This window comes from Oryzias latipes, chromosome 9 (assembly GCF_053564925.1).
Source record: "Oryzias latipes strain Hd-rR chromosome 9, Olatipes_Hd-rR_3.1".
In the NCBI taxonomy this organism is placed as follows: Eukaryota; Metazoa; Chordata; class Actinopteri; order Beloniformes; family Adrianichthyidae; genus Oryzias; species Oryzias latipes.
In genome coordinates this window covers 34570222-34714400 of record NC_136245.1, presented here as the reverse complement: position 1 = coordinate 34714400, position 144179 = coordinate 34570222, and the positions used below count along the sequence as shown (strand labels likewise).

Genomic DNA, 144179 nt, shown 5'->3' with positions numbered 1-144179 from the left:
TTGTTGTGTTACTGGATTTGTTGTTGTCTTTCTGGATTTGTTGTTGTCTTTCTGGATTTGTTGTTGTCTTTCTGGATTTGTTGTTGTCTTTCTGGATTTGTTGTTGTGTTTCTGGATTTGTTGTTGTCTTTCTGGATTTGTTGTTGTCTTTCTGGATTTGTTGTCTTTCTGGATTTGTTGTTGTGTTTCTAAATTTGTTGTTGTCTTTCTGGATTTTTTGTTGTGTTTCTGGATTTGTTGTTGTTTTTCTGGATTTGTTGTTGTGTTTCTGGATTTGTTGTTGTCTTTCTGGATTTGTTGTTGTCTTTCTGGATATGTTGTTGTGTTTCTGGATTTGTTGTTGTCTTTCTGGATTTGTTGTTGTCTTTCTGGATTTGTTGTCTTTCTGGATTTGTTGTTGTGTTTCTGGATTTGTTGTTGTCTTTCTGGATTTGTTGTTGTGTTACTGGATTTGTTGTTGTCTTTCTGGATTTGTTGCTGTCTTTCTGGATTTGTTGTTGTATTTCTGGATTTGTTGCTGTCTTTCTGGATTTGTTGTTGTCTTTCTGGATTTGTTGTTGTCTTTCTGGATTTGTTGTCTTTCTGGATTTGTTGTTGTCTTTCTGGATTTGTTGCTGTCTTTCTGGATTTGTTGTCTTTCTGGATTTGTTGTTGTCTTTCTGGATTTGTTGTTGTCTTTCTGGATTTGTTGTTGTGTTTCTAGATTTGTTGTTGTGTTTCTGGATTTGTTGTTGTATTACTGGATTTGTTGTTGTGTTTCTGGATTTGTTGTTGTGTTTCTGGATTTGTTGTTGTGTTTCTGGATTTGTTGTTGTGTTACTGGATTTGTTGTTGTCTTTCTGGATTTGTTGTTGTCTTTCTGGATTTGTTGTTGTCTTTCTGGATTTGTTGTTGTGTTTCTGGATTTGTTGTTGTCTTTGTGGATTTGTTGTCTTTCTGGATTTGTTGTTGTGTTTCTGGATTTGTTGTTGTGTTTCTGGATTTGTTGTTGTCTTTCTGTATTTGTTGTTGTCTTTCTGGATTTGTTGTTGTGTTTCTGGATTTGTTGTTGTGTTTCTGGATTTGTTGTTGTCTTTCTGGATTTGTTGTTGTCTTTCTGGATTTGTTGTTGTGTTTCTGGATTTGTTGTTGTCTTTCTGGATTTGTTGTTGTCTTTCTGGATTTGTTGTCTTTCTGGATTTGTTGTTGTGTTTCTGGATTTGTTGTTGTGTTTCTGGATTTGTTGTTGTGTTACTGGATTTGTTGTTGTATTTCTGGATTTGTTGTTGTGTTTCTGGATTTGTTGTTGTGTTTCTGGATTTGTTGTTGTGTTTCTGGATTTGTTGTTGTCTTTCTGGATTTGTTGCTGTCTTTCTGGATTTGTTGTTGTATTTCTGGATTTGTTGCTGTCTTTCTGGATTTGTTGTTGTCTTTCTGGATTTGTTGTCTTTCTGGATTTGTTGTTGTCTTTCTGGATTTGTTGTATTTCTGGATTTGTTGTTGTCTTTCTGGATTTGTTGTTGTCTTTCTGGATTTGTTGTTGTGTTACTGGATTTGTTGTTGTGTTTCTGGATTTGTTGTTGTGTTTCTAGATTTGTTGTTGTGTTTCTGGATTTGTTGTTGTGTTACTGGATTTGTTGTTGTCTTTCTGGATTTGTTGTTGTGTTTCTGGATTTGTTGTTGTGTTTCTGGATTTGTTGTTGTGTTACTGGATTTGTTGTTGTCTTTCTGGATTTGTTGTTGTCTTTCTGGATTTGTTGTTGTGTTTCTGGATTTGTTGTTGTGTTTCTGGATTTGTTGTTGTCTTTCTGGATTTGTTGTCTTTCTGGATTTGTTGTTGTGTTTCTGGATTTGTTGTTGTGTTTCTGGATTTGTTGTTGTCTTTCTGGATTTGTTGTTGTGTTTCTGGATTTGTTGTTGTGTTTCTGGATTTGTTGTTGTTTTTCTGGATTTGTTGTTGTGTTTCTGGATTTGTTGTTGTGTTTCTGGATTTGTTGTTGTCTTTCTGGATTTGTTGTTGTCTTTTTGGATTTGTTGTTGTGTTTCTGGATTTGTTGTTGTCTTTCTGGATTTGTTGTTGTCTTTCTGGATTTGTTGTCTTTCTGGATTTGTTGTTGTGTTTCTGGATTTGTTGTTGTGTTTCTGGATTTGTTGTTGTGTTACTGGATTTGTTGTTGTATTTCTGGATTTGTTGTTGTGTTTCTGGATTTGTTGTTGTGTTTCTGGATTTGTTGTTGTGTTTCTGGATTTGTTGTTGTCTTTCTGGATTTGTTGCTGTCTTTCTGGATTTGTTGTTGTATTTCTGGATTTGTTGCTGTCTTTCTGGATTTGTTGTTGTCTTTCTGGATTTGTTGTCTTTCTGGATTTGTTGTTGTCTTTCTGGATTTGTTGTATTTCTGGATTTGTTGTTGTCTTTCTGGATTTGTTGTTGTCTTTCTGGATTTGTTGTTGTGTTACTGGATTTGTTGTTGTATTTCTGGATTTGTTGTTGTCTTTCTGGATTTGTTGTCTTTCTGGATTTGTTGTTGTCTTTCTGGATTTGTTGCTGTCTTTCTGGATTTGTTGTTGTATTTCTGGATTTGTTGCTGTCTTTCTGGATTTGTTGTTGTCTTTCTGGATTTGTTGTTGTCTTTCTGGATTTGTTGTCTTTCTGGATTTGTTGTTGTCTTTCTGGATTTGTTGCTGTCTTTCTGGATTTGTTGTCTTTCTGGATTTGTTGTTGTCTTTCTGGATTTGTTGTTGTCTTTCTGGATTTGTTGTTGTGTTTCTAGATTTGTTGTTGTGTTTCTGGATTTGTTGTTGTATTACTGGATTTGTTGTTGTGTTTCTGGATTTGTTGTTGTGTTTCTGGATTTGTTGTTGTGTTTCTGGATTTGTTGTTGTGTTACTGGATTTGTTGTTGTCTTTCTGGATTTGTTGTTGTCTTTCTGGATTTGTTGTTGTCTTTCTGGATTTGTTGTTGTGTTTCTGGATTTGTTGTTGTCTTTGTGGATTTGTTGTCTTTCTGGATTTGTTGTTGTGTTTCTGGATTTGTTGTTGTGTTTCTGGATTTGTTGTTGTCTTTCTGGATTTGTTGTTGTCTTTCTGGATTTGTTGTTGTGTTTCTGGATTTGTTGTTGTTTTTCTGGATTTGTTGTTGTGTTTCTGGATTTGTTGTTGTGTTTCTGGATTTGTTGTTGTCTTTCTGGATTTGTTGTTGTCTTTCTGGATTTGTTGTTGTCTTTCTGGATTTGTTGTTGTCTTTCTGGATTTGTTGTCTTTCTGGATTTGTTGTTGTGTTTCTGGATTTGTTGTTGTGTTTCTGGATTTGTTGTTGTGTTACTGGATTTGTTGTTGTATTTCTGGATTTGTTGTTGTGTTTCTGGATTTGTTGTTGTGTTTCTGGATTTGTTGTTGTGTTTCTGGATTTGTTGTTGTCTTTCTGGATTTGTTGCTGTCTTTCTGGATTTGTTGTTGTATTTCTGGATTTGTTGCTGTCTTTCTGGATTTGTTGTTGTCTTTCTGGATTTGTTGTCTTTCTGGATTTGTTGTTGTCTTTCTGGATTTGTTGTATTTCTGGATTTGTTGTTGTCTTTCTGGATTTGTTGTTGTCTTTCTGGATTTGTTGTTGTGTTACTGGATTTGTTGTTGTGTTTCTGGATTTGTTGTTGTGTTTCTAGATTTGTTGTTGTGTTTCTGGATTTGTTGTTGTGTTTCTGGATTTGTTGTTGTGTTTCTGGAATTGTTGTTGTGTTTCTGGATTTGTTGTCTTTCTGGATTTGTTGTTGTCTTTCTGGATTTGTTGTTGTGTTTCTGGATTTGTTGTTGTCTTTCTGGATTTGTTGTTGTGTTTCTGGATTTGTTGTTGTGTTTCTGGATTTGTTGTTGTGTTACTGGATTTGTTGTTGTCTTTCTGGATTTGTTGTTGTCTTTCTGGATTTGTTGTTGTGTTTCTGGATTTGTTGTTGTGTTTCTGGATTTGTTGTTGTCTTTCTGGATTTGTTGTCTTTCTGGATTTGTTGTTGTGTTTCTGGATTTGTTGTTGTGTTTCTGGATTTGTTTTTGTGTTTCTGGATTTGTTGTTGTGTTTCTGGATTTGTTGTTGTGTTTCTGGATTTGTTGTTGTTTTTCTGGATTTGTTGTTGTGTTTCTGGATTTGTTGTTGTGTTTCTGGATTTGTTGTTGTCTTTCTGGATTTGTTGTTGTCTTTTTGGATTTGTTGTTGTGTTTCTGGATTTGTTGTTGTCTTTCTGGATTTGTTGTTGTCTTTCTGGATTTGTTGTCTTTCTGGATTTGTTGTTGTGTTTCTGGATTTGTTGTTGTGTTTCTGGATTTGTTGTTGTGTTACTGGATTTGTTGTTGTATTTCTGGATTTGTTGTTGTGTTTCTGGATTTGTTGTTGTGTTTCTGGATTTGTTGTTGTGTTTCTGGATTTGTTGTTGTCTTTCTGGATTTGTTGCTGTCTTTCTGGATTTGTTGTTGTATTTCTGGATTTGTTGCTGTCTTTCTGGATTTGTTGTTGTCTTTCTGGATTTGTTGTCTTTCTGGATTTGTTGTTGTCTTTCTGGATTTGTTGTATTTCTGGATTTGTTGTTGTCTTTCTGGATTTGTTGTTGTCTTTCTGGATTTGTTGTTGTGTTACTGGATTTGTTGTTGTATTTCTGGATTTGTTGTTGTGTTTCTGGATTTGTTGCTGTCTTTCTGGATTTGTTGTTGTCTTTCTGGATTTGTTGTCAACAATTTGGGGTCAACACCCCCGCCAATCCCGTCAGCTCTAGAGTGGCGATTAGTTTCATTTCCACGTGTTGTTTCTCCTGCTGCAGAGCCACTTTCACCCCCCTCATTGGCTCCTGCTGATGGGGGGGCGGTGGCAGCTTTCTCATCCTGCTGAAGGTTTGTCGGGGAGGGGGCCCCCCAGCTCCTGCTAAACATAGGAGTGGAGACACAAAGGTCTTCTCCATCGGTGGTTTCTGACGTCCTCTCTGCGTCTCGGGCTCACAGGAGACTCATGAACCTGAACTCCAGCAGCTGTAGCTTCTGCTTTCAGCAGATTTGATCTCAAACTGTTTTATTTTTTGGAATTCTTCAACCAAATGAAGACAAAATTATTTAATTAATAAGAATAAAACTGAAAGTCCATGAAGAGAGTGGTAGAAGGTGGAATCATCCGGGACGGTAGCAGAGTCCCGTTTGCCGGTGAGTGAAATCTGTTCTCTGAATTTGACTCCCCTGGGGGAGGGGGGGGGGGGTGTCAGAGAGTGGTTGGGTGGCTGTGGCACAGAGGTAGAGCGGTTGACCTCTCAGGTTCGGTGTCCGCCCCGTCTGCCACAGAGACAGTCCCACTCAGGAATTTGGTGTTTTAAACCCCCCAATCCAAATCTGTAATGCTGGCAGTGCTTCAGTTTGACTCAAGGCAGACACTCCACCACTGGGCCACGGACTTGGTGACACTCAGCTTTTTCAGTCCCGCTGACACCAACCTTAAATTTCAGGAGCAGAAAAACCATGAAAGAGAATCTCTGCATCTTCTGATGCAGGCGGTTTGTTTTTAGAGCTTCCACTTCGATTCGTGCAGAAGAGTTGACAGAAACTCACCTGAATCTGTCCACGTTTCCTCTGGGAAACCCATGAACACATACAGACATGAGCTTCAGCTGAAGGGTCTGTCTGAAGAAGCAGCACCTCTGAGAGCCGCCTGAGGCGCAAAACCCAGCAGCAAAGTGAGCAACGCTCAGCTTCCAAGTTTCTGTCAGTTAAAAGCAGAAGAATTGACTTTATTTATGAAGCAGAGAGGTTGACATTGACTCCTCAGGTCTTAATAATTGAGATAAACTGTCTCTCCAAAGATTGATAGTCCAGCACAAACCCACACTTCCTCCTCTGGAGAGAAGACTCACCTCCGCTCAACTCTGGTAAATAATAACATCAGTTTTACTCCAAATCTCTCACATTTATTATTGAACTAAGAGATGGGACTCACCCCAGATGACTGACGGAGGGGCAAACCCTCCTGATCCAGAGGGAGGGGGCAGTCCCATCCAACTACTGACCAATAACCTGTCTGTCCACAACATGGAACCTCATGTCAGGCATCAAGTAAGTGCATGGATGAGCAACACCCAGCAGGGAATTGGTAGAGACTCCAGAGGAGCCAAACACCAACTCCTGGTCGACAGAACAGTCGCTCAAGACTGTAAGTCACGACACACCAACCTGTGCACAGCCTGGATTGATTACAAGAAGGCCTATGACTCAATGCCACACACGTGGATCACTGAATGCTTGGAGCTGTACAACATAAACAGGACTCTAAGAGCCTTCATAGGAAACTCAATGAAGCAGTGGAAAACCACCCTTGAAGCCAATGGGAAGCCACTTGCACAAGTGTCCATCAAATGTGGGATATACCAAGGTGATGCTCTGTCCCCACTGCTGTTCTGCATAGGTTTGAACCCCCTCAGCCAAATAATCAACAAGACTGGCTATGGATACCGACTCAGAAATGGGGCCAACATCAGTCACCTCCTCTACATGGATGACATCAAGCTATATGCTAAGAGCCAACGTGACATTGACTCCCTGATCCACACCACCAGGATCTACAGTACTGACATTGGGATGACATTCGGGCTCGAGAAATGCAGCCGGATGGTGACAAAGACAGGCAAGGTAGTCCACACAGGAGGGGTATCACTCCCAGAAGGAACAATAGCAGACATCGAGGACAGTTACAAGTACCTTGGAGTTCCACAGGCAAATGGCAACCTGGAGCAGGCAACAAGGAAAGCTGCAACAGCTAAATACCTCCAACGAGTAAGGCAAGTCCTGAGAAGCCAGCTCAATGGCAAAAATAAGACCCGGGCAATAAACAGCTACGCACTGCCAGTTATCAGATACCCTGCAGGAATAATAAGATGGCCAAAGGAAGAGATACAGACCACGGATGTTAAGACACAAAAGCTCCTCACCATGCATGGAGGGTTCCATCCCGAATCCAGCACCTAAATGTCACACGACAGGCAGCATGACCCCAAAAACATTCAATGTTCTGCACGGCGGCCGTGGTGCAGCGGTAGGGCGGTCGTCCCATGATCGTAAGGTTGCAGGTTCGATTCCCGCCTTGCACGCCCATGAGTCGAAGTGTCCTTGGGCAAGACACTGAACCCCACCTTGCCTCTGGTGGTAGGCGGGCGCCTGTGTTTGGCAGCGGAGCGACCACCAGTGTGTGAATGTGTGAGTGAATGTGTGTGTGACTGGGTGAATGGGTCTGTGACTGTAAAGCGCTTTGTCCTTGTAGGAAGAAAGGCGCTATATAAGTATACGCCATTTACCATTTACCATTTTCTGGACATCAGTGGCTGAAACGTCCAAGGTTTGTCAAAGTGTGAAGTTATTAAGACGCAGAGGAACAAACTAAAGACATGAGCAGAAAAACCCTCAGAAAGCTTCCTCAAGGGTTAGGAATTGAACCTTCATCCCCTGTCCTTTTCGGTGTAACACCTTCACTGTCCACAGCAGCTTAGGAGCTGAAGTGAAAAAGCTGTAAGGTCAACAACAAAAAGAAACTCAAAAGGAGGCAATATTTGTCAGATTTTCCTTCACAAACACACGTTCCCTCATGAAGGACCGTCAGACCTGCAGGAATGATTCACAAATACTAGACATTCATTTAAAAATGACCTTCAAACAGCATCATGTGTCTCCGTCCTGCTGCATGAAGAAAAACCTGCAGGAATGTTTTTGTCTTCTGCTCATTTATTTCAAAAACAGGCTTTAGAAATGATATTTCCCATTAAATCCTTTTTCCAATCATATGTGGGAGCGGTACTACCACCCCCCCTGCAGCTCCAAAGGGGTGGGGGTGCAGAGTTTGAACATCTACAACAATTAAAAACATGTTCTGTGAATTCCCGCCTGAGGAGCCCAAACACAATCAGTGGTTCTGCTTTGTTCCTGCAATCAGAACGGCTGCAGACGCCTTCTGCAGATCCTCTGGTCGTCTGACGAAGATCTGGATGTTAGAACATGAAATCATGAGAATAATGATGATAATAATGAGAATTCAAATCACCAGCTGCAGGGAGACGACAGGAGATGTCGCTGCACGTGCGCATGTGTGCGTGCGTGTGTGCGCGCATGTGTGCGTGCATGTGTGCGGTGCATTTTCTGTTTAGTCATTCTCTGGCTGCTCTTTAAAGCCTGGTCTGCGTAACTCGTTTGCTTGATGGAGGGCGCTGCAGAAAGGTCAAGGGTCGTCCTCAAACCTGCACCTCCGTCAGGCTGTTCCTCCTCGGCTCCCCAGAGTCGGAGCATCTTCCAGCAGCTGCTCATCTGCACAAACTGCAGCACATCGAGGGCCTCATCAGGAACACAGCAGCCACGTGGAATCTGATTGGCTGAGGCAGAGAGCCGTGTTTGAAGTGAAGCACAGAGGCGTGTTTCTGCAAAGTTCATGAAGACGTCTCGCCGGCGGCAGAAAGCCAGCAGGTGACGATGATGATGATGCATTCATAACCTGGCTATGAGGAGGTTTTGGGAGTTCTTCCACAAACGCAGCTTTTAATCAGAATAAAACACGGATCAGCCAGCTTGACTGCATACGTGTGCCTGAACCCACGTCCATCGTCTGTTCTGCTGGACAAACGCCGCACAGCACCACTGACGGCAAAAACCCACGGAGTCTGTCCATCCAACCCGCCGCTTCCCTTTCGGGGTCGGGAGAGCCTGGCCCGGTTGGGCGAGGGCGGGGTACACCCTGGATTGTCGCATACAACCACACACTCTCAGTCACCAACTATTCCGTGAAACATGTTTCTGAACGGTTGGAGGATGCCGGAGAAAACCAGAACACGCAAACTCCACACAGCCGGGATTCGAACCAGGACCTTTTCTGTGAGGCGAGAGTGCTAACCACTGCCCCACAGCGCAGCCCAGAGGCAGAGGGATGTGTTTTGTCGGTCCGTTTAGAAAGGTAAACTGGAGGTCATTTAAAGGAGACGTGACGCAGTCCACCTTAAGATGGAACCACGTCAGTTCACCTGCTCACCACTAGGAGTCTTTTTATCCAGTCCAGTCCATAAAAATGTACTTTAATGCAAACAGCCAGACCTCACAGCACAAAGCAACAGTTTTGTGTGGTTACCTTTAAAATCCATAACTACTGAGCCAAGATTTTAAGGCATTTCCAAACTCTACCCGACATTTGACGGCATCAGTCTGACCTTTTGACCTCCAGCTTTTATGTCTTTAATGACAATAAAAACCCCAAATTCAGAGGATCAGAAAACGACGTGTTCACAGATTAAAGAAAACAGTTGTTTCCCTTTCAGCTTTTCCCATCAGGGGTCGCCACAGCGAACGAGTCGCATGGTAAACTTGGCAATGTTTTTACGCCGGATGCCCTTCCTGACGCAACACTCTCAAAGCAACCGGGCTTGGGACCGGCAAGGAGGGGAACAGGGAGCAGCCCGGATTCGAACCCTGGTTTCACGGACGGAAGGCGCTGCAAACCAGCACGAGCTAAACCGGTTCCCCACAGATTAAACCAAACAGAAAAGTTGGATTTCAGCAGAAACGTTTGGTCTTCCTGTTCAGGAGAGGCTTCGGTCTGTGCGGAGACTCTTGGTGCTCCCACTCCAGCCTTGGTCTGCTCCCGGTCCACTTCTCCCAAAGTCCTGATTGGATGTCTTTGAGCGGGATCCCCCGCCTCCTCCTGTGACGGCGTGGGTGACTGACCTCTGGACGTCCGTCAGGTCAGCATTCTTGTCCCTAAGGACCCCCACTGTGGGTTCTTCTGGACTCATTAGCTGGTGGCGGCGCGACATCAGGAGATTCCAACACACAATCCTTCAGGATGTTTACATTCTCAGAGACTGGAACTGTCATTATAAACTCAACAAGGAATAAAACATCTATATGAAATAATTCTATGTAAAATACAAAACTAAACCTCTTTTTTATGTAAATTCTTTAATTATAGGTACAGTTTTCAGTCTGAGGCAGACTAGAATTGTGTGGTTTCTATGGAAACAACACGATTTTTATGAGAACAGGACGTTCTTCACCGCTGAGCTTCAGTTTTCCCAGAGGACTTTAGGACAGTGGAGTTTAGCGTCAACTTGGCTAAAAATGGGCCAAAAGGCTAAACTTCCAAAGTGTACGATTTGATTGACAGTCTGTCAAACAAGGTTCCTGTTTTGATTGGAGTGCAGTTTCATTCTTAAACAGAATGACATGTGCGGCTTTCCCCAAATAAAAAATTCAACCGGTTTTTCATTTCAGATCAGACTCTAATTCTGTTTCTTTCTGCCGTTAAATTGGCTCATAAGTGACTTGAATAACAAATTCCCTGCTGGTTAGTTTGAGAACTGAAATGGCTCCAGTCACCTGGAAGTAATTTCCTTTAATCTGGACAGACAGGCATGATTTCTAAATCCTGTTGGCACCATAAAACGCTGATGAAGATCATAAAGAGCCATCAACAGAAGTCAGGGAGCACAGAAATATACAGACTAGAATGGAGATTATTTTAATGAGCCTCTCTGCGATCGAGTCAGAGACTCTCCTGCTTCTCTCTGGTGGTTAATCAAGAGAAAATGTTCGTTTCTGTGCTGAAGTTGAAACGTTTGGGGCTAAAAGAAGATCAATGTTGGACTTTGGAAGTTCAGCAAAGCCCGGCGTCACACATCAGCGTCACATCGGCAGAAACAAGCCGCCTCTCGCCTCAGATGAAAGCCGCCATCAGACGTGCTGCTGGATGTGCAGCTGTTGCATCAGGTCCCTCACATCCTCCTGGAGTCAGACTCCCATCACAGATAACTCAGTTAGTGGGGAGTCATTACCTCCTTCAAAGGAGCCCCCGCATTACTGGAAGCTGGTTGTGACAAAAGGTCAACCTGAAGGTCATCTTATTTAACCACCACCGAGTCAGAAACGTCTTTGCAGAAGCAGAGATTGTTTTTAGGAGAAACCACAAATCAGACATTAAAATATAATCAAGAAATGTCACCAAAAACAAATATCAAACCTAATTCTGCTATATAGTCATAAACCGATTGGGGAATAAAGAAACATACGTCTACATAAATGAGGTACATAAAGGAAATCAGGGTTCAACTCTCAGGAGACTGAGTGTGGAAAATCCTTCACTACTGTCTGCCTCGTAACCCACGACAGACGACACATCAGACTGAGCGAGGCATCAACCGACCTGAAAGATGAGACCAGGACTAGAAGGAGCACCAGGACACGGCGACACCGACCACAACGGTTGGTAAAGGACCACCAGAAAGTCTGCTGGAGACTGAATGAAGCATTGAGGACGAATCAGAGATCGACAAACTGCTTTAAACTTCAGCAGCAGAGATGCTGGAGATGTTTGGTGACCAGAGCGACCACGACGGAAAACAAGTGTGTGAATGTGTGTGTGACTGTAAAGCGCTTTGTCCTTGTAGGAAGAAAGGCGCTATACAAGTATACGCCATTTACCAATCCCCACCATGGAAGCAACGGTTGGAGGCTAAGATCAAGACGGCTCGGAGAGGTGTGAGGACACTGACCGAGACCCAAAGAGGAGCGCTAAGAGCGAGGAGGACATGGACAACGAGATCCACGCCACCAACAAGATCCACGCCACCAACAAGATCCACGCCACCAACAAGATCCACGCCACCAGGGTGCTCCACGCCACCGGGAAGCTCCACGCCACCAACAAGATCCACGCCACCAACAAGATCCACGCCACCAACAAGATCCACGCCACCAACAATATCTACGCCACCGGGGTGCTCCACGCCACCGGGAAGCTCCACGCCACCAAGACAAACCGGTCAACAGGAAGCAGTGTCAAACTGCAATTCCCAAACAGCAAAGTTGTTACGATTGGCAGAAACTTGGAAAGACGTCCAAAAGTGTCCTTCAGGAAGCATTTTTCTGCTTCAGACGCCTCCACTCCTGTGACGTTTGGTTCCAACCACAACCAGGTGTGACAGCCAGAGTGCCCCCCCCCCCCCCCCCCCCCCCCTCGGTACACGAGACCCCCGCGGCCCTCCACAATAACAGGTCTCGGGTGTGCAGACTTTTCCCCGATCATGCGTTAAACTGAAAGTGAACCCCGGAATCCTGGCGGACACAAAGCCTCCTCCCGCTTCTCCTTTTAAGCTGTGCAAGAGTTAGCATCGATAAGGCCCGTTTCCCGCCTCAAACGCACAGGCGACGCAGCGCCAGATACCCTCCAATAACAGCAGCACCTGGTCCTTTCAGATCTCAATCCTGGAGTCATTAGGAGGGAAAATTCCCCAGAGCGACCTGCATGCGGCGCTGGGAGAATGTGATGATGGCGGCGCCCCGGACAAAAGCTACAGAGGAATAGCAGGAATGGCACCATCACCTGACTTTCTTTTAGGGACATCTCCGCTGCTCAGACGAGGATTACCCTCCAATTTGGCCCTCTATTCCCGAGCTCCATCTATCCCAACAGACCAGCGCTTCAAAGCAGCAGATAAAAAGCGGGCATGAATGGTCATTCTTCAGGGGGAATTGGCTTAGTGAAGCTCTGTTTAGAAAGGCAGGGATACAAAAAGGAGGCTTGTTTTGATGTGCTGTGGAGTGTGATGGGCCAGCCAGCTGTACAGAACCGCCGCCTTCTGCCGCCGCCGCCGCCACCGCACAGAGGCTGACATTCACCAAACACTCAACAGGACGACAGCGGAGGAAAGCTGCGTGGCCGTTATCTGCTCACCGCACACGCCAAACCGGGTCACGGCCTGCGGGACACGAGGTCACACAAGCAGAGGGGGGGTCAGGAAAACGGGAAAAGAAACCGTCTGCTTTCTTCGATTATTACAGAAGAGACGTAAAAAAACGATGGAGGGAATTTGAAAACAGCACAAAAGTATTTACCACCGATCCTAAAGGATTTGCTGAGTCAGCAGGAAAAAAAAGGCCTTCAAGTTCCTAAAGCAAAATGCAAAGATAAATAAAAAATAAAAATATTTTACAGATATTTACAACTACGTGACTACATCAACATCCTCCACACCATGGATACACAGGAACCAGTGCTTGGTGAAAAATCAACAGCATACAAAGGAAAATGTAAAAAAGGTCTAAAAAAAAAAAAGTAAATGAAAGAAAGAAAGAGTCACAACTATGACAGATGAAGAATGGAGAGATTGCTGAATATCAGTGTGGAAATGTACAAATTCACAGCATGGAGAGAATTTAGATGGAAATGTTTGATGAGGTTGTTTATCACAACCAAACAAAAGAAACATGGAGATGTGTAGAAGTAGAAGCCAACCGTTACCACAAACGTTGGGAATGTTCCATTATAAAAAGGAAATACATAAACACATAGAATCTATATGAAATAAAACAATACCCTGTGATTCTCCTAGTCTGATTTTAGGTAAGACACCCTCCTACCAATGAACATTAATCAGAATATTAATAACTGCTGATAAAAAAGCAGTGACAAGTCACTGCCCCCCCCCCGTACCCAGCTTAGACAATTGGACAGACATTGTAAATGAAAGACTAACCTACTCAGATATGGTCACAATGGATGTTCTATGTTAATCATTTACCTCAAATGGAGGTAATTAATATGTCTGGATTATACTGATAACCAAGATTTTTTTTTTACTTCCCTCCCTAATAATGCATCTGCTGTTGGATACGAAGTTATTGAAAAAACAAAAGAATTGTTGAGAAAAGATATATAACTCATTTAAAGATATAAGTGAATTTAAATGTACTGTTTTATAACTTTCTCAATGCGTATGAATCCAATTTTGCAAAAAATAAATGAAAAAAAATAAAAAATGAAAAAATAAATAAATAAATTTAAAAAGCTATCTGTGGAAAGCTAAAATGGTCATTAAGATTTAGCAAAGTTAAAAAACTATTTACGGAGAAAACATTTGAATGAAATGATAAAAACAGGAACAAATGAACAAAAAAAGAAATGAAAGGCTGACTCACCGTCATAAATCTACACAAAATAATATACAATGCAAAAAAAAAAGATGTTAAAGATAAAGCGTCTCCCTTCAGGGTCTCCACAGCCAATCAGCTTCCTCTGTCTGTCTTCATCATCTACCAGCAGCTACCTTCATGTCTTCATCATCATCTACCAGCAGCTACCTTCATGTCTTCCTCTTCATCTACCAGCAGCTACCTTCATGTCTTCCTCTTCATCTACCAGCAGCTACCTTCATGTCTTCATCATCCTCTACCAGCAGCTACCTTCATGTCTTCATCATCCTCTACCAGCAGCTACCTTCATGTCTTCATCATCCTCTACCAGCAGCTACCTTCATGTCTTCATCATCATCTACCATCAGCTACCTTCATGTCTTCATCATCATCTACCATCAGCTACCTTCATGTCTTCATCATCATCTACCATCAGCTACCTTCATGTCTTCATCATCATCTACCAGCAGCTACCTTCATGTCTTCCTCTTCATCTACCAGCAGCTACCTTCATGTCTTCCTCTTCATCTACCAGCAGCTACCTTCATGTCTTCATCATCCTCTACCAGCAGCTACCTTCATGTCTTCATCATCCTCTACCAGCAGCTACCTTCATGTCTTCATCATCCTCTACCAGCAGCTACCTTCATGTCTTCATCATCATCTACCATCAGCTACCTTCATGTCTTCATCATCATCTACCATCAGCTACCTTCATGTCTTCATCATCATCTACCATCAGCTACCTTCATGTCTTCATCATCATCTACCAGCAGCTACCTTCATGTCTTCTTCATCATCTACCAGCAGCTACCTTCATGTCTTCTTCTTCATCTACCAGCAGCTACCTTCATGTCTTCATCATCATCTACCATCAGCTACCTTCATGTCTTCATCATCATCTACCAGCAGCTACCTTCATGTCTTCTTCATCATCTACCAGCAGCTACCTTCATGTCTTCTTCTTCATCTACCAGCAGCTACCTTCATGTCTTCATCATCATCTACCATCAGCTACCTTCATGTCTTCATCATCATCTACCAGCAGCTACCTTCATGTCTTCTTCATCATCTACCAGCAGCTACCTTCATGTCTTCTTCTTCATCTACCATCAGCTACCTTCATGTCTTCATCATCATCTACCATCAGCTACCTTCATGTCTTCTTCATCATCTACCAGCAGCTACCTTCATGTCTTCATCATCATCTACCATCAGCTACCTTCATGTCTTCATCATCATCTACCATCAGCTACCTTCATGTCTTCATCATCATCTACCAGCAGCTACCTTCATGTCTTCATCATCATCTACCAGCAGCTACCTTCATGTCTTCTTCATCATCTACCAGCAGCTACCTTCATGTCTTCTTCTTCATCTACCATCAGCTACCTTCATGTCTTCATCATCATCTACCATCAGCTACCTTCATGTCTTCTTCATCATCTACCAGCAGCTACCTTCATGTCTTCATCATCATCTACCATCAGCTACCTTCATGTCTTCATCATCATCTACCATCAGCTACCTTCATGTCTTCATCATCATCTACCATCAGCTACCTTCATGTCTTCCTCTTCATCTACCAGCAGCTACCTTGATGTCTTCATCATCATCTACCATCAGCTACCTTCATGTCTTCATCATCATCTACCATCAGCTACCTTCATGTCTTCATCATCATCTACCAGCAGCTACCTTCATGTCTTCATCATCCTCTACCAGCAGCTACCTTCATGTCTTCTTCATCATCTACCAGCAGCTACCTTCATGTCTTCTTCTTCATCTACCAGCAGCTACCTTCATGTCTTCATCATCATCTACCATCAGCTACCTTCATGTCTTCATCATCATCTACCATCAGCTACCTTCATGTCTTCATCATCATCTACCAGCAGCTACCTTCATGTCTTCATCATCATCTACCAGCAGCTACCTTCATGTCTTCATCATCATCTACCAGCAGCTACCTTCATGTCTTCATCATCATCTACCATCAGCTACCTTCATGTCTTCATCATCATCTACCATCAGCTACCTTCATGTCTTCATCATCATCTACCATCAGCTACCTTCATGTCTTCATCATCATCTACCATCAGCTACCTTCATGTCTTCTTCATCATCTACCAGCAGCTACCTTCATGTCTTCATCATCATCTACCATCAGCTACCTTCATGTCTTCATCATCATCTACCATCAGCTACCTTCATGTCTTCTTCATCATCTACCAGCAGCTACCTTCATGTCTTCCTCTTCATCTACCAGCAGCTACCTTCATGTCTTCATCATCTACCATCAGCTACCTTCATGTCTTCTTCATCATCTACCAGCAGCTACCTTCATGTCTTCTTCTTCATCTACCAGCAGCTACCTTCATGTCTTCATCATCATCTACCATCAGCTACCTTCATGTCTTCATCATCATCTACCAGCAGCTACCTTCATGTCTTCATCATCATCTACCATCAGCTACCTTCATGTCTTCATCATCATCTACCATCAGCTACCTTCATGTCTTCTTCATCATCTACCAGCAGCTACCTTCATGTCTTCTTCTTCATCTACCAGCAGCTACCTTCATGTCTTCATCATCATCTACCATCAGCTACCTTCATGTCTTCTTCTTCATCTACCAGCAGCTACCTTCATGTCTTCATCATCATCTACCATCAGCTACCTTCATGTCTTCATCATCATCTACCAGCAGCTACCTTCATGTCTTCATCATCATCTACCATCAGCTACCTTCATGTCTTCATCATCATCTACCATCAGCTACCTTCATGTCTTCTTCATCATCTACCAGCAGCTACCTTCATGTCTTCTTCTTCATCTACCAGCAGCTACCTTCATGTCTTCATCATCATCTACCATCAGCTACCTTCATGTCTTCATCATCATCTACCAGCAGCTACCTTCATGTCTTCATCATCATCTACCAGCAGCTACCTTCATGTCTTCTTCATCATCTACCAGCAGCTACCTTCATGTCTTCATCATCATCTACCATCAGCTACCTTCATGTCTTCATCATCATCTACCAGCAGCTACCTTCATGTCTTCATCATCATCTACCAGCAGCTACCTTCATGTCTTCATCATCATCTACCAGCAGCTACCTTCATGTCTTCATCATCATCTACCAGCAGCTACCTTCATGTCTTCATCATCATCTACCATCAGCTACCTTCATGTCTTCCTCTTCATCTACCAGCAGCTGCCTTCATGTCTTCATCATCATCTACCATCAGCTACCTTCATGTCTTCATCATCCTCTACCATCAGCTACCTTCATGTCTTCATCATCATCTACCATCAGCTACCTTCATGTCTTCATCATCATCTACCATCAGCTACCTTCATGTCTTCATCATCATCTACCAGCAGCTACCTTCATGTCTTCATCATCCTCTACCAGCAGCTACCTTCATGTCTTCATCATCCTCTACCAGCAGCTACCTTCATGTCTTCATCATCATCTACCAGCAGCTACCTTCATGTCTTCCTCTTCATCTACCAGCAGCTACCTTCATGTCTTCTTCATCGTCTACCAGCAGCTACCTTCATGTCTTCATCATCCTCTACCAGCAGCTACCTTCATGTCTTCTTCATCATCTACCAGCAGCTACCTTCATGTCTTCATCATCTACCAGCAGCTACCTTCATGTCTTCATCATCCTCTACCAGCAGCTACCTTCATGTCTTCATCATCATCTACCAGCAGCTACCTTCATGTCTTCATCATCATCTACCATCAGCTACCTTCATGTCTTCATCATCATCTACCAGCAGCTACCTTCATGTCTTCCTCTTCATCTACCAGCAGCTACCTTCATGTCTTCATCATCATCTACCATCAGCTACCTTCATGTCTTCATCATCATCTACCAGCAGCTACCTTCATGTCTTCATCATCATCTACCAGCAGCTACCTTCATGTCTTCTTCATCATCTACCAGCAGCTACCTTCATGTCTTCATCATCCTCTACCAGCAGCTACCTTCATGTCTTCTTCATCATCTACCAGCAGCTACCTTCATGTCTTCATCATCATCTACCAGCAGCTACCTTCATGTCTTCATCATCCTCTACCAGCAGCTACCTTCATGTCTTCCTCTTCATCTACCAGCAGCTACCTTAATGTCTTCATCATCATCTACCAGCAGCTACCTTCATGTCTTCATCATCATCTACCAGCAGCTACCTTCATGTCTTCATCATCCTCTACCATCAGCTACCTTCATGTCATCTTCATCGTCTACCATGAGCTACCTTCATGTCTTCATCATCATCTACCATGAGCTACCTTCATGTTTTCTTCATCGTCTACCAGCAGCTACCTTCATGTCTTCATCATCATCTACCAGCAGCTACCTTCATGTCTTCATCATCATCTACCAGCAGCTACCTTCATGTCTTCATCATCATCTACCAGCAGCTACCTTCATGTCTTCATCATCCTCTACCAGCAGCTACCTTCATGTCTTCATCATCATCTACCAGCAGCTACCTTCATGTCTTCATCATCCTCTACCAGCAGCTACCTTCATGTCTTCATCATCATCTACCAGCAGCTACCTTCATGTCTTCATCATCATCTACCAGCAGCTACCTTCATGTCTTCATCATCCTCTACCAGCAGCTACCTTCATGTCTTCATCATCATCTACCAGCAGCTACCTTCATGTCTTCATCATCATCTACCAGCAGCTACCTTCATGTCTTCATCATCATCTACCAGCAGCTACCTTCATGTCTTCATCATCATCTACCAGCAGCTACCTTCATGTCTTCATCATCATCTACCATCAGCTACCTTCATGTCTTCTTCATCGTCTACCATGAGCTACCTTCATGTCTTCATCATCATCTACCATGAGCTACCTTCATGTTTTCTTCATCGTCTACCAGCAGCTACCTTCATGTCTTCATCATCATCTACCAGCAGCTACCTTCATGTCTTCATCATCATCTACCAGCAGCTACCTTCATGTCTTCATCATCATCTACCAGCAGCTACCTTCATGTCTTCATCATCATCTACCAGCAGCTACCTTCATGTCTTCATCATCATCTACCAGCAGCTACCTTCATATCTTCATCATCATCTACCAGCAGCTACCTTCATGTCTTCATCATCATCTACCAGCAGCTACCTTCATGTCTTCATCATCATCTACCAGCAGCTACCTTCATGTCTTCATCATCATCTACCATCAGCTACCTTCATGTCTTCTTCATCGTCTACCATGAGCTACCTTCATGTCTTCATCATCATCTACCATGAGCTACCTTCATGTTTTCTTCATCGTCTACCAGCAGCTACCTTCATGTCTTCATCATCATCTACCAGCAGCTACCTTCATGTCTTCATCATCATCTACCAGCAGCTACCTTCATGTCTTCATCATCATCTACCAGCAGCTACCTTCATGTCTTCATCATCATCTACCAGCAGCTACCTTCATGTCTTAATCATCATCTACCAGCAGCTACCTTCATGTCTTCATCATCATCTACCATCAGCTACCTTCATGTCTTCATCATCATCTACCAGCAGCTACCTTCATGTCTTCATCTTCATCTACCAGCAGCTACCTTCATGTCTTCATCATCCTCTACCAACAGCTACCTTCATGTCTTCATCTACATCTACCAGCAGCTACCTTCATGTCTTCATCTTCATCTACCAGCAGCTACCTTCATGTCTTCATCGTCTACCAGCAGCTACCTTCATGTCTTCATCTTCATCTACCAGCAGCTACCTTCATGTCTTCATCATCCTCTACCAACAGCTACCTTCATGTCTTCATCTACATCTACCAGCAGCTACCTTCATGTCTTCATCTTCATCTACCAGCAGCTACCTTCATGTCTTCATCATCATCTACCAGCAGCTACCTTCATGTCTTCTTCTTCTTCATCTACCAGCAGCTACCTTCATGTCTTCATCATCCTCTACCAGCAGCTACCTTCATGTCTTCATCATCATCTACCAGCAGCTACCTTCATGTCTTCTTCTTCATCTACCATCAGCTACCTTCATGTCTTCATCATCCTCTACCAGCAGCTACCTTCATGTCTTCATCATCATCTACCAGCAGCTACCTGCATGTCTTCATCATCATCTACCAGCAGCTACCTTCATGTCTTCAGCATCCTCTACCAGCAGCTACCTTCATGTCTTCATCTACCAGCAGCTACCTTCATGTCTTCATCATCCTCTACCAGCAGCTACCTTCATGTCTTCATCATCATCTACCAGCAGCTACCTTCATGTCTTCATCATCCTCTACCAGCAGCTACCTTCATGTCTTCTTCATCATCTACCAGCAGCTACCTTCATGTCTTCATCATCCTCTACCAGCAGCTACCTTCATGTCTTCATCATCATCTACCAGCAGCTACCTTCATGTCTTCATCATCCTCTACCAGCAGCTACCTTCATGTCTTCATCATCCTCTACCAGCAGCTACCTTCATGTCTTCATCATCCTCTACCAGCAGCTACCTTCATGTCTTCTTCATCATCTACCAGCAGCTACCTTCATGTCTTCATCATCCTCTATCAGCAGCTACCTTCATGTCTTCATCATCATCTACCAGCAGCTACCTTCATGTCTTCATCATCCTCTACCAGCAGCTACCTTCATGTCTTCATCATCGTCTACCAGCAGCTACCTTCATGTCTTCATCATCATCTACCAGCAGCTACCTTCATGTCTTCATCATCATCTACCAGCAGCTACCTTCATGTCTTCTTCATCGTCTACCAGCAGCTAATTTCATGTCTTCATCATCATCTACCAGCAGCTACCTTCATGTCTTCATCATCATCTACCAGCAGCTACCTTCATGTCTTCATCATCCTCTACCAGCAGCTACCTTCATGTCTTCATCATCCTCTACCAGCAGCTACCTTCATGTCTTCATCATCCTCTACCAGCAGCTACCTTCATGTCTTCATCATCCTCTACCAGCAGCTACCTTCATGTCTTCATCATCCTCTACCAGCAGCTACCTTCATGTCTTCATCATCATCTACCAGCAGCTACCTTCATGTCTTCATCATCATCTACCAGCAGCTACCTTCATGTCTTCATCATCATCTACCAGCAGCTACCTTCATGTCTTCTTCTTCATCTACCATCAGCTACCTTCATGTCTTCATCATCATCTACCAGCAGCTACCTTCATGTCTTCTTCTTCTTCATCTACCAGCAGCTACCTTCATGTCTTCATCATCATCTACCAGCAGCTACCTTCATGTCTTCATCATCATCTACCAGCAGCTACCTTCATGTCTTCTTCTTCTTCATCTACCAGCAGCTACCTTCATGTCTTCATCTTCATCTACCAGCAGCTACCTTCATGTCTTCATCATCCTCTACCAGCAGCTACCTTCATGTCTTCATCATCCTCTACCAGCAGCTACCTTCATGTCTTCATCATCATCTACCAGCAGCTACCTTCATGTCTTCATCATCCTCTACCAGCAGCTACCTTCATGTCTTCTTCTTCATCTACCAGCAGCTACCTTCATGTCTTCATCATCATCTACCAGCAGCTACCTTCATGTCTTCATCATCATCTACCAGCAGCTACCTTCATGTCTTCATCATCCTCTACCAGCAGCTACCTTTATGTCTTCATCATCCTCTACCAGCAGCTACCTTCATGTCTTCATCATCATCTACCAGCAGCTACCTTCATGTCTTCATCATCATCTACCAGCAGCTACCTTCATGTCTTCATCATCCTCTACCAGCAGCTACCTTCATGTCTTCTTCTTCATCTACCAGCAGCTACCTTCATGTCTTCTTCATCATCTACCAGCAGCTACCTTCATGTCTTCATCATCATCTACCAGCAGCTACCTTCATGTCTTCATCATCCTCTACCAGCAGCTACCTTCATGTCTTCTTCTTCATCTACCAGCAGCTACCTTCATGTCTTCATCATCATCTACCAGCAGCTACCTTCATGTCTTCATCATCATCTACCAGCAGCTACCTTCATGTCTTCATCATCATCTACCAGCAGCTACCTTCATGTCTTCATCATCCTCTACCAGCAGCTACCTTCATGTCTTCATCATCATCTACCAGCAGCTACCTTCATGTCTTCATCATCATCTACCAGCAGCTACCTTCATATCTTCATCATCATCTACCAGCAGCTACCTTCATGTCTTCATCATCATCTACCAGCAGCTACCTTCATGTCTTCATCATCGTCTACCAGCAGCTACCTTCATGTCTTCATCATCATCTACCAGCAGCTACCTTCATGTCTTCATCATCATCTACCAGCAGCTACCTTCATGTCTTCATCATCATCTACCAGCAGCTACCTTCATGTCTTCATCATCATCTACCAGCAGCTACCTTCATGTCTTCATCATCATCTACCAGCAGCTACCTTCATGTCTTCATCATCATCTACCAGCAGCTACCTTCATGTCTTCATCATCATCTACCAGCAGCTACCTTCATGTCTTCTTCTTCATCTACCAGCAGCTACCTTCATGTCTTCTTCATCATCTACCAGCAGCTACCTTCATGTCTTCATCATCATCTACCAGCAGCTACCTTCATGTCTTCATCATCCTCTACCAGCAGCTACCTTCATGTCTTCATCATCATCTACCAGCAGCTACCTTCATGTCTTCATCATCATCTACCAGCAGCTACCTTCATGTCTTCATCATCCTCTACCAGCAGCTACCTTCATGTCTTCTTCTTCATCTACCAGCAGCTACCTTCATGTCTTCATCATCATCTACCAGCAGCTACCTTCATGTCTTCATCATCATCTACCAGCAGCTACCTTCATGTCTTCATCATCCTCTACCAGCAGCTACCTTCATGTCTTCATCATCATCTACCAGCAGCTACCTTCATGTCTTCATCATCATCTACCAGCAGCTACCTTCATATCTTCATCATCATCTACCAGCAGCTACCTTCATGTCTTCATCATCATCTACCAGCAGCTACCTTCATGTCTTCATCATCGTCTACCAGCAGCTACCTTCATGTCTTCATCATCATCTACCAGCAGCTACCTTCATGTCTTCATCATCATCTACCAGCAGCTACCTTCATGTCTTCATCATCATCTACCAGCAGCTACCTTCATGTCTTCATCATCATCTACCAGCAGCTACCTTCATGTCTTCATCATCATCTACCAGCAGCTACCTTCATGTCTTCATCATCATCTACCAGCAGCTACCTTCATGTCTTCATCATCATCTACCAGCAGCTACCTTCATGTCTTCTTCTTCATCTACCAGCAGCTACCTTCATGTCTTCTTCATCATCTACCAGCAGCTACCTTCATGTCTTCATCATCATCTACCAGCAGCTACCTTCATGTCTTCATCATCCTCTACCAGCAGCTACCTTCATGTCTTCATCATCATCTACCAGCAGCTACCTTCATGTCTTCATCATCATCTACCAGCAGCTACCTTCATGTCTTCATCATCCTCTACCAGCAGCTACCTTCATGTCTTCTTCTTCATCTACCAGCAGCTACCTTCATGTCTTCATCATCATCTACCAGCAGCTACCTTCATGTCTTCATCATCATCTACCAGCAGCTACCTTCATGTCTTCATCATCCTCTACCAGCAGCTACCTTCATGTCTTCATCATCATCTACCAGCAGCTACCTTCATGTCTTCATCATCATCTACCAGCAGCTACCTTCATATCTTCATCATCATCTACCAGCAGCTACCTTCATGTCTTCATCATCATCTACCAGCAGCTACCTTCATGTCTTCATCATCATCTACCAGCAGCTACCTTCATGTCTTCATCATCCTCTACCAGCAGCTACCTTCATGTCTTCATCATCATCTACCAGCAGCTACCTTCATGTCTTCATCATCATCTACCAGCAGCTACCTTCATATCTTCATCATCATCTACCAGCAGCTACCTTCATGTCTTCATCATCATCTACCAGCAGCTACCTTCATGTCTTCATCATCATCTACCAGCAGCTACCTTCATGTCTTCATCATCGTCTACCAGCAGCTACCTTCATGTCTTCATCATCATCTACCAGCAGCTACCTTCATGTCTTCATCATCATCTACCAGCAGCTACCTTCATGTCTTCATCATCATCTACCAGCAGCTACCTTCATGTCTTCATCATCATCTACCAGCAGCTACCTTCATGTCTTCATCATCATCTACCAGCAGCTACCTTCATGTCTTCATCATCATCTACCAGCAGCTACCTTCATGTCTTCATCATCCTCTACCAGCAGCTACCTTCATGTCTTCTTCATCGTCTACCAGCAGCTACCTTCATGTCTTCATCTTCATCTACCAGCAGCTACCTTCATGTCTTCATCATCCTCTACCAGCAGCTACCTTCATGTCTTCATCATCCTCTACCAGCAGCTACCTTCATGTCTTCATCATCCTCTACCAGCAGCTACCTTCATGTCTTCTTCATCATCTACCAGCAGCTACCTTCATGTCTTCATCATCCTCTATCAGCAGCTACCTTCATGTCTTCATCATCATCTACCAGCAGCTACCTTCATGTCTTCATCATCCTCTACCAGCAGCTACCTTCATGTCTTCATCATCGTCTACCAGCAGCTACCTTCATGTCTTCATCATCATCTACCAGCAGCTACCTTCATGTCTTCATCATCATCTACCAGCAGCTACCTTCATGTCTTCTTCATCGTCTACCAGCAGCTAATTTCATGTCTTCATCATCATCTACCAGCAGCTACCTTCATGTCTTCATCATCATCTACCAGCAGCTACCTTCATGTCTTCATCATCCTCTACCAGCAGCTACCTTCATGTCTTCATCATCCTCTACCAGCAGCTACCTTCATGTCTTCATCATCCTCTACCAGCAGCTACCTTCATGTCTTCATCATCATCTACCAGCAGCTACCTTCATGTCTTCATCATCATCTACCAGCAGCTACCTTCATGTCTTCTTCTTCATCTACCATCAGCTACCTTCATGTCTTCATCATCATCTACCAGCAGCTACCTTCATGTCTTCTTCTTCTTCATCTACCAGCAGCTACCTTCATGTCTTCATCATCCTCTACCAGCAGCTACCTTCATGTCTTCATCATCATCTACCAGCAGCTACCTTCATGTCTTCTTCTTCTTCATCTACCAGCAGCTACCTTCATGTCTTCTTCATCGTCTACCAGCAGCTAATTTCATGTCTTCATCATCATCTACCAGCAGCTACCTTCATGTCTTCATCATCCTCTACCAGCAGCTACCTTCATGTCTTCATCATCCTCTACCAGCAGCTACCTTCATGTCTTCATCATCCTCTACCAGCAGCTACCTTCATGTCTTCATCATCATCTACCAGCAGCTACCTTCATGTCTTCATCATCATCTACCAGCAGCTACCTTCATGTCTTCATCATCATCTACCAGCAGCTACCTTCATGTCTTCTTCTTCATCTACCATCAGCTACCTTCATGTCTTCATCATCATCTACCAGCAGCTACCTTCATGTCTTCATCATCATCTACCAGCAGCTACCTTCATGTCTTCATCATCATCTACCAGCAGCTACCTTCATGTCTTCTTCTTCTTCATCTACCAGCAGCTACCTTCATGTCTTCATCTTCATCTACCAGCAGCTACCTTCATGTCTTCATCATCCTCTACCAGCAGCTACCTTCATGTCTTCATCATCCTCTACCAGCAGCTACCTTCATGTCTTCATCATCATCTACCAGCAGCTACCTTCATGTCTTCATCATCCTCTACCAGCAGCTACCTTCATGTCTTCTTCTTCATCTACCAGCAGCTACCTTCATGTCTTCATCATCATCTACCAGCAGCTACCTTCATGTCTTCATCATCATCTACCAGCAGCTACCTTCATGTCTTCATCATCCTCTACCAGCAGCTACCTTCATGTCTTCATCATCATCTACCAGCAGCTACCTTCATGTCTTCATCATCATCTACCAGCAGCTACCTTCATGTCTTCATCATCCTCTACCAGCAGCTACCTTCATGTCTTCATCATCATCTACCAGCAGCTACCTTCATGTCTTCATCATCATCTACCAGCAGCTACCTTCATATCTTCATCATCATCTACCAGCAGCTACCTTCATGTCTTCATCATCATCTACCAGCAGCTACCTTCATGTCTTCATCATCATCTACCAGCAGCTACCTTCATGTCTTCATCATCGTCTACCAGCAGCTACCTTCATGTCTTCATCATCATCTACCAGCAGCTACCTTCATGTCTTCATCATCATCTACCAGCAGCTACCTTCATGTCTTCATCATCATCTACCAGCAGCTACCTTCATGTCTTCATCATCATCTACCAGCAGCTACCTTCATGTCTTCATCATCATCTACCAGCAGCTACCTTCATGTCTTCATCATCATCTACCAGCAGCTACCTTCATGTCTTCATCATCCTCTACCAGCAGCTACCTTCATGTCTTGATCATCATCTACCAGCAGCTACCTTCATGTCTTCATCATCATCTACCAGCAGCTACCTTCATGTCTTCATCATCATCTACCATCAGCTACCTTCATGTCTTCTTCATCATCTACCAGCAGCTACCTTCATGTCTTCTTCATCATCTACCAGCAGCTACCTTCATGTCTTCATCATCATCTACCAGCAGCTACCTTCATGTCTTCATCATCATCTACCAGCAGCTACCTTCATGTCTTCATCATCCTCTACCAGCAGCTACCTTCATGTCTTCTTCTTCATCTACCAGCAGCTACCTTCATGTCTTCTTCTTCATCTACCAGCAGCTACCTTCATGTCTTCTTCATCATCTACCAGCAGCTACCTTCATGTCTTCTTCATCATCTACCAGCAGCTACCTTCATGTCTTCATCATCCTCTACCAGCAGCTACCTTCATGTCTTCATCATCATCTACCAGCAGCTACCTTCATGTCTTCTTCATCGTCTACCAGCAGCTACCTTCATGTCTTCATCTTCATCTACCAGCAGCTACCTTCATGTCTTCATCATCCTCTACCAGCAGCTACCTTCATGTCTTCATCATCCTCTACCAGCAGCTACCTTCATGTCTTCATCATCCTCTACCAGCAGCTACCTTCATGTCTTCATCATCCTCTACCAGCAGCTACCTTCCTGTCTTCTTTATCATCTACCAGCAGCTACCTTCATGTCTTCATCATCATCTACCAGCAGCTACCTTCATGTCTTCTTCATCATCTACCAGCAGCTACCTTCATGTCTTCTTCATCGTCTACCAGCAGCTACCTTCATGTCTTCATCATCCTCTACCAGCAGCTACCTTCATGTCTTCTTCTTCATCTACCAGCAGCTACCTTCATGTCTTCTTCATCATCTACCAGCAGCTACCTTCATGTCTTCTTCATCATCTACCAGCAGCTACCTTCATGTCTTCATCATCATCTACCAGCAGCTACCTTCATGTCTTCATCATCATCTACCAGCAGCTACCTTCATGTCTTCATCATCCTCTACCAGCAGCTACCTTCATGTCTTCTTCTTCATCTACCAGCAGCTACCTTCATGTCTTCTTCTTCATCTACCAGCAGCTACCTTCATGTCTTCTTCATCATCTACCAGCAGCTACCTTCATGTCTTCTTCATCATCTACCAGCAGCTACCTTCATGTCTTCATCATCCTCTACCAGCAGCTACCTTCATGTCTTCATCATCATCTACCAGCAGCTACCTTCATGTCTTCTTTATCGTCTACCAGCAGCTACCTTCATGTCTTCATCTTCATCTACCAGCAGCTACCTTCATGTCTTCATCATCCTCTACCAGCAGCTACCTTCATGTCTTCTTCATCGTCTACCAGCAGCTACCTTCATGTCTTCATCATCCTCTACCAGCAGCTACCTTCATGTCTTCATCATCATCTACCAGCAGCTACCTTCATGTCTTCATCATCCTCTACCAGCAGCTACCTTCATGTCTTCATCATCATCTACCAGCAGCTACCTTCATGTCTTCATCATCATCTACCAGCAGCTACCTTCATGTTTTCATCATCATCTACCAGCAGCTACCTTCATGTCTTCATCATCATCTACCAGCAGCTACCTTCATGTCTTCATCATCATCTACCAGCAGCTACCTTCATGTCTTCATCATCATCTACCAGCAGCTACCTTCATGTCTTCATCATCCTCTACCAGCAGCTACCTTCATGTCTTCTTCATCGTCTACCAGCAGCTACCTTCATGTCTTCATCATCATCTACCAGCAGCTACCTTCATGTCTTCTTCATCGTCTACCAGCAGCTACCTTCATGTCTTCATCATCCTCTACCAGCAGCTACCTTCATGTCTTCATCTTCATCTACCAGCAGCTACCTTCATGTCTTCATCATCATCTACCAGCAGCTACCTTCATGTCTTCATCATCCTCTACCAGCAGCTACCTTCATGTCTTCATCATCCTCTACCAGCAGCTACCTTCATGTCTTCATCTTCATCTACCAGCAGCTACCTTCATGTCTTCATCATCCTCTACCAGCAGCTACCTTCATGTCTTCTTCATCGTCTACCAGCAGCTACCTTCATGTCTTCATCATCCTCTACCAGCAGCTACCTTCATGTCTTCATCTACCAGCAGCTACCTTCATGTCTTCATCATCCTCTACCAGCAGCTACCTTCATGTCTTCATCATCATCTACCAGCAGCTACCTTCATGTCTTCATCATCATCTACCAGCAGCTACCTTCATGTCTTCATCATCCTCTACCAGCAGCTACCTTCATGTCTTCTTCTTCATCTACCAGCAGCTACCTTCATGTCTTCTTCATCATCTACCAGCAGCTACCTTCATGTCTTCATCATCATCTACCAGCAGCTACCTTCATGTCTTCATCTTCATCTACCAGCAGCTACCTTCATGTCTTCTTCATCATCTACCAGCAGCTACCTTCATGTCTTCATCATCATCTACCAGCAGCTACCTTCATGTCTTCATCATCCTCTACCAGCAGCTACCTTCATGTCTTCTTCTTCATCTACCAGCAGCTACCTTCATGTCTTCATCATCATCTACCAGCAGCTACCTTCATGTCTTCATCATCATCTACCAGCAGCTACCTTCATGTCTTCATCATCCTCTACCAGCAGCTACCTTCATGTCTTCATCATCATCTACCAGCAGCTACCTTCATGTCTTCATCATCCTCTACCAGCAGCTACCTTCATGTCTTCATCATCATCTACCAGCAGCTACCTTCATGTCTTCATCATCATCTACCAGCAGCTACCTTCATGTCTTCATCATCCTCTACCAGCAGCTACCTTCATGTCTTCATCATCCTCTACCAGCAGCTACCTTCATGTCTTCATCATCATCTACCAGCAGCTACCTTCATGTCTTCTTCATCGTCTACCAGCAGCTACCTTCATGTCTTCATCATCCTCTACCAGCAGCTACCTTCATGTCTTCATCATCCTCTACCAGCAGCTACCTTCATGTCTTCTTCATCATCTACCAGCAGTTACCTTCATGTCTTCATCATCATCTACCAGCAGCTACCTTCATGTCTTCATCATCATCTACCAGCAGCTACCTTCATGTCTTCATCATCCTCTACCAGCAGCTACCTTCATGTCTTCATCATCATCTACCAGCAGCTACCTTCATGTCTTCATCATCATCTACCAGCAGCTACCTTCATGTCTTCATCATCCTCTACCAGCAGCTACCTTCATGTCTTCTTCATCATCTACCAGCAGCTACCTTCATGTCTTCATCATCATCTACCAGCAGCTACCTTCATGTCTTCATCATCCTCTACCAGCAGCTACCTTCATGTCTTCCTCTTCATCTACCAGCAGCTACCTTAATGTCTTCATCATCATCTACCAGCAGCTACCTTCATGTCTTCATCATCATCTACCAGCAGCTACCTTCATGTCTTCATCATCATCTACCAGCAGCTACCTTAATGTCTTCATCATCATCTACCAGCAGCTACCTTCATGTCTTCATCATCATCTACCAGCAGCTACCTTCATGTCTTCATCATCCTCTACCATCAGCTACCTTCATGTCATCTTCATCGTCTACCATGAGCTACCTTCATGTCTTCATCATCATCTACCATGAGCTACCTTCATGTTTTCTTCATCGTCTACCAGCAGCTACCTTGATGTCTTCATCATCATCTACCAGCAGCTACCTTCATGTCTTCATCATCATCTACCAGCAGCTACCTTCATGTCTTCATCATCATCTACCAGCAGCTACCTTCATGTCTTCATCATCATCTACCAGCAGCTACCTTCATGTCTTCATCATCATCTACCAGCAGCTACCTTCATGTCTTCATCATCATCTACCAGCAGCTACCTTCATGTCTTCATCATCATCTACCATCAGCTACCTTCATGTCTTCTTCATCGTCTACCATGAGCTACCTTCATGTCTTCATCATCATCTACCATGAGCTACCTTCATGTTTTCTTCATCGTCTACCAGCAGCTACCTTCATGTCTTCATCATCATCTACCAGCAGCTACCTTCATGTCTTCATCATCATCTACCAGCAGCTACCTTCATGTCTTCATCATCATCTACCAGCAGCTACCTTCATGTCTTCATCATCATCTACCAGCAGCTACCTTCATGTCTTCATCATCATCTACCAGCAGCTACCTTAATGTCTTCATCATCATCTACCAGCAGCTACCTTCATGTCTTCATCATCATCTACCAGCAGCTACCTTCATGTCTTCATCATCATCTACCATCAGCTACCTTCATGTCTTCTTCATCGTCTACCAGCAACTACCTTCATGTCTTCATCATCCTCTACCAACAGCTACCTTCATGTCTTCATCATCATCTACCATCAGCTACCTTCATGTCTTCTTCATCGTCTACCAGCAACTACCTTCATGTCTTCATCATCCTCTACCAACAGCTACCTTCATGTCTTCTTCATCATCTACCAGCAGCTACCTTCATGTCTTCATCATCATCTACCAGCAGCTACCTTCATGTCTTCATCATCATCTACCAGCAGCTACCTTCATGTCTTCATCATCATCTACCAGCAGCTACCTTCATGTCTTCATCATCATCTACCATCAGCTACCTTCATGTCTTCTTCATCGTCTACCATGAGCTACCTTCATGTCTTCATCATCATCTACCAGCAGCTACCTTCATGTCTTCATCATCATCTACCAGCAGCTACCTTCATGTCTTCATCATCATCTACCAGCAGCTACCTTAATGTCTTCATCATCATCTACCAGCAGCTACCTTCATGTCTTCATCATCATCTACCAGCAGCTACCTTCATGTCTTCATCATCATCTACCAGCAGCTACCTTAATGTCTTCATCATCATCTACCAGCAGCTACCTTCATGTCTTCATCATCATCTACCAGCAGCTACCTTCATGTCTTCATCATCATCTACCATCAGCTACCTTCATGTCTTCTTCATCGTCTACCAGCAACTACCTTCATGTCTTCATCATCCTCTACCAGCAGCTACCTTCATGTCTTCATCTTCATCTACCAGCAGCTACCTTCATGTCTTCATCATCCTCTACCAACAGCTACCTTCATGTCTTCATCATTATCTACCAGCAGCTACCTTCATGTCTTCATCTACATCTAACAGCAGCTACCTTCATGTCTTCATCATCATCTACCATGAGCTACCTTCATGTCTTCATCATCATCTACCAGCAGCTACCTTCATGTCTTCATCTACATCTACCAGCAGCTACCTTCATGTCTTCATCTTCATCTACCAGCAGCTACCTTCATGTCTTCATCATCATCTACCAGCAGCTACCTTCATGTCTTCTTCTTCTTCATCTACCAGCAGCTACCTTCATGTCTTCATCATCCTCTACCAGCAGCTACCTTCATGTCTTCATCATCATCTACCAGCAGCTACCTTCATGTCTTCTTCTTCATCTACCATCAGCTACCTTCATGTCTTCATCATCCTCTACCAGCAGCTACCTTCATGTCTTCATCATCATCTACCAGCAGCTACCTGCATGTCTTCATCATCATCTACCAGCAGCTACCTTCATGTCTTCAGCATCCTCTACCAGCAGCTACCTTCATGTCTTCATCTACCAGCAGCTACCTTCATGTCTTCATCATCCTCTACCAGCAGCTACCTTCATGTCTTCATCATCATCTACCAGCAGCTACCTTCATGTCTTCATCATCCTCTACCAGCAGCTACCTTCATGTCTTCTTCATCATCTACCAGCAGCTACCTTCATGTCTTCATCATCCTCTACCAGCAGCTACCTTCATGTCTTCATCATCATCTACCAGCAGCTACCTTCATGTCTTCATCATCATCTACCAGCAGCTAATTTCATGTCTTCATCATCATCTACCAGCAGCTACCTTCATGTCTTCATCATCATCTACCAGCAGCTACCTTCATGTCTTCATCATCCTCTACCAGCAGCTACCTTCATGTCTTCATCATCATCTACCAGCAGCTACCTTCATGTCTTCTTCTTCTTCATCTACCAGCAGCTACCTTCATGTCTTCATCATCATCTACCAGCAGCTACCTTCATGTCTTCATCATCATCTACCAGCAGCTACCTTCATGTCTTCTTCTTCTTCATCTACCAGCAGCTACCTTTATGTCTTCATCATCCTCTACCAGCAGCTACCTTCATGTCTTCATCATCATCTACCAGCAGCTACCTTCATGTCTTCATCATCATCTACCAGCAGCTACCTTCATGTCTTCATCATCCTCTACCAGCAGCTACCTTCATGTCTTCTTCTTCATCTACCAGCAGCTACCTTCATGTCTTCTTCATCATCTACCAGCAGCTACCTTCATGTCTTCATCATCATCTACCAGCAGCTACCTTCATGTCTTCATCATCCTCTACCAGCAGCTACCTTCATGTCTTCTTCTTCATCTACCAGCAGCTACCTTCATGTCTTCATCATCATCTACCAGCAGCTACCTTCATGTCTTCATCATCATCTACCAGCAGCTACCTTCATGTCTTCATCATCCTCTACCAGCAGCTACCTTCATGTCTTCATCATCATCTACCAGCAGCTACCTTCATGTCTTCATCATCATCTACCAGCAGCTACCTTCATGTCTTCATCATCCTCTACCAGCAGCTACCTTCATGTCTTCATCATCATCTACCAGCAGCTACCTTCATGTCTTCATCATCATCTACCAGCAGCTACCTTCATATCTTCATCATCATCTACCAGCAGCTACCTTCATGTCTTCATCATCATCTACCAGCAGCTACCTTCATGTCTTCATCATCATCTACCAGCAGCTACCTTCATGTCTTCATCATCGTCTACCAGCAGCTACCTTCATGTCTTCATCATCATCTACCAGCAGCTACCTTCATGTCTTCATCATCATCTACCAGCAGCTACCTTCATGTCTTCATCATCATCTACCAGCAGCTACCTTCATGTCTTCATCATCATCTACCAGCAGCTACCTTCATGTCTTCATCATCATCTACCAGCAGCTACCTTCATGTCTTCATCATCATCTACCAGCAGCTACCTTCATGTCTTCATCATCATCTACCAGCAGCTACCTTCATGTCTTCATCATCCTCTACCAGCAGCTACCTTCATGTCTTCTTCTTCATCTACCAGCAGCTACCTTCATGTCTTCTTCATCATCTACCAGCAGCTACCTTCATGTCTTCATCATCATCTACCAGCAGCTACCTTCATGTCTTCATCATCCTCTACCAGCAGCTACCTTCATGTCTTCATCATCATCTACCAGCAGCTACCTTCATGTCTTCATCATCATCTACCAGCAGCTACCTTCATGTCTTCATCATCCTCTACCAGCAGCTACCTTCATGTCTTCTTCTTCATCTACCAGCAGCTACCTTCATGTCTTCATCATCATCTACCAGCAGCTACCTTCATGTCTTCATCATCATCTACCAGCAGCTACCTTCATGTCTTCATCATCCTCTACCAGCAGCTACCTTCATGTCTTCATCATCATCTACCAGCAGCTACCTTCATGTCTTCATCATCATTTACCAGCAGCTACCTTCATATCTTCATCATCGTCTACCAGCAGCTACCTTCATGTCTTCATCATCATCTACCAGCAGCTACCTTCATGTCTTCATCATCATCTACCAGCAGCTACCTTCATGTCTTCATCATCATCTACCAGCAGCTACCTTCATGTCTTCATCATCATCTACCAGCAGCTACCTTCATGTCTTCATCATCATCTACCAGCAGCTACCTTCATGTCTTCATCATCATCTACCAGCAGCTACCTTCATGTCTTCATCATCCTCTACCAGCAGCTACCTTCATGTCTTCATCATCATCTACCAGCAGCTACCTTCATGTCTTCATCATCCTCTACCAGCAGCTACCTTCATGTCTTCATCATCCTCTACCAGCAGCTACCTTCATGTCTTCTTCATCATCTACCAGCAGCTACCTTCATGTCTTCATCATCCTCTACCAGCAGCTACCTTCATGTCTTCATCATCCTCTACCAGCAGCTACCTTCATGTCTTCATCATCCTCTACCAGCAGCTACCTTCATGTCTTCATCATCCTCTACCAGCAGCTACCTTCATGTCTTCTTCATCATCTACCAGCAGCTACCTTCATGTCTTCATCATCCTCTATCAGCAGCTACCTTCATGTCTTCATCATCATCTACCAGCAGCTACCTTCATGTCTTCATCATCCTCTACCAGCAGCTACCTTCATGTCTTCATCATCGTCTACCAGCAGCTACCTTCATGTCTTCATCATCATCTACCAGCAGCTACCTTCATGTCTTCATCATCATCTACCAGCAGCTACCTTCATGTCTTCTTCATCGTCTACCAGCAGCTAATTTCATGTCTTCATCATCATCTACCAGCAGCTACCTTCATGTCTTCATCATCATCTACCAGCAGCTACCTTCATGTCTTCATCATCCTCTACCAGCAGCTACCTTCATGTCTTCATCATCCTCTACCAGCAGCTACCTTCATGTCTTCATCATCATCTACCAGCAGCTACCTTCATGTCTTCATCATCATCTACCAGCAGCTACCTTCATGTTTTCATCATCATCTACCAGCAGCTACCTTCATGTCTTCATCATCCTCTACCAGCAGCTACCTTCATGTCTTCATCATCATCTACCAGCAGCTACCTTCATGTCTTCATCATCATCTACCAGCAGCTACCTTCATGTTTTCATCATCATCTACCAGCAGCTAATTTCATGTCTTCATCATCATCTACCAGCAGCTACCTTCATGTCTTCTTCTTCATCTACCATCAGCTACCTTCATGTCTTCATCATCATCTACCAGCAGCTACCTTCATGTCTTCTTCTTCTTCATCTACCAGCAGCTACCTTCATGTCTTCATCATCCTCTACCAGCAGCTACCTTCATGTCTTCATCATCATCTACCAGCAGCTACCTTCATGTCTTCTTCTTCTTCATCTACCAGCAGCTACCTTCATGTCTTCTTCATCGTCTACCAGCAGCTAATTTCATGTCTTCATCATCATCTACCAGCAGCTACCTTCATGTCTTCATCATCCTCTACCAGCAGCTACCTTCATGTCTTCATCATCCTCTACCAGCAGCTACCTTCATGTCTTCATCATCCTCTACCAGCAGCTACCTTCATGTCTTCATCATCATCTACCAGCAGCTACCTTCATGTCTTCATCATCATCTACCAGCAGCTACCTTCATGTCTTCATCTTCTTCATCTACCAGCAGCTACCTTCATGTCTTCATCATCATCTACCAGCAGCTACCTTCATGTCTTCATCATCATCTACCAGCAGCTACCTTCATGTCTTCTTCTTCTTCATCTACCAGCAGCTACCTTCATGTCTTCTTCTTCTTCATCTACCAGCAGCTACCTTTATGTCTTCATCATCATCTACCAGCAGCTACCTTCATGTCTTCATCATCATCTACCAGCAGCTACCTTCATGTCTTCATCATCCTCTACCAGCAGCTATCTTCATGTCTTCTTCTTCATCTACCAGCAGCTACCTTCATGTCTTCATCATCATCTACCAGCAGCTACCTTCATGTCTTCATCATCCTCTACCAGCAGCTACCTTCATGTCTTCTTCTTCATCTACCAGCAGCTACCTTCATGTCTTCATCATCATCTACCAGCAGCTACCTTCATGTCTTCATCATCATCTACCAGCAGCTACCTTCATGTCTTCATCATCCTCTACCAGCAGCTACCTTCATGTCTTCATCATCATCTACCAGCAGCTACCTTCATGTCTTCATCATCATCTACCAGCAGCTACCTTCATGTCTTCATCATCCTCTACCAGCAGCTACCTTCATGTCTTCATCATCATCTACCAGCAGCTACCTTCATGTCTTCATCATCATCTACCAGCAGCTACCTTCATATCTTCATCATCATCTACCAGCAGCTACCTTCATGTCTTCATCATCATCTACCAGCAGCTACCTTCATGTCTTCATCATCATCTACCAGCAGCTACCTTCATGTCTTCATCATCGTCTACCAGCAGCTACCTTCATGTCTTCATCATCATCTACCAGCAGCTACCTTCATGTCTTCATCATCATCTACCAGCAGCTACCTTCATGTCTTCATCATCATCTACCAGCAGCTACCTTCATGTCTTCATCATCATCTACCAGCAGCTACCTTCATGTCTTCATCATCATCTACCAGCAGCTACCTTCATGTCTTCATCATCATCTACCAGCAGCTACCTTCATGTCTTCATCATCCTCTACCAGCAGCTACCTTCATGTCTTCATCATCGTCTACCAGCAGCTACCTTCATGTCTTCATCATCATCTACCAGCAGCTACCTTCATGTCTTCATCATCATCTACCAGCAGCTACCTTCATGTCTTCATCATCATCTACCAGCAGCTACCTTCATGTCTTCTTCATCATCTACCAGCAGCTACCTTCATGTCTTCATCATCCTCTACCAGCAGCTACCTTCATGTCTTCATCATCATCTACCAGCAGCTACCTTCATGTCTTCTTCATCGTCTACCAGCAGCTACCTTCATGTCTTCATCTTCATCTACCAGCAGCTACCTTCATGTCTTCATCATCCTCTACCAGCAGCTACCTTCATGTCTTCATCATCCTCTACCAGCAGCTACCTTCATGTCTTCATCATCCTCTACCAGCAGCTACCTTCATGTCTTCATCATCCTCTACCAGCAGCTACCTTCATGTCTTCTTCTTCATCTACCAGCAGCTACCTTCATGTCTTCATCATCCTCTACCAGCAGCTACCTTCATGTCTTCATCATCCTCTACCAGCAGCTACCTTCATGTCTTCATCATCCTCTACCAGCAGCTACCTTCCTGTCTTCTTTATCATCTACCAGCAGCTACCTTCATGTCTTCATCATCATCTACCAGCAGCTACCTTCATGTCTTCTTCATCATCTACCAGCAGCTACCTTCATGTCTTCATCATCCTCTACCAGCAGCTACCTTCATGTCTTCATCATCCTCTACCAGCAGCTACCTTCATGTCTTCATCATCCTCTACCAGCAGCTACCTTCATGTCTTCATCATCATCTACCAGCAGCTACCTTCATGTCTTCATCATCATCTACCAGCAGCTACCTTCATGTCTTCATCATCATCTACCAGCAGCTACCTTCATGTCTTCATCATCCTCTACCAGCAGCTACCTTCATGTCTTCTTCATCATCTACCAGCAGCTACCTTCATGTCTTCATCATCCTCTACCAGCAGCTACCTTCATGTCTTCATCATCATCTACCAGCAGCTACCTTCATGTCTTCATCATCATCTACCAGCAGCTACCTTCATGTCTTCATCATCATCTACCAGCAGCTACCTTCATGTCTTCATCATCATCTACCAGCAGCTACCTTCATGTCTTCATCATCCTCTACCAGCAGCTACCTTCATGTCTTCTTCATCATCTACCAGCAGCTACCTTCATGTCTTCATCATCCTCTACCAGCAGCTACCTTCATGTCTTCATCATCCTCTACCAGCAGCTACCTTCCTGTCTTCTTTATCATCTACCAGCAGCTACCTTCATGTCTTCTTCATCATCTACCAGCAGCTACCTTCATGTCTTCATCATCCTCTACCAGCAGCTACCTTCATGTCTTCATCATCCTCTACCAGCAGCTACCTTCATGTCTTCTTCTTCATCTACCAGCAGCTACCTTCATGTCTTCATCATCATCTACCAGCAGCTACCTTCATGTCTTCATCATCATCTACCAGCAGCTACCTTCATGTCTTCATCATCCTCTACCAGCAGCTACCTTCATGTCTTCATCATCATCTACCAGCAGCTACCTTCATGTCTTCATCATCATCTACCAGCAGCTACCTTCATGTTTTCATCATCATCTACCAGCAGCTACCTTCATGTCTTCATCATCATCTACCAGCAGCTACCTTCATGTCTTCATCATCATCTACCAGCAGCTACCTTCATGTCTTCATCATCATCTACCAGCAGCTACCTTCATGTCTTCATCATCCTCTACCAGCAGCTACCTTCATGTCTTCTTCATCGTCTACCAGCAGCTACCTTCATGTCTTCATCATCATCTACCAGCAGCTACCTTCATGTCTTCTTCATCGTCTACCAGCAGCTACCTTCATGTCTTCATCATCCTCTACCAGCAGCTACCTTCATGTCTTCATCATCATCTACCAGCAGCTACCTTCATGTCTTCATCTTCATCTACCAGCAGCTACCTTCATGTCTTCATCATCATCTACCAGCAGCTACCTTCATGTCTTCTTCATCCTCTACCAGCAGCTACCTTCATGTCTTCATCTTCATCTACCAGCAGCTACCTTCATGTCTTCATCATCATCTACCAGCAGCTACCTTCATGTCTTCATCATCCTCTACCAGCAGCTACCTTCATGTCTTCATCATCCTCTACCAGCAGCTACCTTCATGTCTTCATCTTCATCTACCAGCAGCTACCTTCATGTCTTCATCATCATCTACCAGCAGCTACCTTCATGTCTTCTTCATCCTCTACCAGCAGCTACCTTCATGTCTTCATCATCATCTACCAGCAGCTACCTTCATGTCTTCATCATCATCTACCAGCAGCTACCTTCATGTCTTCATCATCCTCTACCAGCAGCTACCTTCATGTCTTCATCATCCTCTACCAGCAGCTACCTTCATGTCTTCATCTTCATCTACCAGCAGCTACCTTCATGTCTTCATCATCCTCTACCAGCAGCTACCTTCATGTCTTCTTCATCGTCTACCAGCAGCTACCTTCATGTCTTCATCATCCTCTACCAGCAGCTACCTTCATGTCTTCATCTACCAGCAGCTACCTTCATGTCTTCATCATCCTCTACCAGCAGCTACCTTCATGTCTTCATCTTCATCTACCAGCAGCTACCTTCATGTCTTCTTCATCGTCTACCAGCAGCTACCTTCATGTCTTCATCATCCTCTACCAGCAGCTACATTCATGTCTTCTTCATCGTCTACCAGCAGCTACCTTCATGTCTTCATCATCATCTACCAGCAGCTACCTTCATGTCTTCATCATCCTCTACCAGCAGCTACCTTCATGTCTTCTTCATCGTCTACCAGCAGCTACCTTCATGTCTTCATCATCATCTACCAGCAGCTACCTTCATGTCTTCATCTACCAGCAGCTACCTTCATGTCTTCATCTACCAGCAGCTACCTTCATGTCTTCATCATCCTCTACCAGCAGCTACCTTCATGTCTTCATCTTCATCTACCAGCAGCTACCTTCATGTCTTCATCTTCATCTACCAGCAGCTACCTTCATGTCTTCATCATCATCTACCAGCAGCTACCTTCATGTCTTCATCTTCATCTACCAGCAGCTACCTTCATGTCTTCTTCATCATCTACCAGCAGCTACCTTCATGTCTTCATCATCATCTACCAGCAGCTACCTTCATGTCTTCATCATCCTCTACCAGCAGCTACCTTCATGTCTTCTTCTTCATCTACCAGCAGCTACCTTCATGTCTTCATCATCATCTACCAGCAGCTACCTTCATGTCTTCATCATCATCTACCAGCAGCTACCTTCATGTCTTCATCATCCTCTACCAGCAGCTACCTTCATGTCTTCATCATCATCTACCAGCAGCTACCTTCATGTCTTCATCATCCTCTACCAGCAGCTACCTTCATGTCTTCATCATCATCTACCAGCAGCTACCTTCATGTCTTCTTCTTCATCTACCAGCAGCTACCTTCATGTCTTCATCATCATCTACCAGCAGCTACCTTCATGTCTTCTTCATCATCTACCAGCAGTTACCTTCATGTCTTCATCATCATCTACCAGCAGCTACCTTCATGTCTTCATCATCATCTACCAGCAGCTACCTTCATGTCTTCATCATCCTCTACCAGCAGCTACCTTCATGTCTTCATCATCATCTACCAGCAGCTACCTTCATGTCTTCATCATCATCTACCAGCAGCTACCTTCATGTCTTCTTCATCATCTACCAGCAGCTACCTTCATGTCTTCATCATCGTCTACCAGCAGCTACTTTCATGTCTTCATCATCCTCTACCAGCAGCTACCTTCATGTCTTCATCATCCTCTACCAGCAGCTACCTTCATGTCTTCTTCATCATCTACCAGCAGTTACCTTCATGTCTTCATCATCATCTACCAGCAGCTACCTTCATGTCTTCATCATCATCTACCAGCAGCTACCTTCATGTCTTCATCATCCTCTACCATCAGCTACCTTCATGTCTTCATCTTCATCCAGAATCCTCCTCTCTGGTCTTCCTCTAGACGTCTGGCAGCTCTAGACTCAGCATCCTTCAGTCTCAACCATCTCAGTCTGGCTTCATCTCCAGAACCTCTACCATGTCCTGTTCCTCTGATGTCCTCCTTCCTGATCCATGCTGAACCTCAGCATCTTCATCTCTGCTTCCACTCCCATTACAGCAAAAAATGCCTAAATTGGTTTCAGTGGTGAAAATAGTAAATACAGTTTTACTTTTGCACATAGATCTGAAAACAGTGTAAAACAGCTGAAATTAAAAGAAAAAATGTATAGTATAATATAAAAGAAAAATAAATAAAAGCTCAGAAAAGGCTCCATTTCCTAAGAAAATGCAAAACGACAAAAAAGAAAAGTGAAATAATTTCACGTCAAATTAGCTGCAAACCAATCATGAAAATCCTGGTTTTAGTCAAGAACAGCAAAATAAAAAACTGTAAAATCACTAAAATTATTCAGCAAATGTAAATGTTATCAAGTTTATTATTTTAAACTCCTCAATGCTGCAACTTCTCTTCTACCTTAAGTGAATTATGTAATCCTGTAAATAAATAGTTGTCTTTAACATTTTATTACATTTAATTTTTAGATAAAATCCAGAACTTAACCTGAAATTGTAAAAAAAAAACTTTTCAACTTTGTAGTTATGTGTTAAAAAAGAATAAAGGATAAGTTTATGATCTCTGGAAGCTCGCAGTAGTAAAATAGTAAACGGTGGATACCTGTGTAGTACTTTTCTACCTTGTAGTAGTGAAAAATGTGTGTTTCTGACAGCTAAGAACCCAAACGATGTCATCTTAATATTCATTTGGTGAATATTTGAAGACGTGGGAGAAGACATGAACCGCGCAGAATCCAAACACAAACTCAGAGTTTTGTGCTGAAAATCGGATCTTTATTTATTTGCCCTCGGGGTATGAGATACAACCACAAAGACGCTGTGCAAAGAAAGCAAATTTAAAGTCACACTTATGGAGTCAGCAAGCACAAACACGGAGAGCAAGGTTTAAGCAGGAAGTCACACTACCAACAACAGGAAGTTCCTGAAGGAATCACAAAAGCACAAACGGCCAAATTCATCAACACTTTTCAAAACAAAGCAAGTTAGTTTCTATTTTAGGATATAAACCATTTTTCATGGTTCTAGAATAAAAACCAGTTTTTATCTGAACGGCTTGTTTATTTCATTACTGCTGGTTTCACTAAAGAAACACAAAAGAGAAAGTTTTTTCTCAGAACAGATCAAATATCGAACATTAAAAAGGTAAAAAGCAACATTTTTATGAAATGTTTGAAGGAAAAGGAGCTGAAGAATCATCGGCTTTATAGTTATTGTCTTAATGTTTTTGTTATGTAATCATTTTTATTTCTAGATTTTTCAAACTGATTGTTTTATAAATGTGTAACAAGTAACTTTAATAAAAAAAAAAATCACTTCAAATGTTTTTGTTTGGGGAAATAAGAAAAAAACAAAGAGGAGTTTTTATTTCTTATTTCTAAAAAAAAAGTCTGCCATTGCAAACGTTTGACCTTTGACCTAATGGATCTGAGGAAAAAACAAAAATGCAGATTCGTAAAGTTACCACACAATAAAACGTAAAAAAACTCATGTGGTCAAAAAGAAGACGCCGTCCCAACTTAAAGACTTTTGACCATCTTCAGGGTTTGGAGACCCGAGTTGAAGCGGTTTGTTTCAATTTTTTTTTAAAAAAGCGGGAAAAAGTTTTGACTCCCGAAAACTGAGTGGTTGCTGCAGGTCACCGATCCAAAAGTCACTTTTCTGTAATACTGTTTGGGTTACAAATGTTCAGCATCTCCTGCTGCTGTGAAGCCAAAGGAGAGCCACACCTGGGGGCATGGCTCACAGCCACGCCCCCAGGTGTGGCTCACAGGTGTGTCCTTGATACAAAGCTTTGGAATGCTGCAGGAAAACCGTCGCCGTTCAACACCTGACACACTTCTTCCTACAAATTAAAAGCCTGACTTTTGAGGGTCTAAAACTGATCATGAATTTTTTTAAACATTTTTAGAAGATTGGTAAATAAACAAATAAAGAAAAAGCACATTTAGAAAGAATAAAGTAGATTTGTAAAAGAGCTTTTTGGTGCTTTTGCTTTGAAGCACACAGATGAGAAAAAAGGCCGGAAAAGCACCGGATCTGGGATCAGAGGCGATATCGCCGTCGTCAGAAAACAGAAACACGAATGAACGACGAGGCGTGAAAGAGGAACCTCTGCTTCATAAGTGCACTGATCGTCCTCATCCCTCCCTCCTCAGTCGTCGTCACTTTGGGTTTTGTCCGACTGATCCTGCAACAGCAGAGACGCAGAATGATTCAAGTTAACAACAAAAGTTGAGTTTCTGCCAAAAGAAAAGGAACAGGCCAAATGTCTGAAGCACTTGATCATTAGGACTAAAATTTCAGGTTTAGACAGACTATACTGGGGGGGGGGCACCCACGTTATCGTCCGGCTCCTCGTCGCTGTCGTCATCGCTCACCACCGGCTTGGCCTTCCCCCGGCTCTGCCTCTTCTTTCCTTTGTCGCCGCGGCCCTCCCTGCTCAGCTTGATCTTCACGCGAACGGCCTTGGCTGAAAACAGACGACGGCGTTTCTGCATGAGTACGGCCGGAGACACGCCCACTTCCTGTCGGCCTGCCCTCAGCGTCTGATCAGAAAACCTTCAGGGAAATGTTTCAAGTCCTAATCTGGGGGGGGGTGATCCTTACATGAAGGACATTTAGTGTTAGCTCTAAAGGAAACGGCTGTCACCTGACATTCCCGTGATAAGTCATTCATAAACACGGATGTGATCAATACTTGGATTTACAGCAGATGCAATCCATCCGTCGCATGGAAGACAAACTAGAGGATCTACTTCTTACTGTCTCGATGAAAATAAGACAAATATCCTAAGATTTAGGAAGCCCAAGCTGGCTGCTTCTCCATACCGCAGCCGCTGTCTGCCTGCTAGCGTGACAAGCTAACGAGCTTCGTAGCCGCAGCTCGTTAGCTTGTCATGCTAGCAGACAGTATGGGATGTTGTACTAATCATAGGAATAACTAAATTCAGGACTTGTCTTTTATGAACATACTCGTTAGCAGTCACTCTACATCCAAAGGCTACATGCTACTTATCCCATCATGCATCACACATATCCCACAATGCATCTGGACCAATCAACGTGTCCCTGTAACTGTGGTGCATTCAAATACAGCAGGATAAATGTAAATCTGAATAATATTTCGCGGGACCAAATTTTTTATTATTTTTTTTACCCATGTTAGGTCACAGGCTCCATAGATGTGTGTGGGTGTGTGTGTGAGTGTGTGTGTTACCCTCAGCCTCCGACTCATAGTCATCATCATCGTCTTCGTCGCTGTCTTCCTCCGTGTCGTCATCTTTGGCGATCTTCTGTCTGGCGCTCTTGAACACCGACTGCAGGACGATGGAGTCCTCGTAGATCTGGGAGGAGGAAGAAAGGCGAGGTCGGTTCAGGTCACTGCGCCAGGACGACGGGCCGAGGAACCAGAACCAGAACGAGATGAAGAGCTCTCAGCGCCCCCCCCCCCCAATCTCTCCTGAAAGCCCTCATGGGGAGGGAAAACCTGCAAAGCGTCAGAGTCAGAAATCTCACCTGTGATCCCTCCAAGTTGAAGGTCTGAGCGTTTTGACAGAGCAGCATCACATCCTTCTCCAGGTCGCCCACGCTCCTGTATTTATGGTTCCTCACACGTTCCTGTGAACAAGTGCTCGTCAGCCTGGACCACGCCCCCTTCACACCAAAGCTAGAGCGCCACAAACCTTGATCTTCTTGAAGTCCACGGGTTTTCTGATCAGCTCGTAATATTCCGGGAGCTCCTTTCTGGACGGAAGCTGAACGAAGACTTCACTGAGCTGCCGTCCGGCGCTGGAGAGCAAAAAGGTCCGATTAAAGCTCTGACCCGGAGGATCCTAAATCCTCCTTAGATTCCAGATTAACACACGGCTGAAGGATTGCAGTCCCTCAGCAGGAAACAGTTTTTCTGCTGAAGGGGTTAAAGGAGGTCACTGCCAAAATACCCAGAGGTTTTGGCGTTTTTCATTCAAAAAACACTAAACTTGGTTATGAAAACACAAAGCAATTTTCAGAATAAAATAACAACTTCTTAAATAAAAAGAGGGGATTTGTTTTATCCTGAGGAGAAGCACTAAAGGAGAGCCTTCCTCTGATAGGTGGAGGGTGACGGATGGCAGCTGTGAAGGCCGAACACGCCGGCGACGCTCATCACGTCACAAACAGGAAGAGACGCCTGTGAACGTCTGTCGTTATGGTGAAAAGATTCCAGCTTTTTCTGGTTAGTGAGACGAGTTTTGGTTGATTTCAGGGTCAAAACGTTTTCCACTGACAGCAGACTGTCTGCTCAACGCTAGCCCCGCCCATCACGTGATTGAGTCACGTTTCATTGCTGCTAATTTTCTGGTGATTTCTTTTGAAATCCCATTTTCTGAATATGAAAGTGCAGATTGATTTGTTTTCTTCTGTTCCATGAATTAAAGCGGCGGAGCGTGGATGGTCCACAGGCGCTACTTGCCTTCGCCGCCTTCTGCCGCTGCTACCCGGGTCAGAGCGGCTCCTGACCAATGAGGTCAAATGAAGCGTAGCTTTTCTGCTGTTTTATCTCCATAGCAACCATTTTATGTTTTGGCGATGCACAGGTAGAAGTCATTTTCACAAGAATCTGCAAAAGTAACCTTTTGGGTTTCCTTGGCAACGGCGGTTTTTGGTTAATCACGCCCACATCCCTAATATGTTCATATGGTAAATCGTTTTGTTTGTAACCTGTTCACACTGATCCGGTACAAAATGAGCGAGTTAGCGCAGGACGGCTCTTTAGCGAGCTCGCCACGCCAAAACCATTAAAATCCCTTCTGATTCCCGCTGATGCTCGGGGAGTTTGGGAGGAGTTTACTCTAAAGGTGAGGTTTCATTTAACCTTCATGATGGCAGCCTCTTCCCAAAGGTCAAAGGTCAACAAACTGTTGGTTGTGTGAACTTTCCTGAAGATCGCCGTGTTTTGGTTTCAGCGGTTTCTTTTGAAATGTTTCCTCTGCTGTGATGTCACTGTCCATAATTCATGTAAGTAAAGTTTGGTGGTTTTTGAGTTTCAAAGATAGAAAACTGTGAAAATGATGTGGTCCTTCAGGCCAGGACGGCTGAACGCCATAAATATTCAATTATTGTTTATAGGTTTTACTTTGATTTCTTTTGGAGGGAAACAGAAAAGGCTAAGCTAACGCTAAAGCTAGCATGTTTCCTCTCTGCTGGCGCCTCACCCGTCTCTGTAGTTGATCACGGTGTCGATGATGGTGTTCATTTGCTTGGTGAGCTTGGGGGGGTTGGGGGAGAGCTTCTCTGCCGGCGGCCGCCCACGTCTCTTCCTGGCCTTGCCGCCTCCCTCCTCCCTGCTGGACGAGTCCTTGTCCTGGCGTCTTTTGCGTTTGCGCTTTTTCAGCCGGATCTCCTCCTCCATCTCCTCCAGGTTTCCGTCCTCGATGGCCTGAAGGTGGAGGGAAAGCAGACAAGGTCAGGCGGCGTCCGTGTCGGCGCGGGTTAGCGTCAATCTGACATGGCTTCACTGCTCTGGCTTTCAGGTTCTCAGGCCGGTAGGAGGAAAACAATTCGCTTGTACGACATCCAACACGTTCAGTCAGCTGTGCTGCCCCGCCCCCGCGGCGTGTGTTTCAGCGGGAGAAGGCCGCCCATTTGTTGATCGGGCAGAAGACGGATTTCCTGTAAGGTCTGAGTGCAGCCGTCACCTTGGCCTCTGAATGTCTTTGTTCTATTTCTGCGCCGCCTGAAAGCTCGGCGTTCGTCACTGAAATGGCTCTGCCGGGCGGAGGACGCCTCCCCAGGGGGGCTGAATCACCGTCTGCGTGGTGAGGGCGACCGAATGACACCGGCCTCACACCGACCGAGCAACACTCTGCTGTCCAATTATCCTCTGCAGACGCTGAAGGGGAAATTACTGCAGCCAGGAAACGAAATGTTTCAAAAAGAAAGTTCTAGATTTTCCTACTTTCATTTAATTGAGTGTCAAAACCACGTTTGCTCAAATTAAATAAAGTTTTATTCAAATAAGTTCATGTAAATAAATTAACTAATAAATAAGGAAATATCAGGATAAATATGGAGATTGGTAAATGGCGTTTACTTTTAAATGGCTTTCTATCTTCATCAAAGGCCCAAAGACCTTTACTGTCCCGTTCACACGTGGGTGGGGGCTCCACTGCAGAACGCTGGTGCCAACCTCCCACCAGAGGGAGGGTGGGGTTCAGTGTCTTGCCCAAGGACACTTCAACACACAAATACGTTTGCGTTGTCAAAAACCATAGTAACACGATGCACCCATACAGGGGGGTCGACCCCTACAGATACAGGGGGGTTGACCCGTACAGGGGGGTCGACCCGTACAGGTACAGGGGGCGTCGACCCGTACAGGGGGGTTGACCCGTACAAGGGGGTCGTCCCGTACGTATATTTTTAATATTTCGGTCTTATATAATTGCTATTCGTTATTTTACTTTATTACTTTATTTATTTGATTTCCCAACTAATGACTCATCCGCAGTACTGAGGGAAATAACTTTAACAAAAAAAGTAACAAACAAACTAGAAAAGAAATGGTTTGCTCCCGCACTTAACTAGTCAAGTGGACCGGCGGAGCGCGGACTCACAGCTTTGTGTTTGAGGGGAAGGGGGGGGGGGGGGGGGGTGCTTTGTTACATGAGCGGTATGTGGGAGATTTAGAACTGCGATCCGTTCCGCAGCTCTAGGGGAACGGGCTACCGAACTCAGAACCGGGTCTAAAAGTGTGTGTCTGAGCAGAGGATCTTGAGCACACACACAGCACTTCGGGCGGTGTGAGCTTCAAAGCAGAAAGGCCGCTCAGTCCTTAGAAATCGTTCAAACAATCACGTGGATTTGTGTTTCGAGTCGTGTCCCGACTAAATAAAGGCTGATGTTATTCCCACATGTGTAAATGCAGCCAAGATGCAGATTGCAGCACCACCCAAAGCTAATGTTGTTAGCCCGTGTTAGCATACTACTAATTCTGGCTTCTTTCCGGCTCCGTTTTTCAACAGAAAAAGCACTGACCACACGGATTAAAATTAAAACGATGAGCGAACAGGCGTTTCATAATAATCGTAACATTATTAAAAGCACGTTTAGAAGATCGTCTTGTTACAGAGCTGCTACGTTCACACTGCAGGCTGAAACGACCCAATTCCGAAATTTTTGCCCCTAAGCGGCCCAATTCCGATCTTTTCATGACAGTCTGAATGACACAGATCCAATCTTTTCAATTGCGACCCAGGCCCCGTGGGTTTGCCGTCCTGATTCCGAATTGTAGCCGATCTTTTCAATTGCGACCGCCGTCTGACCGGCCAGGCGACTTGATTCCGAATCGTACGTCATCGACACGGAACAAACGTCATCATTTTGCGTTGAAGTAGGCGGGAACGAGAACGTAAACATCAACCATGGTGGACGATGCTGCTGAGATCAGTCAGTGGAAGGGAAGGGAGGTCACTGATTGGATTCATAGTTGGGGTGACAGCTCTATTCAGGCCAAACTCCAGGGCTCTGATCGCAACTGGGCGGTTTTTGAAAAAATTTCCAGCTAAATGGCAGAGCGTGGTGAACCTTTACCGCGATAACTTTTTTTTCTTTCTCCCCTTTCCACCGTGCTCAGAAGCGCGGGGGACCCGAGGCGATCCTCCTCCTCCTCCCTGTTCTGATCCTTAGATTCTCCAGAACGGGTTAATAAAGAGTCCATAGCATTTATTCTGGGGGAAACCTACTTTTATTACCGTCCTCCGTAACACACAACATGAATGCGCGCACACACTGCCCCCCCCCACCTATTCTCTATCGCGGCACGCGCTTGCACACACGGGGGGGCGCGGCCCCAACACATACACATTCCTCTTCCACTACAGTGGGTACAGACGATCCCGACTCCAATGCCTTCTTAAAATGAGAAGATTGTAATTGTGCTGCTCCTTCGTGAAAATAAATTTAATATTACAAAAAGAGCTCCGCTTTTGACAACACTGTTGTTGACATCCATGTTAACGTTGGCTCCGCAAACAAGTGACGTCGTTCACCGTTGAGTATTCTTCTGGCTTCTGCGCATGCGGGTCTCGTTTGGGTCGTGTCACGGTCACACTGGAGATCACAAAAGTTCGGATTTACTTGGAAATGTGAACGGTCTAGCAAACAAATCAGACTTTTTCAAAAAATCCGAATTGAGCATTAAGCCCTGCAGTGTGAACGTAGCCAATGTATAAAGCCGCTCGGCAACATTGTTTTGTATTGAATTGTTACATTCAATAAAGTTTGAGAAAAAAATAGCCGCTCGGCGGAACTGATATCCGCTTCCGGTTTTCAAACCCTACTGCGCATGTGTGAATGATTTATTCCGACCAAAAGTGTGAGCCATGTGAACGTTTTTTATATTCTGAAAACATTTTTCTGGAACCATGTACACGTTTGGATTCTAATCCGACCATTGATCCGGTCAAGATATTATTCACATGTAACCACGGCTTATGGTGTCGACTCGCAACGTGGCGGGGGCGTGGCATCACGATGGTGTCTCTCCATCGGGATGTCAGTCACCCATCACGATGGACGATGGTATCGGCCATCGGCACAACCCTACTCCACCCCTTATGGCGTACGGCGTATTTACGCCACACTGTAGTCCCCTCACAAATGCTGCACACAGGAGGCGTGCACGTGACCCGTCAGCGCCCGTAGGACGTCCAGACAAACTACACTCTGTCTCATTTGTAGCAGTCAGGCTGCAGCGAGGAGCGGACATTTTTAACCTTTGACATCTCTGGACAAACGGGCTGGAGGGAATGTTTATAACAGAATAATGACAGTCTCTGTTCATCTAAGCCACACATCAGAATGACGCCATCATCAGCTTAGTTCTCTTTTCAAAACGTCTCCACCGGCGTTTACCCTCAGCCACTGCTTCTCGGTCAGCGCGTCGCTGTAGTCCACGTCCCGGCGGCAGCGGGACCCTCTTCCGAACATCTTCTCCTCTTCCTCCTCGTAGGTGAGCCTTTCCACCTCGGCGTCGTCTTTGATGATCCAGGACGGCAGCTCGTCTTCCTCCATGAGGCGGGGCTTCCGTTTGGGGTTCCTGGCGTCCTCCCTCCTTCGGTCCATGTCCATGCGCTGAAGGAGGAAGGCGGGAAAACCATTCAGGCCAGTCGTGATAACTACATCAAAGAGGGCCATAAGTGACCAAGAGACGCATTTAACCACAAACTAAACGGAAATTATTGGTTTTTCCTGAAAAGACATTTTTAAAAGGTAACATTTTATTTTAATTTTAAATTGGATTTAACCCTCCGGTCGTGTTCGCATTCAGCCCCCTACTTTAGTGTTCCCGGTCAAAATTGACCGGTCTGTTTTAACTGGTCTTAAATTAGCACACAAAAAAAATTTCACCACCAATTTTTTTATTAAACATTCTTTAGTTGAGAACAACATTTAAAAGTAGTGTCTAACGACAATTTGTAGATGTAAACATTAAATAACATCAGTGAAAATACAATTGGGCACTGAAAATGAACTACAAAATGAACATATAATACAAAAAATAAATGGAAAACCAAACACCAAACTCAACAGGGTGTGTGTGGGTATGTGTGTGTGTGTGTTTGTGTGTGTATTCATGCACATGAGTGGCATGTGACACTCAGGTCAGAGTGGGCCTTGCAAACATAAGCATTACATTTGCAGCATGTCAGGCTCGTTTTGATGTCTCTAGGGGCACAGAGGCCACAACGCTTCCTTTTCTGGCAACACTCCAGCTAAAATCAACAGACCTATGTAGGCTTGGAGGTCTACCAGGTCGATTTCTCTCCAGGTGTCCCCAAACACACGCCTTCCCTCCAGATTTGTCATCTCAAGTATAATTCCCTCAATGGACTCTGGTAAATAGAGTTGGAAGCTGGACTTGATGTCATCCACACGAGATGCTGCATAACGCGTTGGTCCTGGTGTCATCTTTATGATGTTTTCCACTCTCACTCTACCTCCTCGGTCCTGGGGGGATGATGACCAGAGCGAGTGTCCACTTTTGGACTGAAATGTTTCCTCAGGTGCCTGTTCTTCAGGTGCCTTTCCCTCTCCATCTGTTGACTGGTCAGTCTCCTCAGAGTCTGGTTCAAAATCTGTGATGTCTTCCAATTCCGAGACATCCTCCTCTATCTCTGGTTCAATTTCAGTGCCCTCTTCATCATGCCCAAGAACCTGGACCAGAACCTCTTCCACAGAAAAACGCTTCAGTCGTCTACTCATTGTGCTCAGAGTAAAAGGAATGCAAGGCAAACATCGAGCTATATATAGTATGGGGTTGTGTAAAAATGATACATTGATTAGTCTGGAAGGTGTGGTTCACGTGTGATAGGTACAGAAGCGTGGGAAAGAAATGGGTTCACATAAAAGACACCTGTCTAGTCTGTGTAAACATATGATACATTGTATCATTAGGAAGTTGGTTCACGTGAGAGGATCGGCACATAAGCAGAAAGACATGTGTACCCACAAAAGAAATTGTGTGTGTGTGTGTGTGTGTGTGTGTGTGGGGGGGGGGGGGGGGGGTGTGAGAGTGGGTGTGTGTGTGTGTGTGTGAGAGAGAGTGTGTGAGTGAGCTGGGGCAGTGTGTATGGGGATGTTTTCTGTATGTTGAATGAATTTACTCTGGATACCCATTCATTTCCTATGACGGTCACTTTTGACCGGGAACACCACAGGTGTAACAAGGTTGATTAAAACACTCAAAATTGAATGAAATAGGTGATCATCACTTTTATATGTTCAAGTACACAGTGTGAAGGATATCATAAGGTCTTGAGGTAATCAGATGTAAAACATAATATTTATGAGTATTATAAGTTGTAAAACGGTCAGATTTGACCCGAACACGACAGGAGGGTTAAACATAAGAAAAATGATTGAAATCTTAACATTTTAGTTTTGGTGTAAGGGTTCTGCTATTTTACAATTTCTACTCACACAAACAAAAAAAAGTTACTTTTAATTTAGAAGGCCTCAGAATTTCACATAAACGTTGAGTATTTCTTTAGGGTTACAGTAAACTGCACTCGAATAAACTTAATGTTGTTCATTCTTCCTTTAAATGAAAATTACTGTTAGAAATATTGAAGATTTTATCAAAATCCCTTTCAAAAACAGAAGAAAATCTGGGCTTTTTGTGCTGCAATTGTAGTTTAAAAAGGAGCAGAAGATCCTGAAGGACATTTCTGCTTCCAGATGCATGGAAAACATCTGGATCACATGAGATGCAATCATATGATATTATCTGAGGTACAAAAGACAGAAAGAATAAAGATAATTTGAAAGATTACAAACAGAGGAGGTAAAAAAAAAAAAAAAAGATGACTTTATGACTTTACATTGTAGAGCCTCGTTACCATGACAACCCCTGCCTTTAATGGTCCCGGTTCTGGGAATTCGTTAGTCGTCGTTCATCAGGATTTAAGAACGGATTTCAAAACCAGGAAACCTCTGAAGTGAGAAGAGGAGTTTCTTACCATGAAGAGCTCAAACTCATCTTCATTGCGAGCAATCATCTGGTTAAGGGTTTCATCATCAGGGACCTCATCTTCCTCCTGCCGGCAGACAGGATGAAGGATTCAAATAATGAGAAAGAGCAGTTTTCACTAGAAAAGCATCAGTTTGGATGGATTGAAGCCCCGTTTTCCTTCACTCCTCTGCTTCTCTGTTTATCACTATTTGTGTTTTTAAAGTCATCTTCCTGCAATTTTAGCTTTTTTACTAAATGCATGATAATTCCAGCACAAGAACGTCTCGTTGCCTTTTGTCAGCATGTTCTTGATAAATGTGGTAGATTCCACTCTCTCTGTGGATTTTTCATCAGCATTAAATCGTCTGTTTCTGCAGAACTTCTCTATTTCCTTAAACTATGGAGTTAATTCAGTCTCAATAATCAGAAATGCACACAACCGGTTTTACAAATGCACACGCTCCGATTCACAAATGTCATTTTATGCAAACGTGAAAAATAAATTCGGAAATACACACCCTGTGTTTCACAAACACACAGATTGTGTTTCACACATGCACACTAAATGTTTTACAAATGCACAATAAGTGTTTCTCACAAATGTGCACACTGTTTTTCACAAAAACATTTTAGAAATTCACAATAAATGTATCAGAAATGCACAGTAGGTGCTTCACAAACATGATTTTTAGGTACACATGTGATGTGAACTCACAGATCATTCGAAATGCAGACTGTGCATTCAAAATCCCGTTCTCGTTTGTGAATCTCCCCGTGTGTGTGAGAGATTTTTCTACGGTGAATATTGAGACTCATCTGACGGAGCGGGTCGACTAATCTCACCATTGGCTAGTGAATCTGTCAATCAAACTCATTGGCAAAGCAGGCGGGTTCGCTTTTAACCAATCGAATGGCCCCTTACACTCTTCACTCTCAACTGACGAGGGAGGGAGCTGTTCAACACAGCAGTTGGGAGGACGCGGGCGGCAAACATGGCGGAGAGGTCTTCTGAACTGGATCAGTCTCAGCCCGTAAGTAATGCATTTATTTGATCATTCCCTCGTTGTACGTCCTGTAATGTTATTGAATACTAAGTTGAAGCGTTCTCCTTTGCCAAGTGACATGTGTGAATGCTTTATGAACACTGCAGCCGAGTCGTTTGCAGAGTACCCCCACCGCAAATTAGCTTAGCTTTGTTTTGCTTAGCCTGTGCAAGTTGTGTCTGTGTGAGTGTGAGTGAAGTTCAAGCCGGTGTCGGTTCAAGCTAGCGTCTATAGCCAATGATCTGTAGGTTCTTAACATGATTCATAAGGAACTAAGGGGAAAAGCATGCCGGATTTACAGCAGCAAAGAAAGTTTAATAAAAAGTATTGATTTGGAGACGGCGATTTGTTTAAACACTGATGCTATGCTATGCTAACTAGCTAGTTGTTCCGTGTGCTGCCTTTATGTAAACGCGATCCGGGTTAAAGTTAGACACAGCATTTTCACAACCCAGACTTTAAGACGGGGTGGACTGTGCAACAAAGTTAATTCATATGACATTCATGAAAACGGCATTTTTTAAATATAACAGACGTGAATCCACTGTTGAATGAAAGAAGCCTCATTAAGTTTCTAACGTTAGAACCCGTATTCATTGTGATGACCAGCCCTGTGAGATTGTGTCAGAGTGTCAGCCACTAAAATCCCCGTATCTTTACTTCCAATGACGTAATGACAAGAATCCCAAACATTATGTTTTTAGGCTGTTTTGTAGTCGATAAGTAGTCACAGAAAGGGTGGATGGGAGAAATCAGCTGTCAACAGTGATTAGAGTAGAAGTTACTGTAAGTATTCCACACAGGCTTCCTGTGATCAGTGTCTTGTCTCTGATTTTTTTTAAAGGTGTTCTTTACTACAAGCTCAAGTTATCATAGCAAGAGTGTTTTAAAAAATTCCCCTTTCATATATCTGAAAATTATGTAATTTAAGATCAGACAGCTAAATGATCTAATCCATGTTTGTTGTGTTTTTATTTATTCTCTAGGAATTACTGAATGTGACAGCGTGACAATCTTTTGTTCCTCGTGCCATCAGGCAATACAACTCTCTGGCAGGGCATCTTACAAGTAATTTCTTTTAATTTTACCCACTGATTTTCCAATTATTTACCTTTTTTTATCAATCTTTTTATTTTGTGATATTTCTATTTGTAATGCATGTGTGTTTGTGTTTTTTTAAGATGGCCATTTTAAAAAAAATTTCCTCAGGGATTATTAAATACCCTTCTATTCTATTCTATTTCATATTTTATCATCCTATTGTATTACTGTTTTACCTGTCAATTGGGAATTTAGCATTTTTGCCGCTGTAAACATCTGTCAGTTGAAAGTATTTGTACTTGTATTCCATGTATCCTGTACCTGAGAAGATAGCATAGAACAACTGTGCAGACACCCACTTGGCCTTCTTCAGTGACGCTGTGAACGTTTATGGCTTTCCTCTGAGGTATTCATGTTATTCATAAAGAAATATTTTATTCACATATCAGGCAGTATAAGTACTTGGTTATTTGTACAAAAATAAAATTACTTTTTTTAGACTCCTCTCCATAAACAAAGGCAACTCTAAAACTTTCCCCTAATGAATAACATTTTACCCCCCCTTAACAGTATCTCTCACCTCATTTTTTTCCCCAGTGATACATGTAACCCACTCCTGCAATTTTTTTAACCTAGAAATTCTACTTATTGGCATCATACATAAGAACATTACATTTTAAACTGATGTGTACCGTATTGGCGATGCATTTGTAATTATGTGTTTGAGACATGATTTTCATGTTATTGTCAGGGTGAGAGGAGATCATGGATGAGAAAATGTGGGCACAGCCGAGTTAATGCTCACAGTACGTACAACTGACACAAACGGCTTCATTGTGGGAAAAGTGTACACACAATCAACGGTGAGTTGAACCTAGTTTTAGAAGCTTTAATATATACACAGGGCTCCAGACTGCGTCCATTTGGTCGCATTTTGCGACCAAAATTTGAGAGTGTGCGACTGAATTTTACACCCAGTCGCACATGTGCTACCAGTAAATTTGCCTCCTCCACCCTCCGTATTTTTTATACATTAAACATGAAAGGAGCACGTCAATGATCGATGAAATGAGAGATGAAATCATCAATGAGACGCGAGCACACACACGCACGCAGGCAGACACACACACTCGCGCGAATACTCATGAGACTGGAGCACACGCGAGCACACACTCGCGTTTCATTGAGTGATGCCTGAGGCGGCCAATGCGTCTGAGAAGAATAGGGAAAGTCACTGCAAGTGGCTAAAATATGTGGAGGGGCGGGGCCTAGAGATAATCGAGCGCACGTAAACATCCGTGGGAAGGAAACGGAGACAAATATCATCACAACCTGATATGTGCGTCTGAGCTATGAGCAAGCGAACTATTGATTCGTTCTTCCGACCTGCAGCTAGTGTACCAGTGACAGAGTGTACAGCAGGGGTCTCAAACTCGCATGAAATCGAAGCTGCAGCGAGACTGAAAGAGACCAGGAATTAGGAGTTGTCCTTAACATTCAATTTCGTTTTAATATGCCTCTCCCCCTAAGTATGAGCTGTGATATTACATCTTTTATAATTATTTTAATGTTTTGTAATGGATGTAGCCTTTTTTTAATCAGTTGGTATTTTAAATTATTTTAATTGATCAGTGAACTACAAAAAACCCATCAGGACGCATGTCCCATAATGCATTGTTTTGTAGTCTGTAGGGCAGCTTTTAGTCAGTTCAATACTAAATTTCCAGCTGCGTTCGCTCTGATTGGTGTCTTGCTCTCACCCCTTTCTCGTGATATTTTTGTTTTGATTGACAGGTGATGTTGGAGCAAAAACATACATCTCACACCAGGTGATCTGTGCAGTGTTGCGTCCATCTGGGTGATCTCAAACACGCTTATTGTGCATCTTGGCTGAACCTATTTGGTGTCACCAACATGAATTTCCATCCTCTAATATTTACCAGTGATGAAAGTCTTCCGGGAATTCCCGGAAATCCGGGTTTTTGAGCAAACCGAACGTACTTTCCGGGAAATAAAGACCTGATCTCTACGGACAAATCGCTTTCCGGATTAGAAAATGGTCTGAAATCAGCTAATTTTAGCTTTATTTTCTATATTTCTCCGCAGATCGCTTCCTCTATGGTCGTGGCCATCTCTCGTCTTCCCGGCCTAATTGACCAATGACGGGACGTTTTAGTTGCTTTCGGATGCGTCGACGGGTCTGATTGGCTCTGTCTGCACCACGTGGTCAGCGTGACTTGCTTCCCTAGAGACCAAAACTGGCGGACCCACGCTAAATTTTCACAAACACATCTGAAGAGTTTGCGATCAAATTTGTGTTAAAATAATGGCAGGCATCGTCATTATTGAGCGTGGTCACGACCTCAGTTGTGAGAAGACGATAAAAAACAAATTGAAGTGGTCTTGGCTGGAAAAAAAAAAGATTTTTAAGGTAGTGTAGGTCAAATACTTTTTTGTGTAAAATAATCTCAAAACCACATTTTGAAATAATTTCAATTTTAGTTTTGAGTTTCAGTTTTTATTTTGAATACATTTCTTTATCTAATTTATTTGTATTTCCTAATTACCATGATTTAGTTCAGTATAGTTAACATTAATTATAAGTATTTGATGGTTTGGACCCGCACTCCCTTAAAAAATAATGTTTACAATGTTTAGTTTAGTTTGTATGTTTGTTTTGATATTTCCCAGATTACTTAGTATTGGTGTTAAAGAATTGATGTATTATGTTATAGAATTATAGTTTAAAGCAGATCCCATATTTTGATGTAATTATAGTTTGAGAAAACAGTGCAAGTGGATGTTGTACATCAGTCATTTCTAAAGCAGAAATAATGTATAAATAACTGAGGTATTTTCATAGAATATCATAGTTACTGGTGTTCTTTTTGCCATTTGGGGCTTTGATGTTACTATATTTTAGCAATTGTATGTTTTGCAGCTTTAAGGAAAAGCGTAGATTGTAGGATTGTGTTACTTTGAGCAATTTTCCAAATTCTTTTTTAGGACCAGCAAGTCCTTAATGGAGAGTCAAACTAGGGGTTTGAATGACAAATCATGATGCTCCAATTAGTCTTAGTTTCTTGATAAAGAAGTGAATAACTAGCTGCCAGAATGCACCAGAATGCATCTAAGACCACGTATTTTTCCAAAATTTCGCTCTGTGCCCGCCATATCGCTCAAAGAAAAGTTCAGGGATTTTTTCCTTGCCTGACTTTCATCACTGATTTACATACATTTAAGTATTGTTTGAAACTGTGAAATTACGAAAGGTTACTACGGTAATCACTTGTTACTAAAAACTTTTTTTTATTCTAAATGTATGGTATTTTTTTACTATTTTTACTTAGTTGTACTGTCGTGACAGCGATGGTGCTCTCAGTTTACCTTCATGTTGCATCTTCAAAAGTGCAGAATAAAATATGACACTGAATTAGAAACAGCACATTGTAATTTCTGCATCTATTATTAAAGTATTTATTTGTAATACAGTGGAAATTAGTAGATTTGGTTAGAATGTTGATTTACGGTATGCGCCCCTAAATTTTCTGGTTGTGCCCCTAAGATTTTCAGTTAGGGGCCACTATGCTCCTAGTGAAAAAAGTTAGTCTGGAGCCCTGATACATAAAAGTGAATGATGTATTAAAAATAAATCTGACAATATAATATTTCTTTTTGCTTTTTTTCAAATACAGGATTGAGCTCCTCTGGTGTGATGTCTTCGTGAGTGTTACTGGTTTATATTACAACATCCTGCACTCTCCTGAGGACCAAGACTTGCTCAATATCAGTCACATCACGTATTCTGCTGCCATTACATTTTCCTACCACGCATTCAGGCCAGTTTGGATGTCTTTAGTGACGCGTGGGACAGCCATCCAATCAGGACGGAGCAAAGCATGACACCAAATCAGCTGTGGCAGTTGGGCTTGACCCATAACCCTGTTTCTGATCCCCGGGTAAATGCTTTATTTAATCTCACTGTACTGGACAACTGATTTGTGTGCAGTTTGACTATAGTGGAAAGTATCAAGAAGAGTATCATGAAATCTTAATGACTACAGTGAATTTTTATCGAAAATGAATGAAAAGGATTATTGTTGTGTGGTGCAAACAATTTCCCTAAATTGTTTGTTTGTAGGAAGAATAGCACATGTGCAAGTTCAAAATGCATCACAATGCATGGCCTTATGAGCCATCAGATGTACTAATGTCACTACTTTGTTAAGGTTCACTTATTTGCAAATTATAAACAGTTATGGAGATATGAGGTCTGCCTGCCAGCAACAATATAAGTTATTATTAGTCGGTCACTGTTCCTACATAATCTAAAACACACAAAAAACAGTGCTGTTCATAAACAGTATCTTTTTTTTTTTTTTTTTTTTGTCAGGGTATGCTGGTTCCAGAGATTGAATGGGAGGAGAGTGGATCCATGGCTGAACCTCATCCTGGGATCAATGTCCTGGTATGGGACAGTCCCCTTTTGGGTCCACAAATGTTGGAACTGCAAGACGACATCAATCCATTGTGGAATTCAGACCGTTTGGGAGTGGACCTACATCTTTACTGTCCAGTGTGTTTAGAACTTAATTTAGGCGACATAATTACACACAGAAGAAGAGAGACTGAGGGGAGTAAGACAAAGTTCAAATCAATACTGCTGTATTGTTCAAGGGACTTCATTGTATGTAAGGATGTTATGAAAATTAGTTCCAGTTTAAATAAAATTCAAATCAGTAGAGATTCCACATTTGCTTAAATTTTGATGTTTTAATCTGTCCATGTTTTCTCTGAATTTTACTCTGCAATAAAGGGTGAATGTTTGCACTTTGTTGTTCTATGACCATCTTTTGTTGTTTAGTATTTAACCAGTTATAAAACCCAGAGAGATGAGGATCTTTTTGCAAGGGTGACCTGGCCAAGAGGTGTATATGTATATGGTTACAATATAAAATCAATGACATTTGAGTTATTAAAAAAATAAAATTAAGGTCAAGCAAAGTGACTTCGGGCTGAGCAGGGGAGGTGTGTTGGGCGTCTGTGATTGACAGTGAGATGAACTTGAGGTAATGTAGTCCCACTGCGTGGTACGGAGCAAAGTGATGCCAGTTTCTCCACAGAACCTACTGTGGAAGTTGCAGGTTTTTCTCCTCCACCTTCATATGATCAAAACCGTGTCTGAGTGTTGAAATGACGCTAGCATGAAAGCTAAGAGAATAACGTACAAACAATCCCGAGTGAAACATTCATTTTAAATCTCATGACCAGTACAGAGTTCGATGGATTCAATGTCAACTGCATTCAACCACTGTTGCCTTGCTTCCAGGTCCACTGAAAAGTTGCACAAGCCAGTAATTTTTGACAACCGAAGGCAAATAAACCGACAAGCCATGCTAAGGCTAACACGCTAACGACCGACTGGTACAGAATCAAATATGGGCGGGGCTTTTGCCACCTGCAGAAAGCGTAGAGAAAGTGTAAGGGGCCATTCGATTGGCTAAAAGCGAACCCGCCTGCTTTCCCGATGAGTTTGATTGACAGATTCACTAGCCAATGGTGACATTAGTTGACCCGCTCCGTCAGATGAGTCTCAATATTCACCGTAGAAAAATCTCTCACACACACGGGGAGATTCACAAACGAGAACGGGATTTTGAATGCACAGTCTGCATTTCGAATGATCTGTGAGTTCACATCACATGTTTACCTAAAAATCATGTTTGTGAAGCACCTACTGTGTATTTCTGATACATTTATTGTGAATTTCTAAAATGTTTTTTGTAAAACACAGTGTGCACATTTGTGAGAAACACTTATTGTGCATTTGTAAAACATTTAGTGTGCATTTGTGAAACACAATCTGTGTGTTTGTGAAACACAGGGTGTGTATTTCCGAATTTATTTTTCACGTTTGCATAAAATGACATTTGTGAATCGGAGCGTGTGCATTTGTAAAACTGGTTGTGTGCATTTCTGATTATTGAGACTGAATTAACTCCATATTAAACTGTCTTCCTGTCCAGAGTCTCAACTCCATCAATAGAGGAAGATCAAATCTCCTCTTTTTACGGCTCTGCTGAAGGAGGAGTGGCGCTCATGGAGCGGACAGACCTCGTTCTGCTCCTCGTGCTCCAGGATGGCCTGCAGGAAGGCGCGGCGCTCGTGGCTGGAGGACTTCTGGTCAAACATGCCGGCTTGGATGACTTTCTGGTCCACGTTCAGTTTGTATTTGGCAGCCGCCAGGATCTTCTCCTCCACGCTGTTGACGGAGCAGAGGCGGAGGACGCGCACCTCGTTCTGCTGCCCGATGCGGTGGGCGCGGTCCTGAGCCTGGAGGTCCTGCAGAGCAAAGCCACACCACTCAGCTCCAAAACGTCCGCTCAACCAAAGGGGCAGAGGCTAAACCAATCAGCAGTGAGGAGTTTTTCAGTTTGAACAAAGTGGAAACACATAAATTCATTAATGGTGCTAAAATGCTCTGCCAGTAGAAAAAGAAAACCACGGCGTTCACAGAGACTTTAGGATACCGGCAGCACGTTAAGCTGGAGTGAGCAGATAGGATGATGGGAGAACCTGGTGCGGGTTCCAGTCGCTGTCAAAGATGACCACGGTGTCGGCGGCCTGCAGGTTGAGGCCGAGGCCGCCGGCTCTGGTGCTGAGGAGGAAGATGAAGTACTGAGATCCTTCCTCGTTGAACTTCTTCAGCAGCGCGGCTCGGTCCTCTGACTTGGTTGTTCCTGAAACATCATTTGGAGTTTTATGCTCTTTTGAACTTTTCGTCTTGATTTGTCTCATTTGAAACTTTCTCTTACGGTGAAGCAGTGCATTCCCGTTTTATCTCACAGAATTCCTGAAGTAAAAGGTTTTTTCTCCTAATGGCCAAAAATGGAAAGTTTTTCATTTCTTGGAGAGAAAACCTGTGAATTTTTCTTCTGAATCACAGAGAATTTGACCCAAAAGTTTGGATGACTTTTGGTCTGAAGTATTATAAACAATAATAACGTTGAAAATGTTTGTTATTTGAACTTTTCTACGTTTTCCGACACAAGATTAAAACTGCATCCCTGTCAAAAACCTTAAATTACAGCTGTTCATCTTTGCTTTCAGCTTAAAACTGAACATATTTTTTTATTATAGATTATATTTATTGACAGATGAGAGAAACATCCTGAACTAAGGAAACGTTTGATATCCAAAATTGCAGAAACTTTGGGTCAGAACGTGTTCATGTCAAAAGTAAAGAATTGTTTGGAATAAAGTAAAGTAAATGCTTGAACTGCAGATGTGAAGAAAAGGTTTTCTGTGTCGTCGTGTCTCTAAATGGTTGATATTATCACGTCACTACTTCTCAAACCTTCATTCTGACAGACTCATGTTCAATCATCTCAAGTTTCTAGCAGGTTTTCGTGAAAACGCGTAAATACGAGGCCAGATTCTCTCCAGAGTCGTCTTACCGTCGAGGCGTAAATACAGGAAGTTGCGGTATCCGAAGTAGTCCTCCATGATGGTCATGAGGGTGGTCATCTGGCAGAAGAGCAGCACTCGGTGGCCTGTGGCATGCAGCTTTGGGAGGATCCGATCCAGGAGCTCAAACTTCCCTGAAGCTCGGTACAGGTCGGGCCTGAGGGTTGGAGGGACGTCAGCGGGATCCAAACATCAGTTTGGTCTCAGAGCGGATCAACAGCAGGAAACCTGACTGCTGGGTTTCTGAAGGCCGCTGCAGCTCTACTGTTCCTGCCTGAATCCTCCTTGTTCTGAGGGAACTTTCACACTGAGCCGTTTGGTCCACAGCAGTGGAGTTCGTCTACCTTTGATTCATTTTCCAGGTGTGAAAGCTCCCCTCTATCAAAGGAACTCTGTCCTCCTGCAAGGGAACTCTGGTGCAGTTTACCACAATGTGAGCACAGAGAAGTAGGCTAACAGCAGGAGGGTAGAGGATTTAGCAACACCGAGGATGTTTATAAAAAGCAGGAAATACAAGACATGCAAATAAGAGATGGGAAGTCGTGTTAGTAAAGTGTAGTAGTATAGTGTAGTAATCAGGATATAGCTGTCCAGACTTTCCAGTCTACGATCGTTGGAATCAGTTCTAAGATTTCTAGAAAGAAAAAGCTGGAAAAGTTTTTAATTCACCCACAAAAGCAAAAACATCAAAACCTGAGCCAACCTCAGGAAAAGTGTTTTCTTCAATATATTCAGCAGCTTTTGGGTCAAAGTGTGTCGTCAATTTAAATACAATCAAGTTTATGTCAAAAGCAAAAGAAAATTCATTTTGCTAACACACTTTTATTACAGCAGACGAGCTTTTAAAACCACAGATGCAGCAGGGATGTGGAATAAAGGACTTTTAGTTTACACTCAGGGTTTTCTCTAAAAAGGTTGGTTCCCAACTGCAAGCAAACGGTTTTTAATGCCACTGCTGGAAGTGGGTCAGGCTTCAGACTGAGAGGTGAATCGTCATGTAAAGCTGCAAAGACGCTTCGTTCCTGTGCTGCTTACCCACTGATGATGCCGTTTGGATATCCCAGATGCTCCGCGAAAGACTCCTGCAGGAAAGTAGAGTTCCTGTCAGAAGATTCAGCTCCCACATTAAAAAAGGCAGATTTGACCTTTAACTCAAACAGAAACCTCATCTAGAGGCTAGAGGGACAAAGGTACGGATGCAGACATCCAGAGGATGTAGTGGGATTTATGAATAGGCTGATGAAATCCTCCTCACTTCACCCTTTATCCGCTTTCTGAGACAGAGACGAACATTTAAGCTCAAACCTTCACAGAAAAACAAGTCCAGGATTATAGAATAAACACAAAGATCCATGTAGATTTATGTTCATTTGGCAAACTGATGGCGTTCTGTGCAGAAGACACGGCATGGAGTTTGACAAGGTCAACAGCCAATCAGGACGCAGAACACAACGCGCTGCTTCGTCTGGCGCAGAGAGACTGTGAAAGTCGGACCGCAGTGCAGCTAAAGTGACAGGTTATCCCACACGGCTCACAGGTTCAAGTCTGACTCAGACGGGTTTAAGGTCATCCAGAGAGAGAGATGTATGGACAGAGACCGACGTGTCGCCCATGTCATCCTGTGACGGCTGTGATGAGCTCAGAGGTCATCCGTGTGAAACTTTCCACATCCGATTCCATCAGGAGTGTTTGTGGAAACGTTCAGCAGATGTCGGTTTGACCCACCTCAATGTGCTGGAACATGTATGGATGGTTGCAGATCTTCTTCAGCTGCATGATGGTGTTCATCAGGGTCTTGGCGCCTCCCTTACCCTGAAGGCAGAGGTCATGACAGACGTTGTGTGCATGTCTGAAGGGCGGCGTGGAGTCCAGCTGATCCCGGCATCAGCCGTGACGCTCACCTTCTTGTCTTTCTCGGAGCCGTCGGTGAGGAGGATGCCCTTCTGCATGTGGCGGTACAGAACCTTCTGGATGGCCGACATGTCGCATTTGATGACATACTCCACCTGCAGCAGGAACACACGAGGCTTCAGGTGGATCTCACTGAAGGTGACTCTATGGAGAAACTTTTCTTATCGTCATTTCTGATCAGAAAACAGAAAAACACGACTGTAGCCGCGTTATCAGCTGATGGCGTCGACAGTTTACCGCCGGCGTTTATATGCACAAGGGAAGTAAGATGACTTATGGCCGTGTCAGAGATGTGCTTATCTCCATGAAAGAGGAGGGCATTTTATTTTGGAAAGCAGCAAAGCTCTGACCCCCCACCTCTGCTTTCAGAGCAGGCCTGAGCTGGCAGCTTCAATTACTCTGTGAGGCAGGAACAAAGGAGGAAGCAGTCAAGGTCGACAGGCGCACCGCTGTTCAGAGGGAGCCTGTACTCTGGAAGACGAGCTCGCACACAAACAAAACAACGACGATTAAAGTTTGAACCCGTTTCTGCTGCTCGCTGGGAAGTGAGTCAAACTGTGAGTCAAAACGAAAAGGGGTTTCAGTTCCATAATTCCATTCAAAAAACGAAGCTTTCCTAGAATGTAGACTCAGGATTTGATCAGAAACTGAGGAGAAATGAGGAGTTTTACCGCCTTTAAACATCTGGAATCCTATTTCCTCACCTCGATAAATGAAGGACCACTGCGTTCAAATGTCATGCTCTTGTATTTCTGTGAAATTAGCATGTTTACGTCGCTTTTATCCATGTAACTTATCAGACTTACTTTGAATGGACACGTCATCTAATTAGATTTGTTTGTAGTTTATTTTATTTATTTTTTTACTTTAATCACCTGACGTGACATGGAAGTATTTTGAACTGCGTCCGGCTCCACTCTGCTCTCCAGCTAAAACAGGAAGTCATCAGGAGGGTTTGTGTAGAAAACAAACATTCAACAGATATACATTAAACCCCTCCGTTATGCTCTACTGGGGGTTGCCATGGAAACGCGAGTGACAAGTCATAAATGATTGAGTGAGTGTGGAAAAGGCCGCAGACGTGTAAAATGTCTGAGTCATGACGAGGTTTAATCATCGTTCTGTCAAATTCCAGGAGTTGGAATAAAGGGAATGGTCAGAGCAACTATAATATAATCTATAGTGACGAGAACAGTCCGTTGATGAAACAGACGATCCTACCTTCTCTGGAAGCTGCGACTCCACCTCCTTCTTCAGCCTACGAAGCAGGAAGGGGCGGAGCACCTTATGCAGACGGCGAATGATCAGAATGGTCTCCTCCTCGTTCAGGTCCACCTGGAGAGTAGATGAAAAACAAATGTGGAAACGCATAGGAAATAACACAAACAGCTGATTTTCTGGAAGATTCGGGAAAAACAAAATATCAAAATGTGTAAAGCGGTTTTCCGGAGTAAACCAAGTTTTGACAGATGACGCTCACTGACATACATGAAAGTATAATTATTAAACGGAAGTGACTGAAATTCTGTTAAAAACATGCATTTGCTGTGTTTTCACTGCAGAATTAACTAAAGTCAAATCGATAAAATGTTCAAATGTTGGACCGAGTTTCCATTTTCAAATCTTTAGTCTTATGTTCTGCAGTTTATCAGGACCTGAACACAATAGAGAGAAAATAGACACACTTGATGTTTGTGTGTGCGTAACTCTGGATTTGCAGCTCATATAGTACATGTTGTGCATATTTGTGCAATTGATTATTGACACACTCAAATATCAACAATGTACAAATACGAAATACAATTTACGCGCAACTAGAAAAGAACAGCCCCTTCAAACTAACCGGGAATTCAAAAAACGGCTCCTAGGCGTACAAATCTACGCACCCATCGCATCAGACACGCCGACAAAAGCAGGGAGCCACCAGTGCTGGAGGCCTTCAGATGTGTGCCTAGATGATGTGTTCAAATGCTGCTAGAATGCTGGGTCATCAGAGTTTTCTGATCTGCTGTTTGAACTTAGATTGTGGAAAAGCCGTTTGAAAGTTTGAAGTTGGCGTCATTTCACCTTGTGTGTGTGTAAATTGTATTTCCTATTCGACTGTACATGTGAATACACAAGAGCAAGTACACACTGGTACACATCGATGGTATTGCATGTGGTACACACACAAATGTGCAGTGAGACTAGTGTGTCTCCATAGTGCATGAGGGGATAGTGATACTTGCTACTTGCGGTCATCACTGTGGTCTTTCATGCACACCCAGCAGCCAATCAGAATGGCGTATTCAGCCGGACCGTGGTGTAAGTGTTTTTAACAGACGTTTGAGAGTCACACCACCAGGAAAGGGGAGCGCTGACAGTACAAAAACTGGTCAAGGAAACGGATGAAGACGGTGTTTTCACCCTCTCTCCCGTCATGGCGAACGGAGCGTTGAACCACTGCTCGAAGGTGCTGCAGCTCTTGAAGATGGTGGGCAGCAGGAAGTTGAGCAGAGCCCACAGCTCGGGCAGCTTGTTCTGCAGCGGCGTGCCGGTGAGGAGGAGGCGGCGGGGGGCCACGTAGTGGGTGTTCAGCACCTGAGTCAGCTTACAGTGATGGTTCTTCATGCGGTGACCTTCATCCACGATCATGTACTTCCAACGGATCTGCAAAGGGAAAAAACGGTCGTTTCATCTAAAGGAAGGAATGTTTCACGTCCGTGTTTGGTTTTTGACCGTTTTGACACATTTATCCTTCAGACGTCAGTGCAGACTTTAGTTTTAGCGGTAAATGGAACCAGAAAAAACATCTTTTTGTGTTCACAGCATTACCATATAATTATAATAATAAATGGCTTAAACTATTACTGAGGATGGTTAAAGTGATTAAAGTGATAAATACTTCACTTCCCCCCAAAAAATGATTTTTTTCTAATGAAAAATAATCTGCACATCTTTTTAACTTTTGATACTTGATCTGCAAACACTATGAAGATTTCTGAAACAGTATTATGTCCATTTTTTCTGAAATAGTGTTATTTTTAATCATAGTCAGAATTTTTCTAATGAACATAAGTTGCATATATTTTAGATAACTGATCTGCATTTGCTTCTATGTTGATTTCTAAAATAGAGTTATGTCTATTTTAAGTCATTCATCTTTGTCATGTGATTTCTTGATACTTAAGGATTCTTAATGTATTCTTTGGTAAGGCATAGATGTCTGATAGACGTCATGAACCGGATAATGATAGTTAATGTAATCAAATGGTTACAGTGGAACAGGGTTGGATTCTAGAAGTTCACTTCCTTCCTCTCTCTTTAAGCAACATTTGATTGAACGTCTAATTATCCTACGTTTAATACGTCTTTGTATGAATGGACACCTGAATTTTATGCATTATTGTTGCTTTGATTGCTTGAAATAAACCACTTCAAATCAAATCAAATGTAACCCCTCCCTGTTTATGGTTAACCCTTCATTTTAAATTATGACCCCCCCCCCCCTTAAACACCTTTTATCCACTGCATTTTCTCAAGTTCTGGCTGTGGATCAAACATGTTTGTGCTGCAGCTCCAGAGCGGTTCCCCCTGCTGCTCATGTCTCTCCACATGACATCAGATTACATTAGAACTGTGTTTTCCCTCTAGCAGCACATCTCTGATGTGGATCTTTGTGAGAGCCCCCCAGCAGCCAACAGCTCCGTCCCGTCTGAGGGCCAATCCAAGCTCTTCTGAGAGAAAAGCTGCTTGTGATTTTCACGTCAAGGCCGTGTCTGACGGCCAGCACGTCGTGATCCCTGCGTGATAAACCCAACTCAAGTGTTTCTGCCGCTGTCATTCCTGGATGTGCAGATGTACATGGAGGGTTTTGAACGACGGGTCTTTATGCCAATTCGGTTTTGAGGTATCCAGAATTTTTGGAAACATAGTTTATACGACTCTGTCGATTCTTTTAAAAGTCTACTGAAGACATTTATTTAAAAATGCTTTTAGCTGACTGTTTTTTTGTTAATTCTATTCAAAGTTTATTTTCTTTCATTTAGTTTTACATTTAATTGATTGTTAATGTGTTTTTACTGTACTGTATGGTATTGTTTTATTGTTCAGCGCTTTGTGATTTTACCTGGGAAAGGCGCCATATAAATAAAACGTACTTACTAAAAAACATACTACATACAATTACTATGTAAATCTGTGTGACTTTTGCGAGATGCATGTGTTTCTTTCCACGTGTGTCTAACAGACTTTTCACGCATGAACCACCGATGTCTAACTTTTACATCGCGTATACGGCGCACACATCACGTCTAGATGACGTCATTGACGGACGTATTTTTACGCTTACGTGTTCTTTGCGTGGTGTATTTGTACATCTTCCGTGTTTTTAACCTGATTCATTCGTGACACTTCTGTGAAAATTACACTGAAACCTTTCCCCCCTTTTTTTCCACGTCTATTCACCTGTGACCAATTTACATCGGAGCAATATGCGCCAAACGTGCATGATGGCTGCGTGACATTCTTCAGATGAGTGACATCAAGGCTTCACTCATGTGAAGAATGATATGCTTCCATTTTGGGTCAGTAAACTGTAAAACCTGTTGACTGATATTTATTCAAACATCTCAAATCAAAGCGGTGGATTTAAAAGCCGCTGGACTTCCTGAAACTTTCAGAAAACTGAAACATCCCAAAGCTGTTGGTGTACAGAATATAACTTTGATCTCCTTCACCTTGGCCAGGATGTGCTTGTCCTTAATGATGTATTCATAGGTGGTCAGCAGGACGTTAAACTTCCCGCTGCGAAGCTGAGGAACGAGCCCCCGGCGCAGAGCGGGAGTTCCCTGGAATGAGGAGGGGGCTGGAGTCAGTGAAAAGCACGGCGTCAGAGCCTCGGCTGCAAAAATCTTTTTTTTACCTTGTAAGCAATTTTGACGACAGAAGGAGCCCATTTGTCGAGTTCATAGACCCAGTTTGACAAAGTCCTGGAACCAGAACCAACACAAATCATTAGACAGTGGGGAGGGGGGGGGGGGGGGGTCACCCGGGATTAAAAGCAGTTTCTGAAATGTGAAAAGGAAAGTTTAAGAATCTCTGCGTGAAAACGCAGAGAGAGCAGCGGCGTGATCAAAGAATCTGCAGACATGCTTTTATTCTGAAAGAGCATCCACCAGCATTCTAATCATCTGTGGAACAACACGGCCTGGAGCGTCAACGCTCCACAGCCAGCAGGAATCAGGAAGAAGCTCCAAACAAACCCAGAGCTCCTGTCAGTTCTTTGGTCAATTTGACTTAAAAGGGAGAGCTTTTAGGCGGGAAGCATCCTGACACATTTTTGTTCCCTTCTTGCGTGAGAAGAAGCGATTCTTTCATCTGAAAGCTGAAGGGCAGCTGCACCTTCGCCCACCTTAACGGAAAGCTCTCCTGACGTTTGCAGGAGACGACTCGAGAGGCTTCAAGGTGTTTGAAAATACGGAGGGGATTAATAGTGAAGAGGGAGAATCTCAAACGCCGTCACGCGAGTCAAACCTAAAGAAAATCACTTTTCAATGATGGTTTAACTGCAAAAACAAAGTCAAAAGATGCATTTTTTATCCAGCAAAATATTAGGAAAACAGTATTTCAAATCAGTTGGTATTTATAAAAAAATCTTGCTGATTTATTTAAAATTTACAATAAACATTTGTGTCATTTTTATCTGAAGATTTTTCTGTTCCTACATGTTTGAACCAGGCAGCAGTGGATGCAGTTTCTTTTACATTTGACCTCATTTGCAGAGAACAACGTTCTGAACCAACATTAGCATGAATCCAGTCCCTCCACAAAGCAGTTTCTAGAATCAGGTCGCAAGGAGACGCAGGCTGTGCTGCCATTGTGTCAAACAAACTGTGTACCCAGTTGTGTGCGGAACAGAAGCACAATTTACAGAGTTTTGCTTTGTTTCATCACAGTTTAACATTTGCTTTAGACTGAGGAGGAAATCTCCTCACAGTGATGTGAAACGGAACCGACAGCTATCAGTAACCTGTAAAGTTATGAATAAATCTGTTAACAGTGTCTTCACTTGTCTTATCAAAGTGGACAGAGGTGTGGACTTGTGTCTCATGATTAGAATCATGACTAGAGCCATGAAACTCGAGTCACATGAATCTGACTCAACTCTCATGACTCGAACTCGAGTCTCATGACTCAAGTCATGAATCTGATGACGTTAGACCTGACAACATCTTTAGACTTGCGACTCGACTTGAATTTTTACAGCAGGAACTCGTAACCTCACTTGGACTTGTGTGTTCTGACTAGAAAAGATTTACCGTTTTCCCCAACAGCCTAAAAAGTCAGTTACCATAGACCGCTGTTTGTGTATGTGTGTGTCAGTGTGTGCTGTTGGCACAACATCCAATCAAATAAGGTCCCCGTTAATTTTATCCAATCCCATCCAACCAATGAACGTCATCCGTCCAACAAGGCGCCAGTTTCTGTTCGTAAACAGGATTCCTGAGGTTCTTACATTCAGGAATAAAAATGATGACCTTTCAAACAAAAAAGGGTTTGCAGTTTGCAGAAAATCCGGTTCAAAGAAAACTGCATGTAGACTTAACAACGACCAACTTCGTCCGACACTTAAGGTTGAACTAAAAACTGTAAGTTTTAAAAGCTAGCTGCAGTCAAATCAAGGAGACTGTAAAGTCACTGCTAACTTTGCAAAAGCCGGGTTTTTGTTACAGATAGATCATTTGGCATTTTCTATGGATGACGTCAATGACGGTCAATTAGTCCTTTGTTTTTACAGTCTATGTTCCCATCATGCACCTCAGCTCCGTCTCTTATTTGACAAGATGTGTGTTAACATTCCTGCGTTGTGCCTGACAGCAAACGTGGAAATAAGATGCTTTTCATCTTTACAGTCAGACTCATCACCTTCATACAAATGACTGGCCTTCTCCACATCGTTTGTGTTCATTGTAAGTCTGGTGGTGTGTGTTTCTGTGTGTGACTATTGTGTATGTGGAAGTAAAAGACTGGAGTGAATCGACGGTAGAAAAACAGGCTTTAGGGCAACAGTTCTGGGCTCTGACTGGGTTCACATGTTGGACCAAAAGATTGATGAAAGGAGAATTACTGACGAAAGCGGAACGATGATGAGGTACGGGCCGTTGAGCCTTTTGTGCTCCATCAGGTAGGTGATGAGCGCGATGGTTTGGATGGTTTTACCGAGGCCCATCTCATCAGCCAGGATCCCGTTCAAGTTGTTATTGTAGAGAGAAACCATCCATTCCAGACCCTGGATCTAGAAAACGCAAAGGCAAAAAGAGGAGGCCGTCATTTGTCAAAAAAAAACAATAACCTTGATATTCAACTGGACACCAATTGGACCCATTGTGATCGACTGCAACCTGAACCCCTCAAAGAGTCATTTGGATCAGTCTCCCACTGAGAGGAAAGCACAGGGAGCCACAACAGTAGGGGTGTTAGACAATATGGTTTGGCCCATATATCCCAATTTTATTATTTTATTTATTTATTTAACCTTTATTTAACCAGGAAAGTCCCGTAGAGATTAAAACCTCTTTTCAATAGTTCATCTGAAGATACTTGTATTGATTCAAAATGTTGTCAGGATATTTATTTATTTTAATTATTTTTATTCTTTATGAGCGTGATGTTTCCTTTGATGTTTTGTCCATTTTCCACAACCTTGAATAGACTTTTCCGTCTTTCAAAACAAATTCACTTTGATGCAGACTCGTTTCTATTTTTTTTCTTTAAATTCAATAAACCCAATAAATTATGTTAATTTTATGGATGACAACTATTCCTTTTGAGGAAGCAGCTGTTAGTTTGTCTGGAATCATAAGCGGTGAGTCTAAGCCCCGCCCCCGCCACTCTACCTGTTTGTTGTTTTCCCCCGCGTGCAGCCCCCCCCTCCAGTGTGTTCTACAGACAGATCAACATATGGTCATCGTAGCAGCACGGTGACAGGATAGTGGGGGCGTCCTGACGCAAATTTAATCACCATTGACTGTCTTTCTAGAAAACTTTCCATCCCATAACAGACTCTGGTCGGCGTTCACAGCTGCAGACACGCCCCCTCTGCTCCTTCACGCTGCTTTCTTTCTCCTGGCCGCTCGCTCTACCTGACGGTGTTGAAGGCTCCACGACCATCTGAGAACGTGATGGTTATTTTACTGAACCACAGAGAGCCGCATGCGGCTCCGGAGCCGCCGGTTGCTGACCCCTGAACTAAAGCCTTAGTCACATTCACCCGTACGGGGGTTTGGGTTGGCTAATCAGAAAAGGATCTATTGATTTTTATAGATAGATGTATTTTGTATTATTTATTCCTATCTTTTAGCATTTGTTTACTCTAAATCCATTTGGTCTCCATGTCACTGCCTCTCATTACAATGATGTATTTGCAGAGAAAAGCATCACCTGAACTGCTCTTCTCTGCACATACATCAGCAAAATTACACTTGGATGAATCTTTATATCCGCCGGCTGTCAAGTCTTCTTTCACCGTCCGCGGATGCGTCTAAATTCACTCTAAACTGTACACATGTGTACACACAGACACACACACATAAAAACAACTTGTCTTGTTACACAGATTGATGATGAACCTACAGACTAGGGATCCAATTACAGAATAGCTGCAAAAGCTGCGACGTTTCAAAGCCGTATCTCATTTAAAGCCTGACACACAATAAATCAGAGCGATGCTCAGACAGCATCCTGATTGCAACCAAAGAAAAAGTGTGAGTTTCTGTTTCTCTCATTTTATCCATCAAAGCAATCTGCAGTTCAGACCAGATTACAGCGGGAACAGAAAGTGGTGGTAAACATCACGGGGGGCTCATCATAAAGTTTGATGGAAATGATCGAGTCTTTTAGCTGAGCCCAAACTCAGTCCCTGACTGTGAGAACCATAGAGAAACACACGTGTCCAGACGCAAACGTCCCCGTGAAGGCCTTTAATGGAGGTCAGTGTGTGACGTGTAAATGACAGGCGCCTTAAAGACTGTCGCCTGGAGCATTCCTGCAGGGCGAGCAGGAATGCAGAAACCTTTCTAAATGATTCTGTTCAGTCACAATGAAATCTTCAAACATGCTGCGTTCACACCGGATGCAAATGAGCGTTAATATCTACTGCAGGAGCTGCGTCTGAATGACGGCGGTACTTCCCTCTCTCTGTGACCCAGTTGGACGAGCTGCTGTATATCTCTATAAATATAATAAAAATATCATAAAACTCAGGAGGAGAAGGATTAGATTCTCCTCCGTATTGGTCTTGGACTCCACCCACCGATGACATCATCAATGCGTCACAGGCTGATTCTCTGTTGGGTGAAATTCTCTGTCAGAGTTCAGATATGTGAACTTTGGAAATATGGCGCCATGACCGCCTAAATCCTCAGCCACCTCAGTAACACGCCTGTTACATTGACTTCCCTTGAAACTGGACGCCTCCAACACGTGAAATACAAAAATACTGTAAAATATTCCAAACCATTTTGTGTAGAAGAAGCCAAACACCCTTAGAAAAGAAAGTAACTCCTGCTGCTGTTGAAACGATGAACGTGTCAAATGTCTTTAGCGGGAGCTGTCTGCCACATTCACACCACTAAAGTCCCACTCTGATCATCTTCTGATCCATCTCCAAAGGGGTCCTTTCATTATGATGATGTCGTTTTTAGCCAAAATCTGTGTCCTTTTCTAGGACATAGTTTCTGTAGAGCGGCTCTCGGCCAATGAGCATTCGGCTCTTTGCGTCTCATCATCTATTCTATATACTGTGCCTCATTTCATAGTTTTTTCACTCTTAAACCACACTCAAATCCATCAGAGGGTATTAAAAATAAATAATACTGAAAGTAATTTGTCAGTGTGTGTGTTTGGTGCTGCTCCCGACACATAAGTGACCGCCAATCATTTGCGCGGGTTACGCCCAATGCCGGAAAAAATAACTAAACATTGATGTGCGTGCAGACTGTTACCTTCATGGTCAAAATGGCTTAATTCAGAGTATAAAGATACGTTTCTGGAAGAACGGGAAGATTCTTACTTTTTTACTGAACTGAATCACGTCACTATGTTTATCATTATGAGCTTTTGGAAGCAGTAAAAATTTTTTATGCCAGAAAAGAACAAAACGTATCCCGGAGAAAATGAAAAACTCTTCCTGATCTGACACAAATTGTCTCCTTTATGAACAAGTTGAAGCTTTTCAAACATTCAAACGGCCATCATCCCACTTTCCTTCTTTGAGGAGCTCACAGCAGAAGCTGCAATCCAAACGAATAAAGCAGAACGTGACGCAGAAACGACCCCAGATCACTTTTCTCATGGATCCTTAATGCAGAGACTGACTGCCTGAGATCCCCGCTTGTCACTAATGAGGCAGCGAGCGAAGCGGAGATGATTGAGCTGAAATCTCTCTGAAAGAAGGTCCTAGTACGTTTACGAGAACAGAGAAACCCCCGTGTGTAAAAGAGCTGCTCTAAGCTGCTGTCGACGTTTTCCTCAATACAGTGGTGGACAAAATTGTTGGTAGCCCTCAGTTAAAGAAAGAAAGTCCACAATGTTCACTGAAATGACTTGAAATGTTCAAAAGTAACAATTAATTAAAATGTATTGAAAATTAAATAATTAAATCAGCCATTACTTATGAGTTGTTGATTAACAGAATTATTTAAAAAAACAAACTAATGAAATAGTGCTGGACAAAAATAATGGTCCCCATAACTTCATATTTTGTTGCACAACCTTTTGAGGCAATCACTGCAATGAAACGGTTTCTGTATTTGTCAATGAGCCTTCTGCACCTGTCCACAGGTATTCTGGCCCACTCCTCATGAGCAAACTGCTCCAGTTGTCTCAGGTTTGACGGGTGTCTTCTCCAAATGGCATGTTTCAGCTCCTTCCACTGATGTTCAAGGGGATTCAGATCTGGGTTCATAGAATCCACTTCAGAATAGTCCAACGCTTTTCTATCAGCCATTCTTGGGGGTTTTTGGCTGTGTGTTTTGGTTCGTTGTCCTGTTGGAAGACCCATGACCCAAGACTGAGACCAAGCTTTCTGACACTAGGCAGCACATTTCTACCCAGAATGCCTTGATTATCTGGAGATTTCATTTGACCTTCACAACTTCAAGACACCCTGTGGCAGATGCAGCAAAGCAGCCCCAAAACAGAACTGAGCCTCCTCCATGTTTCACAGTAGGGACAGTGTTCTTTTGGTTGGATGCTTCATTTTTGAGTCTACCAACATGGAGCTGATGTGCCTGACCAAAATGCTCCAGTTCTGTCTCATCTGTCCAAAGGACATTTTCCCAGAATGCATTTTTGCAAATTCCAGTCTGTCTTTTTTCTGATTTCCTTTCAACAGTGGTGTCCTCCTTGGTCTCCTCCCATGAAGTCCACTCTGGCTCAAACAACCACGAATGGTGCGATCTGACACTGATGTACCTTGATCTAGGAGTTCACCTTTAATGTCTTTGGAGGTTGTTCTGGGCTCTTTGGATACAGTTCCAACTATTCTTCTCCTCAATTTGTCATCAATGTTCCTCTTCCTCTTCGTCCAGGGAGGTTGGCTACTGTCCCGTGGGTCTTAAACTTCTGAATAACATGTTCCACTGTGGTCACAGGAACTTCAGGCTGCTTAGAGATGGTTTTATAGCCTTTACCTTTATGATGTTTGTCTATAATTTTGTTTCTAATGTCCTGGGACAATTCTCTCCTTGGCTTTCTGTTGTCCATGTTCAGTGTGGTTCAAACCTTCTCACCAAACAGAAACGTGACTATTTGTCTCCCTTTAAATAGGCAGACTGACTGATTATGGGTTTGAAAACAGCTAACATACCCGAGTTCATAATGACCCCCTGGACAATTAGTTCTCAGTCTTTTATGGAGGTACCATCATTTTTGTCCAGCCGTATTTCATCAGTTTTTTTTTTTTTTAATAATTATGTTAATCAACAACTCAAAAGTAATGGCTGATTTTAATTATTTAATTTTCAATACATTTTAATTTATTGTTAATTTTGAACATTTCAAGTCATTTCAGTGAACATTGTGGACTTTCTTTCTTTAACTGAGGGCTACCAACAATTTTGTCCACCACTGTATATGTCTGCCAGTCCCTATTTATTACCTTGAAACACGTGAAATCAAGGCATCGGTCTGTTCCGACCGACACTCGCGTAAAGGAACTGATCAGAGAGGCTACAACTGGCCTGGGGGCTAGCCCCGCCTTCAGCCCCTAAGACTCATGGGAAGCGGGGAATATAGGGTGTAAAACCATGAGTGAGGGGGCTGTGAGCAGAAGTGACATGCATGCTGTTTGACTGTTTAAGTTTGTTCAGTTAAACATGTTCTGAACACGGACCAGAGGAACGTGAATAGCTCTTTATGCAGCTAGTTAATAGGTAGTTTAGCGCTTTTTTTGCATGCCACATTGAGGTATGATATGACTCATTGCAATGCATTATTATTTCATCACTTATTAGCTTTTCATACAAAGAGTCAATCATTAATTTTAAATTAAAAAAAAGTTATAAAAGCAAATTTTTTACTGAAGGTTAAAATTAATGTATGCTACAAATCTGAAATGTAATGTATTTAATGTGTTTATTGTGAATATAAATTATTCAGACACCAGAAGGATGCCCTGTCCAGATGTTTGTGTATTTATTGGTGTAATGGTCATTGAAAGAGGAATGTTGATAAGTTATAAAGAATTACCAGTTAAATACTGTTGGATGAATAGTGAAATATTCCATTTTTATCATCATAAATCTGACTTCAGAGGAGTCGGTGCCTCACCAGCATCAACCTCACCGCACCTCACTGAGTAGTAGTGTGTGTCAGGGGGAGGCAGAGAAAAGAGTGAGATAGAGAGAAAAAGATTATGTGTGTGTGTGTGTGTGTGTGTGAGGTGCCTATGCGTGTGTGTGTGTGTGGGGGGGGGGGGGGGGGTATCTGACCTCCAGGGTTAACTGTGTTAACTAAGCTGCATTTGATGTATTGATGGTGAACACTTTCCTTGAAATAAACACAAGTGCAATACTTGCTGTTGTGTTGTAGGGAGAGGAGTGTGTTATGGAAAATAATACGGCTTTAATTGTGTGTTTGTGTGTGCGTCTTGGCAGGTCAGTGTGTGGTGTGGCTCTTTGACTCTCACAGTGAAAAACTTCGGCTCTTGGTCTAAAACTTGTTCACCCCCCATGCTGTAGAGCGTCAAAAGTTCATTAGAATTTCACCACTGGGTTGTGGGCGGAACATTTGGTGGGGAGCAATCCCACCACCCATAGCTGAGAGCTCTCTGTTTACATGCTCCCCCTCTAGCTTACAGCCCCTCACAACCCGCTAACATCAGCGGTGCATCAAAAATGGCAGCAATATCAGATCTATCCAGTCGTACAGTTTGGAGCCAGATTCCAGCTCAGACCAGGAAATCAAAGACGTTCATGCATCTGTTGGTCTGCAGGAGGATGATCAAAAAGGGGCGGAGCCAGAGTATTTTCTGTCACAAATAGGATCTTTTTCAAACTGCATTTTTTCCTCTGCTCCTCACTCAGAATGTTGTGAACAAAGACAAGCTCAGAAAAGTAATCGTGAGTTTAATTTTCCTTATAAGCGTCCTCCATCATCAGGAAAACGCTACAAGAACACGTTTACATGGGCCTGGATCTTTAGGGAAAGCTGGAAGTGCGTCTGTGTTCAGAGGATCATCACAGACCACAGCTCACTACACTCAGCATGAAACTCCAGCATCCATTCATTCCCACTGGTTGTTTTTCTGTTTCTGTAAAAGCTGTAGCAGGTTTTTGGGATGACGGACAGGCGGGACTGTGGGATGTTGGATACCTGATAATGTTTGAGCATGCCGTTGATCAGCAGCGTGGACTGCTTATCCACCTTCTCTATGACGGCGTGCGCCACGCCGTAGTAGGACTGCAGGCTGGTCTGGTCCGTAGGAACGCTGTATTCATCGTCCACGTCTTGTTTGGCCGACCTGAGAGCAGGGGGACCACAGATTAAATGTGGAGCTGCGCTGACCCTGCATGAACTAAACGTCTTGTAATGATCCTGGATGGGACTGGTGCCGGCAGCTCAGCTGGAGGACAGCCGGAGCTCCTCACCCCCCCACAGGGGAAGCTACATTCAATAATTTCCTGTCGTCACAAATATGTTAAAGCAAGATGGAAAAATGGGAGATGTTTAATTATTGCTCAGCGATGTAGCTAAAACCATGAAAAGATGTGAACATATCTTTTGTTTAGTATTTCTCAATGAAATTTTTGCAGAGTGTGTGTGAGACGGTGGAATGAGAGATGCAGTACTCGATGATGTGCTTGGCAGCCTTCACTGTCACTTCGTCTCCGTTGGGATCGATTATTTTCTTCTCCTCCATTTCTCCTTTTGTCATCTCGTCTTCTTCCTTAAAAGGAGATGTTGATAAACGCAAAGAGAGACCGTCACATCAGTTCTGACGAAGCAGAGGGCGCACCGCTACAGCCCCCTGGTGGAGAGCTGTGGTTAGGCCAGCTGTTCAGAATGGGGGTGAAGATCATTCTAAAAGCAGAATCACCCACCTCCTCTTCAAACTCGGAGCCGCTCTCCTCGCTGTCTGACCGCGGAGCAACTTCATACCTGACAGAGAGGAGGTTATTCATGAAATCCGATGAGGATTCGCCTTCAGGAGTGTGAACGCATCAATCCAGGACTTTGAATGCTGCCTGACAGGAGGGACGTCCAAAAGAGACGTTTTTTTGGACACATAAATAAAACCCCTCCTATGTAACCCTTGATGACAGAAATTCACACAGCCTCTTTAAAGAACGGATCAGCACCATGTTTCTCTGTCCAGAACTGCACACAGAGCTAATAACAAAAACCCGTCTAGTCCGCCGATGTTCGCTCATCTGGCCGCCTGTCGGCTCGAAACACACAGTTTAAAGTTTGACAGTACAAATTGTAAACTTGAAAGCAAATCTGTCTGAAATTGTAAATTTGACACAAATTTATTTTAAATTTGAAGTAATACGGAAGAGCTGAATAAAAATAATATTTATTTGTAACAGCTGCTGTTTTATTTGTTTTTCATTTCTCTCTCTCTTCACTTTGTCTCGATTCATCAAATCAACCCAGACTTCTTGTTTTCAGGATGGTCTGATGTTTTTTGTGGGGGCGGGGCTTTAAGGCTACCAGTTCGTGATTGACATCAGGCCTTCCTCCTCTGGTTTGGGAGTCTTATCGCCACTGTTATATAAAGGATTTTTTAAATATTTCTTTCAAATTCACTATCTGGGTTTTTGAGTCTAAAACTGTTTTCAACATTTGTTTTATTTTTTTATTTATATTCTGGCTTTTCATTCACCAGTTTCGCCATCTGGAACCACCAAAAAATGGAGACGTCTCATTGGCTGAGCTTTGCACCCCGTCTTTCATTAAAGGCAGATTTTTGTTATGACTCGTATCTTCATCATTTCACTGATGTCTAACAGAAAATGATGTTTTAATCTCCTGTTTTAGTTCATGTGGAGCTCATTTTAGTGTCGTTGTGACTCTAAAAGGAGATTGTTCTAAACATTATTTTAAGTCTTTGTCAGTTTTTTCTCTGTAGATGAAGAAAAAGTTTGTTTTAAAGAAGCATTTAAGCTTTGTGACCGGAACTACTTTTTTAGGTGATATCACTGTGGATTATCATTTTTTAATGCAAACACAGCAGCCAATCAGAATCGAGAATTTATCCAGACGATGGTATAAGACAAAGAGCTTCAGGTCAAAAGTAAGATCAAATGCAGGAAAATGGCGTTCCCTTTGCTTTATAACGGTTCACCTTTTGCAGTCTCGTGGATTTTTTTTTTTTACAGTTTTTACATGTTTTTTTTTACAGTGCAGTGTTTCCATTGGCTAGTGTTAATTAGTCTCCTGTACAGACTTTTTCACTTTTCCAAATCTACATAAATCTTCAATTTTGATCAGATCTCTGTTTTCATTCTAATACCGGCCGTTTGACAGTTTAAACAAGAGAGAAAAGTATGAAAATGTTCATGTCTGTCTGAAAAAAGTGTAATGATAAGTTCAACAGCCTTAAAACATCTAGAATTATTGTAAAAATAAAAACGAATCCATCCGACGGTGGGTTATGTATAGAATGTAACTCCCACGATAAACGAGGGAACACTGAACCGTGAAGGTTTCCTATCCAGGAGAAATCCTGCGGCTGACAGATTCAAACTGTGCGAGTGCGGTTAAACAAAGACAAAATGTTTTTCCTTTGACTGAAGGAGCCGTGTTTTTAACAGAAACCCGCCAGCAGAACCCCCCTGAATCTTCTCTGCAGGGGGCGGGTGGGATTTTGGATCATTACAGCTGCAGTGGTGGAGCGTCTCACCCAGGGTTCATCTCCAGCCAAGCCTCCAGCTGGCTGGACTTGGGGGCGTCGGTTCCCTGTAGGACCTTCCCGGTCTCGGTCTGAATCACTTTGACAGGAAGCTCGCTCATTTGGCTGCTCTCATCAATGGGCTGCAAGACAAGAAAAGGAGGTAAAAAAGAGGAGCCTTCATCTCCAAAGCCCTCCTCCTCCTCTGGTTTTCCCCAACCCCACATTTTAACGCCTGAATCTTAGATCACAGGGAGGCACTGGTCTTCCTAAAAGGTGCCATCATGGCCTCCTCTGGGGCTGAGACGCCGTCTGGAAGGAGAAACGCTGCTTTCCTGACGCTATTTTCAACCCCCCCATGCAGAAAAGAAGCATTAGCAGCACACCTCTCCATCCAGTCCAAAGGCGCTGGTGCCTTCACCGTCTCCGTCCACCTTCTGCACAGACCACACAGACATCAGCAGTTTGATCACATCAAAGATTCACCTTTTTAAGAGCAAGCAAACAAACTTTGATTTAAAAATATGAACGACTGAAAGCTGAGCTTCATAGAAACCAGAGAGCGCGTTGGGGGTTTCCTGACAAAACTAGAGGAAATATATCCAGATGATGTTTTGCTTTTAGTACTGAAAGTCGGGGGCTCTGCTGCAACAAGCGGGGAAAGAATTCAAAGATCTGAACACCAGCAGGGCGTCCACCTGCAACAGAAACATACAGTGAGGGACCAACGTGAGCCTCTTCGTCATACCTTCTTTCTCTTCTTCTTCCTCTTCTTCTCCTTGGCAGCCTGAGCAGCCTTATGCTCGTAAACCAGAGCAGTGAGGTTGGCCACATATTCATCCGTCTGCTGCAGCAGGTAGGCCAGACGCTTGTCTTTCTTCTGATCAATCAGTTTTCTGTACCCCTCCTCATCCTCAGCCTGGAAGAGACAGCAACAGAAGGTCAGAACGGTATCAGGCTGAACCCTCATGAGAAACTCTTTTCGTAATTGTCTTCTATTCCTCTCTTCCTTGTTTGTTTCATGGCTTCTCCTCAGTGGAACAGTTACAGAGCAATAATCTTTGCTTTTCCAGCCTCATTTCCATCACAGACTGAACTTCACGCTGAATGAAAGCTTTCCACAGTGGGCGTGTCTCTTCCAACAGAACATCGCTTTGATCATGGATTCTTTCAAACAAAGATGGCCGCCATGCAAACAAGGTTTCCGTTTCTGACATGGACTGAAGTCCACATGACTCCTCACCATCAGCCTCCTCATCCTCTCCTTCTCGATCCTCTCCGTCTCCTTCTTCTGCTCCCGCTCCGTGTTAGTGTGCCACGTGGCAACGGATCTGGTGATTTTCTGGATTTTGCCGGAAACCGAGCGGTGATACTCTTTGAAGTCCTTGGCATGCTGCAGAATGCTGTTGAGGTATTCCTGAAAGAACACAAAGCGCATCATGAAGGTGACAAACCCAGGAGCTCGTGGCGGCCACGGGCCGGTGCACGCCAGCGTCGATCACCTGGTGTTTCTGCCTGCGCTTCTTCTCCTGCTCCAGCTTCTGCTGCTTCTCCAGCTTCTCCGTCATGCGGGCCTCCCTCAGAGTCTGCCGCTTGCTGCGTCGGTAAGCTTTCGAGTTGAGCGCCGTCTCCAGGGTGGTGTCCCGCCTCATGCACGCCACCACGTCCTGCCTCAGCTTCAGCAAAGCACACCTCAAGTTAAGACTGACTTCAGAATTCTGATTCTACAAGACTTCTTTACCCTGTTTCAGCATCAGCCTGTTTCATAGTTACACTGTTTCAGCGTCAGCCTGTTTCATAGTAACACTGTTTCAGTGTCAGCCTGCTTTAGCGTCAGCGTGTTTCATAGTTAGACTGTTTCAGCATCAGCCTGTTTCATAGTTACACTGTTTCAGCGTCCGCCTGTTTCATAGTAACACTGTTTCAGCGTCAGCCTGTTTCATAGTTTCACTGTTTCAGCGTCAGCCTGTTTCATAGTAACACTGTTTCAGTGTCAGCCTGCTTTAGCGTCAGCGTGTTTCATAGTTAGACTGTTTCAGCATCAGCCTGTTTCATAGTTACACTGTTTCAGCGTCCGCCTGTTTCATAGTAACACTGTTTCAGCGTCAGCCTGTTTTATAGTAACACTGTTTCAGCATCAGCCTGTTTCATAGTTAAACTGTTTCAGCGTCAGCCTGTTTCATAGTAACATTGTTTCAGCGTAAGCCTGTTTCATAGTTACACTGTTTCGGCGTCAGCTTGTTTCATTGTTACACTGTTTCAGTGTCAGCCTGTTTCATAGTAACACTGTTTCAGCGTCATCCTGTTTCATTGTTACACTGTTTCAGCGTCAGCCTGTTTAATAGTTAGACTGATTCAGCATCAGCCTGTTTCATAGTTACACTGTTTCGGCGTCAGCTTGTTTCATTGTTACACTGTTTCAGTGTCAGCCTGTTTCATAGTTACACTCTTTCAGCGTCAGCCTGTTTCATAGTAACACTGTTTCAGCGTCAGCCTGTTTCATTGTTACACTGTTTCAGCGTCAGCCTGTTTCATATTTAAACTGATTCAGCATCAGCCGGTTTCATAGTTACACTGTTTCAGCGTCAGCCTGTTTCATAGTTTCACTGTTTCAGCGTCAGACTGTTTCATAGCTAAACTGTTTCAGCGTCAGCCTGTTTCATAGTAACACTGTTTCAGCGTCAGCCAGTTTCATAGTTTCACTGTTTCAGCGTCAGCCTGTTTCATAGTTACACTGATTCAGCGTCAGCCTGTTTCATTTTTACACTGTTTCAGCGTCAGCCTGTTTAATAGTTAGACTGTTTCAGCATCAGCCTGTTTCATAGTTTCACTGTTTCAGTGTCAGCCTGTTTCATAGTTTCACTGTTTCAGCGTCAGCCTGTTTAGTTACACTGTTTCAGCGTCAGCCTGTTTCATAGTTACACTGTTTCAGCGTCAGCTTGTTTCATAGTAACATTGTTTCAACGTCCACCTGTTTCATAGTTACACAGTTTCAGCGTCAGCCTGTTTCATAGTTTCACTGTTTTAGCGTCAGCCTGTTTCATAGTTTCACTGTTTCAGCGTCAGCCAGTTTCATAGTTTCACTGTTTCAGCGTCAGCCTGTTTCATAGTAACACTGTTTCAGCGTCAGCCTGTTTCATTGTTACACTGTTTCAGCGTCAGCCTGTTTCATAGTTAGACTGTTTCAGCATCAGCCTGTTTAGTTACACTGTTTCAGCATCAGCCTGTTTCATAGTTAAACTGTTTCAGCGTCTGTTTCATAGTAACATTGTTTCAGCGTAAGCCTGTTTCATAGTTACACTGTTTCGGCGTCAGCTTGTTTCATTGTTACACTGTTTCAGTGTCAGCCTGTTTCATAGTAACACTGTTTCAGCGTCAGCCTGTTTCATTGTTACACTGTTTCAGCGTCAGCCTGTTTAATAGTTAGACTGATTCAGCATCAGCCTGTTTCATAGTTACACTGTTTCGGCGTCAGCTTGTTTCATTGTTACACTGTTTCAGTGTCAGCCTGTTTCATAGTTACACTCTTTCAGCGTCAGCCTGTTTCATAGTAACACTGTTTCAGCGTCAGCCTGTTTCATTGTTACACTGTTTCAGCGTCAGCCTGTTTCATATTTAAACTGATTCAGCATCAGCCGGTTTCATAGTTACACTGTTTCAGCGTCAGCCTGTTTCATAGTTTCACTGTTTCAGCGTCAGACTGTTTCATAGCTAAACTGTTTCAGCGTCAGCCTGTTTCATAGTAACACTGTTTCAGCGTCAGCCAGTTTCATAGTTTCACTGTTTCAGCGTCAGCCTGTTTCATAGTTACACTGATTCAGCGTCAGCCTGTTTCATTTTTACACTGTTTCAGCGTCAGCCTGTTTATTAGTTAGACTGTTTCAGCATCAGCCTGTTTCATAGTTTCACTGTTTCAGTGTCAGCCTGTTTCATAGTTTCACTGTTTCAGCGTCAGCCTGTTTAGTTACACTGTTTCAGCGTCAGCCTGTTTCATAGTTACACTGTTTCAGCGTCAGCTTGTTTCATAGTAACATTGTTTCAACGTCCACCTGTTTCATAGTTACACAGTTTCAGCGTCAGCCTGTTTCATAGTTTCACTGTTTTAGCGTCAGCCTGTTTCATGGTTACACTGTTTCAGCGTCAGCCAGTTTCATAGTTTCACTGTTTCAGCGTCAGCCAGTTTCATAGTTTCACTGTTTCAGCGTCAGCCTGTTTCATAGTAACACTGTTTCAGCGTCAGCCTGTTTCATTGTTACACTGTTTCAGCGTCAGCCTGTTTCATAGTTAGACTGTTTCAGCATCAGCCTGTTTCATAGTTTCACTGTTTCAGCGTCAGCCTGTTTCATTGTTTCACTGTTTCAGCGTCAGCCTGTTTAGTTACACTGTTTCAGCGTCAACCTGTTTCATAGTTGCACTGTTTCAGCGTCAGCTTGTTTCATAGTTTCACTGTTTCAGCGTCAGCCTGCTTCATAGTTTCCCTGTTTCAGCGTCAGCCGGTTTCAGCGTCAGTCTGCTTTAGCGTCAGCGTGTTTCAGTTACACTGATTCAGCGTCATCCTGTTTCAGCGTCAGCCGGCTTTAGCGTCAGCGTGTTTCATAGTTAGACTGTTTCAGCATCAGCCTGTTTCATAGTTACACTGTTTCAGCGTCCGCCTGTTTCATAGTAACACTGTTTCAGCGTCAGCCTGTTTTATAGTAACACTGTTTCAGCATCAGCCTGTTTCATAGTTAAACTGTTTCAGCGTCAGCCTGTTTCATAGTAACATTGTTTCAGCGTAAGCCTGTTTCATAGTTACAATGTTTCGACGTCAGCTTGTTTCATTGTTACACTGTTTCAGTGTCAGCCTGTTTCATAGTTACACTGTTTCAGCGTCAGCCTGTTTCATAGTAACACTGTTTCAGCATCAGCCTGTTTCATAGTTACACCATTTCATCATCAGCCTGTTTCATAGTTTCACTGTTTCAGCGTCAGCCTGTTTCATAGTAACACTGTTTCAGGGTCAGCCTGTTTCAGCGTCAGCCTGGTTTAGCGTCAGCGTGTTTCATAGTTACACTGTTTCAGCGTCAGCCTGTTTTATAGTTTCACTGTTTCAGCGTCAGCCTGTTTCATAGTTTCACTGTTTCAGCGTCAGCCTGTTTCATAGTTACACTGTTTTAGCGTCAGCCTGTTTCATAGTTTCACTGTTTCAGCGTCAGCCTGTTTCATAGTAACACTGTTTCAGCGTCAGCCTGCTTTAGCGTCAGCGTGTTTCATAGTTAGACTGTTTCAGCATCAGCCTGTTTCATAGTTACACTGTTTCAGCGTCCGCCTGTTTCATAGTAACACTGTTTCAGCGTCAGCCTGTTTTATAGTAACACTGTTTCAGCATCAGCCTGTTTCATAGTTAAACTGTTTCAGAGTCAGCCAGTTTCATAGTTTCACTGTTTCAGCGTCAGCCTGTTTCATAGTTACACTGTTTTAACGTCCGCCTGTTTCATAGTTTCACTGTTTCAGCGACAGCCTGTTTCATAGTAACACTGTTTCAGTGTCAGCCTGCTTTAGCGTCAGCGTGTTTCATAGTTAGACTGTTTCAGCATCAGCCTGTTTCATAGTTACACTGTTTCAGCGTCCGCCTGTTTCATAGTAACACTGTTTCAGCGTCAGCCTGTTTTATAGTAACACTGTTTCAGCATCAGCCTGTTTCATAGTTAAACTGTTTCAGCGTCAGCCTGTTTCATAGTAACATTGTTTCAGCGTAAGCCTGTTTCATAGTTACACTGTTTCGGCGTCAGCTTGTTTCATTGTTACACTGTTTCAGTGTCAGCCTGTTTCATAGTAACACTGTTTCAGCGTCATCCTGTTTCATTGTTACACTGTTTCAGCGTCAGCCTGTTTAATAGTTAGACTGATTCAGCAACAGCCTGTTTCATAGTTACACTGTTTCGGCGTCAGCTTGTTTCATTGTTACACTGTTTCAGTGTCAGCCTGTTTCATAGTTACACTCTTTCAGCGTCAGCCTGTTTCATAGTAACACTGTTTCAGCGTCAGCCTGTTTCATTGTTACACTGTTTCAGCGTCAGCCTGTTTCATATTTAAACTGATTCAGCATCAGCCGGTTTCATAGTTACACTGTTTCAGCGTCAGCCTGTTTCATAGTTTCACTGTTTCAGCGTCAGACTGTTTCATAGCTAAACTGTTTCAGCGTCAGCCTGTTTCATAGTAACACTGTTTCAGCGTCAGCCAGTTTCATAGTTTCACTGTTTCAGCGTCAGCCTGTTTCATAGTTACACTGATTCAGCGTCAGCCTGTTTCATTTTTACACTGTTTCAGCGTCAGCCTGTTTAATAGTTAGACTGTTTCAGCATCAGCCTGTTTCATAGTTTCACTGTTTCAGTGTCAGCCTGTTTCATAGTTTCACTGTTTCAGCGTCAGCCTGTTTAGTTACACTGTTTCAGCGTCAGCCTGTTTCATAGTTACACTGTTTCAGCGTCAGCTTGTTTCATAGTAACATTGTTTCAACGTCCACCTGTTTCATAGTTACACAGTTTCAGCGTCAGCCTGTTTCATAGTTTCACTGTTTTAGCGTCAGCCTGTTTCATAGTTACACTGTTTCAGCGTCAGCCTGTTTCATTGTTACACTGTTTCAGCGTCAGCCTGTTTCATAGTTAGACTGTTTCAGCATCAGCCTGTTTCATAGTTTCACTGTTTCAGCGTCAGCCTGTTTCATTGTTTCACTGTTTCAGCGTCAGCCTGTTTAGTTACACTGTTTCAGCGTCAACCTGTTTCATAGTTGCACTGTTTCAGCGTCAGCTTGTTTCATAGTTTCACTGTTTCAGCGTCAGCCTGCTTCATAGTTTCCCTGTTTCAGCGTCAGCCGGTTTCAGCGTCAGTCTGCTTTAGCGTCAGCGTGTTTCAGTTACACTGTTTCAGCGTCATCCTGTTTCAGCGTCAGCCGGCTTTAGCGTCAGCGTGTTTCATAGTTAGACTGTTTCAGCATCAGCCTGTTTCATAGTTACACTGTTTCAGCGTCCGCCTGTTTCATAGTAACACTGTTTCAGCGTCAGCCTGTTTTATAGTAACACTGTTTCAGCATCAGCCTGTTTCATAGTTAAACTGTTTCAGCGTCAGCCTGTTTCATAGTAACATTGTTTCAGCGTAAGCCTGTTTCATAGTTACACTGTTTCGGCGTCAGCTTGTTTCATTGTTACACTGTTTCAGTGTCAGCCTGTTTCATAGTTACACTGTTTCAGCGTCAGCCTGTTTCATAGTTTCACTGTTTCAGCGTCAGCCTGTTTCATAGTAACACTGTTTCAGCGTCAGCCTGCTTTAGCGTCAGCGTGTTTCATAGTTAGACTGTTTCAGCATCAGCCTGTTTCATAGTTACACTGTTTCAGCGTCCGCCAGTTTCATAGTAACACTGTTTCAGCGTCAGCCTGTTTTATAGTAACACTGTTTCAGCATCAGCCTGTTTCATAGTTAAACTGTTTCAGAATCAGCCAGTTTCATAGTTTCACTGTTTCAGCGTCAGCCTGTTTCATAGTTACACTGTTTTAACGTCCGCCTGTTTCATAGTTTCACTGTTTCAGCGTCAGCCTGTTTCATAGTAACACTGTTTCAGTGTCAGCCTGCTTTAGCGTCAGCGTGTTTCATAGTTAGACTGTTTCAGCATCAGCCTGTTTCATAGTTACACTGTTTCAGCGTCCGCCTGTTTCATAGTAACACTGTTTCAGCGTCAGCCTGTTTTATAGTAACACTGTTTCAGCATCAGCCTGTTTCATAGTTAAACTGTTTCAGCGTCAGCCTGTTTCATAGTAACATTGTTTCAGCGTAAGCCTGTTTCATAGTTACACTGTTTCGGCGTCAGCTTGTTTCATTGTTACACTGTTTCAGTGTCAGCCTGTTTCATAGTAACACTGTTTCAGCGTCAGCCTGTTTCATTGTTACACTGTTTCAGCGTCAGCCTGTTTAATAGTTAGACTGATTCAGCATCAGCCTGTTTCATAGTTACACTGTTTCTGCGTCAGCTTGTTTCATTGTTACACTGTTTCAGTGTCAGCCTGTTTCATAGTTACACTCTTTCAGCGTCAGCCTGTTTCATAGTAACACTGTTTCAGCGTCAGCCTGTTTCATTGTTACACTGTTTCAGCGTCAGCCTGTTTCATATTTAAACTGATTCAGCATCAGCCGGTTTCATAGTTACACTGTTTCAGCGTCAGCCTGTTTCATAGTTTCACTGTTTCAGCGTCAGACTGTTTCATAGCTAAACTGTTTCAGCGTCAGCCTGTTTCATAGTAACACTGTTTCAGCGTCAGCCAGTTTCATAGTTTCACTGTTTCAGCGTCAGCCTGTTTCATAGTTACACTGATTCAGCGTCAGCCTGTTTCATTGTTACACTGTTTCAGCGTCAGCCTGTTTCATAGTTAGACTGTTTCAGCATCAGCCTGTTTCATAGTTTCACTGTTTCAGCGTCAGCCTGTTTCATTGTTTCACTGTTTCAGCGTCAGCCTGTTTAGTTACACTGTTTCAGCGTCAACCTGTTTCATAGTTGCACTGTTTCAGCGTCAGCTTGTTTCATAGTTTCACTGTTTCAGCGTCAGCCTGCTTCATAGTTTCCCTGTTTCAGCGTCAGCCGGTTTCAGCGTCAGTCTGCTTTAGCGTCAGCGTGTTTCAGTTACACTGTTTCAGCGTCATCCTGTTTCAGCGTCAGCCGGTTTCAGCGTCAGTCTGCTTTAGCGTCAGCGTGTTTCAGTTACACTGTTTCAGCGTCATCCTGTTTCAGCGTCAGCCGGCTTTAGCGTCAGCGTGTTTCATAGTTAGACTGTTTCAGCATCAGCCTGTTTCATAGTTACACTGTTTCAGCGTCCGCCTGTTTCATAGTAACACTGTTTCAGCGTCAGCCTGTTTTATAGTAACACTGTTTCAGCATCAGCCTGTTTCATAGTTAAACTGTTTCAGCGTCAGCCTGTTTCATAGTAACATTGTTTCAGCGTAAGCCTGTTTCATAGTTACACTGTTTCGGCGTCAGCTTGTTTCATTGTTACACTGTTTCAGTGTCAGCCTGTTTCATAGTTACACTGTTTCAGCGTCAGCCTGTTTCATAGTAACACTGTTTCAGCGTCAGCCTGTTTTATAATGACACTGTTTCAGCATCAGCCGGTTTCATAGTTAAACTGTTTCAGCGTCAGCCTGTTTCATAGTGACATTGTTTCAGCGTAAGCCTGTTTCATAGTTACACTGTTTCGGCGTCAGCTTGTTTCATAGTTACACTGTTTCAGTGTCAGCCTGTTTCATAGTTACACTCTTTCAGCGTCAGCCTGTTTCATAGTAACACTGTTTCAGCATCAGCCTGTTTCATTGTTACACTGTTTCAGCGTCAGCCTGTTTAATAGTTAGACTGATTCAGCATCAGCCGGTTTCATAGTTACACTGTTTCAGTGTCAGCCTGTTTCATAGTTACACTCTTTCAGCGTCAGCCTGTTTCATAGTAACACTGTTTCAGCGTCAGCCTGTTTCATTGTTACACTGTTTCAGCGTCAGCCTGTTTAATAGTTAGACTGATTCAGCATCAGCCTGTTTCATAGTTACACTGTTTCAGCGTCAACCTGTTTCATAGTTGCACTGTTTCAGCGTCAGCTTGTTTTATAGTAACACTGTTTCAGCATCAGCCTGTTTCATAGTTAAACTGTTTCAGAGTCAGCCAGTTTCATAGTTTCACTGTTTCAGCGTCAGCCTGTTTCATAGTTACACTGTTTTAACGTCCGCCTGTTTCATAGTTTCACTGTTTCAGCGTCAGCCTGTTTCATAGTAACACTGTTTCAGCGTCAGCCTGCTTTAGCGTCAGCGTGTTTCATAGTTAGACTGTTTCAGCATCAGCCTGTTTCATAGTTACACTGTTTCAGCGTCCGCCTGTTTCATAGTTTCATTGTTTCAGCGTCAGCCTGTTTTATAGTAACACTGTTTCAGCATCAGCCTGTTTCATAGTTAAACTGTTTCAGCGTCAGCCTGTTTCATAGTAACATTGTTTCAGCGTAAGCCTGTTTCATAGTTACACTGTTTCTGCGTCAACTTGTTTCATTGTTACACTGTTTCAGTGTCAGCCTGTTTCATAGTTACACTGTTTCAGCGTCAGCCTGGTTCATAGTAACACTGTTTCAGCGTCACCCTGTTTTATAATAACACTGTTTCAGCATCAGCCTGTTTCATAGTTAAACTGTTTCAGCGTCAGCCTGTTTCATAGTGACATTGTTTCAGCGTAAGCCTGTTTCATAGTTAGACTGTTTCGGCGTCAGCTTGTTTCATAGTTACACTGTTTCAGTGTCAGCCTGTTTCATAGTTACACTCTTTCAGCGTCAGCCTGTTTCATAGTAACACTGTTTCAGCATCAGCCTGTTTCATTGTTACACTGTTTCAGCGTCAGCCTGTTTAATAGTTAGACTGATTCAGCATAAGCCGGTTTCATAGTTACACTGTTTTAACGTCCGCCTGTTTCATAGTTTCACTGTTTCAGTGTCAGCCTGTTTCATAGTTACACTCTTTCAGCGTCAGCCTGTTTCATAGTAACACTGTTTCAGCATCAGCCTGTTTCATAGTTTCACTGTTTCAGCGTCAGCCTGTTTTATAGTAACACTGTTTCAGCATCAGCCTGTTTCATAGTTAAACTGTTTCAGCGTCAGCCTGTTTCATAGTAACATTGTTTCAGCGTAAGCCTGTTTCATAGTTACACTGTTTCTGCGTCAACTTGTTTCATTGTTACACTGTTTCAGTGTCAGCCTGTTTCATAGTTACACTGTTTCAGCGTCAGCCTGGTTCATAGTAACACTGTTTCAGCGTCATCCTGTTTTATAATAACACTGTTTCAGCATCAGCCTGTTTCATAGTTAAACTGTTTCAGCGTCAGCCTGTTTCATAGTGACATTGTTTCAGCGTAAGCCTGTTTCATAGTTAGACTTTTTTGGCATCAGCCTGTTTCATAGTTACACTCTTTCAGCGTCAGCCTGTTTCATAGTAACACTGTTTCAGCGTCACCCTGTTTTATAATAACACTGTTTCAGCATCAGCCTGTTTCATAGTTAAACTGTTTCAGCGTCAGCCTGTTTCATAGTGACATTGTTTCAGCGTAAGCCTGTTTCATAGTTACACTGTTTCGGCGTCAGCCTGTTTTATAGTAACACTGTTTCAGCATCAGCCTGTTTCATAGTTAAACTGTTTCAGCGTCAGCCTGTTTCATAGTAACATTGTTTCAGCGTAAGCCTGTTTCATAGTTACACTGTTTCTGCGTCAACTTGTTTCATTGTTACACTCTTTCAGCGTCAGCCTGTTTCATAGTAACACTGTTTCAGCATCAGCCTGTTTCATTGTTACACTGTTTCAGCGTCAGCCTGTTTAATAGTTAGACTGATTCAGCATCAGCCGGTTTCATAGTTACACTGTTTCAGTGTCAGCCTGTTTCATAGTTACACTCTTTCAGCGTCAGCCTGTTTCATAGTAACACTGTTTCAGCGTCAGCCTGTTTAATTGTTACACTGTTTCAGCGTCAGCCTGTTTAATAGTTAGACTGATTCAGCATCAGCCTGTTTCATAGTTACACTGTTTCGGCGTCAGCTTGTTTCATTGTTACACTGTTTCAGTGTCAGCCTGTTTCATAGTAACGATCTTTCAGCGTCAGCCTGTTTCATAGTAACACTGTTTCAGCGTCAGCCTGTTTCATATTTAAACTGATTCAGCATCAGCCGGTTTCATAGTTACACTGTTTCAGCGTCAGCCAGTTTCATAGTTTCAGTGTTTCAGCGTCAGCCTGTTTCATAGTAACACTGTTTCAGCGTCAGCCTGTTTCATTGTTACACTGTTTCAGCGTCAGCCTGTTTCATAGTTAGACTGTTTCAGCATCAGCCTGTTTCATAGTTAGACTGTTTCAGCATCAGCCTGTTTCATAGTTTCACTGTTTCAGCGTCAGCCTGTTTTTTATTGTTTCACTGTTTCAGCGTCAGCCTGTTTAGTTACACTGTTTCAGCGTCAGCCAGTTTCATAGTTTCACTGTTTCAGCGTCAGCCTGTTTCATAGTAACACTGTTTCAGCGTCAGCCTGTTTCATTGTTACACTGTTTCAGCGTCAGCCTGTTTCATAGTTAGACTGTTTCAGCATCAGCCTGTTTCATAGTTTCACTGTTTCAGCGTCAGCCTGTTTCATTGTTTCACTGTTTCAGCGTCAGCCTGTTTAGTTACACTGTTTCAGCGTCAACCTGTTTCATAGTTGCACTGTTTCAGCGTCAGCTTGTTTCATAGTTTCACTGTTTCAGCGTCAGCCTGCTTCATAGTTTCCCTGTTTCAGCGTCAGCCGGTTTCAGTGTCAGTCTGCTTTAGCGTCAGCGTGTTTCAGTTACACTGTTTCAGCGTCAGCCTGTTTCAGCGTCAGCCGGCTTTAGCGTCAGCGTGTTTCATAGTTTCACTGTTTCAGCGTCAGCCAGTTTCATAGTTTCACTGTTTCAGCGTCAGCCAGTTTCATAGTTTCACTGTTTCAGCGTCAGCCAGTTTCATAGTTTCACTGTTTCAGCGTCAGCCTGTTTCATAGTAACACTGTTTCAGCGTCAGCCTGTTTCATTGTTACACTGTTTCAGCGTCAGCCTGTTTCATAGTTAGACTGTTTCAGTATCAGCCTGTTTCATAGTTTCACTGTTTCAGCGTCAGCCTGTTTCATTGTTTCACTGTTTCAGCGTCAGCCTGTTTCATAGTTGCACTGTTTCAGCGTCAGCTTGTTTCATAGTTTCACTGTTTCAGCGTCAGCCTGCTTCATAGTTTCCCTGTTTCAGCGTCAGCTGGTTTCAGCGTCAGTCTGCTTTAGCGTCAGCGTGTTTCAGTTACACTGTTTCAGCGTCAGCCTGTTTCAGCGTCAGCTGGCTTTAGCGTCAGCGTGTTTCATAGTTTCACTGTTTCAGCGTCAGCCTTTTTCATAGTTTCACTCTTTCAGCGTCATCCTGTTTCAGCGTCAGCCTGCTTTAGTGTCAGCGTGTTTCATAGCAACACTCTTTCAGTGTCAGCGTGTTTCATAGTTGCACTCTTTCAGCGTCAGCCTGTTTCATAGTTACACTGTTTCAGCGTCAGCCTGTTTCATAGTTAAACTGTTTCAGCGTCAGCCTGTTTCATAGTTACACTGTTTCAGCGTCAGCCTGTTTGATAGTTTCACTGTTTCAGCGTCAGCCGGCTTCTGATGATTTGACATTCTGCTTTACGTTAACATCCATAGCAAATATTTGGTACATATTTGCCGTACCTGCCGCTGAAAGTTGAGCAGACGGAGCGCTTTGAGCTCCACAGTGGCTTTGGTCCTCAGGTCAGGAGGCAGAGACCCCGGTAGACTCTCCAGCTCCTGGATTCGGTGGGCGATGCGAGCCTGCAGCCTGAAGAACAGTATAAAGACAGATGTGGTAAAATAACCCTAATGATACTAAAACACAATAAGTCAAACAGTAAAGCCAGTCTGAAATGCTGAAATGGTGACTATGACATGAAAAAGAAGCTAAAGCTTTGAGTCTGATGAACAACATAAAGCGCCTCACGCGTCACACGTCTTTAATGAGAAAACGGATCAAACAGCCTCCATAGTAACGCTCCCAACCTCAGAAAACTGAGAACGTTTGACATGAATGCACTTTGCATGACACTTAATGAGTTCCTGGAGGAAATGGTCACCAACCTCCACTGTAAACACTGAGGAAGCATCATGGAGGTGTGCGAGCGCATCCATACCTGAACTCCCTCTCCTGCAGGATCCCCATCGGGTCCAAGCCCTGGGGCTTCTGTATGGGAGTGATGCGGTTCTGCTTCTGCTGCATCTGCAGCATGGGAGACACCTGCTGGCCCGGTGGGAGTCCAGCTGCCGAGCCGCTCAGTGCCGGCCCCGGAGGCACAGCGGAGGTCTGCGGCGGCGCGGGAGAGGGACGCCCGCTGGAGACGGGGGTGAGGTGTTTCTGCACGTGGGCCTGATTTTCTCCACCTGTCAAACAAAGACCTTCAACTTTTCTGAGCCTGCTTAGCCAGAAGATGTTTCACCGCTAAGACCCGAGGCCGGCAGGAAGCAGACTCACCATCACTCCACGGCTTGGCTGCACTCTGATTGGCTCCCTGCATGGCAGGCGCCGGGCAGGGGCTGGCCTGGGGGCCGCCCATCTGCGCCATTGGCATCCCTTTGGAAGAAGCAGATGTTGGATGAGTTTGGTTTTTCCATGAAAATACTGAGGTCACATTTTGGAGCCGCATATTTTCAGATCCAGATTTTGATGGTGTGACTGATTTAAAGCACAACGGTTCAGGGTCCAGGAACTCTATTTATGATATTTAAAATGTGAATTTTACGTGTTTACATCGTGTATTTTTGGGATTCACATTAAATAGCATTGGGGATTTTTATGAGGAAGAGCAGCTGCCTCCTCAGCACAGCTAACGGGGATCCTATAAATAATAAACTGATAATCAGAATTATGAATGTGCAGACTTTTTATCCCCGTCACATTAGTTTGGATGTAAAACCCAAAAGATGACTGCAAACATTACAGAGTTCCCTCGTGATATTGTGGTTCACTTTTTGCCGTTTCTCTGCTTTTTTCAGAGCAATTCTGTTTTTGTTGTTGTGTTTTTAACAGCGCACTGCGTTCTGGGCTGTCAATCAAGCTTCTCTGCGCCGTGAAATATGTTCAGTTTACCAAACATAAATCTTTGACTGGGATCAGAGCTTTGCTTTCATTCTATTATCCTGGACGTATTTTTCTATAAAAGTTTTAAAACAAAAGTGTGAAAATGTTGGTGTCTGTCTGGGAAAAGTGTAGAACGTCTGTTGTGAGACGTTTTACTGCCTCAAATCTTTTGCGGGTTTAGAACAGAACTCCTGCCATAAATGATGGTTTTTTCCTTCAGATTCTGCTGCTGCTCTTCATGATGACATCTTTAACGTTTGAACTTTTTTAAACCTGGACAAACCAAATCACAGTAAAAGGTTTTGAGCTCCAGTTTTAGCTCCGTGGGATTTCCACCTCGTCACCAGGAGGACCTGCCAGCGCTCCGGGATCGTTCCACAGGAGTCCCTCCACACCTTCTCTACAGCTGTAAACCCCAGAACTGTGCTCATGGAGGTGGGAAACGTCCTGCTTTTTACCTACAAGGTGTTCCACAGCCCCGCCCCCCCATACCTCCACTGTATGTTCCCTCTTTCAGTTCAGGCTTTTTCTTGGTAAGTTTTCCTTTTTATGCCTGTTTTTTAACGATGGTGTCTTTACATTGTTTTTGTTTGACCTTTGTTTCCTCATCCTCACCTGAAGGTCTGTAGGGGCTCACACTCGACGCCTGCTGCTGCTGCTGCTGCGGTGGCTGCTGCGGTGGCTGCTGTTGCATTGTGGGTAGGCTCCTTTTGCCTTGAACGGCCAGCTGGAGGTTTTCGGGCAGCGGCTGTCCGCGGGCCAGAATCTTGTAGGCCAGAATCTGAGCTCTGAGCTGCTGCAGCTGGACCGGGCTGAAGGCAGAGGGTCCGCGGCCCTGCTGGCCCATGCCGGCCATGCCTCCTTCCATGGGCATCATGGGACCTGACTGGGAGGGAGGGATGTGCGGCGGCGTGGGTCCACCTCCACCTCCACCTCCTGGCATGGGGCTGGAGGCGTGCTCGTGGACTCCCATGGGGGAAGGATGTGGAGACATGTAACCTTGAAGAGAATGGTGACACGTTGGAGCATGGTGGATGGATGGGACTCATGGTGCGTCCGGTTCAGACCCGTTACCTTGGCTGTGCTGGTCCATGGGGCTCTGAGGAGGACCCATCCCGCTGTGGAGCGATCTCATCCCCACACCCTTCATGTGCCCAAAATGCATGGCTTCTGTCATTGACTTGTCAGTCATGGCCTCCATGGGCTGGAAAGGAAAACATTCCCAGTTATTATACAATATTAAAGACTTGGTAGCCATATAGGGAACGTTGAGTTAGAAGATCAAAGCTCTTCCGGAAAAATGTTTCCTTTATAGACATTTGTGGAAGATGAAATCCCTTTTCTTTGATTGTGGATCAAAACACAAACATTTTGGGTAAATTATGCTAAAATCATTCATTCATTTAGACCCAAACGTTTGACACGATCAGTAAACCTTCTTCAGGCTGTGATTTGAAAATCAAACTAGACATAAATCACTCAGACAGAGTCAGCCAAACACGGTGGGATTGTCAGCTGCAACATCTGGACATTTTTAGCAGGTTTTACAGCTTTACACTTTTACACATCTGGAATGTGACGTGTTGGAAAAAAAACTCACGCATGACTTTGAGTAACAGAGGCGTCATTTCACAAAACTCTAAACGACTTGACTGATTTGGGAAAAACTATTGTTTGAACTAAACTGATGGTTCTTCAACAGCAGGCGGACAGTCTCAGCCTAACAACACATTCAGAACAAATAACCGTTTGTGGAGCCAGTACTCCCCCCATATTGGTGGGGGTCAGGGACCAGAGACAGCCACGAATCCGCAGAATTCTGAGAACCACCTCCAGCCCCGCGGGTGAAGGATGTCCGTCACCGATCCTTCCTCATCCAAACCCTTCTGGAACATTTCTGATGCTTTGTCAAACATTTACTGAAGAACATTGGAGTATTGCTCAACATGAAGAGTTTTTTTTCCAGATCAGTAGCCTGTACCGTGGCAGACTTTATAACATACATTAGGAGCCCGTGTTCCTCCTTCATGGGTCCTGCAGATTTGAGCGTCTGGCACGGCGCGTCAGTCCAGCAGCAGTGTGGGTTTGGCGTCATTTCTTGTAGAAGAGGCGGTTTCCTCCATCATTCATTGATCCGGATGATAAATATTCTCTGCGATTATCCTCCTCTGTGTTTCAGGACACTTGATGGCCTCTTTTGGGTCAGCTGTTGCCGTTTCTCCATGCAGGAGCACAAACCTCGGTTATACCGGTTCAGGAACCGCTGGAACCAGCTGTCAAATATTCTTTAGCAGCCGGCCAGGAAGCCGACCGGCCGGCGTGCTCTTCATCTCCGCCCCCCTTCCTCAGAAATTCCCGCAGCACCTTCCAAGGACCTAAAAGTCTCATACAGGCGTCTTGAGTTGTCTGAGCTTTTGAGCTGAACCGGAGGAGTCATGTGACTGAAAAGAATTCTGAGAATACGTGACGCACCAATAAGCGGGGAAACGCTATGATTGCTATTTAGCCAGATATGAGTCAACATGGTAAAAGATAAAGAACTTTCTAAGATCAGGAAGATGTTTTAAAGCTGCTCTTCAAACTCACATTAAAGTGAAAGAAAAGGCGTTAATCCACAGGGAGAACATGCAAACGCCACACAGGAAGGACCCAGCCGGGAATTGAACCAGGGTCTTATTTTTGCAGCGCAGCAAGACTGCTGACCACTACACCACCATGCATCTAAACATTTCTGATAAGCGAACAAACAAAAAGTCGGTTTTGCTACTTGAAGTCAACATCCCACCTTGTGCATAGGATACATGCCGTCCTGAGAGTAGTCACTTTGTCCTTGACCCTGCATCCCATGAGGGGCGTTGGGCGTTCCGGGCCCCGGACTGGGCCCCATCATGCTGTGAACAGAACTTGGTGAGCGGTCTGGGCCTGGACTGGGGCCAAGGATGGGCCCCGGGGAAAGCCCCGCCGCAGGGGAAGGGCCAGGATGGGACATGCCACCTGGAGTGTCCGACGGGGTGGACATGGACCGGGACGCGTGACACCTGTGGGAGGACAGAGACTTTTGGTTATGGTGTCGCTATGTGGAGGACCTGCCTGCAGATCTGGATGGGTCCCAAACTATTTCACATCAAAACTGCAGAACAAAAACCACCGGAAACCTTCTCCATTTCTGACCATAAAAACTAAAAGTTGGTCTACAGAACAATTGATGCAAAAGAAAAACAAGGGTTCTGATTTATAATTTATATTAAAAAGCAGAAGTTAAAACTATTCTGTTCATGAAATATTAATAATTACATTAATGAATAATAATTATTTAGTTAATTTAATATTCATAAAGACATTAAAAAACAAATCTAGATATATGAAACTATTAAAGTATGAATATTAAAGTATGTAGTTTATGCATTTAAAGGGAAACAATACTTTAACATCTGTAGATATTAGTTCGTTAGATATACTTTTGCTTTTCTTTGCCATCTAGTTTTTATTTATGGAGTGTTATTTGTGCCATTATTCCAACACTCACTGTTTTGAGCAAAATACGAAAATAAAAAATTGTGTGCTCAAAAAATTATTTTGCACTTGAAACTGAACAATACGTGCAAACAAAACAATGTTCGCTCTCTTCTCCACCCAAAACGAAGCAGGGCGCCACTTTGCAAATGCGCCCAAAAGCCAGCCAATCACAGCCATGCACAGCAAGGTTGATGCTGATTGGTCAGAATCTCCAGTTTCAAAAGAACATCTGCTTTGACTAAACATATTTTTGAATTTCATATGTAAAATAATTTACCTTAATGACAAAGCAGACAAAGAAATGATATTTGTTGCACAGTTGTTTTATTATTAGCAAGAATCTATATCCATAAAGTCAAATGGTCTAAATCCATTTTAGATTCCAGCATCTTCTGACAGAAATCAATCAGAAACTGGAACATTAACCAACTTCAAAACCAAGAAGCAATTCCGACTCATTTGATTTGGGAAAAATGTATTCAACTGGAATGATGTCATCTTTTTCACATATTATATAAGCATTCATGTATATAAATAGATAATGTTTTGTTAGTTGTTTTATTTTTTCCTGTTCTGCAATTTGTACACATTTCCATCCACCTGAGACATTAACTCTGTTGTTGTTTTATGTTTTTGTTCATTTAGCTGTTAGTTCTTAGAAAAACATGGAAAATATAATGAAACAAAAGAATAAATGTACAAAAATACATTTATGTACATTTTGGTAGGAACTCAAAAAGAATCTTTAAATCGACTCCTATTTTTTAAGTCAAATTATTATTATCTATATATTTTTTTAATTAGAAACAATGAAATATATCGATGAATGCCTAAAGGTTCCGCTGACTGATCAATAATTAGATCAAATCCATATCAGTATTTCTAACAAACACGAACTTGTTCCGTTCGGTTCCGCCACAAACCAGCGTCCGGTCGAGGCTCAAACGTTCCGGACGTCACGGCGGTCTTTGCCGCACTGACAGCAGATAAACACCCGCATGCATGAACAGAACAGTTCTGATCCCGGTTCGGTCCATTGTTCGGGTCCGTGCTTCGACAGAAACGCGGGTTCTGGTCTGTGGAACCGTCCCGTATTGGACCGTGGCTCTCCCCAAACCACGGGGCCATCGCGGATCCCCGTTCGGCGTCAGCCTTTAGTCATGACAAATTAATGTAAAGTCTAGGAATGTTTGACCGGAAATGCGGTCCTGTTTACGTTTGGACGCGTTTCGCTCGGTCTGACCCGAGCTAAAGGCTAGCTAGATGAGCTACATTAGCATGCTAGCCGCAGCGCTGCTCATACGGACGTCATTCCGCGCAGAATTCAACAGTTAGCAGCGCGTGAGCGGGTTAAAGGTCAAAATATACCGACTGCGAGGCACCTGGAGCGGTTTTACCTCTAAGCTGATCTGGAAATGTCCACAATTACACAAAATTAGAGCAATGTTTCCCAAAAAAATGCGAAGTTCACCCCCCCTCCGTGTTGTTTTGCTGTCACGAAGAGTTTTCTCGTCTCGCTGTTATTGATTTGTTCATGTCAGCGGAAGTCCCGCCCACCTGCAGGTTGATTGGCTGCAAACCTGTCAATCATCTAGCCAGGCTTTTGGGCGTGGAACTGCTGTGGGACTTCAACCTGCAACAACCCCGACTTTTAGTGATGCTGCCGCATTCATTTGTAGCCAAAACCAGCCTTAACGGACCAATAGAAAGCCTTGATGCGTTAAAAACTACAGTAAAATAGTAGAACGCAAGCAACACTTCTTTGAAGTTTATACAAAAAGTATTCAAATATATGAGTTATACAAGAATTTATTTATATATAAACGCCCCTCTCCCCCTCCCCAGGTGGTTTCTCCTCCAAGCTGGGGTCCTCTACCAGAGGCCTGGGAGCTTGAGGGTCCTGCAGTATCTTAGCTGTTCCTGTTCTTTTCTGGACTGAGAGGTCTGAGGTCTTTCCAGGTATCTGTTGTAGCCCCTCCTCCAGCTTGGGGGTTACTTCCCCCAGTGCTCCAATTACCACAGGCACCACTGTCACCTTCACTTTCCAGGCTTTCTCCAGTTCTTCTCTGAGTCCCTGGTATTTCTCCAGTTTCTCATGTTCCTTCTTCCTGATGTTCCCATCGCTTGGTACTGCCACATCCACCACATACAGTGAGGTCAATAAATATTTGATCAGCCTGTGATTTAGCAAGTTCTCCCACTTAGAAAACATGGGGGGGTCGAAATGTTTCATCATAGGTGCATTTCCACAGTCAGAGACAGAATCTGAAGAAACATTCAGAAATGACGTTGTACGATTTTATTAAACAATTTATTTGTATTTTAATGTGACAAATAAGTATTTGATCACTTGATGATCAGATAGATTTCTGAGCAGCAAAGAGCTGCTGTTCTGCTTTGAAATAGTCCAACTCCACTCTGCTCTGATTCTAAATGAGTGGGACCTGTTTGAGGTGGTTAGCCTGCATAAAGATACCTGTGCCCCCCCCCCCCCCCCCCCCCCCCCCCAATCAGTCAGAAGTCTAACTACCAACATGAGCAATGGAGCAATTGTCAGAAAATGGAAGAGGCTAATGATGACTGTCCCTCGGACTGGGGCCCCTCACAAGATCTCACCTGGTGGGGTATCGATGATGCTAAGGAAGGTGAAGCATCAGCCCAGGGCGACACGGGAGGAGCTGGTCAATGACCTGGAGAGAGCTGGGACCACCGTTTCCACGGCTACTATAAGTAATCCATTAAAACGTCACAGTTTAAGATCATGTATCGTACAGAAGGTTCCCCTGCTGAAGTCAGCCCATGTCCAGGCCCGTCTGAAGTTTGCCAATGACCAGCTTGATGATCCAGAGGATCATGGGAGAAAGTCTGGTGGTCAGATGAGACCAAAACAGAACTTATTGGTCTTAACTCCATTCGGCGTGTTTGGAGGAGGAAGAAGGAGGAGCATCATCCCAAGAACACCATACCTACAGTGAAGCACGGGGGTGGAAGCATCATGCTCTGGGGCTGTTTTTCTGACGACTGCACTGTATTAAGGAGAGGATGAAGGGGCTCTGGATTGGGAGATATTGGTCAAAAACCTCCTGACCTCAGTCAGAGCGTTGTAGACGGGTCGTGGTGGGTCTGTCAGCAGGACAATGACCCGAAGCACACAGCCAAGAAAACCAGGGAGGGGCTCCGTAAGAAGCAGATCAAGGTTCTGGAGTGGCCTAGCCAGTCTCCAGACCTAAATCCAATAGAGAATCTTTGGAGGGAGCCGAAACTGTTGCTCAGCGACAGACCCGAACCCTGACTGATCTAGAGGAGATCTGTATGGAGGAATGGGCCAAAATCCCTGCTGCAGTGTGTAGAAACCTAGTGAAGAACTACAGGAACCGTTGGACCTCTGGAACTGTTAACAAAGGCTTCTGGACCAAATATTAAAGTTGTTTAACTCAAGTGATCAAATACTTATTTGTCACAGTAATATACAAATAAATTGTTTAATAAAATCGTACAACGTGATTTCTGAATGTTACTTCAGATTCTGTCTCTCACTGTGGAAATGCAGCTATGATGAAACATTTAGACCCCCCCATGTTTTCTAAGGGGAGAACTTGCTGAATCACAGGCTGATCAAATACTTATTGACCTCACTGTGTATATATATATATATGTTTTTCAGCACTACACTTAACCTTTCAAGGAAAAAATTTTATTGACAAAAAAAAATGTACAACAAATGTGTAATTGCAATGGGAAAAGAAATAGAAAAATTTAAATACATACAAATCTTAAAGCCAGCAAAGAACCAAAAAAGAAAAAAAAACTTTTCGAGCATTTGTTGAAATGACTTTTTTTTTAAAATTTGTTTGACACTACCATCTTGCATGAACTAAATCTTCTTTTTTCATTTTTAATGAATATTTGCCTAATACGATTCAAAATCAATATTCATAAAAATAACCTTCTTATTCTTCTTTTTAATCGAATTTGCAGAATAACCATAACCTTCTTTTCTGGCGGACTTTCTCCAATTTATAGGCGTCACTATCTGACCTGCAATGGGATTGGTCGCTATCCCGGAAGAGCTGCTGGTCACGTGCTCTGCTCACCTGCTGCAGAGACCTCATTAAGGTAATTGGGTCCAGCTGCGCCTGAGTGGCTCGGTTCTGCGGGACGCGGCTCCGGCGGAGCTGCAGGTCAGTGGATCTTCATTCTGTTCGGTTTGTTGGTGAAAATCTTTGAGCTTCTGTTTTTTCTGGAGCCGTTCTCCTGCCAGAGGAACTTTAGAGGTTCCGTCATGGAGAACATGAGACCCAGAGAAGGTTCGGTTCAGTTTAGGACATTTTTTTTTTTAGATTTTTCTCTTAATTTAAAAGCTCTGGTGTTAGTCGGTGGTCTTCAATTTTTTTTTCCTTGTCCAGATTTTTTCTGGTTTCCAGAAAATCAACATTTTCAAATTAAAATGCTCTTATAAGTTATAGAACGTAGTTTCGAGATGATTTGAAACTGTCTTTAGATTCTTTAATGGAAATGAATTTAATCAAACTAAAGTAAACTTACCTGATGTGGAAAAATTCTCCACAGCAGTTTTCATTCATTGAATCTTCAATATTTACAGTTGGTTTAAACTTTCCTCGTTTTGTGAAGGATCCATTCAAATGTGATGTAGATTTTCCCAAGATCCACTCCAATTAAAATGGTGTTTTTGGTGTTTTTAACGTATTCTTGTAGCATTTTTCTTATGATGGAGGGCATTTATTAAGGCGATTCACATTCAAATCAGGTTTCTGAGTAATTCCCTTTTCAAATAGCTGAGAATGATGAGGCCAACAGATCCATGAACGTCTCTGTTCTCCTGGTCTGAGCTGGAATCTGGATCAGAACTGGACGGATGGATAGTTTTGATGTTGCTGCTGTTTTTGTTACACCACTGTTATGTTTGGGGGGGGGGGGGGGGGGGGGGCTGTAAGCTAGAGGGAGAGCATGCAGACAAAGGGTTGATGGGAAATGAAGGCTCACTGTGCCAACAGTCCCGCCCGCAACTCAGAGGTGAATTTCTAATGAACTCCTGCCGCTCTGCAGAAACTAAGTCCATAAAAACGGCATCAGGACGATCGGAGTGGAACTTTAGGTTTTAGTGAATAAATACTACAAACTAAAATTATACCATCAAATCTGATATTTACTACATAGATGAGTAATGACAAACCTGAATCCAATGTAAATGGAACTTTATTTTGTAGCATCCTTTAACATTAAGTTGCATAGTGTGCAGAGCAGACTTGGTTTTTGTCTGCAGCCCGGTACCAAGTGACCCGGGCGGCAGTGACCCGCGGGCCGGTACCGGATGTGGCTGAAGCGGACTGTAACTGTGGCTGATTTCTTTTCTTTCCCTCCCCAGAATTCATGCAAAGGACAGCACCTGTCCAGGAGAATGACAGGTGGGCCTCAAGCACAAAGACTTCAACAGAGAGGTAACTGTTTAAACACCACGTTCAGTTAAACCCTGAAAGACGCCGACCATGGAGACTCTGGAAGAGCAGCTCTGCCACTGAGTCTTAGCTGTTCTGCCAGCAGTGGGATGTCGGCGCTTTGACTCTAAATGTCTTTAGACAGAACTCTTAGAAAACAACATTTCTGTTTGTCATAAATAACTTCTAATGAACCTTTTTTTTTCTTTTTCTCCTCAGGAAGATCTTCAGCCGGTAAGTCCTTGGTTTCCTTGTCTGGCCGCCGCGCCGCTCTTTTCCTCCGTCTCTAAGCTGCATTGAAGGTGACGTCCTTTAGGTTTATGGGATGTTTCCAGCTCTGCTGTTCATTGCTCACAGTGAGGATGGAGCTTGTGGTCTCAGGACCTTTCCTGCTGCAATGTATTTGGAAGCAATAACCTTTTCCAGATCTGCTTCTGAAACTACTTTGTTTCCTTCTGACCTTTCATGGAGTTTCTTAACAAATAAAAAAAACTTTGCGGCCGTCGAATATGAAACGAACTGGAACAGGAAGATTTATTTTTAAATTCCTGAATTTTCCTCGCGTGGACCAGCCTCATCCATCTGCGCGCTCGCTTCCGTCGTTTTACATTTTCGACATTTTTGAGATTTCATTTACACCCTGATCTTCACAAAGGTACGTGAGACACTGGTTTTAATGCACACACCCACATTTCATTGCATGGAGATCCTAAAAAAGGTACGTACCATCTGGGTCTTACCTGCTGTTTCTGTCCTTAAAGGGCGCCGTGCCGCTGCGCTGTGACCTTCTGGCGCCGTGCCGCTGCTCTATGACCTTCTGGCGCCGTGCCGCCTCTTTTGTGGCCGCCGTGCTACACTTCCTTTCCCTTTGGCTGCCGTGCCTCTTGTCTGTTTATTTCGTTTGCGTCCGTTTTTGCGCCGTTGAACTGCATTTTCCCGTGTCGGGTGTCTTCCCCTCCTGCGGTAGGATCTGCCCTCTTGGATCCTGGTCCTCTAAGCTCCTCCTCATCTGTGCTAAAGTCACCTTCAATGCCGTTTCCTGTCCGTCTGTCAGGTTAAAGTGGAGGTTCAGCGTCAGCTTACAGTCTGCTCTCAGCTTTGAGTCCAGTCTGGTCAGGATCAGATCTTCAGGCCCGTTCTGTTCCTGCAGGTCTGTAGTTTGAAGCTCTTCTGACCAGTAGGGTTGTGGTTGTTGGGCTGGAGCTGCATCAGTGAAGTTCTGGAGGTTTGTCAGAGATTCTGTCCTTTCCTTTTTCTGTGGTTGGATCAGTTTGTGCATTATTTTTCAGGTGGTGCTACGAAAGGTAAGACCCAGTTTTTTTTCTTTTGTTATGGCGCCCGGCCTTCCCGCCGTGGTTGAGCCGTTTTATTGTGCTGGTTCTGTCTGGTTTGGACTCGGAAAGTGTTTGGTTGTGATTATGGTTTTTATGATGGTGGGTCATTGGACCCTGACTTGTTCCTAATGCTGGTCTGACGGTTTGGTTCTTGTGGTTCTGTTGGTGCGGTCGTGTCCGTGATTGTGAAAGCCTAGCCCACAACCAGGGAGCTGTAGATCAGGGAGGACTGCATGCCGACCGCGTCTGCCACATCCACCTGTGTTGGTGCTGCATGGATGCATGTCTGGGTCTCCTCTGTTCTGGTCCTGAATCTACATCTTCTGATCTCTCTTTCATCTTTGGATCTTTCATCTAAACACGCTTGGTGTTTCTCTGGTCTTTTGTGTTGGACCCGTCTGGGTTTGCTTTGGTTCTCTTCTAAATTCTGGATCTTTTGTCTGTCTGGTTCTTGTAGATGCTTTTCTTTGTCTGAATCTTTTGACGCCTTAAGCTGATTCTTCTGCTCTCCTTTCCAGGTTTTTTTTCCTTTCCACCTGCAGAGATCTTTTCTCTGTTCTGGATCATGTTTCTCTAAATCATTTCATGCCCGTCCAGCTTTCCTATGCGCTGCTTTTCTACCCTTTCCCTTTCCTAACCATCTCTTGGTCTCTACAATTTTAAAACATTAACTTTAAATAATTCAGTAAACTTAAACTCATCCAAAAAGCAGGACTTGTACAGTAACAAACCTAAAATTAGCCTAAATATTAAATGTGAAGAAAAAGAATTTAAAATTAAATATTTAGTCTTTAGTATGCTTAAGTAAACTCCTTTCTAAATGTTTTTTGGTTCAGGTTTAAAGTATTGTCATGAGAAGGGAGGCCTCCCTGCAGAGGGTCTAACATGACCTCTGAACTTTAGTGGTTTAAAGAGCTGAGAGTCTTTAGGACATCAGTCTGTAAACGAACATGAAGCAGCTTCCAGAGAACTTTGGACCTGAAACCGAACCCAGGAGGAGAAGCTTCTGTGTTCTGCAGATTAAAAGAAACTCTGAGTTCTCTTTAGTGGAAGATTTCTGCAGCTCATCCACTCTCCCACCAGAACGCTGACAGAGATGGGACTTGAACAGTCAATCGGAGGCAGGCAGACGCATGGAGACAAACTGACCTTACAGGACACTGAATGTAAAGATTTGGAACTAAACCGTCGCACACAGACGATGTTCACTTCATGGAAACGTCAAATACAAACGTGTTACAAAGCAGGAACAAGCTTTGAAAGTTATTGGAACTGTGGATGGAATTCCAGTATTGGTTTGGATTGGACTGTACCATTAAGAGCCAACGGGACAGTTTGAACAAAGACTAGAAACCTGATTGAGGTTAACTAATCATGAAAGTTCAACCACATCTGGAAAACCCGTCACTGAAGTGTTCAGCAAAAGGAAAAACACCTGGAGTTTCTGTTCCTGGGAGGAACTTTGTCCGTGAACTGACTCCATCATCTGAATCTGAGCTGCATGAAGCCTGTTGCAGCCTCTGAAGGATCCACTGCATCAACCTGAAGCAGAACCTGGACTCTGGCAGAAAGTTGAAGAATCCTAAACTGGTGCCAAACCTTAAAGAGATGTAAGACTTTTCAGCAAATCCAATGTATTTAAAGGATTTGGGCAACTGCAGCTGCTTGAGAAATGGTACAGGTTCTGAACGGATACTCTTTACAGAGAACGCACATGTTCCAGAGACCAATGGAGGAGTGGGGAGAACATATGTACATAAGACTGAAGATGCTACAGAGCATTACAGTTTGGACTTGACTGAGCTGAAGCCAAATCTCTAAAATAGTTTCTGGACACTTTTCTTTTTGACATGCGTGGAATGGGACTGGAAGCGAAGCAGTTCCTGACATACCAACCTAAAGACCATGTTCAGAGAGAACTCTGGGATTTGGAGTTTCCAGTTAAGTTTATACCCATCCTGTACTCAGACGACACACCTGAGAGGATGAACGGGTTTGAGTTCAGGTGACCTGTCGGGACAAATGAACTGAACTGAAAACAATTAGTTTGATTTGGATCCATGTGGAGTAGAAGTGACTCATTATGGGATATCTGCTAAATGGTTGATTGAAAAGTCTTTAAAACAGAAGGTGGGTAATTTACAAAACAGAAGCTCTGGACTCTGGAGGTACCAGGCCCTGTGATGCAACAGGACTCTGTTTGGGTTTGAGTCTGAAAACTGAATAAAAATTCACAGGAAGTTCAGGTTGAACTGACAAACATGTCCCAACAAGTGAAAGTTTGATATCTTTGCCTGACTTTGTGCTTTTTTTTTTAAGTGTATATTTTGCAGTGACCTCTAACCTGTTTAGAATATCTTCAACATCCCATGAATGAACAGAATTCCTCCTAAATGTTGCCTCATAAACCTGACCCTGTAACTGGACATGGAGGCTGTCTGGTCTCTACCGTTTGTCCTGGTGAACCCTTAAATCGGTCTTTTTCTTCATCCTGCCTCTGATTGGATCAGGATTCCTCCTCTACAGCCTCCAGGTTTCTGGATTATGTCTGTGGAAAACACAGGTTTGTATAGTCCATGGATCCGAGGTTCACCAACATCTCATCCTGGTTATTGAACAAACTGGGTTCCAAATGGGTCGGTTCTTCTAGAAGGCTCTGCTCCAGCTGGAACATCCTTCTGAATGTGGTTTGCATGGTGGGAGTTTGAACACAGGAGGAGCTGGTCTGGAGCCAATTTCAACCAAAACCTTCATATTAAAACAAAAATGGTTACAGTGTTGATGCTTTGATGTCGGTCTTTGTCTAAAGGGAGGTAAGAGGTGCATCTCTTACCTGATTCCAGGTGTGTTCGGGATGAATCTCTTTACTAACCCTAACCCTCTTCTCACTCATTTATATTACGACAAAACGCTTCAAACTTCTAACCCTCTTTTCTTTTTGTTACCGACTCCAGCGTGGCACTCCAGTCCACCTGGATGAAAAACTGTTGATCATATTGATGGTTGGTGGTTCATTGATGCTCTGGTCAGTCATGAGGCTCATTGATCTGGTTGAACATGAAGGGTTTTCAAAGTCCTCCACCTCAGAAGCACCACGGGTGTTTTCTAGAGATGGTTTCCAGAGTTTTCATGCATGTCTGAACTCCTGCTGAACACGTTTACTAGAAGCATGTGGAAAGAAGCGTGTTCCAGTGTTTGGCTTCCTGATGTTCAGACGTTTCACATCTTTGCTTCTCTAACCCTTTGCCCTCTGGGGGCAGAAAAAACTGCCTCTGGTTTTAAAGGAGTTTTCACCAACAGGTTTCTGCACGAATTCATGAGCTGAAGAACCTGCAGGAGGCGCCGTGGAGTCGATCAGACTCTGATGTGACTGGACTAAATGACTCCCCGACTTAAAAACGGGCTTTTCTACAAACGTTTGATGTTTTTCACTGGATTCAGTGATGCTGTGTGGTCTGTCGGGACAGTTTTCTGGGTTCCATCTAAACTTTAAAACATCTCTGTAAAGGTTGGTTTGACGGGTTGAAGGTTCTGTTGGTGTGGTCCAGAACCAAAACCGTCTCTACAGCAGTTACAACAGTGTCCTTCCACAGGGATTCTGTGGAAGGACCTGAATCTGTGTTTTCTGGTCAAAATGCAGAAATGTTCTCATTCTTTGTTCTTGGGGGACTGAGTTGGGGGGAGAACCTCTAGTCCAAAGGGAAGCTCCTGCCGTTCCACAGCTGGTTTGGATTTAAACAAAAATCCACTTGTCACCAATTTCCTGACATGTTCTTCTCTGTGGAACAAACTGATGGCAGAACATCTTTTAATTTAAATTTCTCAGCCGTGGTTTTATGAAAATAACATCTGGAATGGGATTGAGATGGTTTTATATCCTAAAGTGTGTTTTTCTGGATAAACATTTACCTAAAGGAGGTTCAGATGATGAAGTTTGGATCTTCCAGCAAATTTTTATTTCTTGAAGTTTGGATTTCTTCAACCTTTTGAAGGGGGGGGGCACAGCACTAAAATCTAAAGAAGTTCTTGTCGGTTGAGGTCCAGACAGAAGAACTTTTTATTCTGTCTGCGGGGAAATTTTCACAAACATGAACAGAACTGTTCCAATGGGAAAAGTGTCAATACTACCAGGAATCTGGAGGACAAGGCAGTGATGGTGGACGGGTATCCCTCTTCTGATCTCAGACACAAACGGATGATCCAATTCCCCTGGTTGGATCATAGATCAGGGCTGGAAAAGGATAACAAATGCAACCATAACAGACCTGTCTTAAACAATGGATGAGGTGAACGGGGCTCTTCTGTTCCCTTTAGCAGCTGCATGACCATCTGACGCGTCTGAAGGAGGTTTATCCGCAGCACGGATTCAAACCAAACCCGACAAAGGCTGCGTCTGTCCATCTGGAGAAGCTGACGCTTATTTAAAAGAACGGTTACAGAATATCATCCACACTCCTCACAGACTCTCAATAAGTAGTTTGTCTTCTTTGGACCTGCTGGAACGGCGGGGATGAGATCCGGATCCCTGCTGCATGTGATCATTTGTCTGTGGAGGACGTTTTCTGAAGCATCATCAGGAAAACTTGTTCTACAAAAATGTTTGTAAAAACTGAAGGTTAGGAACTGCAGGAAGTGGAAATGTGCCAAATAATTTAAATGTCAGAAGTAATCACTGAAGTACCAGTGGGTTTAAATGTTTTGAGTTCACAAACTCTAAAAAACTGAAGTATTAAATAAAAAACAGTACAGTTTATGTAGATACTGTCTTAAAACATAATGAATATAGCTAGAAAACTCACAATAAATGTAATAAAATGTCAATATTTAACTTAATGTTACCGGGTGTTATAACGTTAAACACGTGTGTGCCAGTATGATTAAAAATAGATTAGTTTAGGTAATGCAACCACATGGAGCAGCGTCCAGTGCTTCCATGCGCCGGTCCCAAGTCCGGATAAATGCAGAGGGTTGTCGGGTGAGTATCCGACGTAAAACATGAAACGGTAAATCCCTGTGGGGTCCCTGAAGGCAGCAGCTGAAATGAAGTACATTAGAAAATCAGAATTATCTTTAAAAGAATTTATAACAAAAAAAAAAGAAATCCTAAATGGAAAAGCTAAAAAATAACTGAAAGTCGTCCTGCAGGTTTTAGCATGAAGGCTTCCAGCAGCTGCTGTTGTTAACATTCTTTGTTTCTTAGGATCCAAACTTTTCAGCTCAGCAGATCCTGAACAGAATCAGAGACCTGCATCTTTCCGGCCGTCGATCAACTGTAAAAAAAACAATCTATGGGGACGTCGTGTCTGTGAAACCAATCTCAGAATTAGAGAACTGGATTTGTGTCTCTAGACGCTGCAACTGTTTTCTATCTGTACTTTAGGAAAGATTCAGGATTTAGCCTGATCCCAAACGGCTGACCCTCATCAGACCTGCTCTCCAGTCCTTACACTGGTCCCAGGTCAGTTTATAATGACTTCATTGTCTGGTGACTAAATATTCATTACATCTGCTCAGGATTAAAAAAAAACATGTTTTTATTCTTCATATTGTTTTAAGTCTCTTTTGAAAATTTGATTTGAAACATTTTATTGCTCAATTCTTTTGTTCTCATTTTCTGTCTCATTCAATTTTCAGTGGCTGAAAGTTGAAATCTTCAGATAAAAAAACTGAAAATCCCCAAAAATTCATTTGTATTTTTAAAAATGTTTTTTTTAATTAAATACTGAAAGATTAAAATTCTAAAAAACCAAATTCATTTAAATTCTATTTTTGACTGTATGAGGTTAAAATATTGACATGATCATACTTATTTTCCTCAAATTCCCTCCTTTATGAAACTGTTGCTCTCATACATCCAGGAAAAGTTTTAACCGGAGTTGAAATTCCTCTAAAGTTTCTGCTGAATCACTGATGCTTGCATAGAGAATAAATGCTGTTTCACACGCAACACAACATGGAGGATGTTGACAGTTGAGTAGAACATTCTGAAGTTATTAGTCCTCAAACTGTATAACTTCACCTGTGGTTGTTTTTAGGAAAAACATTCTAAAAATGTGGGCCCCATTTGTTTTCTATTTCAGGAAAGTTGCACTAAATAATCCTAAAAAATTATTCCAATCGAGATTTACAAACTACAAGTGAACTAATTGGGATCTCCTAAATCCTTAAAGTTTTATAAAACCATTTCTGTGACTCAGTCAGGTTTCTTAGGATTTTTATTTTGAAACAGAAAAATTTTTATCTTAGTTTGTGGTCTTTCATGCAGTTCAGAAAGTAACCAGCAGGTGGCAGCAGTGACCTGTAGTTCCTGCAGCTGAAACGGAAGCTCTGCAGCTTCAGATGCACCTGAGGTCAGAAGCTCGGGGTTGCAGGGAGGAAGTCCCCTCCATGAAGGATTTATGATTTAAAGATGAGTTGGAACAGTGCCTGTTACTAAAAACTACTTCCTGTGCGTCTTACACACATTTTCGAGCTTCTGCTTTAAAAATATTACTACTGCATATTTACAGTGTCTCATTACTTTTAGAGTATTCTACACTGTTTGTTGTATGCATTGTCCCTTAAATAAATAAATACAAAATCTCCATCACAAAGTGAACAGAATGCAGATTTCTTTATCAGCAAATGCCAACAGCTCTGAGGAATAACGCACTCTGAGCAATTCATTTTTATTTATTTAAATAAACAATACAGATGAGAGCAAAACTGCTATTTGACATAATGCTGCCTTCATTCAATTAGTTATGCTGTGAAGTTTTATCAACCTTAAATTCTTTTTTTACTCTCAAGTAGCAATTCAATTTTCAATTTGATTTAAAAAAATACCTTTTGCAACTTAGCATGAAATCAGAAATCCAATTCATAATTCTTCTTAAAATAAAGTTTTAAGAAAATGAAAATGTTATTTTCAAAATGCCGGTCAGAATGGCGTCTTGGTTATAAACTGCCTTTACATGTGAATTGTTTTATCAAAAAAAACGTAGCAATTTAAAATGGAACTGATTTTGCTTTTAAGTTAAATTTAAAATTGTAAGATTAATTTCTTTAAAATATAGATTATTTTTGAGGGGGGTAAAGGCAAAACTGCGTTTAATACAGCAAACCTCATTACGAGTCTCAAAACCCATCAGTCCAGAGAGGCTCCGCCCACGACGCACCAGACATTGAGAACAGGATCTAATCAGACGGAGATGTTTGTTTTCATCAGGAAAATAACTGGCATTACTTAATGACTTGTTTACATGCCTGCAGGGTGTCTTCAACTGAGCTGCTGTTTAATTGAAACTGATGTTTTAAATGTCAGGATTTTAACTAATGAATAGTGAACTATCTCAAAGAGAAGTGAACCAAAGTGTTAAAATCTGGTGAGAAAAATAAAACCAGGACAACCTGGATCTGTTCATTTGGTAAACCTTTTGGCGGTAGCTCCTCCCACATACACATTCATGTCAGAAGCGTCACGTTTATGAATACTTTTGGAAAAGCATCTTGCAGTGAACAATTTTCCTCCAGTTGGTCTGTGGGGACTCTGAGACGCTGATAACCCTCCTTTGGTGCCGAATGGTTTGCCAGAATCTCTTCAAAGCCGACCGATGGTCTTTTCCCGTGGCCTCACCAAACTCCTCTAACATTTTCTTACTCCACAACAGCCCGGTCAAGCTCTTGTTTGGACTGCTTGGACTGGTTATTTGAGAGACTAACAGACTAGAACGGCTCGGTGAGACTACTTCTTCAGCTTGACGGCATCCCTTACTTCCACCAGCTTCAGGGATGTCCCCCAGAGACGACAGAGGTGGAGAACACGGGCCATTCCCAGCCTGTCAGTACTTGTTTGAGGTTCTCCCTGATGTGGGAGTTGAAGACCTTCCTGATGGAGGGCTCAGCCAGAAAACCTTCACCGTATTTTTGTGTCCAAGTCTTCTTCTCCACCAGTGAATCTAACTCTCCACCAGATAGTGGTCGGTGGACGGCTCAGACGGCCGAAGGTCAGCTGGAATGAATACAAAGTCCATCGTTGACCTCCTGCTTCGGGTGTCCTGGTGCTACATGCACCGATGACCATCGCTGTGTTCAAACACTGCTTGTTGTGGACAAACTGTGAAAGTATAGAAGTCCAACAACAACAATGCTTGGGTTCATATCAGAGAAGGCATTTTTTTCCAGGCCACCATTGTTGCCAAAATAGGCTTTGAAATTCCCCAGAAGGACAACAATTAACCTGTTGGGGCACTTTCCAGTACCCCGTTACTGGGGGACTGCTGTTTGGTCCATAGGCCAAAACCACAGTCTGAGACATATGCCCCGCCCAAACGCAGAGGAATACAACCCTCTTGTCCATCAGGGTGAACTTCAACATTTGGTGGCTGAGCCGCTGGTTCCAGAGTAATCCCACACAAACCTTGACACCTTTTGCCCAGAGCAACTGTAGAATGGAAGTGTCCAACCTTTCTCAAGGGGTTTAGATCAATCAGGACAGGGAGCACAATGTGCTGTACAGTCAGAAAAAGGCAGGCAAAAACTGCCCACAGACAGCAAAAGGTGAACCATAATGTAGCCAGGGATCACTGTACTCTTACTTTATTAGGTACGCCTTGCTAGTACCGGGTTGGACCCCCTTTTGCCTTCAGAACCGCCTAATCCTTGGTGGCATCGCTTCAATAAGGTTCTGGAAAAATTCCTCAGACTTTGGTCCATGTTGACATGACAGCATCACTCAGTTGCTGCTGAACATCCATGATTCCTGTTCCACCACATCCCAAAGGTTCTCTGTTTGGTTCTGGTGACTGTGGAGAACGTTTGAGTCCAGAGAACTCATTGTCATGTTCTAGAAACCAGTCTGAGATGATTCCAGCCTGATGACATGGAGCCTTATCCTGCTGGAAGTAGCATCAGAAGATGGTCCACTGTGGTCAGCAACAACACTCAGGTAGGCTTTGGCGTTGGAACCATGCTTAATAATACCCAGGCGCCCAAAGTGTGCCAGGAAACTATCATCTTTGACTGAGCAAAAGCATAACCAGAGGACCCGGGTGCGTTTACAGCTTTGCCAGCTCCCCCACCCTGAACACTTGGTCAGGTCTGTGTGGGGATTGGCCCTCATCCTTTGACTGCAGTGGCTCTTGTTACCCAGGGGCCCAGATGACCCACATTCTGGCCATGGCAGCACTGCTGGCACTGTTTACAGGAAAAACGTGTCCAGTCTTCTGATGGAATTGTGGACTTCCAAAGGGAGTGCAGGCAAATGAGGCACACGTTTAGTCGAGCTTCATTTACATCATGTTGTCATCAGAAACGGTTTTGTTTTCATTTTGAAATGCTGATTGACGGACAGTTGTTGTTTTGACAACGTTCACGTTTTTCATGTTTGCAGAAAGTTTTATAAAGGTGGATTAATAAAAACAGTTTTTCTAACTAAACAGCAGGCTGGGAACCCTTTGTCTGTTTACTCTGCCTTGAAACCCAGAAACAAAAGTGATAACATTAAACCTTTAATGTTATGGCTTTAGCAGCGTAACGGGCGGACGGGAGGCGCCGACTTCCGTACAAATACTTTTTTCTTTTCTTGGTTCTCTTTGTTTTTAACCCAAACTCAAAATATTTGACTTTAGAAAAGTTTGTTTTTTGTTTTTGGATGGATAAATGTCGTCTTTATGACGTGGATTCTGGTTGAAGTAACAGGATTTAAGGAAATGACCGATGTTGTCCCATGGATGCACAATGACACTTGGATGAAGCTGTAACGCGTTCAAAGCATCATTTGAATGGGCTGTAGCTCAGATCAATGAACAAAGCTGAAGTCACTTTCATGTCTGCTTCCTCCTCAAAAGTCGTCTCCTCTCCGTCCATCTGCAGAATGGATGTGCCCAGGCTTCACGGATGGAAATGGCGACCAAATAAGCAAATAAAATTAGCTGTGCGGTTGAAGCCGCCGCCCCCTTTAGATTCACTGAGCCAGGAAAGGGCTGAGCCGCAGTCATTTGTCAGTGAAAGGATTAGTGGTTGTGGCTTCCACTCACCTTGAAACCCAAAGGCTTTGCTCAGACTCTGGCGCGGCGGCGTTCTTTCCAGCTTGAAGCTTCCTTCGGTCCTGGACGCCTCCAACAGTCCAACATCCATTTACAAACACAAAGAATCTCTTGATTCTTTTTGTCTCTTTTTTCAGAGCTGTTTTGTTTAGTCCTTTCAAATGCAAAACATGCCTTTTACTTTGCAAATTCCACATAATTTCAAAAGATATGAGCCTGCAGAGTCGCAACAAATAGCAGCTTTAAAGCAGCTTTTCCTGCTGAGAGTTCAGGACTTCTTTTAAAGCTAAGCAAACCAAACAGGAAGTTCTCACTTCAAAGAGGATTTCCAACAGAACATTTCCTCCTTAAAGAAGATAACAGAGAAAAGTGGAACGCACCAAAGCGCCTAACCAGAATCTTCCTTTCTCTGTTTTAGAACAACACTCTGCTGAATCTTCTGCTTCCATGACGCCTGTTTTACAGGGATTTACTGGGATTAATTGCTGACTCGGCTCAGTTCATTCTAAGTTTACAAATCATTTATCAAACAGCAGCTGAGGTGAAGGACATCGTTACCTGGCTGTAATACCCACAATCCACCTGATTTTAACACAATGAACGAACACTGTCCGTGACCAGAAATGTGTTTGTAATAAAAACAAGACGAGGTTCAGGTGGGAAAAATGACAAAGGTGAGCTAAAGGTGATTTGGGAATAATCTGTTGGAAAAAGAATTTATGAAATGCCCCTCGTTTTGAAAATGGAGCGTACCATTGTGTGTGTGAAAGTGCTTCGTGAAGTATTTCTAAAGACAACAGAAGCTACACAGGTATAACGTAAGGGTGATGCTGGCGTGCGGCGGCGTTACGCCACACTAGGTGTTGGTCAGGTGTGAGTTCTGGCTCCCTACTGACCAAAGTGCTGCATGCACGAGGTGTGCACGTGGTCCGTGAGTGCCCGTAGGATGTCCACACAAACTAACAGCCAGGCTGCAGTAAGGAGCGTGCACGTTTCACGTGAACACCACTAACAGGGTCTCTGTACAGGTAGATAAATGAAAAATCTGTGCGTCTCCCCTACGTCTCTCTTACTTACCCTTCCGTGTTGCATCAGTGTTCTCTTTGACCCGTCACCGCAGCATGACCGGGGTCACTGAGCGGTCTGCAATCGCGATACTTCATGCCTGTGTGTCCCGTACAGGTATGACCATGTTTTTCCCCCGCAGACGGCCCGTGTCCGCCCTAAGGAGACTAAAGCTCAAGCAGATGTCGTTCTGTGTTCAGAATGGATTCTTCTGAGCTGTTGGTTGGTGTTGTCTGGTTGTTTTGTCTCGGTTTGTTGTTCTTTTGGTGAACTCTGGATGTGTTTAAGTCCTTTCTATGTTGGAGCACGCTTCTAGTTTATCACTGCGTTATACGTGTCGCCTTTCTCTAGAAGGTGTTGCTATTCCTTCTACCTGAAAGCTTGCAGTTTTTTTATGCTATAAACTTAGGACATTTCTCTAATAAATACACTTTGCTGTCTGAATGTTTCTGATGTCTAAAAATGGTTCATTTTTGAGCAGAAAGGTGTTTTTATTTTGTAATGCAATGGGAGGATTTTTTATGTAGGGGTCACTTACATTTCTGTTTCCTGGGACTTACAAAACGTTGACATAAGTAAAGACGCTCTTTAAATGTATGTTCTGTGTCTAAAGCTTAAAGGGGAAATCAAAATGTATGTTTGGTCAAACAGTTTCATCAAGTTTGTCTCTAAACAGGAAAATGAATTTGAGTTTTTACACAAATATTCCCACTAAAGACACGATCAAATCCACCCGACTCTCACTGATAACAGCCCAGACGCTAACGCAGCACAGATTTATCATCCGCAGGTGTGCACAAACAAAGCAGGTGTTATAATTAGCTTTACATGAGCCACATTTGACAGCGAGCTGTTTGCTTTTCTCTGTGTTATCGGAGAGCTCCATTTAAATGAGCAGCTTCCACTGCGGTGGAGTTATTTCTTTGAGTCCGATGATTGAGTGACTGTTTGAACGGCCCTGAACAGGCAGCCTGTTTGTCATTTCAGCACACGCGCTTGTTTAGTGGCTTGTTGTTGACTTTGACTCCATCTTGTTGTTCACACACAGCGTGACACTTCTGTGACACTTTAATCCACTGACGCAAAGACGACTCGGATGGAAAGGAAGCACCCACGATGTCTGATGACATCAGCTTTGCAGGTTTGGATCGGTTATCAGAAAATGACTATATGCAGATGACACGATCATAATGTCTGTGTCAAACACATCAAGGACTGGAAAAGGATGTGGAGAGTGGGAGGAGCTGAAGTTTGTTGTGGTGCCATCACCAGTCTGTTTATTCTTACTGCAGAAATGTCAAATGTTTATCCTGTTGCTATGGCAACACTGTTGGTCAGTTCGGTCCTGTTCGGTTTTTTGCCACCGGTCAGTCCAGCTGAGTTCAGGTTGCTGTTGCTCCTTCAGTGAAGTGTCAGGTTTTCGGGTCGTCTGCTTTAGTTTATTCGTGTTTACTAAATGTTTCCTCTTCCTGATATCAGACTCGGTCTTCACCAAATCCTAAATGTATTTTTGTACCATGTTATAATTTGCTAAACATTCATAAAACCCCATGTTAGGCGTCATTTGCATCATGGATCTACAGTCTAACTGCTGCTTCATGCAGCTTCACCTGGGATGAGTTTCTGGTTCAAATCCGTCCTGGACCTTCTGACCGCCGTTATTTCTCCCTTCAAGAGTCATGAAAGGCAAACTTGAGCAGATTTACTGGCAGGTGCGTGGCGCCCTCCATCATCCACCTTCACTCTCGGACTGTTGAGCCACAATTTGCGAGAGCCGCCGCTGAGCACTCCCAGGGGACGGCGTGAAGCCCAGAGCAAAGCGCCGAGATCTTTTTCCAAGATGGTGCGGGGCGGGGGGGCCTGGTGGAGGCTGTGAGGAGAGGAAGTGCTGTCAGATGAAGCCTCTTTGTAGTTGGCCTTTGTTGCAGGTGTCCTGCCACTCTTTGTTAAAGCATGCTGCCCAATAATCCAACCTGCCCCACATCTGGAGTCCGAGCCGGACCGGACCGGACCGGACCGGACCGAAGCAGCAGCTTAATGATGAACAGAGGCTGATGGATATGAGGGTCCGTCTGCGCATCGCGGCCAAACACAAACCATGCTTGGTTTAACGACTCTCAGAAAGAGGACTCAAGAACTTTGACTGTTTCATCTAAATAATGTCGGCGCCTAATAATAATGTTTATAAAGAGAAAAGTATTTGGACAATGAGAAGGGTTAAATGTAGGAAGAAAACTTTAAGGTACTTTGGACCAGCAGGCGATTCAAAAGGTCAACAGTAGCAGAACAGCATCAACAGGGTTCTACGTTCACATGACACAGAAACACTATGGGGGGGGGGTATCGGCAAGAGTCTGGTGATACCGGAACACAGTTTCTTTCTTCTTTTAAAGTATGACTAAGAAAAAACTCTACATGAATTTTTAATACCTCTTTCTTTGTGATAAAATTGTAAAATTCCGTTTATTTGATGATCAGGATGTGAAGCTGTATCTCATAAGCTGCTTTTACCAAAACACACTCAGTGCTTTTATTTTGGTAAATTAAAATATAGAAAGGGAGTCAACATCGTCTGATTTCTAGAAGAAAATATTTTTCAGTACAAGAAAAAATTAGAATGAATGTGTCTTAACCAATAAGGTTTTAAAAGTATGATTGATGAAATAAAGTGCTGTTTATTTTTTCAGTATTGCTTAATGTAGCTTCTCCAGTACTTTTAAACGAGTACTGGAGAGTACGGAGTATAGTGCACTATACGGAGTCTGAGCGTGTAGTGCACTACATAGTGGACTATATAGTGAGTAGGGAAGGACTTCAGACACATCTGAGTCACTGTGACAGTTTTCCTTTCACTTAAGGAAGAACTCGCCTCTTTATGGGGCCTTTGATTGAGTCGCGTCTCCTTTCACTGCCAGCTGGAACTGAAACAGAACATGAAATCGGGAGCCACGCATCATTTGGCGTTCTGCAGCCGGTGTCTGTTTTGAGCTCGTCACAGTGATCCGTGAGCTACCAGGACGTCTTCACCCCAGCCACACGGACATGAGGAGCTGCAGCTCCATCGGGACGCTTCTGTCCACGTTTGAAGGGAAAAGTTTCTGTTCCAAACAGGAAATGGACGTTGGTGCAGACGTCTTACAGCGTACAGAAGAACAAAGAAATGTCAAGTTCCCATGCGGCCTCGAGGCTCTGCAGCATCACAGCCACTGATTTATGGAAAAAGACTTTTCCAAAATGTTTAATGGCATCATTAGGTTCAAGGAGTAAATATGAAAATATGAAAATAATGTAAAATTGAAATTGCTGCAACTCAAAAAAGCACTTTTAAAATCAAGTATACAAAAAAAAGTTGGGAAGAAAAAATGTTTGTGTGTGTGTGTGTGGGGGGGGGGCGTTCTCAGCATTTGAACTTTCAACATTTCAGGTTTTATTTTATTCAGCAGGAACTTAATGATGCGTTTAGTCCACAGGTTGCATTTGATACTTGAATCAGAACTTTCCTTGTTTTCAACGTGTCGTTTATGTTATTTGGATGTTTAAACCGTTTTTTTGCAGGTTTTTCCCGTCAGATCAGACCAGACTGAATAGATGTGAGTTTGAAGGCATTACTCCTGTGATTGAAGTGAATGGGATCTAAAATCCGAACATTAGAGGTCGACTTGGGTCCTCTTCTCTCCTAAAACGTGGCGGCGTCTCCCTCCACGGCTCACAGGTCGTCACTTGCTGAAATGGACGCTGTTCTCTGCGGTGTGTAAACAGAGGATGATGTATGTTTTGTCATTCTTTTGGACGTGTTTGGAGGCTTAAGCTGCGACGGCGGCGAGGACAGATGAGTTTGAGGCGCCTCTTCCTCCGCGCTCCGCCGTCCCCTCAGGACACCGACCTGTGAGGGAAACCTGAAGTTCTGTGGTCCAGCGGGCCTTGATGGCAGCCGCCCCAGCCGCCGTGATTCCTCAGCTCACTGAGAGCCTGTCAGAGGCCCCGCCCCCTCCGCTGAGGCCTTTCACAGCAGCATTTTTCCCTGCGGTGTGTCAGAGTTGGTTCCTCCCTAACCCTGCAGGAATCCTGACGCGACTTGTCCTCGGGGCTGTTTTGGCTCAAAGCCCAGAACATTCACAGATCCGTGTTTTCTGACGGGAATCCGGTGCAGAGCCAAACACCGGAGCGGTCTGCTGCTTCACAGCAGCTTCTCCGTGTGCATTTGTGACTATAAGAAGGGGTACTGCCTTCACTTCAGTTCTTCTCCTGAAAATGATCTTCTAAAAGCAGCAGAGAAGAATCTGGTCCTCTCCTGACGGGTCTGTGTTTCTGTCAGGGAGGGGGAGGCTCACAGGGGAGCTGAGGTGTGCCGACACCAGTCGATTCTATTTTCATTTTGGTTCAAATAAGTCAAAGGAAGACGAGGAGAATCCCAAAGCCCCGCCAAACATGCCTGGAATTGTCACGGAGCTGCGTTTTCCAGAGGTTGGGCCGCACAGCTGGGCTGAGTTTGTTCAGGAGAACCGCCGACATGGAGATGGCTTTGGCGGCGAGCCAGAGCGGAGGAGGCCCAGAGCCGCCATCAGGAGGGTTTGAAAGTAGGACGAAGGTGAAGTGAGCAGGTTTCTGTCCTGGTAGAAACGCTTGATGCTGAGCAGCAGATGACCATTTGTCCAACTCCAAACTTGATTTCATGGATGGTCTGAGAAAGTGGGTGGAGCTAAAAGAACGCCCATCACAGATGAGCTGGTGTTGGAGGTTAAATCCAGCTGTCAGGAAAAAAACAAAAATCCTTTACCTTCAATCCATCTGTGAGTTCAGTTTAGTTTCTGTAAAAATCTTTTTCTGTTCAGCAAAACATGAAATCATCCAGTGGAATTCTGGGACATGAAGGGACAAATAAAAACAAAGTTCTTGGTTTGGTTTCTGAAAAAACTTCATTTCATTTACAAAGTTGGACAAAACTTCCCTTTAAAGTCTTTCAAGCAAATATTTCTTCTGTCACAGAAAATGGATTTAAAGAATAAATCTTTCTTCTTTTCATCATCAGAACTCGCTCAGGTCCTTTGGGGGTTGTGGGGTTGCTGGAGCCTATCCCAGCGACTGTGGTAGGACACACTATCACAAGCTCACCTAATTCAAAGACTCCATTAACCTGTGAGGCCTTTCTGGACTGTGAGAAGAATGAGTGAGGAGAAAATCCACACATGAGCAGGAGAACACGCTAAGTCCACCCATGAAGCGAGCCTGCTGGCTCCAGATCCTCCTGACTTGTGCGAGTCCGCGGTTCCTCGGCGAGGCTTAAGCGGGAACAGGTGGACCTCCTTAAGGAAGGAGCGCAGGCGTAACGAGGCCCCTGTGGGCTCCTCAGTGTGCCCTCATTCACAGCTCGGACCCGCATGGATCTGGGTTAGAATCATTAGGAAGCAGTTCAGCTGGAGTTCAGCGGGCTGCGGAGGCCTGTTGGGGTTTCCCTGGGACCGCGGCGGAGCGTCTGACCAGACGTCCATCGGGACTCCGACACTGCAGACAGACATCAAACAGGATGAGGGCGCAGACGAACGCCGGCTGCTGAAATCTCCCTCATTGGACGTGTGATGCAAACGAGGAAAAAGCCATTTCCAGGCGCCGTTGTCCCGCTTCGCCCCCAAATAACGATTAAGGCTTCTATCAAATATCCGAGGGGATCTGAAGCGGCGTCTTCTGCACACCTCAGCGCCACAACGAAACGTGATCGCGCCTGCTAAGTGCAGCATCAACCCGCCGTAACCATTAGCCTTTTTTAAACAGCCAGCTTTGCCCCAAAGGCTCCCATTCAACAAAACAAACGCACCCAAACAATCAAAGAGCCTCTGGGGCGACAACGGGCCCAGAGGGACGGCCTAATCCTGAAATATGGATCTGTGGCCAATGTCGGAATTCAGCAAGAAATCAGATCCAGTTTCAGGGGACTTGATTGACTTGGATGCGGATCGGTTTGGCGTGAGGAAGGAGCGCTGGGACTCCTCATCCTCCTCCTCCTCCTCCTCGTCTTTCACTGGCGCCTTTGTGCAGGTGAGAATGAAACGTGTCAGAGAAGCACGTCAGCGGCGCTCTCACCTGCCTGGAGAAAAGTGAGCTGTCACGTCAACAATGATGCTGACGGAGAACCCTTGAGCTGTTTGATTTCTTGTTGTTCTACGGGGCGCGGCGCCTCGCTGCAGCCTTTTCATTTCTCTGTTTGATAGGCTGGAACTCTGCGTGTCATTTCTGAGCGTGCACCAACACGCTGCAGGAAACAACAGGTGTGTGCGCCGCCGTCCAAGTGGCGTCAGCTCAGGACCCTCGCTTTGCAAACGTGAGGCTTCTCTGGGGCGGATAGTTGAGTCAGAAGCAAACGAGGTGAAGACGCTTCAGTGGAGCGTCTGCAGAGGAGCTGTGGGCTCAAACCCCAGAAATCCAGAAAGAACCGTCTGGGTCAGAGGTCACCGCATCTTTCCAGCGTTTTGGAGCTCCAAAAAACAAAAACAGATATTATCAAATGCAAAATATGTAAGAGTTAATGTCCTTTGAAGTGTGCATTATCAGAATTAACGCGGCCACACCCGCTTAGACCATGGTCACTTACAAAAGACATAAATATTTAACCAGTTTTTAGAACTTTATTCTTGTCATTTTTTCGCTTTGTTCACAAAAAGCAGACTATTTGTTATGTGGCGCGGCGTAGGACCACCGCTGCAGTCGAGGTCCGGCGATATAAAGCCATATCTATGCTGATGATCACGATGTGTTAAGTAAAGAATCAGACTCAGAGAATCAGAGAGAAAGTTCACTTGTTTTTGTCCAGATGATGAAGATAAAGTTTGTTTTAAAGAAGCCGGCGCAGTGATACAGAACATTTAGGCTATGTGACCGGAACTTCTTTCTTTCCCTACTTTTTAATTCACACCCAGCAGCCAATCAGAATCCAGTATTCTGATCCGTGGTGTAACCATATTTATGCACTTCTATAGACTTCGGAGTCCCAAAGGCAGTTTCGGCGCTGTTTGCAGCCCCACTCTGGTAAGTCCTGCGACATCAGCGATGCCAAACTGTAGCAGCCTTGCTGTTCCTTTGGATCTATCGACAACGTGGAGAGGGGTCCCGCTACGTGGCAGTAGCCTGCCCTCCATATTACATCGCCCTGGCTAGCATCCATCCTCTCTCCAGCAATACCCTGGAGAGGACAGTGCAGCCCTGCTAGCGCGGAAACAACACGGGGAGCACAGTTTACCGGTTATAAGCCACAGCTCAATTGGCGTACAGCAAGTGCCAGGGGTTGTTCCCCACAGTGGGAGTTACCGCCCGCCTCAAGCCGGGCAGCCCCCAGACAGTCAGGTACATCCTGGTCTGCTGTCCTCACCGGGTGCATGGGGAGTAGGCAGGCTGCAACCACCGCAGCAGGAAACAAAACACTGAGAAAGAGACCACCTCTAAAACTGGGATGTCCTTACATTGTTGACGGGCCTCTCTGAAGGCGTGCGGGACATTAACGACCTACGGAAGACAGCTGTCATCGACGACAGTGTCCCAGACGATCCGTGAACCAAGACGAGAGCCATGGTCAACACTGACCGCCAGAGGCCGACAGCAGAGACTCTTTATGAAAATCAGATTTGAAAACGGATCAATTAGGAATAAATGTAGATGAATGTCAGATTAGACTATGATAATACTGTGTCCAGTTCTCTTCAACAGCTCGTTGATTTGGACTTGGTACCGACAGCACAAACGTTGTTTGAGGTTCTTTCTGAGTGACGGTCGTCGGGTCAGTCAGAAAAAATGAGGGCCGTCAGCGGCTGCATCCACATTCAGGAGTCTGACGCTGAACGCACCTTCTGAGGACGAGGAGGAAGAAAAACAGCGGAGCGTGCACACGGGAACATGCATGTGTCATGATTGACAGTTCCGCATGTCAATCAAGTGACGTACTTCACGGCGAAGAGGATGATTGTCCAACAGTATATTTTAAACATAAATATACAGATTTATTTATGTTGAATTCCCTGTGATCTACCCAGACCCCCAGCTGATCGACCTTTAGAACCCCCCCAACCTAAACCATACAGGATCTACAGCGACAAACTGCAACGTCCACAAGGACGTTCCCAGACGTTCCTGAGTCCTTAAGGCGGTCACGTCATTTATGACTCACAGAGCCTATATCATGCTATTAACTATATTCACATACATGATCATATATGACCTTTGGATCACTAAAGAACCACTTTTGTTTAGGTTAGTTGTTTTCCTGAGTTCTTTTCCAACCCGGAAGTAAGACGACTCGATCTCTAAGGCTCCGCCTTTCACTCCGTGTGGGCTCCGCCCATTTCATGACATCATCATAGAGCAGCATGTCTGCGTTTCTCCACGAAAACAAGCATCTGAAGTTTTGCAAAGACGGACGTTCATATTGTCCATAGAAAACGAAAACGTTTAGCCGATCACCGCTAGCTCCACGGAGAAAGTGGGCGTGTATGTTAGCCTGGGGGGCGGAGTTGGCAGCGCAGACTCCTCCTGGAAGGGGCAGTTCCTCACTTTGTGATGTCACAAATGCATGAATGGATCAAAAAATCCCTCTTTTTTTGATGAAAGAACATTATAATTTACTTCAAAGCTCAAAATGTGGATTTTGCATGACGTAGACCTTTGAAGTGGTTTGTATCCAGATATAAACTAAGAAAAATGGTAAAGTTGCTTTTTCTATTTTATTCTATTATATTTTAAAATGTTTTTTACTTTTCAACCTTAATAATTAATGTGAAACCTAAACGTGGTCAGAAATCTCTAGAAAATTTTCTTACAGCTGAAAATCGGATTTAGAATTAAAAAAAGACAAATTTGTTTGAATATTTATCTGAAGGAAAAGTGAAACGGAAGAAAATCTTCTGTTTTTTCCCTCTCCTGCCGAGAGGCAGCTGCTTTTTGGACGGGAAAACATGAAAAAGATTGAAACGAATGAGACGTTTCAGTTTGAATGCAAATGTGCATGAAGGTCAAAGTCAATTTTAAGTTTTTGTTAAAAAAACAACACAACAATCTAAATGTAATCCAAGATTCAGAATTTCATAAATATTTGTTTCCTAGAAATATGAGAAGTTTTTTTCTGCTTTGAACCTAAAAAATGTTTTGATGATATTCGGCTGCTGGAAATAACTTTATTTAGTTTTTGTCATAATCTGTGACTTTGGGAGGGGTCACCTATGAAACTAAATAGCAAATCTGTCACTTTCCTTCAACGCTTTTGGCTTAAAGTGCTGCAGGATGAATAGAGAGGAGCTCACGGCTGTTATTTGGAGCAGAAACTGTGGAATCCGTTTTTCCATTCCTCAGTTTCCTTCTTTGGTGTTTTTGTCTGATTTTAGTCATTTGTTGAAAGAAAACACGTTAAAGTGCGTCTTACTGTTCCTCTCGTCTGCATTCCTTTAACTTTAGTTACTGATTACTCTCCTGCAAACACTGGCACGCACGAGCACGCCAACACACACACACACACGCATGCAGAAAAGAAGTGCCCCCCTTCACGGAAACATCAGAGCGTCTCTTCTGATGATGTCACTTTGATTCTCCTCTGCAAACGAAGGAGGATTGTGGGAAAAAAATGAATCTGATGTGATGTCATGCATCTTACCGGAGTTTCTGCTTCTCTTTAAATGTAAACTAAAGACACATCTTTTTAATTTGGCCTTTAAAAACCTGTTTAATCAACATTAATTTGATCATTTGTAGTTTGAATCTATGCAGCGACTCCTCAGATTTCAGCCACAGAGTTTCCCTTCCTCTTTGTCTATTTTTATTGTTGGAACATTTTCAGACATTTTGCAGCCAAAGGCCTAAATTCTACCCTTCCTGTAGGAACATTGACATCAACGGTTAAAGCGCCGTCAGCTGCTGGTCATAAACCAGAACAGAAACATCATCCCAGTTTAGCAAATGTTTCGATCGCGTCATCGTACAGCAGCACAGAAAATAGTCCTGAAAAGTTTGGATCCATATTTACATTAAACAACCGCCGTGTTTGACCACAGAAAGGCCCGGAGCTTGTTTATGAAAAATAAGGTTGTTGCATAAATACAGGCGAGACCTGCGATCCGTTCATGAGAAGCGTGCGTGAAACAAACACAGGAACCTACCAAGAACCCAAACTAAACTTCGCCGCCTTCCTTACAGGTTTTTGGGCATCTTGAGAGGAGCTGCGACCCCACATGGCGAGCAGCCGCCAAGGCAGAAACCACCAGGCGTTCCTTCAGAGGTGACTCACATCCAGGAACCGATGGACGGACGGACGGACGGACGGACGGACGCTTTGGTTTGCAGCCCAGCGCGTCCCAGCCGCCTTCGCCATCAGCGGAGTGCCATTGAGACCCGATCCCCCCTTTACGCCTGATAATGACCCCCCCGGGGTCGGATCATGAAGAGGTCAGGCAGCTGGAGCTTTTGGCCGCTTATGGTTCTGCAGCAGACCAGACACCCCCTACCCACCCCCCCACGCCAAGCCGTCACTTCCTGCTGCTGTCAGTGACAACACCTGAGAGGTCTGAACGCTCGCCGTCATGAAGGGACGGATAAGAATCACGTTATTCATGTTTTCCTCACAACCAAAAACTTTTTTTTTTACAAAGTTTGAGCTGAAAAAAAATCCAGACCATAATAGTTTGAGGAATCGAGGATTTTACATTGACACTGATCAGAACCCAAACTTCTTAAAGTTCTGATGAGTTTGAGAAAATCTAAAACTGTTTCTGCTAAAACTATAAAAAACACTAAAAGATTTGTTCAAACACACAGTTGGAAGAAAAAAGTTGATCTTTAGCCCCACAACAATAATGTTCTTCACTAAAGTTCTCTCAGTCTACAGACTCCAGCATCGTCATTCATCTGCAGCTGAACCGGCCTTGATTCCTTTTTTATCTCATAATCTTCATCTTCTGTGTGAAATTCTCAGGTTTGCTCTTATTCTGAAGGCAGACCATAACGCTCCATCGTGGTTGGCGGTGATGGAGCGTCAGTGGGGCGCGGCCAAACATGGAGGATGCAGGTGTCGGTGCTGTTCACCTGATCAAAGAGGAGACCCAGACCGGGTAGATCCTCTCCTCTGTCAGTCAACCAGGCTTTCAACTTCGTGCTGAGGTTGATGGAACGATGGCGTTTAGATTAAGATCGCCAGCGTGTGTCAGGATGATGCATCGCGCCTTCTGAGGACGAGCCGTTATCGGTGCGGTCACGGCCAGCCGATCCTCGTGTCACCTGCAGCTCGGTGGCGGGTAGTTGTAGAAGTAGCTGCACACCTGAGAGCTGAAGGACAAAGGTGGCTTCAGCTCTGACCTGGAGCTTCATGGGGAAATCACTGGAGGCCAAATGCCCAGCATGAAACCCAACAGAATTCTGGGAAAACTGAATGTAGGCAAGGCCCAGGTGTTTCACAGGTCTGAGTTGTGTTTAGTTTGAACTCAGTTTGTGGTTTAAGCGGTAAAACATGTCCGGGTCAGAACCATTTCAGCAAGAATTCCAGTTTGGTTCTACCGGTAATGTGAAGGGTGGCAGGAAGGGGAGGGGCTAAACTACTCGAACAAAGAAGTTTAACTTGCACCAGAAGGTCATGAAAGCAAAGCGCTCCAACAGCAAAACCAGCCGCTCCTTTAGGAAATGCAGCTGTCGCTCAGCTGATTCCACATTTGTTTGGTGGGCGTGGCCATCAATCAGACGCCAAACAATCTCTTCCTGCAGCTGAAACACCTTTGAGTCTAAAACTAGATCAGTATATATATAACTATACCCAGGTCAGCGGGTAAAAACGGTTACTGGACACTACATGGATGTTGGTTCATAAAGAAAACTGCTGCATTTTAACCCTTTAACATCTGAGCTTCAGCTCCATGTTAAGAATCTTTCAACTACTGTAAATCGGCCCGTCATGCTGCATGTCTGGCTATAGCTGCTTCTCTCTGTTGAAGAGGTACCGTGCTGCGATCAGCGGTGGAGGCTCGGTTATTAAAGGGTTAACGCCGCATCCGTCAACAACCAACGAAGCTGCTTCTGGGGAGGCGGCCAGTTTTTGCCTCCAAAGAACTCCATCAAACTGGATCAATGGTCTGCCCTTCCAGCGAGTGAGGAAAAAGTAGCAGATGTTTTGGACGGATGATGCGCACCAGCTTCCTTTGACTCCTCCCACTTCCTGCTGTGTGACGGATTGGTTGGCCTTTCTACCTGTGAGAGGGGAGCTTTCTTTCTGTAGCGGGTCTGTTTTGTTGGAGTTTTTCCCGCCTCCTCCATCATGTGACCACCCAGAAAGAAATTCATCAACCAGGAGACGCGATTGATCATGTATGTTATTGTGAGGCAGAATTCACCAAGCGTTGGATTGTTCACCCACTCATAGGGAACATGAGCTGGGTTTAGACCGTCGTGAGACCGGTTAGTTTACCCTACCGATGATGTGTTGTTGCTATGGTAACCTTGCAGACAACATCCAAGGAAAAAGGCCGACATGCAGAAAGAAAATGTTTGACTTTGTTTTTCGAAATGATTCACTCACTGAGGTTCCTGCCTCGTCCTCATTTCTTCTCTTGAGGTTTAAGGCCCGGCGATCAGGGAGGGGGGGACAAGTGAAGAACATTTGTTCCACCACCCCCCCCCCCCCCCCCCCCCAAAAGAGAAAGACGTGTAAAGCCTCAATAAACTCAGACATGTTGGGGGGGGACACCCCTAGTCCACCTGATCCTGAGGTGGCCTGTGTTCCCCATGTCCACCTCCCTATCCAGACCCCCCCATGGACCCCCCCAGCCTGAAGGAGGTTTCTGCCCCTCCTGCATGTTTGCTCCTTCAGAACAGATCTCCTCTTCCAGACGGCGTCTTTGACACCGAGAGGACATCAGGAGATCCGTGGAGCGTCTCCTTTCACCGGGGGAGGGGGGAGGAGAACAACCGTCTCCGGGGAGTCATCCGTCTTCCTCTGCAAAGTGCTTTTTAGTATCAGGTGCATCATCCTGAGAACACATCTCACATTCCTGACTGAATTACTCGAAGACGTCCCTCATAAAAGAAGAAATTGCAGCTGGCTGATCATCACGCTCACACGCTGTGGAGACACAAAACGTTTCACGTGGCGCCGCTGGAACGCCGCTGGAACGCCGCTTGGCTCATGTTTTGGAGCAGGCATTTCTTCAACTTCCTGCTATTCTAACCTCGGGGCCCTCTTCCTGGTTTTCTGCTGAAAAACTGTTTGAGCCTTTAAACAAATTTAGCTGAAAGGTTGTTTGTCAGATTTGATCAACTTTTTATCGACCTGTTTGACTTTTCAACGCTCAGTGAGCCACTTTCTCACTCTGAGCATTGGGGGTCCTCGGTGAAGACTTGTGAGGCCAACCGGACCCACGACCATCCGGACCATTCGTCCATGTTCTGTGGAGAGTCCACGGTGGCTCCGTGGTTGGTATCCATCCTTCTACTGTCAAACTGACGGCCTTCCTTCTGGGTCAACAGAGTTTCTCTAGTTTGTCATTTTTAAAGTCCGTCTTCATCCGGGTCCGGGTCCTTCTGCTACTAGAAAGTTCTTCAGGGTTCAGAACTCTGGTCACAGTTGACTTTTGGAGATGGTGAAGATCTCATAGTTTGTCTCTTTTAAGTTACTGTACCTCCTTTGCTCAGACTTCTATGACCAAACACTTCTCAAAGTCTTGTTTGTACCATGACCGTGGTCGCTCTGGCGGTCCGTTTAGTTTGATCAATATTTTCTCACCCAGCTGCTCTGGATTTTGTTTCTGCTTCTTCACTCATCAAGCTTTTCTGGCAGTTCTTCCATTCTTTTTTCCATTCCTTCAGGTCAGACTGCTTCAGTTTCTTTCTTTGCTTCATTAGAGCTGGTTTTGAGATACTTGCTGGTTTATCCGTCTCCCTTCTCCTGGGAAGGGCGTGGCAGGTCTCTTTGTTTTTTACGTCCAGGTAAAAAACTTCAGAAAACTCTCCTGCTGTTGCTCCATCCAGCTCACCAGGATTGGGAGCTCTGTTGGCATCAGCTGTGTTAACTTTAGGGGGCATTGGCCTTTGTGTCGTCTGGTCATGACCACTTTGTTTTTCTTGGAGGGTTGTTCTAAGTCGTTTCTCGAGTACATCAGTCCTATTGTCTCGTTCATTCTGGTCTAAGTCTCCTTATTCCTTCGGTTAGCGCAGAAACTCCGCTTCTACACAATCTTGATGACTGTCAGGCTCTCAGCCGTGTCCTCAAGCACTTTTATGTCTTCAGTTTCAGAAGTCGCTTGGCTTTTCTTCTGGGTCGTGGTCGCAAAACATTTACACTAAATTCCGTTCTAAGACGGTACTAACTGCTGCACAACTGTTGACTGTTTACTAATAAGTCTGTGACGTGACCATTGGGTCTGCTCAGCAGAAAACCAGCTCAGTGGCCTTCTGGTAGAGTGTCCGCCCTGTGATTGGAATGTCGTGAGTTCAAATCCAGGCTAATTCATACCAAAGACTCTACAAATGGGACCCAATGCCTCCCTGCTTGACCCGGAATCACCGCTCCCCCTCCCTAGGTGTGTCTTTAACAAAAGAAAAATAGCGTGTGGTTGGTGGAGGACTCGAGTCAACAAATTCAATCAAGGCAGATGAAAAGGGTCAGATGGGAAAGTAAAGGCACCGTGCACGACGTGCACGACCTCTGACAAGCAGAAACCATGAGCTCTTCATTTAAAGGGGGGTAATTAGGGGCAAAGCTAGTCATTGACTAATGATTAACAGTCAACCCCAGCCGCAGTAATGAAGGGGAGACATCTTTAATGTGTCAAGAAGATCAGGAATGTTTCTTTGACTGCAAATGCTGAACTTTGTGAAGAAATACTTTCTCTTTCTTGTGATGAAATAGCTGGAAGACGCTGAAACAAAAAGTTACCCATGAAGATGTTTGGACGACTTTTACAACTGTGAGCAGAAAGGAGGTTTCTTCCAGAGAAGATCTCCTCGTCTTTGCTTTGAGTTTTCCACCTCCCTGATGCTACCGGCTCTCATGCTGCTGACCTCTGAGGCTTCAGGGTGACTTATGCTCCAGCCCCGGGGTGGGATGCATCTGGTTGGGCCCTGCACCGTCCACCTCTCTGCTCCATATGGTTCAGCTTGGTTACAGCGTGAATGTGTGCAGATACTTGTTAAACTCTGGTATGCGGCAGCTGCTCATCTGACTTCTGGATGTTCTTCATGTGTGACGCCGTTCAACGGCATCGTCATCAACAAAAAAAAGTGAGAAAAGGAAAACACATTCTTTTTCTTTAAATCTCCTAAAGTTGAATGAAAACCGTTGTGTTCCAGAGGAAGGCCCTTCCCTGCAGAGATGAGACGAACGCGTGCAAACTCAAACGTTTTCTAGTAAGGAGGCAGTAAATGCTCATAAAATTTCTTCAGTGTAACAGAAATTTGCAGTTCAAAATCTGTTGGCATGAAATAACTCGGCGCTGTCAGACTCTTGGACGCTTGGAACAGTCGGTTTTTCACAGATTTACAAACTTGACGACTTGTTTCCACAGCAAGTGAGCCAAAGTGTTTTTCCAAATCCACAAAATCCAGCCGATAAATGAACGTAAGACAGTAAAACACGGGATCAAATGATACGCTGCACCTTAGAGGACCTGAAGTTTCGTAGTTAGACTTCCTGGAGAAGAACCTGTTGGAGAATAAACCCCGCCCCCATTTGGACCATTGACTGTATCAGAGAACTGGAGGGAGTGACTTTGACATCACCAATTTTTTCAGGCTACAGATGCCGCCATGTTGGAGCCAGACATCATCTGTAAGCAGTGGTTGGTCGGAGTTTCTATGGCAACCACTCCCACCAATCAGGAGTGTTGGAAGGCCAGAGTCCTGATTCTTGATAGTGTGCTACACAAAGACTGTGGATCAAAGATTTTGAATGTTGGACGTGGGGTCCAGCAGGCTCCACCTACTTTTATTGAGGCATCTGATTGGTCAGTTTATAACTTGAATAACTTGAACTACAGAAAAAATATCCTAAAAAATGTTGAAGTATGGGATGCCTGGAGGGAGGGGTCACAGCGGGTGCTTCCTGTTTGGAATGCCAGGGGGAGGGGTCACAGTGGGTACTTCCTGTTTGGAACGCTGGGGGGGGGGTCCTATTTTTAGCATTGTATTCTGCATTTTCCCTTTTTTAGGAGGTTAATCCATAAATGGTAACCGTGATGCAGAAATTAAAGGGGAAAACCCGGAAAACGTTAAGTCAAAAGAGGAAAGGAAGCCTGAAGGAGTCAAACACCCTTTGGTGTTTGAGGACATGAGTAACTTCATGAGGACATGAGTTACACGGCCTCGCTGGGATGGATTGGTTCCGCCGTTCTCTGCCTAATCATTTCCCGTTCGATCCCGTTGGACACCACAGAGGCTCCGTTTATAGAGTCTGAGTCCGGACAAACAGGCCTTCATGTTTTCATGATCCAAAAATGAGTCAATCTCCTCTGACGTTTGGAGCCGCAGAACATCTGACTTCCTCGTTTGTGAGGAGTTTGGCCCACAGCTGCTGCTGCTCCACAGAGAGCGACTGTTGCAGCTGACCGTCCTCTCCCTTTTTCTGCTCATCTGGACCCAAACAGCCCGGGGAACCTGGAGGCTCCGCTGCCTCTGATCACTTAAGAAAAGCTGACACCCACATCCAATCGCGCTGTTCCGTAAAAAGTGTAATTTATGATCCATCGCCAGCACTTTCTTTTCTTCTCCTTTCCTTCCCATCCGCTCGCTACGATCCAACAAAGTCATTCCTCGGTGGCGGCTTTTCTCAGGATCGCTGTAAAGCGAGGGGGGGAAGGCAAGCGTGAAGGCCAAGTGTTAGCGGTGAAACGGAAACTATGGAGCTCATCAAGCTCATTCATCTTGTTGGATATGAAGTCCGGGGAATTTCACACACGCTCCTCTTTCTCAACTCACTTGATATGTCATATCAGATAGCAGGTTACATTTGAAAGTCACTGAATCCACAGATTGGACTCCTAAACGTCTCATTTTGTTCCTGAGATCCAGTATTTCTGCAGCTTCTCTCTTGGAGATCCGATGCATCTGGATGACCATCAAACAGGTCGTCTGAAAGAGATTTATGTCTCTTTGTGTCTCTTGCAGTTCTGCAAAGGGGAAAGGGAGGAAAGCTAATACCTGCCTGAAAACGACATCTTGCAGAAACATGCAAACGCGATGAAGTCAGCGCGGCGCTGCCACCGTTTACCTCCAGGCCAGATGAGAAACAGGTGTGATGAGGCCTCAGGCAGGCGGAGCCAAAAGTCTGATGTGTTGAGCCAAGCGAGACCTCAAGTCTTCATCCTTTCATCTACAAAAACGACTCCACCAGAGAAAACTACCGGCCAATCAGTATCATCGACGAAAACTACCAACCGATCAGCATCATCAATGAAAACTACCGACCGATCAGCATCATCAATGAAAACTACCAACCGATCAGCATCATCAATGAAAACTACCGACCGATCAGCATCATCAATGAAAACTACCAACCGATCAGCATCATCAATGAAAACTACCAACCGATCAGCATCATCAACGAAAACTACCAACCGATCAGCATCATCAACGTAAACTACCGACCGATCAGCATCATCGACGTAAACTACCGACCGATCAGCATCATCGACGTAAACTACCAACCGATCAGCATCATCAATGAAAACTACCAACCGATCAGCGTCATTGATGTAAACTACCAACCGATCAGCATCATCGACGAAAACTACCGACCGATCAGCATCATCAATGAAAACTACCGACCGATCAGCATCATCGACGAAAACTACCGACCGATCAGCATCATCAATGAAAACTACCGACCGATCAGCATCATCGACGTAAACTACAGACCGATCAGCATCATCAATGAAAACTACCAACCGATCAGAATCATCAATGAAAACTACCAACCGATCAGCGTCATCGACGTAAACTACCGACCGATCAGCGTCATCGACGTAAACTACCGACCGATCAGCATCATCGACGAAAACTACCAACCGATCAGAATCATCAATGAAAACTACCAACCGATCAGCGTCATCGACGTAAACTACCGACCGATCAGCGTCATCGACGTAAACTACCGACCGATCAGCATCATCAATGAAAACTACCGACCGATCAGCATCATCAATGAAAACTACCGACCGATCAGCATCATCAATGAAAACTACCAACCGATCAGTATCATCGACGTAAACTACCAACCGATCAGCGTCATCGACGTAAACTACCAACCGATCAGCGTCATCGACGTAAACTACCGACCGATCAGCGTCATCGACGTAAACTACCGACCGATCAGCATCATCAATGAAAACTACCGACCGATCAGCATCATCAATGAAAACTACCGACCGATCAGCATCATCAATGAAAACTACCAACCGATCAGCATCATCGACGTAAACTACCAACCGATCAGCGTCATCGACGTAAACTACCGACCGATCAGCGTCATCGACGTAAACTACCGACCGATCAGCGTCATCGACGTAAACTACCGACCGATCAGCGTCATCAATGAAAACTACCAACCGATCAGCGTCATCGACGAAAACTACCGACCGATCAGCATCATCAATGAAAACTACCAACCGATCAGCGTCATCGACGTAAACTACCGACCGATCAGCATCATCAATGAGAACTACCAACCAATCAGCATCATCAATGAAAACTACCAACCGATCAGCATCATCAATGAATCCTCCTCTGATACCAAATGACTTTGTTTTTGTTCTAACAGCTTTTACCAAACCTTTTGAATTTGAAAACCAAAAATAATAAAACTGAGAACAGAGGAAATAATATCTTAACCTGAAAAGGCTGTACGCAGGAAAAATTAAGTTAAAAGAAGGTTTTGAGTTCAACTTTTATAAATAAAAAGTGAACCATCAAAAAAAGACAATTTAGGGGAAAATGTCATTAACTGCAGCTGTAGATAAAGGTCGTCATGGAAAGAGGCTGCACTGTGGAGCAGTGGTTGGCACTCACAGCCAGAGGGCCCTGGTTTGAACCCCAGTTGGGTGGAGTTTAAAAATCAGTCTAAACGTGATTCATTAATTATTCTGAGATGTGTGTTTTAAATGATGACATATTTAAAAGCTTATTTTAAGACTTGAAAATTTTAGAAATCTGATTTCATTTAGTAGTTTCTCAAATGTGGTTTTGCCTCATTTTCTCATCGGAATGTCTTTCTCTGGGTTTCTGATCGTCTCCCTCTGGTTACTTGGATTCTGTTTTTTACTTTCTGTCCAAAACTTACAAATATTTTTTTAGGAAACAGAAACACAATAAAATTAATCTGTTTGATCCAAAAATCAGTTCAGAATCTGGACTTTTTGGAGACAAAGTTTGTCACAATAGATGGACAACGATATGATGAAAGGTTTGTTTTCTCAATATTAATCTCACAGAACAGTAAAATAATAGTATTTTTATATTTAAATTGTGAACATGTTAACTGTTAAACAGTTGGGTAATAAATACTTGTTTTTTTTTGTCTTGTCTTTGTCTTGTTTTAAATCATGTTTTTGCTCATAAAAATACAATAAATAACTAACCAGTGGTCAAAAGTATTTTAACCCTTTTTTGTGATAAATATTTTTTAAATGATTTTCTTTTAATGTTCGCTGTTGTTCAAGATAAAAAAAATTCTAATTGATTATAAAAGCCCAGAAGGACATTTATTCCTCTCTGAAAACGTTTATTTTGAGAAAATAAACTATTTTATGTAAAGTTATATTTCATGAACAGAGAAATGAATGAAGCCTCCACTTTATAGAATATATTGAATGCAAACAGAGGAAATCCCAACACAATCAACTGGTCGGATCATCGACTACTACAGCTACTTCTGGCTAAGTGTTTATTTTTTTATCATAATGATTTTATTTTTTCAAGCAAAAAAATGAAAATGAGTTTCTTACATTTTTTAAGAAAATGAAATGGCATAAAAGTAAATCCTAACTGCTTTGAACACATCTTAAATGTCGTCTGAGTGAAAACCTAAAACATGCTGAGAAAACAACCGGGGGGGGGTGCAGGTTGACAGAAAATGCCCTCTTTTCTGACTCTACCTCCAGGTTTTTCTCTGAAACCAGAATAATGTCTGGAAGGTCTTGTAGACTTCGGTCTTTAGGTAGAAAACTGCGTTTGTTACTTTTTTTACTGATGTATGAAAAGTTCTTTATAAATAAAGTTTGTAATTCAAAAGCGAGGAGGGAACAGTGGGGGGTTAAACTGTTTTGGCCTTCAATTTGAAGAAGTCCTGATGAATGGGTGCAGCGTCTGCTCCTCTCTGCGTCTCCTGGGGCTCGTAGTCCATCTCTTTCATGGACGAGCACATCAATCCACCGCTGTCATTTTCGGATTCCTCGGCCTCTGCGGTGTGAAACAACACCTTGAGCTGAGGGGGAAAAACAGCTCTGATGTGTTTCACCTCCCTCCCAGCAGTTGTTCGGGGGTCTCTGCACGCAGGCCTGCCGGACCCCCTCCCGTGCCCATGTAATGACCTCATTCCAGTCACCTGCTGCTGAGACCGAGGCTGACCTGCCCTCCGAACCAGAAAATCAGCCGCCTCTTTTACTGACTCTGCCGAAAGCCGCGCGGGTCAGCGTGCCGTTTGAACGCCTTAACCTCCTGCACCAAAAAGCTCGGCTGCAAACTGCCTTGTCTGACAAGAAATGCTTGTTGTTGCATGCAAATCGAGCTCTGCTGGAGCACAAGAACAAACGAAAGCCAGCTTTGAAAGTTACATCCTGCAGGAGGAACAAAGAGGAAAGCCAAGTGAGGCTCCAGGGATCCACCGGTCACTCTTAAACTGCTGGAACATTTACTCTGCCGTCCTTTATTTATTTTTTCCATTTGCCCCTTGATATTTGTTCCGAGTGTGTGTGTGTGTGTGTGTGTGTGTGTGTGTGTAAGGGATGTGAGCGTTCAGGAACATGTGGGGGTTTTGTGGTTGCAGTATTATGTTTCTAAATGCTGTTTATTACCAGCTGGAGCGGGACATGTGGAAGACGTTGCTTTAAGGCTGGGCTGCCTTTGGCTCAAACCGTTAAAACGTTGAAATGTTAGGTTTCCATGTGCTAAACAAGCAGATCTGACCTGCAATGAAAGGCCAGGGCGGGCGAGCAACATGCCAGTGTTCTTAATGCGAGCGTGTGAGCAACCGCTGCACAGATCCCTGCACAAACAGGCTTCTTCAAGGGTTCACGGCAGCGCCGGGCCGCTCCGCCCGCAGTGGCAATTCCCATGAAATCCGCGATATTTCTTTCATTTGTTCTCCGTTTGCAATTAGTTGTGGTCAAGCTGATCAAAGGCAGCGGTCCGGCGGGTGTGTGTGAACCGGCGTCCACTTGCAATGACATCCACAAAACAGAATGAAATATGAAATATCAAGTTTCCACGGGTGTATGGACTTGTAAAAAAGAATCTGAGGAACAGGAGGGTTTTCACACTGGGTAATGTGAAACATTTGGTGCGGATTGTTGGCCTCCACGCCAGAAAACCAGAGCCAAGATCTGTCAGGCTGTAAAACCAGAAGCAGGCACCAGTTAAAACAATCACAGTTGCTGAGTTGTGTTGATTTAGATGTCATTATGCGCGCTGGAACACTGCTGGCTCCCAAATATGACTGCATTTGTGTCCATCAACTACAGAAATGTGTGTTTCCAGCAGAAGCGATGCAGAAGGAGGTGGATTTCATCACCTTTGCTGGAATGTGAAAAAAAATGGTGTGAATGTAATAAGTGAACCAGAAAACAGCCACAAATGTTTCCAAGTGAACAAAACGAAACATCTAGAAGTTTATCCTGCTACAAATAACTGTAGAAACGGATCAATCGGAGCCTGAATACCTAGTTCTATAAAGAAGACGGAGAAGCAGAAAAACTCCAAACGCTTCATGAAATTCCAACTTATCCCAAAACATTTTCTAAATCAGGTTATGGGCGAAAAAAAGAGCAAAACGAGCCGATGTGGCTTAGAATAGAAGAGAAACTTCTGTCACCTTCACACTGACAAAGACAAAGGTGTGATTAGAAAAACTAAAATTAGTCATAAAAAAATGTACAACTAATAAATAAAAACTGCATCAGTCATTAAAATCAAGAATGTATAGTTAGGACAGAAAGTCTGATGTTTTCATCAGATCATTTACAACTTGTTTCTGTAAAAAGCAAAAGGTTTAAATTCTCAATGTTCCAGAAATGCGCTGTGACATCAGGACGTTTGTGAACCAATCAAATGTTTTCTAATTGCTCTGGTCTTAAAAAGCCGCTTTCGGCTTCACGGTGATCCATGTTGGACACATGAAGGTTTTTGGCTCAGTGACGGTGCTTTGTATTCTGCTGTGTCACAGCGTGCAGCCGACTGCTACACATGATTAATCTGCAGGCCCGCAGAACAAAGCCTGCCTTGGACAAACAGTGAATCTAAACCAAATGGGCCACTTCATCTCTGCAGCACAATTGGTTGTAAATGTGGTGTCAGGTTCCCATGTGTTCACCCGCCTCATTTCACCATAAATACTGCATAAAAGCAGACAGATTGGGTGTGTGTGTGTGTGCGTGCACGTGAGCTGTGTTCCTGTTGTCCCCAAACAAAGACACAGACTTTGTTCCAATTAGTGTTGACTGAGACAGGTGTTGCGCGGTCGTCGACCTTTGGAGGTCGACTGAAACACTGCGAGGCTGTGTAAGCAAATAAATAGCCATACGTTAAAGTGGGGTGGGGGGTGGGGGGCGGTGTCACAGAAGTGTAAGAAGGAGAAGCTTTATCTGTTTAGCAGGCTTCCTGCTACTGAAGTGTCGCTGTGAACCTCTTTGGAACGGACGACCTTCAGCTTTTAATTGCTTCCCATGGTTTTTCCATCTGCGGGGGGAGAATAGAGACTCATTTTCTTTAAAGTCACAAAAAAATAAAACCTTGTTCCACTGACTGGATAAACCCAGAAACGTGGAAAAATGTAGGAAATTTACTGCGTACAGTATGAAAAAAAAATAGTTGGTTGAATACTATCATCATTTTCCTGTTTCTCTTTATTCTAGTATCTTCCTCCATTTTTGCCGCTTATCTCCTTCTCCAATTTTTCATCTACTTCAACCATTCAACTATTCAAATGTTCCGCTCTTCCATCTTTTTCCAGCTGTGACTTTAGGTCCTTCAAATCCTTGAACTTTTCAAGATATTCCAGGATTTTTGCCTCCATTGAAACACATGGGGAATCCTTGGTGCAGAAGCTCGCTGGTTCGATACCCGGCTCTGGCATTTTTCACAAACATCTTTTTTGTTATTGTGCTGTTTTCACTTTATTTATGGTCAACTTGGATCATTTCTGTCTTTCTTTATTTTTGGCAATTACTACCCTTTACGTTTCATTTTTATTCAGCAATATAGCGTTCAATCTGGAAATGCAGCTCCTTCTAGTCTGATTTCAGTAAATGAAATGTCGACAGTAAAGACAGACGTGTGGATGTCAGTTAAGCTAGAGGGTGTGGGCTCCTTGTATGTTTTAACCCTTTAAACCTGAAGCTTCAGCCCCAGAGTTGACATTCTTTAAATTACCGTGACTCATCAACTGCTCATCCAATTAACGTAGTTCCAACGAAGTCTGAAGCAGAGAAAAGCAGCTTTGTGCCAACATGCAAAACTGTGCAATAGTAGAGTGTTCCTACAAAATAATTACAAACCAGAGGATTCAGACTCTTTGTGTCCAATATGCAACACTTATAGTAGTAAAGTGTTGACGAAACCACCGTCTGTTTCTGATGTTTTGCTCCACTATGCAACACGGTGTTTACACAATCAATGTAAAACAACGCAATCATCGGCATAGAAAAGCAGCTTTGTGCCAAAATGAGACACTGGCGTGAATGGCTGAAGGGTTAGAGTACATCAAAGAGGGTGTGCTTTCCAGGTGTTGCCAGTGACATCTCCGTTGATAAAGATGTTTTTAACGAGCTTTTTCTACAGTAACATTGTGGTAGGGCCAGAGTCCTCCTTAATACATTTTAATTGCAACATTAATAATACAAAATGGCTTTAATTTCTAGGATTTCTGATGCCGTGTCTCCATGGCACCACTGATGAATATTAACAAGAATCTTGAGACTGGCCTCAGGAGACACATATCAAACTTCTCTCCCAGAGTCCGGCTTCACCAAAAGTGGAAGTAATGAAGTGGATCTAAAAAAATGGCTCTCTATAATCAGAGCCACATTCAAAATCTGAAAAAGTACAAAGGCACCGAAAGAAAAGACAGGATACTGCAACCTGAGCTTCTGGTCTTTAAAGGTCCACCACTATACTTTCATGATAGTATTTAATGACTTGGCAGCAGGGAAACCATGGCAACGGTATGAAGACACCTTTTACGATCACTGATGTCATGAAAGTCTTACTGCAAATGGTTTTAACATACAGAATAAAACACTACATTAGCTCTAATCTTTTCATTCTAGAGTTAACGCTTAAAAAAAGATTTCCTATAGCTGAAGCTAGCGGTTTCACCAAAGCTGCGACCACACATTTATACAAACCTAATGGTTAATAGGTCATTCACGTCGTTTTAAGACTATTAAAATGTGTCCAGAATTTCTGTCATCCATGTCATTACACATGAAAAGATGGTGGGACATTTTAAGTGGCTAGATAAATCGGACCTAATGGTCCTGAAAAGGGAGAGGCGGTCCTGGGGAAAACCCAGAATGCACTGAAGCCAGAGGGTGGGTTGGGATTTTGATGGAGAGAAACGTCTGGACACCTTTGCTTACATTGCTGCCCCCCCCCCCCCCCCCCCCAGTCTTGTTCTGACTGATGAATGAATGCCCAAAAATATGCATATGCAAGAAAAACACAACTAGGCCAAGATCACAACCCTGAAGGACACTGTAGTTAACCCTTGTGCTATCCTATGGGGTCAAGATGACCATTGACGTGTTCCCCCTACCATGACAAAGGAGGAAAGATTTCATGTAATCCATGGACACCAGTGAAGATCACAAATCATTGAAGAAAAAAGGTTCAGAGCACTGTCTAGTGGGTCTAGATGACCCAACGTTGAAGTGCCTAGGATAGCACAAGGGTTAAGTCACACATTATTGGATAGATAGCTATATAAGTGACCATAAGATGACATGGCAGGGTTTTCAATCTAATCCCTGAACTAAGGAAAGAGTGATAGAAACAGAATTTGAACATTGCTCCCATGTTTCTTGCTCCTGATCTAAAGTAAACTCAGAAAAAAATGAAAACTTTTATATTTAAATCACCGAGAATCTTTTGCCCAGTTTATTGTATTTGAGATGAAACTCTCTGATTGTTTTTACCTTTTAGCATTTTCATAACCTGGACAATTAATGAGCTAATGGACTTCAGTGATACGCTAGCTGTTGTTAATTACCAATCCCCATTGGTTGGTTTGAATAGTAAGTTAGTGGGAAATAAAACGATGATATGTAACTCAACATGTGGTCTTAACGCATCAACAGTACGTGTGCTGCTCTTCCATCAATTCAATAAACCCACCTTCTATAGGTGTGGACTTTTACAATGTAAACCATCACACACAACCCTTCTACCGCCTGTTGTATTTGTATTAGATGACTGCAGCGTCACTAAGAAACTGTAATACTTTGCGCTGCTGTCACGGTTGATTGATTTGTGGTAACTTTACTCGTCACATGAACAAGATCTCACAGCCGTCCAAACAGAAAGCGTCTTTTTCAAAGATTCAGGTCATTTACTTCGGTTTGAATAACCGTGGGACTCGTTCAGGTCCATCTCTGTGTGGGACGACGGACTGAAAGCATGCTGTCAAATTTCAGAGGCACACACGTCCAACAACGGTTTCTATCACATGATGCAATGATCCATGTGCTCACAGATCACTACAGTTTGTCAGGACAAATAAACAATGAAATTCTCATGTATGAACTGTGATCCAACACAGCAATGTTCCAGCTGAATGCTGCCTAAACCTTTCTTATGTTAGGAAATGATCAGAGAAATAACTGAGTGTAAATCCAACTCTGTGAGTTAAATATTCTTTAATATGTGAGCTCTATAGAAACCAATATGTAAATATCAGCTCAGTTACTGATGTAACAAGCTGACGTTTGCATCTACCCGAAGATTCAGCAGATCTAACTAAAAACATAGAAAACTAGGTTCAGTTGGCAGTAAAAACCTGCAGTTACAGCTAAGACTAAAGTTTCTCTTCATTTATTTATTGGATACAGGGACAGCGCATATTAATAAACATTCCTGTCAATATGTCAGAATTAGCCAAATGGCTATTTCTCATCTGGAGCCCCTATAGATGTTAAAATCAGCCTAAAAGAGCCATATAACATTACATATTTACATAACATTATGTGCATATGTTAAACCACATTTGGTCAAATTAGCAGTAAATTAGCGATAAAAAAAACAAAATCAGACAAATGTATGAACATTTACACACATATAAGACAAGCTGGTAGCGGGAATCAGTGAGAGGTTAACTCAGTGTTGACGGCTCTTTAACTGTGTCTTAAATGAAATCTACGTGTTTTGGCTCTAATATCTAATGGATGTTATTGGGTTTTCATTTGCTCTCTGAGGGAAAACGTCTACGGATAAATGTGGTTGGTGAGGATGTCCTCACGGTTTCTGTCCCGCTGAAGCGCAGCATGTTGGACCTGCCGCTGAAACGGGGTTTGTACGGTGCAGCTTTTCCTCTGAACTGCAGATGCCTCTGCAGGACTCTTCTCCACTCTGACGCGCATGCAGAATCCCGGCTATTGCTCATTTCCTCACATCAGTTAGCTCCTCTGCTGCATACACGCCCTTCTCAGTTACGGTTGACCGAGCTGGATCCGCGCCCTGAACTGGAGGACCGCTTTGGTTCCTCCTGTTATACGAGTCAGCAGTTCTGAGTCAGCTCGCCGTCGGCGTACGCAGACGACACAAATGTTTCCAGCATATGCAGAAGTACCGGAACTAAAGCATGAATGAGCTGCTGCTGAGGGAGCTTAAAGGGACTCAAAGGTTGTCTAAATCACTGACAAAAGGCTAAAGTTTAAAATGAATCTGAGCCTCTCAGTAACCAGCTGCTGAGCTGCAGCTTTTGGAGGCTCAATAGAATGTAGTCCAGTTAAAATCAGTGTTTTCTCCATTAAAATGTCCAAAAAGCTCTGTTTGTTTTTTATTCTGTGATGCTGCCAGGTTAACACAACATTACATTATTTTATCAGCATTTTGTGAATGCTTTTGCTAGTTTAAGTTTCTTAATAGATGTGTAAACTCTGCAGGGTAGTGTTTGTCCGGTCAAACTGCTCAGCTAATGTAAATGTAGATTTGTAATTTAAATCTAAATCCCAGAATTTCTCTGATAAAAATGTCAGGAAACTGCTCTGCAATGACCGAATTTATAGAAAACCCACGATGAGCAAATACCAGAAGCAGCTCACCCAGAAGTCAAGACGATATTGCTTCCAAACATTGGAATAAGTTTATTCTGCTAACACTTGGAAGATAACTTAGTCTTAAATAGGAGTTTGTACCATTTTGGATTTTATCCGGAGCTGAACAGCAACTTTTGAAACGGTTTTGATGACCAAACGGGGCTCAAAGCGATGCATCGAAAATAAAAAAACACGTCCATTTTTTCCGAAAACCTTCAAGTGTCCTGAAGCAGCGTGCAGGAGAACCTTTGAATGTGCTCCACCCACCCTCATGGCCACACCCATTCTCATATGAGCCCGCCCACAATCGCTGGAGAGGTAAAATGATTGGCCAGTGTTGTCCAACAAAAAGCTAATGATCGACCTGTCTGACCTGTGGTTCAGTGTCAAGGGAACAGAGA

General features: G+C 43.6%; 1 protein-coding gene and 2 long non-coding RNA genes across 8 annotated transcripts; 1 reads left to right on the top strand and 2 right to left on the bottom strand.

Moving 5' to 3' along the window:
• Positions 1–41671: 41671 nt before the first annotated feature.
• On the bottom strand, positions 41672–99970 carry smarca2 (SWI/SNF related BAF chromatin remodeling complex subunit ATPase 2). 4 transcript variants are annotated; one of them, XM_023958129.2, is made up of 34 exons: positions 99829–99970; positions 97701–97953; positions 95990–96119; positions 95531–95914; positions 94310–94408; positions 93972–94218; positions 93496–93622; positions 81753–81926; positions 81494–81667; positions 80999–81169; positions 80637–80687; positions 80263–80393; positions 78458–78515; positions 78206–78303; positions 77730–77877; positions 70988–71151; positions 68779–68845; positions 68594–68704; positions 66282–66524; positions 65097–65210; positions 63866–63970; positions 63690–63776; positions 63000–63046; positions 61955–62121; positions 61074–61237; positions 60612–60839; positions 52421–52498; positions 49815–50033; positions 46115–46338; positions 44603–44708; positions 44436–44537; positions 44137–44263; positions 43259–43389; positions 41672–43107 (listed from the first exon to the last, which is right to left on the bottom strand). In XM_023958129.2, exons 2-34 carry the CDS (start codon positions 97932–97934, stop codon positions 43072–43074), a joined length of 4746 nt encoding a protein of 1581 aa, XP_023813897.1. In that variant the 5' UTR covers positions 97935–97953; positions 99829–99970; the 3' UTR covers positions 41672–43071. The 4 variants fall into 4 exon arrangements, 3 of the variants coding, with proteins under 3 accessions (XP_023813897.1, XP_078809523.1, XP_078809522.1); XM_078953397.1 differs by having other exon boundaries at positions 80637–80684; positions 99829–99968; XM_078953396.1 differs by lacking the exon at positions 99829–99970 and adding an exon at positions 99329–99616.
• LOC144994638 (uncharacterized) lies at positions 53319–59122 on the top strand. Of its 3 annotated transcripts, XR_013658236.1 has the most exons (7): positions 53319–53444; positions 54443–54524; positions 54827–54903; positions 55249–55360; positions 58193–58220; positions 58337–58456; positions 58891–59122. It is a non-coding gene; the product is annotated as an uncharacterized LOC144994638 (long non-coding RNA). The 3 variants fall into 3 exon arrangements; XR_013658235.1 differs by lacking the exon at positions 58891–59122 and having other exon boundaries at positions 58193–58342; XR_013658237.1 differs by lacking the exons at positions 53319–53444; positions 58891–59122 and adding an exon at positions 54134–54242 and having other exon boundaries at positions 58193–58342.
• A 7645-nt stretch (positions 99971–107615) lies between the features above and the next one.
• LOC144994637 (uncharacterized) lies at positions 107616–109230 on the bottom strand. The gene is made up of 3 exons (XR_013658233.1): positions 109131–109230; positions 108055–109011; positions 107616–107969 (listed from the first exon to the last, which is right to left on the bottom strand). It is a non-coding gene; the product is annotated as an uncharacterized LOC144994637 (long non-coding RNA).
• Between the last annotated feature and the right edge of the window lie 34949 nt (positions 109231–144179).

Coding starts and splice junctions, on each gene's coding strand:
- smarca2 (XM_023958129.2), bottom strand. CDS start 97,934: ATGTCCACCCCGTCGGACACTCCAGGTGGCATGTCCCATCCTGGCCCT. Junction 68,846..70,987: donor CTCATCATCGTTCCGCTTTC/GTCAGTAATTCT, acceptor TTCTGGTTCCAG/GACTTTGTCAAACTGGGTCT. Junction 66,525..68,593: donor ACAAGCACATCCTGGCCAAG/GTGAAGGAGATC, acceptor TTCCCTTTGCAG/ATCCGTTGGAAGTACATGAT.